This window comes from Pleurodeles waltl, chromosome 2_1 (assembly GCF_031143425.1).
Source record: "Pleurodeles waltl isolate 20211129_DDA chromosome 2_1, aPleWal1.hap1.20221129, whole genome shotgun sequence".
Classification (NCBI taxonomy): Eukaryota; Metazoa; Chordata; class Amphibia; order Caudata; family Salamandridae; genus Pleurodeles; species Pleurodeles waltl.
In genome coordinates, this window is record NC_090438.1 from 712,693,293 (window position 1) to 712,837,471 (window position 144,179).

The following is a 144,179-nucleotide window of genomic DNA, read 5'->3' on the forward strand; positions in this document are numbered from 1 at the left end:
TACTCTCCTGGTGACTATTTCAATTCTACCATGTTGTATTGTTTTGGTTATTGTGGCTCACACCTATTTATCTAAAAGTCAGTTGTTTTATCAAATCATCATATAAAACAAATACTGTCTCTGTCATTTGTATATGAGATCATACTGGAAAAGAGAGAATTGGTTTGGATCTCAGTGACCACGACTTCCCTGAGAAGTTCCAAAGATGTAATGCGCTCGGCTGTCTAATCATTTCTTTGCCGTGGGAGACATGAGGCACTGCTAGTTAACCAGAGCAAAAAGAAAGAATTAGGGTGACAAAGTTATTTACAAGCGGGTCAGACTCAGTCCCCCACACCATTAGCTATCCTGCTGCCTAGAAATTCAGTAATCTCATGTAGGATAATGAGAGCCCACGCGACAAAATGTCTCTCCATAAGAATAGATATACACGGAGGGACGAGTAGGACAAAAAGATGGCTATTCCCAAATTGGTACAAAGCAACACCTAGAGGCAATTAGGCAGACAAGTCTGATAACTCTATATCATACATGTGACACACAGGTGGGCCATAGGCCTATAACAATGCCCATATGAAGGACAGCAGATACCAATACCAAACCAGAGCACAAAGTTAAGCCATCCAAAGGCTTGCATCTTATGGCAAAATTGTCACAACACAGACACACTAATTGTACCCTGTTTCATTGCAGAGGAACATGGATCTCCTGCCGATATGCCTGTCCCTGATTTCCCTGATGACATGGATGACGAGCCCATAAATATTTCCCAGGAGACCATCCAAAAGGTTCTTGAAACCCTCCAGACCCCACCTTCAGTCACAAGGAGGAGCACAGAAGAAGCAGCCATCACAGAAGAACCACCCACCACCCCAATTCTAAGACCTGCCAGCTCCAACACAGCTGAGGACTCTGACGACACTGGCACCAGCTTTGAAAGAACTGTAGTTGGGGTACAGCGGGAGCTGGCCAAGGAGGTGCGGGTGGGGATGCAAAACATGGCAGCCAGCCTTGAGGGGGTGCGTTCGTGCATGACGTCATTTGCAGATCAGGCAGCTGCTACGCAAGCCCGAACATCTCTCTTGCAGGAACTTGCCAAAACACTGAAGGAAATCAGCACAGCTGTCATCCAGTTGACACAACACCTACAACTGCAATCCAGTCAACGTGTGCACGAATGCAACATTGAAGCCCTCAGGGCCGACCTGGCTGCCTACCATCGTGATGTGGCTGCCATTCTCAAAAACCAGCAGGCCCTCCTTGCTGCAGTACTGCCCTTAATAACTCCACAGGGAGCAGCTCCCGGGATGTCTGCCTCCACGTCTTCTAACACTGAGGTGTGTGTTGCCCCTTCACAACCAACAACAACAAGGACAAACCAGGCAACACACACATCAGAAGAAGAAGACATGGAACAGATCACATTCTCACGGAAGAGTACCCGGAAGCACTAGTCCCTGCATCATGGCCTACTTTGACCAAGGTCCTACGTTTTGTCAAATGCCAGTCTCACTACAACTACACTCAATGACTGTTCTGCAATCCACTGTATGACTTGTCAGCATTGCCAGTGAATGTCTCTCTCCTACTATTTGCCAATTCCTGTCCCTCTGCACTGTCTGTGACATCACCCCAGCATGTCAGGAGCCTCATCCACACCCCTTCTGTAGGATCACCATGTAAGAATGCACCAGAACGGACCCAGCAAACATGGACAATGGACATTTTGCACTACAGCACCTATAAATAAATAGCACTTGCACACCTATTATGTCTCTGTGTTATTTCACACTTCAACTGTGCAGTACATAACTCCAAAGTGCCTGTGTGGCAACCATGTAGCTTGTCAATACAACTGTCCTGACATCATGTAGTCTGATACATCTGTGCAGTGGCCAGGATTGCATCATAGCCTTACCATACTGAGGAGAATAACTGATGAAGGGACTAACCACACACAATCATGCTGTGTTGGACAGAATGATGCACCATCTATAGCAATTCTAGTCAACTAATGGTGGCTGAGATATGTAGGCACCATGCAATACTAAAACATGAAATTATGCTGCAAAATGTAAGCAAACATAAACAAATAACACTGCAGCAATCACCCTTTCTGAGTATACTTCCATGAAGGAAAGTCATGCAGAATTAGTACACACATGATGTAGGTCAGCAATGAAGGCAACAAGACAAGAGTGTTAACAACACCTCATCTACAAAGATCTCCCTGAACATCACACTGCAGTCCGACCTATGAAATTACCCACAATAACAAGTCTCGAAGCACACTTTGTGAAGTAGAATACATACTCACCAACACAAAACCTTGGTGATCGATGCAAACTACTAATGGTGGGTCTCCCAAATGGTGGATACTTACCAAGTTATCACACGGGTAGCTGGCATGTTAAACCTCCATTTTCTGGGGATGGCTAGCATAGGACACTAATGTCATACAAAAACATTCACCTACACTGATGTCAAGGCCATGATAAAGTAGCACCTAACGCATCATGTAAAGGGTTAACTATATATTTATTACTATTTATTCACACAAGAGGCAACTAAGGGAAAAGTAATACCTACACTAATCTAACCTGACTACTACTAACCCACAACTGTCCCTAACTAACCTAAGCTAAACTTACTCTACACATATAACGAAACGATCTAAACATCAACTCCCCACCCACCATTATGAGACAGGATACATGCAGGACAACACTTACTAACCTACACACATACTATACTATCCTAAACTATCATATATATATATATTTTTTTGTTGAATTTTTTCGTTTTTTTATTTTTTTTAAAACAAACAGGAATCCCAACATTGACCCCCACCCACCCACACAAAAAATAAAGATAGAAAGAATAAGGACCCCCACCCTCTTCCCTAACACTAACTAAGCTAACTACCTATACTAACCTAATACTAATCCCCAAAACCCAACTATCAGTACAAAATAGGAAAGAGGAGAGAGGGAAGGGGTAAAAGTTAAACAAGGCAAATGTCCTAGAGGTTGGCCCTCCATAGGGTCCGCCTGATGGACCGAACCCTTTTTTTTATATACGCCACATACTGGCTTAGCTTGTCCACCTTAGTAAACACCTTGTCCAATTTACGGCTCAATGCCAGGAATGCGGCTGGGTCCACAGGAGGGGCTGATGCTGTCTGTGTGCCGGCCGAGGTGGACCTTGTGCCAGCAGTTGAATGCCCACTGGACTGTCCTGGTTGTTGAACATGGCTGGGTCCAGGTCTTGATGAGGAGCCAGGGTCAACTGTGCCCGACGTTGCTGGGGCCACTTGGGGAGACCTGGTGGATGTGGTGGTGGTGGCTGTTGTGGGCAATGTAGGCCCACCCTGTGGTGAAGCCCACCATGCCCCGGAGGATTGATCTGATTGATATTTTCGGGCCATCCTCCTGTACCCCGACTGCACCTGCAGGATGTGCCGGTATCGCATGGCACGCCTCTCAAATTGGTGTCTATCTGCGGCACTCATGTTTGCAGCTGTGAAGAGAAATGGCAAATATTTACCTTTGGAATTGCATTGGGTGGAATAGCACAATGGGTTATTTGTACATTACTTGTACTGTATTTGTTACAGCAATTGTCACAACATAGTTCACTTAAAGTCTCAGAGGAAGTACATGTGAAGCCTGCATACATAAGGGCATCTCACACCTAGCATATCCATGTCTCTACATGATGGATGACATCAGCCTAAACTACTCATCCAAATAATGCCTAATGCAGCTGACATTATGGCTGAACCTCTTCCGCATACTGACTTCACTACATATGTCACTCTATGTGCTAACTATCACAACCCTCACTCAATGCCATTTGTAATTTGTTGTTTGCAAATATTGAACCCATGGGCCATAACCGAATGTGTACACTAGGGGCCAGATGTAGGAAGACGGCAAATTGCGACTTGCAATTTGCTATGCAGAACGGTGTCTCAGACACCGTCTGCGAGTCGCTATGGGGTCGCAAAGACCCACCTCATTAATATTAATGAGGTGGGTCCCAATTTGCGCCCCCATAGCGACTATGGGCACTCACGGGGATGGAGGCCTGCTGGGAACAGCAGACCTCCATGTCCGTGACTGCTTTTAAATAAAGCAGGTTTTTTTTTTTCAAGTGTACCCCATTTTCCTTAAAGGAAAACGAGCTGCACTTAGAAAAAAAAAAAAAAACCTTTAGGCCCGTATTTATACTTTTTGACGCTAAACTGCGCTAACGCAGTTTAGCGGCAAAAATTGTTGCGCCGGCTAACGCCATTCTGAAGCGCCATGCGCCGTATTTATTGAATGGCGTTAGCCGGCGCAAGCAGACCGGCGCTGCCTGGTGTGCGTGGAAAAAAAACACGTACACCAGGCAGTGCCGGCGTTGGGAAAAATGGCGCTAGGGCGTCTTAAAAATGGTGCAAGTCAGGTTGACGCAAAAAATCGCCTCCACCCGATTTGCGCCATTTTTAACGACGCCCAGATGCCATTTACATGACTCCTGTCTTAGTAAAGACAGGAGTCATGCCCCCTTGCCCAATGGCCATGCCCAGGGGACTTATGTCCCCTGGGCATGGTCATTGGGCATTGTGGCATGTAGGGGGGCACAAATCAGGCCCCCCTATGCCAAAAAAAAAAATTAAAAAAAAAAAAATTATACTTCCCTGAACTTACCTGAATGTCCCTGGGGTGGGTCCCTCCAGCCTTGGGTGTCCTCCTGGGGTGGGCAAGGGTGGCAGGGGGGGTCCCTGGGGGCATGGGAGGGCAGCTGTGGGCTCATTTTGAGCCCACAGGTCCCTTAACGCCTGCCCTGACCCAGGCGCTAAAATCCGGCGCAAATGCGGGGTTTTTTGCCCCGCCGACTCCCGGGCGTCATTTTTGCCCGGGAGTATAAATACGACGCATTTGCGGCGTGTAAGGAAATGACTCCTTGGCATGGTTGCCCCCTGACTTTTTGCCTGTGCTGATGCTATGTTTACAATTGAAAGTGTGCTGAGGCCTGCTAACCAGGCCCCAGCACCAGTGTTCTTTCCCTAACCTGTACTTTTGTATCCACAATTGGCAGACCCTGGCATCCAGATAAGTCCCTTGTAACTGGTACTTCTAGTACCAAGGGCCCTGATGCCAAGGAAGGTCTCTAAGGGCTGCAGCATGTCTTATGCCACCCTGGAGACCTCTCACTCAGCACAGACACACTGCTTGCCAGCTTGTGTGTGCTAGTGAGAACAAAACGAGTAAGTCGACATGGCACTCCCCTCAGGGTGCCATGCCAGCCTCTCACTGCCTATGCAAGTATAGGTCAGTCACCCCTCTAGCAGGCCTTACAGCCCTAAGGCAGGGTGCACTATACCATAGGTGAGGGTACCAGTGCATGAGCATGGTACCCCTACAGTGTCTAAACAAAACCTTAGACATTGTAAGTGCAGGGTAGCCATAAGAGTATATGGTCTGGGAGTTTGTCAAACACGAACTCCACAGCACCATAATGGCTACACTGAAAACTGGGAAGTTTGGTATCAAACTTCTCAGCACAATAAATGCACACTGATGCCAGTGTACATTTTATTGCAAAATACACCCCAGAGGGCACCTTAGAGGTGCCCCCTGAAACTTAACCGACTGTCTGTGTAGGCTGACTAGTTCCAGCAGCCTGCCACACTAGAGACATGTTGCTGGCCCCATGGGGAGAGTGCCTTTGTCACTCTGAGGCCAGTAACAAAGCCTGCACTGGGTGGAGATGCTAACACCTCCCCCAGGCAAGAGCTGTAACACCTGGCGGTGAGCCTCAAAGGCTCACCCCTTTGTCACAGCCCAGCAGGGCACTCCAGCTTAGTGGAGTTGCCCGCCCCCTCCGGCCACGGCCCTCACTTTTGGCGGCAAGGCTGGAGGGAACAAAGAAAGCAACAAGGAGGAGTCACTGGCCAGTCAGGACAGCCCCTAAGGTGTCCTGAGCTGAGGTGACTCTAACTTTTAGAAATCCTCCATCTTGCAGATGGAGGATTCCCCCAATAGGGTTAGGATTGTGACCCCCCCCCCTTGGGAGGAGGCACAAAGAGGGTGTACCCACCCTCAGGGCTAGTAGCCATTGGCTACTAACCCCCCAGACCTAAACACGCCCTTAAATTTAGTATTTAAGGGCTACCCTGAACCCTAGAAAATTAGATTCCTGCAACAACAACAACAAGAAGGACTGCCTAGCTGAAAACCCCTGCAGACGAAGACCAGAAGACAACAACTGCCTTGGCTCCAGAAACTCACCGGCCTGTCTCCTGCCTTCCAAAGAACTCTGCTCCAGCGACGCCTTCCAAAGGGACCAGCGACCTCTGAATCCTCTGAGGACTGCCCTGCTTCGACGACGACAAGAAACTCCCGAGGACAGCGGACCTGCTCCAAAAAGACTGCAACTTTGTTTCAAGAAGCAGCCTTAAAGAACCCTGCAACTCCCCGCAAGAAGCGTGAGACTTGCAACACTGCACCCGGCGACCCCGACTCGGCTGGTGGAGAACCAACACCTCAGGGAGGACCCCCGGACTACTCTACGACTGTGAGTACCAAAACCTGTCCCCCCTGAGCCCCCACAGCGCCGCCTGCAGAGGGAATCCCGAGGCTTCCCCTGACCGCGACTCTCTGAAACCTAAGTCCCGACGCCTGGAAAAGACCCTGCACCCGCAGCCCCCAGGACCTGAAGGACCGGACTTTCACTGCAGAAGTGACCCCCAGGAGTCCCTCTCCCTTGCCCAAGTGGAGGTTTCCCCGAGGAAGCCCCCCTTGCCTGCCTGCAGCTCTGAAGAGATCCCTTGATCTCTCATTGACTAACATTGCGAACCCGACGCTTGTTCTAACACTGCACCCGGCCGCCCCCGCGCCGCTGAGGGTGAAATTTCTGTGTGGGATTGTGTCCCCCCCGGTGCCCTACAAAACCCCCCTGGTCTGCCCTCCGAAGACGCGGGTACTTACCTGCAAACAGACCGGAACCGGGGCACCCCCTTCTCTCCATTATAGCCTATGCGTTTTGGGCACCACTTTGAACTCTGCACCTGACCGGCCCTGAGCTGCTGGTGTGGTGACTTTGGGGTTGCTCTGATCCCCCAACGGTGGGCTACCTTGGACCAAGAACTGAACCCTGTAAGTGTCTTACTTACCTGGTAAAACTAACAAAAACTTACCTCCCCCAGGAACTGTGAAAATTGCACTGTGTCCACTTTTGAAATAGCTATTTGTGAATAACTTGAAAAGTATACATGCAATTGAAATGATTCAAAGTTCCAAATGTACTTACCTGCAATACCTTTCAAACAAGATATTACATGTTAAATTTGAACCTGTGGTTCTTAAAATAAACTAAGAAAAGATATTTTTCTATAACAAAACCTATTGGCTGGATTTGTCTCTGAGTGTGTGTACCTCATTTATTGTCTATGTGTATGTACAACAAATGCTTAACACTACTCCTTGGATAAGCCTACTGCTCGACCACACTACCACAAAATAGAGCATTAGTATTATCTATTTTTACCACTATTTTACCTCTAAGGGGAACCCTTGGACTCTGTGCATGCTATTCCTTACTTTGAAATAGCACATACAGAGCCAACTTCCTACACAGCGCAGTCATTTTTTTAGACGGGAACGCCTACCTTGCATCTCATTAACGCAAGGAAGGCGTTCACGCAAAAAAATGACGCTCTTTACTCATAGTGTGGCGCTAGACGCGTCTAACGCCAAAGTATAAATATGGCGTTAGTTTTGTGCCGAATTTGCGTCGAAAAAAACGACGCAAATTCGGCGCAAACGGAGTATAAATATGCCCCTTAGTTTCGGATTTTTTCAGGGCAGGTAGTGGTCCCTTGGACCACTGCCTGCTCTGAAAAAATATTTTTGGGTCCACTCACAAAGGGGAAGGGGTCCTATGGGGACCCCTTCCAGTTTGCGAGTGGGTTACCATCCACTTCAAGTGGATGGTAACTGCGACTCCATTTGCGACCGCGTACTCGGTCGCAAATGGAATTGCATACCACTGCGAGTCGCAAATAGGAAGGGAACACCCCTTCCTATTTGTGAGTCGGAAATGCATTTTGCGAGTCGGTTCCGACTCACAAAATGCATTTCTGCATAGCAAACACACGTTTGCGACTCACAAACGGCGATTTTCGCCGTTTGCGACTTGAAAACTGTTTGCTACATCTGGCTTTAGAACATAGGTTCTAAACAAAGTTGCAAAAGGTCACAAGTACGTGTAACATAATGGTTGCTACAGTCCTAGGTACCCTATTCCCAATCACATGGCAGTCTTTGAGGGTGGGGTGGGAAGAACAACCAACAATCCCAGGTTCAATGCACACCCAGGAGTGTATAGAAAGGTCAACAAGTATGTGCCTCCACACACAACACCAATGAAGGGTTGGCAACACGTTGGAGTCAGCCAAACATTGTCTTATCGAAGGTCCACACATGTCAAAATGCTCTGACTCAGGCCAACATCACATACTATCAGTGAGGCATGTTTTACAACACACACATAGGAGCAAGAACACCCATGATCATGAGTCGACTGAACACCTAGGCCATTGCACTCTAGTCACACACACTTCTAGTTCAACTTGTGGAAGTACATGCCCCCGAAGATCCAATCTACAGTGTACACAGTGCATCCTCAACTAGGAAGCTGCATATTTCATACAAGCCATTTGCCAAAGCTATCTGAGATAATGTCAGTCTGATATGCAGACTCAGTTCAAGCCAAGTCCCAGAGCAACTCTTACATTAACCAGTGTATTCCACATGACTCATCCCATTCCCCATAGCGGGCCGACTGGAATTACCTACAGCCCCTAAATCTGAGAGATGGCTAAGTATTGGTCTACAGAAACAGAAGTGATATTTGAAATCCCACTAAAGCAACAATGCCAATGAACGGGCAGCGCATCAAATCATGAATTCTGTTGAACACACAGTAGTCCATCATGCATCACTAGCAAACAATAAAAATAGCACTCAGGCCACACTCACTGTAGGTATCGGGGTCCTCAAAATGTGCCACCTCTCCCACGGTGTACGGTGCTGGTCCACCTGTAAAGCATGAAAGGAAGAATATACTCAGAGTCCGTGCACTGACAAATAATTGCAGTTACTATGACACTGTGTGAATATGACATGGTAATGATACACTTTCACACATGCTCATACTGCATGGATGAATTTTTAATCAACATTAACATTGGATGAGTCTCCTGCTACAGTTAAACACCCTACTACACACATGCAGTGGCCAGGACAGTCATGTGTTGTCAAAGATACACCTCCATTAGTATGCCCCAACAATAATGGCTTGCATTCATCTCATCGTGTGCATCCCAGAGAGACATCCAAAAGCTGGTTACTTGAGGACTGCATGACCCCTCAAACTCAAACAGGCTATGTGGACATTTTCAACACACAGCAACCAGACACACATGTGACATATGTGTGGACAACATACCTAACTTCATGTGACGTGATGGCACCACACATTTATAGCATCATCATGGGTTTACAATTTTCTGTCTAGCTATGGCGTCTACGTATGTAGGTATGCTGTTTCAACATAACTTTCTCACTGGCAAATATGATCTGTAGAGTTCAAATAGAGGCATTAACGTGTCGCTTGTCTGACACAAAGGCAACACTACATTACATACAGCTACAGGCATCCGGTATGTGTTGAAAACATGAGCCATCTGACTGCTAGCATTGGTCTTCCTACACATTGTGCAACAAATACACATTAGGTTTCCCTAGCATTACACACAGTCAGCTACTTATCTAGCAGATTGGGTAACAATCATCACATGTCCCCACACAGCTTTCAATTATTCACATGTAATTGATTTGTACTCACCAACATGGCCACCAATCCTGATTCCCGGGTGGTCTAGCAGGTCCTGCTCCCTGGATATGAGATCAGCCCAGCGGTGCTTTAGTTGATGCTCATTCCTAATGCTACCGTACACCCGGACCAGGTGATGGCGCACCTTCCCCCACCAGACTTTACGTGCCTCCGTGTGATACCCCTGTATCACACGGCCTCCAGCATGAGTGGGAGGAAAGGGCAAACAAGCCAAATGAATCCCCCCAATTCCTCCTCACCCATCCTGCCAAGCTGAGGCCTACCTGACATATTAACAAATTGAAAGGTGAAAAATGAGACAAACAAGTAAAAGTGGGAAATGGGGAAAGGGGAAAGGTAGAGTAGTGAAGGAAAAAGAAAACTTAAGAAAAATAGCCCAACTAACCCCAAAGTTAAACTACCCAGAACAGACTCCCACAGACAATACAAACAAAAACAGGATTGGACAAAAGTATACTAAACAGACTAAGACAATATTAGACAACAAGACTATGATCACAAAAACACAAAATACAAGGTACACAGGACACAAAAGCAGTTAAACACAGGACTACACTTTTCACACAACCACACAGTCTAGATAAATCTGAGACTGCAAAGTGAAAGTGAAAGTAAACTCACAGTACAGATTTTGTAAACAGGATATCCTATTACATCACTTCCTGCATAAAATGGCCACCGTTTTTATTTTTCCGTTATGTGTCATATATTCACGCATACAGATTGTGCGTCATATTTTTTGACGCATAACATTGCACATAATGCAGAGTCAAAAGTAATTTCTTCATTGTTCCCTTACATTAATGTGAGGCTGAGTTTACAGTTATAGTGTAGAATTTATTATTTTTCATATCATATTTTTTAACTCTGCATTCTGTGCACTCCTGTACGTGAAAAAATTATGACGCCCATGCTGTATGCGTGGAAATTTGACGCTACATGGACAATATGGTGGACATGTCATGTACCTTATTAATTTATTATTTTTCATATCATATTTTTTGACTCTGCATTCTGTGCACTCCTGTACGTGAAAAAATTATGACGCCCATGCTGTATGCGTGGAATTTTGACGCATTTTTAAATTATGTCTTCATTTTTTAAAGTTGAGAAAGGAACTTTGTCATGACCAAACGGTGCTATGTCATACACATTTGTGGTTAGCTATGACACATGTCCCTTATTGGATGTATAGAAGGCATTCACACTGTAATATTTATGATACCTCAAAAAATATATTAACCATATTTGTACACATATTTTGGGTAATTGCTGATGGCTATTTTGAAATGATGAATGTGATACCATGATGTATTCCTTCTAAAAAATGTGTCCACATTTATCATGGTAATGCATTTATCTATAGTCCAAACAGGGAGTGCAATAGTCACTTTCACTTTTTATGGGGCTAACCATGTCCTATTATGATTTTGTGTATCTGATTTGTGTTTGACTTTTGACATGTAGGCCACACATGCGCCTTATGCATGTGTTTACTTCACAAGTACATGATTCATGTATATTTGGGGGGCGGTAGAGGTAGACTTAGGCCCCCAGCACCCTAGGGTTTGCCCTTCCAGATTTGCTAATTTATCCATGGCTTTCATTTATTCTGTTATGCAAAACCTGCAGCAGCAGGCTAATGGAAGGCCATAGGGTATGAATCACTGTTAGCCATTCATTCATCTCATTAGCCCATTTGACGTTTGTCCTATTGATTATTTGGAGAAATCTGACATACCATTTTGCACTGACTATGTTTGCTAAATCTCAGCGTTCCTCATGTGCTGATGACAAATAGGTTGTTGATGTATGTGGCCCTTTATGCATTACCTGGTTTAGTGGCATGTTACATTCTTCCTGCTAGGTTCGAACTGGGACACTACTGTGATGGGCTGCTTGCAAATATTTGGTTGATTGGATGACATATGTTTATATGTGTGTGCGAATGTGGATCCACTATCAACTGTCTGGGTGTATGTTGTCACTGTAACTTCAAGGTCGCCTCATGAGTTAGTGGCAGCTAATGTTGTTCCAATTGGGTATTGTTTATATCAAATATTGAGAGAAGCCATTGAGGTAATGGTCACGTACACATGGATGGTCCCACCCTGTCACTGAACACGTGTAATGAGACTTTCAAATGATCTACATTTTTGTGCTGAGTGAGAGACTGTCTCAGGTGTCTGGATCAGGCATGTGTCATTGCCACATTTGTACTCCTGTTGGCCTCTGTGGATGGTCATGTATCATGTAACATCCTACCCTCTCTGCAGACATTTGTGGTGTATATTTTTTGTGTGATGAGTGTTATGTCATTATTGCTCAATGAGACGACATTCTTCTTCAGCAATTTCAAACTAAAGGTGGGCAGAAATGAATAGGCCAAAGCATGATGTGGTGTTTGTTATCTGTGTTTATTTACAATTGTGCAATAAGTGTTGATATAAGAAATTATGAAAAAAAATTATTTACAAGCTGTTGGCGCCTACGCACTCCTGCTGCCGTGTTTGGTTGTTCCCCCTCCTGTTGCAGGCCAGCATCCTCCTCTTCGTCATCTTCAGGCATGTCTGGGTCTGGTTCAAGGAGGGGAATGTTCCTTTTTACACAAATGTTGTGCAATATGGCACAAGTGAGTATGATCTTACAGACCATCTCTGGGGAATAGAGTAGGCTACCGCCTGTGATGTCAAGGCAGCGGAACCTTGACTTTAGGATCCCAAAGGTCCGCTCAACAATGCTGCGTGTCCTCTTATGGGCGTCGTTGTATGCCCGCTCTGCAGCAGTAGTGGGGTTCCCAAATGGTGTCATTAGCCAAGGCTGGATGCCATACCCCTGATCAGCTGAAATAGAAACACAGAATGGGATCAATTAGATGTAGAAAGCACTCTTGTACAGACCTTTGATGGCAGTAGTTGTCTTGTGTTGTCTGTGACTCTTTTGTGTACTAATGTGACAACCTATACTTGTAGGGTAAAAGTTTTGCATTGAGTTTTTTCCTTGGCTGAGCAAGTGTTTGTTAGCTAACCGTTTGTCAGCAGTCTGTATTTTTATTTTCATAACAGTGTGCCCTCCCTTGCATTGTGACTTGTGATACACGTGTCCGTGTGTCTTCACTGGGGATGAGATGAGAGTTCCATGAAGAGTTAAAACATGAAAGTGTAGTTAACACGTTCATATGAAAGTACCCTGGACATCCCATACCTTAAGACTTATGCAATGTGTTAATGTACAGGTTATTGTGACACTTCCAATTTGCAAGGTGACATTTAGGCAACCACACTCATTAATGTCTTCACATTAAGCTGTGGAGTACATTCCAATGTGCGACAGGTTCAATGGTGACTTATGACACATGGCTAGTGATGTGAGTACCTCAGTGTGTTCCTGGCTAGGTGTTGCTAATGTGGTGTATGTGTTGTTTGTCCTAGAGGGTTGCTGTGCAGTGTGTATATGAGTTTGATTTTTGTCCTTACCAACAAGTAGTCCATTGCCATACCGTCCATCCTGGAAGTGTTGGTTGATGGTGCTGTGACGGAAGATGAATGCGTCATGTACACTCCCAGGATATTTAGCCACGATGTTGGTGATCAATCCCTGGTGATCGACTATGGCCTGCACGTTGATTGAATGTGTGTGCTTCCTGTTGCGGTAGAGGTGTTCAGTCGCAGCAGGTGGCACAAGGCGTACATGTGTGCAGTTGATTGCACCAAGGACGGGTGGGAAGCCACTGATGGCGTAGAACCCCTGTTTAGTTTCCTGCTGCTTCTGCAGTGTGTTAGGGAAGCAGATGTGGCGGGGTGTCAGGCGAATGATGGCATCCAGTACTTTTGGCAGGAATGCAGAGAATGATGGTTGTGATATTCCACCAACCAGGGCACCAGTTGTCTGAAACGAGCCACTTGCCAGCAGGTGAAGTACGGCAAGCAGCTTTGTTTCTGTTGGGATGGTGCGGGGTGTCACCAAAGTGGGGGCCAACTGCTGTTCAATATTTCTCAGCAGCTGCTGAATGGCCTGCCAGTTCAACCGGTACCTCTGGATGATGTCGTGTTCCCTGAGGCCATGCAGGGTTGTTCTTGGGCGGAATATCCTCTCCTGCCTTCTGCGCTGTCTTTGGGGTCCCTGCTGTTGTTGTTGTGGCTGCTGTTGTTGCTGCAGGGCTCTGCGTCTACGTGCACGCTGAAGAAAAATCACCTCCATGTCTCCCTGTTGCTGCTCTGCTGCTCTGCTGCTCTGCTGTTTGTTCTGTGTGTTCTGATTAAATACAGGTGTGTTTGCCCCATTTTAACGCCTGCCGTGACCCAGGCGTTAAAATTTGACGCACATCGGGCTTTGCGTAATTTTTTTGCTCCGCCTACCGGCCGGGAGTCCTTTATGCCCGGAAGCATAAATACGACGCGCGGCCGTGTGCGTCGTTTTTTGGACGGGAACGCCTACCCTGCATATCATTAACGCAGGGCGGGTTGCCGCTTCCAGAAAATGGCGCACACTGTGGATTTTTTGCGTGCGCGGCCTCGGGCGTCAGGGTTTAAATATGGGGCAACGTTTGCGCTGATTGTGCGTCAAAATTTTTGACACACATTCGGCGCAAACGGAGTATAAAAATGCCCCTAAATCTGCTTAATGTTTGTATCTGCTAAAGGTGTATTGAGCTCCCTGAGCACAACATTGCTGACTTCCTGCTCATACCAGTGTATTTATTGTTAACACCATACATGTGCAATTACCACGTTTGTACAATACCATTAGTACAATGCTGCATTCAATTAATTTATTTGAAAAATAAAGAATATCCATTCACATTCTTCAGATACTGTTATTTATATGCTTAAATAATAAATAATAAAAAGTGACTGTAAGAATGTTTGCAAAGGTGTTCAAAATGAATCACACCAATTATCAAAAATGCTCTTATTCACACTGACTGTGTAGAAAAACCCTACTTATTCCACCCAGGCCACATAAACCACATAAAGACACATCTTTTGGTAGAGTTTACTATTAAAAACAAAAATGTCATCCAGTCAATATGGATGGACCATGAGAGGACTCCTACTGAGTATGTATGTGCCTACTATACAGGCTTCACAATATGTCAGAGGAAAAAAATGAATTTGACAGATGTATGTCTTATGCTTGTAATGTAACATTAAGCTTAGCATAATATCATGTAGACTGAAAGTGTGGAAATTCAATGATTAGAAAGTTTAAAGCAACACACAAGTCTAAACAACCAACACTGAAGAAAAAAATTCAATTAAACCAGGCATCTGAGGCTGTAAATAAGGCTAATTTGTGATCATGCAGTTGTGCCAGTTACAACTGAAGACAATTTACAGTAATACATCAACATATTTAGCCTTGTGAACATCAAACAAAGGAAATGCCATTTATTTTAGTTTGGTCCCAGTAGAAATGCCTGTTCACATGCCACTTCAACATTAAAAGATAATGTACTCCATTTATACTTACTAAAGAAAAGCAAATATTTTGAAATATCTGTAGGCTTCAGAAAACATTTTAAATTTCTGTGCATTAACATTTGATTTAGCATCAACCTGTTATTTTCCCCTGGACTCAATAATTTAACGAAGTGCCTTAGTTATCAGACCAATGCATTTAAATCTATACTTCAAAAATAAATGCTTTAAGCAGCCTCTTTTGACTTGCTGAGCTCTCCTTGGAGGTGCTCCAGCACTTGCTGCACCCCTAGATCCAGTGGCACAACAGTGCCTCAAACAGCTGTGGGTTGGTTGCCACCACCTCCAACACTCCGTCTTTACCTGACCTCTCCTCACTTGCCCAAGCTACTACTACCACCTTCACATGACAGTTTATGACTTCTGCACCTCTGAAGATCCTACAGCTGTAGTGTACGATCTAGCTGCCATAGAGTCACCCAAGGGAACGAGACTATGAAGACCAAGTGCAGCAAGACCCTTTTATGAAGGCTTTTGGAGGGAGGAAATGTCCCCATGCCGACAGAATACCCGTAGTGTACATTGGTGATGCCTGGGACTAAGGACTTTCTCAAAGAGCTATTGTGCTCAGCACCAGGAAGCAAGATCTGCACTCTGTTGTAACATTCAGAAGAGGCAAAACATCAGGATGACCGCAAGACACTGTATTTAGGTTGGAGACAGAATGTGCAAACAGGAGGGTCATAAACAGGAGGGCATCCACATCATACTTTTAACTCAGAGAATGGCTCAGACACAATGGACCATTATGTCTTCATTCCACAGGCAGACATGCCTTCTGCAGAGACCAGAGTGTCAGATAATGCCTGCCAGCTCCTTGCCAGCCCATGCCAGTATCAGCAGTAGCACCACTCCCTTAAACTGCCAATCCACTTCTTAACCCCATCCCCTCAGCAGGGCTCCTCTATCACCCCTCACAGGACGTCTATCCATGCTGCCCAATTGTCAGAAGCAGAACCCTTCTAGCAGACCCCCTCTAAAGAAGCATTGTAAGAACCACATGCACAACAAAGAAAATGGGAGTCAGGGGCAGAGTCATTTAGTAATGGAGTGTTTTTTTTGGGTCAGGTGGGGCTAGTAAAGTGATAGTGGTGCATATGGATTGTTTGGTTTATGGTATTTGCTAAAGTATTGCAGTTAGGAGCTAGGTGTAGTTATGGTTTGGTGAGATTAGTAGAGGGAGATGTGTCACAGGGTTTGGTGAATTAATAGTGCTTGGCAGCTTACTGTAGTCAGGCATGCCTGTAGTTGGGAGCCAAGTTTTGTTTTGAGGAGGTTATTAAGGGATGTTTTTTGAGGGTTTGGCTATGGATGATAGAGGGTGACATTTGTAACTAAATAATATTGAAGATGTACATTTCATCTGATGGGTTCTTGTACGTTGAAGTAGACTACTTCATTGTGGCTAATTGAAATAGTATTTGTGCTTCATATGTTTTATTGGTTATGTGGTGGTTAGGTGGGCAGATTATTTCATAGCAGCCAGGCTCAAACAGGATTTTGTGCAGCACTTATTCTATTTGAAATGTATGATATAGATGTATACTGCATGCACAGTATTATGTGATTGACTAGACTCACGGGGGGTGTTGTGGGTGTGCAGGTGTTCATGGTTGTGGTCAAGGCAGTGTCAGAGGAGAAGCATCTGTGACCCCGCACAAGGGAGTGTCAGTTCTGGACTGATCAGTGTCTTTTTAAAGTGGGATTACCGAGTCATTGTTGTTTTGGGCTCATAGTACTAACCTCAAGAATTGGTGGTTCCTTGTTGATTTAGCAGATTTTTAGACATAGTGTGCATACGTAATGTACAGTAGTGTGCTAATCAGTGACACAGCTCCCCATTCGGATAAGACTGGAAAGTCTTGTTTCAGTCAGCATCTGGTTAACAACTGTCAATGTGTGCCTACGATGGACATTTTGAGGCCTCGAAGGCATGTAAAAATGTGTGAACGAGTAGTTCTATGGTACCACTTCTAGTACTCATAAATGCTTTTGTGAATCAATCTTTAGGGATATAGAAAAATCAATTTGTCTACCCCCAGTCTTTGTGTTTATTGAGCATCATTGTGTATACCTGCAGAGTATGCAGTTTTTGAGTTACAGCAGGCAGAGCAGTAGAACAGTGAGAAATTTGGCAGTACATGGCTTGGACGCAACTTTTGAGATGCAGTAATTGCTTTTTACTCCACAGGGGCGAACCCGGGACCAGGTATTAAGTTCATGTAAGTGATTTCTAATCCATGTTGATTTTCTCTCTGTTTATGTAGTTGGAGGTAAGAAAAAGAACCTTTAAAATGGTTTCAGTCTAGAATGACTTGTAGCAGCAAGGGAAATGTAATATGTTCCAGCAACTAAACCATCAATCGATGGTACACATTAAAGCAACCAATCTGCATGAAATTTCACTTTTCTTTTTGTGAATCTAGTAAACGACAAAATAAACAGGAAGAGTTACATTTACTTCTTAGTTTATCCAACAATCATTATCATTGCGAACTAAAGCCACAGCGTCTCTTCAGCTTTCAAATATTGCCCGATACCACTGGGCAATCAACTCCTTTTAGAACACGCATGCCAATCACACCACCCTTACATTCAAAGAAAAATAACTCCTCAGTGCACATATTCAGTGGGAACAATGATCCAATACGTATCTCCATGGAGGCCCCTCCTGCATGCTACTTTGTGCGCATAGTTGATAAATTAAAGTACTTGTTTTTGTTTGTGCTGTATCTTTTTTCAGGGCTGAATTCTTTTTTTTTCCGCAGTTTTAATATACCTCGACCCGAAGGTATTAAAGACCTTTACATGAGCCCAGGTTACATATTCACTTTTTTTTGCTTTTTTAGGCATGGGGAAATTCAGGGCCAGATTTACTAATATTCTGGGCCATATTTATACTTTTTGACGCAAAGATGCGCCGGCGCAGCTTTGCGCCAAAATTTTTAATGCCGGCTAACGCCATTTCGATGCGCCGTGCGGGGGCCAAATTTATACTTTGACGCACGGCGGCGCAACCAACAGGTGGGAGTCATTATTTCGTGACGCACGCAGCGGCGTCAAGTCATAAAGGAAACCAACGTTAACGCGTTGCAAATCGCTGTAAGTCGATTTACGACAGCGCAACCCGGAAAGCGCTGTTTTTTTTGATGCAATAGTGTCAAAATCACCCGCGAACACTGCCCTTTTAGCAGAGGAGAGCCAAAATGGATCCCAGATGCCACAACAGACCCCAGGAAAATGACAGCAGACCAGAAACCAGCCAGGATGATCCATACAGGAACCAGGACATTTATAGAAAAAAAAGAAAGTGTCGCTTCAGTGCAGAGGAGCAGGAAATCCTGGTTAAAGAGGTGACGGAACACCAGCACCAATTGTTCATCACCTCTAAATTTCCAATCAGTAGGAGAGAGGCCATATGGCAAAAAATTGTGGACAAGATCAACAGTGTGGCTGAAGAACGCAGAACAGTCACCGAGTGTAAGAAACGCTGGCATGACTGCAAACGTAGGAAAAAAGAAAAAATGGCCCGGAACAGGTAGGCAGCACTGCAGACTGGAGGGGGGAGTCCAGCACACCAGGAGGCCCTGGACCACATGGAGGAGATGGTCGCAGCCGTCATCCCTGAGGAGATCGTCACAGGGATTCAAGGACAGGACAGCGCAGACTACCACAACACAACGCACATGCAGGGTAAGTCGCATGGGGAATTATAATGCACTAATGATAACTGCAACCGGGGGGGGGAATACCTACTACACAATGCACGTAACTCAGCATATATATGAAGTGGCATGGGTAAAGGGGCATGGCAGGGGGGCATGGCCAGCACAGACTGAAGCTGGGGCATGACAAAATACAGCACCAACAACAGTCCCATGGGGCCATCCTGTAATTACAACAATGGAGCCAAGGGAAAGCAGCGACAGGTGGGAAGGCCACTACGTCAAACTTACATCCAGGCACTCGTCAGTCAAAATGTATCCTACATCAACTAGGTCCCTATCAGTAATCCAGTAGCCAAAACAACAACTGCAATGTAACTGCGACAACAGTTGACAATAACACCTCTGATCTCTGTGCAGCTATAGTAGCAAATGGCAGGAACCTCCCCATGGAACATACATACCTAAATTAGGGGGTGAGGATGACATCTGCAACTATTGATAGAAATAAGACAAAGGCACCAGTACACTCAAATGCCAATGCCCATACTTGACACATACATCAGCCAAAGTAAACAGCAATAGGAGCTACACAGCACTAAGGACACACACATGCTGCATACGTCAGGGTCCCTCACGTGCCTGGCTAACAAGGCAACATCACTAATGTCATACTGCTCAGACAACAACATTGAGGAGGGGACACATGCAACTGGTCACTGAAACACACCTGCACAGTCTGAGACCCAAATAGGACTTTGATACGATAAACAGGGCAATCCAATTAAACACACATTACCCAACATCATCTGGAAACATCAACAATGTTTACATCCATACCACATCCTAACATTGCCATGCATAGGATATGCCACATAACATGTACATTTAGGTCAATGTGAATAAAAAGTGTTTGGGGCAGGTCCTGAGAGGCAAGTGTGCTGCCAGGGCATTCACAACACCCACAGCCAGTCAAAGTGTAGTGTGGTAAGTTTTATGTATCCTTTGCGCATTAGCTTCAGGCTTTATGTCTTTGTGCACTTTGCCCTGAATGTACTTTTATTCATTTGCTAACAGCTTAGAGCCTCTGTGCACTTTGCACTAAATGCTTTTTATTAGGCTTCGTATCAGTTATTTTGCAAATAGCCAGTTCTACGGTGTTGTTTATTATTCATATCACACTGTTTTGCCTACTTCAGCACTGGAGTTCTCCATAACATATTCACTCTGTGCTCCAGTCAAGGATACAGTCTGGTACATTGCCGATAGACGTGGTAGGAGTTCAGATTTGGCATTCCTGCGTAGGGACATTTTGTCATCACAATGACATGTTAGTTTTAAAATCACTTCCTTGTCCCAATACACGCAAGAGGGAGTTTCTGAACAGAGAACCACAACTAGACGCTGCCTGCCTTGCTGCAGATGCTGAACCAGATCACAGGCCATTGCTCAGATATGAGGGCTGATGTCTCCCCAGTGATTCAGACAGGCAAGCTTGAAGCTTAACATGCTGTGCTCTAAATAGAACAAGCAGAGGGAGAGTAGAAACAGTTAGGCACCATGATAGCTTTGTTCAAATGTTTTACACTCCTGGTGACTATTTCAATTCTACCATGTTGTATTGTTTGGGTTATTGTGGCTCACACCTAATTATCTAAAAGTCAGTTGTTTCATGAAATCATCATATAAACCAAATACTGTCTTTGTCATTTGTATATGAGATCATACTGGAAAAGAGAGAATTGGTTTGGATCTGAGTGACCACGACTTCCCTGTGAAGTTCCAAAGATGTCATGCGCTCGGCTGTCTAATCATTTCTTTGCCGTGGGAGACATGAGGCACTGCTAGTTAGCCAGAGCAAAAAGAAAGAATTAGAGTGACAGAGTCATTTACAAGTGGGTCAGACTCAGTCCCACACACCATTAGCTATCCTGCTGCCTAGAAAGCCAGTAATCTCATGTAGGATAATGAGAGCCCACGTGACAAAATGTCTCTCCATAAGAATAGATATACACGGAGGGACGAGTAGGACAAAAAGATGGCTATTCCCAAATTGGTACAAAGCAACACCTAGAGGCAATTAGGCAGACAAGTCTGATAACTCTATATCATACATGTGACACACAGGTGGGCCATAGGCCTATAACAATGCCCATATGAAGGACAGCAGATACCAATACCAAACCAGAGCACAAAGTTAAGTCATCCAAAGGCTTGCATGTTATGGCAAAATTGTCACAACACAGACACACTAATTGTACCCTGTTTCATTGCAGAGGAACATGGATCTCCTGCCGATATGCCTGTCCCTGATTTCCCTGATGACATGGATGACGAGCCCATAAATATTTCCCAGGAGACCATCTAAAAGGTCCTTGAAACCCTCCAGACCCCACCTTCAGTCACAAGGAGGAGCACAGAACAAGCAGCCATCACAGAAGACCCACACACCACCCCAATTGTAAGACCTGCCAGCTCAAACACAGCTGAGGACTCTGACGACACTGGCACCAGCTTTGAAAGAACTGTAGTTGGGGTACAGCGGGAGCTGGCCAAGGAGGTTCGGGTGGGGATGCAAAACATGGCAGCCAGCCTTGAGGGGGTGCGTTCGTGCATGACGTCATTTGCAGATCAGGCAGCTGCTATGGAAGCCCGAACATCTCTCTTGCAGGAACTTGCCAAAACACTGAAGGAAATCCGCACAGCTGTCATCCAGTTGACACAACACCTACAACTGCAATCCAGTCAACGTGTGCACGAATGCAACATTGAACCCCTCAGGGCCGACCTGGCTGCCTACCATCGTGATGTGGCTGCTATTCTCAAAAACCAGCAGGCCCTCCTTGCTGCAGTACTGCCCTTAATAACTCCTCAGGGAGCAGCACCCGTGATGTCTGCCTCCACGCCTTCTAACACTGAGGTGTGTGTTGCCCCTTCACAACCAACAACAACAAGGACAAACCAGGCAACACACACATCAGAAGAAGAAGACATGGAACAGATCACATTCTCACGGAAGAGTACCCGAAAGCACTAGTCCCTACACCATGGCCTACTTTGACCAAGGTCCTACGTTTTGTCAAATGCCAGTCTCACAACAACTACACTCAATGACTGTTCTGCTATCCACTGTATGACTTGTCACCATTGCCAGTGAATGTCTCTCTCCTACTATTTGCCAATTCCTGTCCCTCTGCACTGTCTGTGACATCACCCCAGCATGTCAGGAGCCTCATCCACACCCCTTCTGTAGGATCACCATGTAAGAATGCACCAGAACGGACCCAGCAAACATGGACAATGGATATTTTGCACTACAGCACCTATCAATAAATAGCACTTGCACACCTAATATGTCTCTGTGTTATTTCACACTTCAACTGTGCAGTACATAACTCCAAAGTGCCTGTGTGGCAACCATGTAGCTTGTCAATACAACTGTCCTGACATCATGTAGTCTGATACATCTGTGCAGTGGCCAGGATTGCATCATAGCCTTACCATACTGAGGAGAATAACTGATGAAGAGACAAACCACACACAATCATGCTGTGTTGTACAGAATAATGCACCATCTATAGCAATTCTAGTCAACTAATGGTGGCTGAGATATGTAGGCACCATGCAATATTAAACATGAAATTATGCTGCAAAATGTTAGCAAACATAAAAAAATAACACTGCATCAATCACCCTTTCTGAGTATACTTCCATGAAGGAAAGTCAGGCTGAATTAGTACACACATGATGTAGGTCAGCAATGAAGGCAACAAGACAAGAGTGTTAACAACACCTCATCTACAAAGATCTCCCTGAACATCACACTGCAGTCCGACCTATAAAATTACCCACAATAACAAGTCTGGGAGCACACTATGTGAAGTAGAATACATACTCACCAACACAAAACCTTGGTGATCGATGCAAACTACCAGTGGTGGGTCTCCCAAATGGTGGATACTTACCAAGTTAGCACACGGGTAGCTGGCATGTTAAACCTCCATTTTCTGGGGATGGCTAGCATAGGACACTAATGTCATACAAAAACATTCACCTACACTGATGTCAAGGCCATGATAAAGTAGCACCTAACGCATCATTTAAAGGGTTAACTATATATTTATTACTATTTATTCACACAAGAGGCAACTAAGGGAAAAGTAATACCTACACTAATCTAACCTGACTACTACTAACCCACAACTGTCCCTAACTAACCTAAGCTAAACTTACTCTACACATATAACGAAACGATCTAAACATCAACCCCCCACACACCATTATGAGACAGGACACATGCAGGACAACACTTACTAACCTACACACATACTATACTATCCTAAACAATCATATATATATATATTATTATTTTTTTAAACAAACAGGAATCCCAACATTGACCCCCACCGACCCACCCACACAAAAAATAAAGATAGAAAGAATAAGGACCCCCACCCTCTTCCCTAACACTAACTAAGCTAACTACCTATACTAACCTAATACTAATCCCCAAAACCCAACTATCAGTACAAAATAGGAAAGAGGAGAGAGGGGAGGGGTAAAAGTTAAACATGGCAAATGTCCTAGAGGTTGGCCCTCCGTAGGGTCCACCTGATGGACCGAACCCTTTTTTTTATATATCCTGGCTTAGCTTGTCCACCTTTGTAAACACCTTGTCCAATTTACGGCTCAATGCCAGGAATGCGGCTGGGTCCACAGGAGGGGCTGATGCTGTCTGTGTGCCAGCCGAGGTTGAACCTTGTGCCAGCAGTTGAATGCCCACTGGACTCTCCTGGTTGTTGAACATGGCTGGGTCCAGGTCTTGATGAGGAGCCAGGGTCAACTGTGCCTGACGTTGCTGGGGCCACTTGGGGAGACCTGGTGGATGTGGTGGTGGTGGCTGTTGTGGGCAATGTAGGGCCACCCTGTGGTGAGGCCCACCATGCCCCGGAGGCCCGATCTGATTGATATTTTTGGGCCATCCTACTGTACCCCGACTGCACCTGCAGGATGTGCCGGTATCGCATGGCATGCCTCTCAAATTGGTGTCTATCTGCGGCACTCATGTTTGCAGCTGTGAAGAGATATGGCAAATATTTACCATGGGAATTGCATTGGGTGGAATAGCACAATGGGTTATTTGTACATTACTTGTACTGTATTTGTTACAGCAATTGTCACAACATAGTTCATTTAAAGTCTCAGAGGAAGTACATGTGAAGCCTGCATACATAAGGGCATCTCACACCTAGCATATCCATGTCTCTACATGATGGATGACATCAGCCTAAACTACTCATCCGAATAATGCCTAATGTATCTGACATTATGGCTGAACCTCTTCCGCATACTGACTTCACTACATATGTCATTTTATGTGATAACTATCACAACCCTCACTCAATGCCATTTGTAATTTGTTGTTTGCAAATATTGAACCCATGGGCCATAACCGAATGTGTACACTAGGTTCTAAACAAAGTTGCAAAAGGTCACAAGTACGTGTAACATACTGGTTGCTACAGTCCTAGGTACCCTATTCCCAATCACCTGGCAGTCTTTGAGGGTGGGGTGGGAAGAACAACCAACAATCCCAGGTTCAATGCACACCCAGGAGTGTATAGAAAGGTCAACAACTATTTGCTTCCACACACAACACCAATGGAGGGCTAGCAACACGTTGGAGTCAGTCAAACATTGTCATATCCAAGGTCCACACATGTCAAAATGCTCTGACTCAGCCAACATCACATATTATCAGTGAGGCATGTTTTACCACACACACAGAGGAGCAAGAACACCCATGATCATGAGTCGACTGAACACCTAGGCCATTGCACTCTAGTCACACACATTTCTAGTTCAACTTGTGGAAGTACATGCCCCCGGAAGATCCAACCTACAGTGTACACAGTGCATCCTCAACTAGGAAGCTGCATATTTCATACAAGCCATTTGCCAAAGCTATCTGGGATAATGTCAGTCTGATATGCAGACTCAGTTCAAGCCAAGTCCCAGAGCAACTCTTACATTAACCAGTGTATTCCACAGGACTCATCCCATTCCCCATAGCGGGCCGACTGGAATGACCTACAGCCCCTAAATCTGAGAGATGGCTAAGTATTGGTCTACAGAAACAGAAGTGATATTTGAAATCCCACTAAAGCAACAATGCCAATGAACGGGCAGCGCATCAAATCATGAATTCTGTTGAACACACAGTAGTCCATCATGCATCACTAGCAAACAATAAAAATAGCACTCAGGCCACACTCACTGTAGGTATCGGGGTCCTCAAAATGTGCCACCTCTCCCACGGTGTAAGGTGCTGGTCCACCTGTAAAGCATGAAAGGAAGAATATACTCAGACTCCGTGCACTGACAAATAATTGCAGTTACTATGACACTGTGTGAATATGACATGGTAATGATACACTTTCACACATGCTCATACTGCATGGATGAAATTTTAATCAACATTAACATTGGATGAGTCTCCTGCTACAGTTACACACCCTACTACACACATGCAGTGGCCAGGACAGTCATGTGTTGTCAAAGATACACCTCCATTAGTATGCCCCAACAATAATGGCTTGCATTCATCTCATCATGTGCATCCCAGAGAGACATTCAAAAGCTGGTTACTTGAGGACTGCATGACCCCTCAAACTCAAACAGGCTATGTGGACATTTTCAACACACAGAAACCAGACACACATGTGACATATGTGTGGACAACATAGCTAACTTCATGTGACGTGAAGGCACCACACATTTATAGCATCATCATGGGTTTACAATTTTCTGTCTAGCTAAGGCGTCTACATATGTAGGTATGTTGTTTCAACATAACTTTCTCACTGGCAAATATGATCTGTAGAGTTCAAATAGAGGCATTAACGTGTCGCTTGTCTGACACAAAGGCAACACTACATTACATACAGCTACAGGCATCCGGTATGTGTTGAAAACATGAGCCATCTGACTACTAGCATTGGTCTTCCTACACATTGTGCAACAAATACACATTAGGTTTCCCTAGCATTACACACAGTCAGCTACTTATCTAGCAGATTGGGTAACAATCATCACATGTCCCCACACAGCTTTCAATTATTCATATGTAATTGATTTGTACTCACCAACATGGCCACCAATCCTGATTCCCAGGTGGTCCAGCAGGTCCTGCTCCCTGGATATGAGATCAGCCCAGCGGTGCTTTAGTTGATGCTCATTTCTATTACTACCGTACACCCGGACCAGGTGATGGCGCACCTTCCCCCACCGGACTTTACGTGCCTCCGTGTGATACCCCTGTATCACACGGCCCCCAGCCTCCAGCATGAGTGGGAGGAAATGGCAAACAAGCCAAATGAATCCCCCCAATTCCTCCTCACCCATCCTGCCAAGCCGAGGCCTACCTGACATATTAACAAATTGAAAGGTGAAAAATGAGACAAACAAGTAAAAGTGGGAAATGGGGAAAGGTAGAATAGTGAAGGAAAAAGAAAACTTAAGAAAAATAGCCCAACTAACCCCAAAGTTAAAATACCCAGAACAGATTCCCACAGACAATACAAACAAAAACAGGATTGGACAAAAGTATACTAAACAGACTAAGACAATATTAGACAACAAGACTATGATCACAAAAACACAAAATACAAGGTACACAGGACACAAAAGCAGTTAAACACAGGACTACACTTTTCACACAACCACACAGTCTAGATAAATCTGAGACTGCAAAGTGAAAGTGAAAGTAAACTCACAGTACAGATTTTGTAAACAGGATATCCTATTACATCACTTCCTGCATAAAATGGCCGCCGTTTTTATTTTTCCGTTATGCGTCATATTTTCACGCATACAGATTGTGCGTCCTATTTTTTGTTGTATAACATTGCACATAATGCAGAGTCAAAAGTAATTTCTTCATTGTTCCCTTACATTAATGTGAGGCTGAGTTTACAGTTATAGTGTAGAATTTATTATTTTTCATATCATATTTTTTGACTCTGCATTCTGTGCACTTCTGTACGTGAAAAAATTATGACGCCCATGCTGTATGCGTGGAAATTTGACGCTACATGGACAATATGGTGGACATGTCATGTACCTTATTAATTTATTATTTTTCATATCATATTTTTTGAGTCTGCATTCTGTGCACTCCTGTACGTGAAAAAATTATGACGCCCATGCTGTATGTGTGGAAATTTGACGCTACATGGACAATATGGTGGACATGTCATGTACCTTATTAATTTATTATTTTTCATATCATATTTTTTGAGTCTGCATTCTGTGCACTCCTGTACGTGAAAAAATTATGACGCCCATGCTGTATGCGTGGAAATTTGACGCTACATGGACAATATGGTGGACATGTCATGTACCTTATTAATTTATTATTTTTCATATCATATTTTTTGACTCTGCATTCTGTGCACTCCTGTACGTGAAAAAATGATGACACCCATGCTGTATGCGTGGAAATTTGACACTACATGGACAATATGGTGGACATGTCATGTACCTTATTAATTTATTATTTTTCATATCATATTTTTGGACTCTGCATTCTGTGCACTCCTGTACGTGAAAAAATGATGACGCCCATGCTGTATTCATGGAAATTTGACGCTACATGGACAATATGGTGGACGTGTCATGTACCTTATTACTTTATTATTTTTCATATCAAATTTTTTGACTCTGCATTCTGTGCACTCCTGTACGTGAAAAAATGATGACGCCCATGCTGTAAGCGTGGAAATTTGACGCTAAATGGACAATATGGTGGACATGTCATGTACCTTATTAATTTATTATTTTTCATATCATATTTTGTGACTCTGCATTCTGTGCACTCCTGTACGTGAAAAGATTATGACGCCCATGCTGTATGCGTGGAAATTTGACGCATTTTTTAATTATGTCTTCATTTTTTAAAGTTGAGAAAGGAACTTTGTCATGACCAAACGGTGCTATGTGATACACATTTGTGGTTAGCTATGACACATGTCCCTTATTGGATGTATAGAAGGCATTCACACTGTAATATTTATGATACCTCAAAAAATGTATTAACCATATTTGTACACATATTTTGGGTAATTGCTGATGGCTATTTTGAAATGATGAATGTGATACCATGATGTATTCCTTCTCAAAAATGTGTCCACATTTATCATGGTAATGCATTTATCTATAGTCCAAACACGGAGTGCAATAGTCACTTACACTTTTTATGGGGCTAACCATGTCCTATTATGATTTTGTGTATTTGATTTGTGTTTGACTTTTGACATGTAGGCCACACATGCGCCTTATGCATGTGTTTACTTCACAAGTACATGATTCATGTATATTTGGGGAGCGGTAGAGGTGGACTTAGGCCCCCAGCACCCCAGGGTTTGCCCTTCCAGATTTGCTAATTTATCCATGGCTTTCATTTATTCTGTTATGCAAAACCTGCAGCAGCAGGCTAATGGAAGGCCTTAGGGTATGAATCACTGTTAGCCATTCATTCATCTCATTAGCCCATTTGACGTTTGCCCTATTGATTATTTGGAGCAATCTGACATACCATTTTGCACTGACTATGTTTGCTAAATCTCAGCGTTCCTCATGTGCTGATGACAAATAGGTTGTTGATGTATGTGGCCCTTTATGCATTACCTGGTTTAGTGTCATGTTACATTCTTCCTGCTAGGTTCGAACTGGGACACTACTGTGATGGGCTGCTTGCAAATATTTGGTTGATTGGATGACATATGTTTATATGTGTGTGCGAATGTGGATCCACTATCAACTGTCTGGGTGTATGTTGTCACTGTAACTTCAAGGTCTCCTCATGAGTTAGTGGCAGCTAATGTTGTTCCAATTGGGTATTGTTTATATCAAATATTGAGAGAAGCCATTGAGGACATGGTCACGTACACATGGATGGTCCCACCCTGTCACTGAACACGTGTAATGAGACTTTCAAATGATCTACATTTTTGTGCTGAGTGAGAGACTGTCTCAGGTGTCTGGATCAGGCATGTGTCATTGCCACATTTGTACTCCTGCTGGCCTCTGTGGATGGTAATGTATCATGTAACATCCTACCCTCTGTGCAGACATTTGTGGTGTATATTTTTTGTGTGATGAGTGTCATTATTGCTCAATGAGACGACATTCTTCTTCAGCAATTTCAAACTAAAGGTGGGCAGAAATTAATAGGCCAAAGCATGATGTGGTGTTTGTTATCTGTGTTTATTTACAATTGTGCAATAGGTGTTGATATAAGAAATTATGAAAACAAATTATTTAGAAGCTGTTGGTGCCTACGCACTCCAGCTGCCGTGTTTGGTTGTTCCCCCTCCTGTTGCAGGCCAGCATCCTCCTCTTTGTCATCTTCAGGCATGTCTGGGTCTAGTTCAAGGAGGGGAATGTTCCTTTTTACACAAATGTTGTGCAATATGGCACAAGTGAGTATGATCCTACAGACCATCTCTGGGGAATAGAGTAGGCTACCGCCTGTGATGTCAAGGCAGCGGAACCTTGACTTTAGGATCCCAAAGGTCCGCTCAACAATGCTGCGTGTCCTCTTATGGGCGTCGTTGTATGCCCGCTCTGCAGCACTAGTGGGTTCCCAAATGGTGTCATTAGCCAAGGCTGGATGCCATACCCCTGATCAGCTGAAATAGAAACACAGAATGGGATCAATTAGATGTAGAAAGCTCTCTTGTACAGACCTTTGATGGCAGTAGTTGTCTTGTGTTGTCTGTGACTCTTTTGTGTACTAATGTGACAACCTATACTTGTAGGGTAAAAGTTTTGCATTGAGTTTTTTCCTTGGCTGAGCAAGTGTTTGTTAGCTAACCGTTTGTCAGCAGTCTGTATTTGGATTTTCATAACAGTGTGCCCTCCCTTGCATTGTGACTTGTGATACACGTGTCCGTGTGTCTTCACTGGGGGTGAGATGATAGTTCCATGCAGAGTTAAAACATGAAAGTGTAGTTAAGACGTTCATATGAAAGTACCCTGGACATCCCATACCTTAAGACTTATGCAATGTGTTAATGTACAGGTTATTGTTACACTTCCAATTTGCAAGGTGACATTTAGGCAACCACACTCATTAATGTATTCACATTAAGCTGTGGAGTACATTCCAATGTGTGACAGGTTCAATGGTGACTTATGACACATGGCTAGTGATGTGAGGACCTCAGTGTGTTCCTGGCTAGGTGTTGCTAATGTGGTGTATGTGTCGTTTGTCCAGAGGGTTGCTGTGCAGTGTGTATATGAGTTTGATTTTTGTCCTTACCAACAAGTAGTCCATTGCCATACCGTCCATCCTGGAAGTGTTGGTTGATGGTGCTGTGACGGAAGATGAATGCGTCATGTACACTCCCAGGATATTTAGCCACGATGTTGCTGATCAGTCCTTGGTGATCGACTATGGCCTGCACGTTGATTGAATGTGTGTGCTTCCTGTTGCGGTAGAGGTGTTCTGTTGCAGCAGGTGGCACAAGGCGTACGTGTGTGCAGTCGATTGCACCAAGGACGTGTGGGAAGCCACTGATGGCGTAGAACCCCTGTTTAGTTTCCTGCTGCTTCTGCAGTGTGTTAGGGAAGCAGATGTGGCGGGGTGTCAGGCGAATGATGGCATCCAGTACTTTTGGCAGGAATGCAGATAATGATGGTTGTGATATTCCACCAACCAGGGCACCAGTTGTTTGAAAGGAGCCACTTGCCAGCAGGTGAAGTACGGCAAGCAGCTTTGTTTCTGTTGGGATGGTGCGGGGTGTCACCAAAGTGGGGGCCAACTGCTGTTCAATATTTCTAAGCAGCTGCTGAATGGCCTGCCAGTTCAACCGGTACCTCTGGATGATGTCGTGTTCCCTGAGGTCATGCAGGGTTGTTCTTGGGCGGAATATCCTCTCCTGCCTTCTGCGCTGTCTTTGGGGTCCCTGCTGTTGTTGTTGTAGCTGCTGTTGTTGCTGTAGGGCTCTGCGTCTACGTGCACGCTGAATCAAAATCACCTCCATGTCTCCCTGTTGCTGCTCTGCTGCTCTGCTGTTTGTTCTGTGTGTTCTGATTAAATACAGGTGTGTTTGCCCCATTTTAACGCCTGCCCTGACCCAGGCGTTAAATTTTGACGCACATCGGCCTTTGCGTCATTTTTTTGCTCCGCCTACCGGCCGGGAGTTCTTTTTGCCCAGAAGCATAAATACGACGCGCGCCCGTGTGCGTCGTTTTTTGGACGGGAACGCCTACCCTGCATATCATTAACGCAGGGCGGGTTGCTGCTTCCAGAAAACAACGCACACTGAGAATTTTTCTCGTACGCGCCCTCGGGCGTCAGGGTTTAAATATGGGGCAAGGTTTGCGCTGATTGTGCGTCAAAATTTTTGACGCACATTCGGCGCAAACGGAGTATAAATATGCCCCTCTGTGTCATAGCTGCGCCACAAAAGTGGTGCAACCACCACACAGACTGCTAGTAAATATTTACAAAGCCATACAAGGGCCAGTTTGTGCTGCCTTGTGTGGCTTTGTAAAGAAATGTATGGCAATGCAGTGGCTTGTGCTGCATTGCATTAAATTTCACTCTGGGAGGTGTTCTATGGGTGGAGCATGGGCTTTCCTGTGCATCCATCCATAGGTTTCATGCAATCCCAGATTTACAGTTTGCAAACCTAGGATTGTGTGAAACTGCTATGCCTTCCAGAGGCTGGAGTAATGAGGAGAAAAATCATGTTCCCCTTCTTTATTCCCTCTTTTAATGTGTGCTCCATTCTGAAGTCCACATAGAAAGATGAACATGCCTCATGGGTTTGTGTTTGTGCAGGAAGGTATCCCTTTCTGCAAAAAACACTATTCTCTTTGTAACGCAGGTGCCCTTGCACTGTTGTGCAATGGTGCCTGCGTTGGTGCAAGGCTGCCTGTAGTGCTCCAGTGCAGAAGCTTTTCTGCTCTCTCCCTTTCACACAAAGCAGTACAGCAAGTTGCCTTGCTGTCCTGCATTGCGTGAAAGGGTAATAAACCTGGCTATACGTGATTAGCCCAGAATCACAGGCTATCTGTCCTGCATTGCGTGAAAGGGTAATAAACCTGGCTATACGTGATTAGCCCAGAATCACAGGCTATTAAGCAGCCACAGAGACTCAAACTTAGGGCTTGATTATGAGCTGGGCGGTTGAACTGCCAAAACTACAATATGGCGGTGGTGAGGCTGCTATCAAGACGGCAGCCAAACCACTGTTGTATTACGATGCATCCACCGGGCTGACTGGCAATAACATCATAGTATGATGTTTCTGCCAGTCAGCCTGGTGGAAACAGTGAGACATGGAGCGGAGGCCAATGCCGTCTCACACAGCACCCTCGGAATGCGCACTCTCTTTATTTTGAAGGTGCTCCCGGGGGCCCCTGCACTGCCCACAATGCTGCCTTTCCACCAGCCTTTTCATGATGGGAACCCTGCCATGGAAAGTCGTGATCAGCAAACACGTTGGGATCCCTGATCCTCAAAGAGTCGCGGTTTCCTGGTGGTCCAACCAGGATCGTAATCTGGCGGTCGGACCACCAGGAGTGCAGCAGTCTGACTGCCACCACAAGTTTGGTGGTCTGAAGACCACAAAACTCATAATGAGGCCCTTAATTCCCCAGTTCCACAGTCATCAGGTGTGGCCGTAATGACACATCCTCTCCCAGCCATGGTGGAACATTCCACTGAGGTGTCACCCACATGACAGTGAATATGTTTTTGATTTATAGACACATTCATTGTTTTTTCTTGTATGCCTATCTATTCTTCAGTCTGACCCAATCTGCATTGGAGCTATAATAGGAAGCAGAGGAGAAGTAGACCCAAGTACGACCCTTGTAGAATTCCGATCTCCATAGTTATATATTGCTCAGGTGCCTATGCATCTTGATTTTTGGGTGCGGAAACACTGGACCTGGTTTTACCAACTGCAAAAAATCAGCAGATGGCAATGCTGCAGCCGGCAATGCAGCCTGGATCCATTTCACGGGCACACCCAATCGTCCACCAAGGAATGAGGAAGAGAACACATAACACTGCCTTTGCCAAGCAAAGTTCACTGCTTTGTCTCACCCTTCAACCTACCAACCACAGAAGTCCTGCACACTATTTACCACCTGCTGATAGCTTATGGTACACAACTTAGAATCTGGAATACCATGCAAATTGACATCATATCTGAAGGGTTCAGTCAGTATTGGTGATTCTGGTCACCTTGAATCTGCCAAAGAATTCTTCCAAATTTGTAAATTGGGCAACTGGTCTGTGGGCTTGATTCCATCTAGAGGCCAGGAAAGATAGTGGTAGAGTCCATTCAGAGAGTGCAGAAACGATGCTTTCCATTTCTTTTACACAGAGTAGAAATACAACCTAGAAACAAAAGGGCAAGTTTCATTCATATGTAGGAGTCCTGGCAAGGTGGTTTTGCCTGCAGTTAAGGCTCTCTCTGAAGGTCTGTCATTCCAGTTGCCTACCCAGGTATACCCCCATTATATTCAATGCATTATATTGCAAGACAGTAATATGGCATCTACTACGTTTTCATTCACTATAAAGGAAGGTAAGTAAAGGTAAGTATGATAAATAAATACACTAGTGAATAGTGTTAGATAGAGGATGTAAAGGTAATAATATTAATGATGTGCTTACCGCAGGACGTAGTGGTAGGTGAAATGGGGGATGCTTTATATAAGTATATAAATATTGTTGCCCTTCCTATATTGTCATACAGGATCCCTCCCACTGTAATTGTAACATTGCACGTAGGGATGCACCAATAAGTACATTATATTTAGAGCAACTGTTAGATAAAGCCCAAGTCACTGCTCTCTGGATTATCCAGGATGTCTTCCACTTCCAGACAAAAATAATGATCTTGCTAGATTTCTGGATGTGAGAATATCTCAGACGAAAAACTGAAAGATGTACATGGATGATGATACAAACAGCAAGGTAGTTCCAGCCATCTGCACGTATCAACTCTTCATAGTCTAATACAGCACTCACTGGCTTCCATGGGGACATAGACAGAGTTTTGCCCAGATTATCCATGGTCACCTTGTTGTTGCAAGTGGAAACAGTGCATACTTTATGGTGTAGGTGCTAACCCACCATGCTAGCCTCATTCCCTTTAGGTCTAAAGATATTCCTTTCTAGTGATGATGGGTCTCTCACAATCCCCAACAGGAATGGGTTAAGGGATTATTTTGTGACTGAGTGTTGAAAGGCTGCTTTTCCGTGGTGTGGGAGTAATATCTGTGATTTGTCATAAGAGTCAATAATCAGTTTGTGCCAAGTTGAAAACAAAATATTTAAATGTTTAGTGATTTGGGTTGACAGCTACAAAAGGATCCACCATTCCCTGATTCTGTGTCCCCATGGGAGTTTGGCACCCAATGTTCAACTAGGGGATGGAGGAGAAAATCTCTATGGCTTAGACTATCCCTTTCCCCATAAAATTCCAATGTTTCCTCTGATGACCATTGCAGAGGGCTTTTGCACTGCCATTCTTCTGTAGGAGGAATAGGGTAGGAAAATTATATAAATAATGAAATAATTAAAATAACAAATTGACCTTTTATCTAAAGAAAGGAGAGAGGAAGAGATACCCATCTTGTGGCCGAGCTTCACAATCAATCCTGGCTTCCCCACTTGACTAATTAATGGATTGTCTTCAATATTGCACATGAGATCACCTTCAAAGGCATGAGTTCAGGATGTGTGGTGTACAAACACCTTGTGTTTGATTTAGTATTCCATAATAATGTTTCATGTATAATAAGAATCTAAACTACATACAAGGTACACACGACTACTGACCTTCTTTTCAGTTCACTAGTGGCATTGTCTTTATGGGGTGGGGAGTGGCATGAATGTTTATAGGTTCATGTTTAAAAAACTATCACAATAACTTTTACAAATATCTTTCAATGAAGTGATATAGGGCATGATTATGACCTGGGCGGATGGGATACTCTGTCACAAATGTGACGGATATCCATCCTGCCATATTACAAGTTCCAATATATCCTCTGGAACTTGTAAAACGGCAGATGGGATATCCGTCACATTTGTGACAGAGTATTGCATCCGTCAAGGTCGTAATCAGGCCCTTAATCTGATGTACCAAGGTGAAATGCATCAGCATGTTACATCATGTTAAAGAAATACTGTTTGAAGAAACGTTATAATATTTTTATGGGATATCTGTTGCTTGATTTGCATGCTGCATACTTCCAAAGCTGGTCTTATATGAGTCCTATATCTGTGCCAGACCCTTGGTTCAGCTTTGACCCCTCTCTGTTATGTGTATTTGTAAAAGCACACTATCACCAGCAAAGGTATTCTGGCATTCACCACAACCTGTGACTTGCAACAGCAGTGTGCGTGTACATAAGGGTCATTCTAACTTAGTAAGAATGTACTATGTGCTGCTAGGGCCAGAAAATGGCCTAAAACTAAGTTTGGCACTCAACCCTTCAAGATCTAGAATACACATCTCTGCCTGGGAGAATTAACAACCCTGATTCTGAGAACAATGGCCTGCCTCTGAGCACAGGAAAGGCCAATAAGTGTTAGCTGGTAACCAAGTTAGTAGTGAGTAGCTATATAGGAGAGAACAGGAAACATGGACAGAACTAAGACAACTATCTCTTTTTACAAGGAAATGCGGGGAGGGCTTCTATTAATTTCCAGGGCCCACCCTGATAGTTAGGCTGCAGCCACAGTAGGGGAAAGAACCAATTCTGACCCTGGCAGATGAGAGGACAGATCCTCTAAGTAGGGGAGAGGCTAAGGAGGTAAAGAGAAGCCTGGCTGGAGGCAGATACGTTCTGCCGTCTTGAAACAGGAGCGCTTCATCATGAAGAAAAAAAACCTTAAGGATGTTAAGAAGTGGATGAATCGGATCTATTCTCACCTATAGTCAGGTTTATGATGTATGATTTCTATAGTTTAATTTGGGGATCATCAAGAGAAGAGTTGTTTTGATCTTATTGATGCTCCTCAGTCTGGGGTGATTCTACTTATGCACTAGATAACCATACATAATTCTACTGGTTGGGCTGTTCAGTTGAATTCAGATTATTATGAGAATAGCTGCTTGGTTACCTGTCCAACAATAGATAGTCGTCCCTCCAAGGTTCTTGCAGGAGTGGGCTTATTACCAGTTGCTGGGTATGCTACTTCTTTACCCCTTTTTTCATAAAGAATGTATTAATATTTTCAACAAGAAAAATGCAAATGTATTACCTACATACAGAATTTATGACTACAAGATAGATTAAGAACCTGATGCACACATTCCTTGTTGTCGAATGGAAGTTCTCACAGATTCAGAGGCAGAATATCTCAGGCACTATCTTGTTGAAACTTTGACTAATCATTTTCTTTGACCTTGGTCATATCCAGTTTCTTCATCATTGTTCTTTGTACCCGGGAAAAGGGGTGAGTTGAGGTATGTATTACAGAGTTCTTTGAAGAATTACTATGAATAATCATTATCAGATGCTCCTGATATCTCTCTTATTAGATCAGATTAGAAATGCCAAAATATTCACTAGGTTGGGTCTAAAAGGAGATCAGTCTCTACGCAGGGTCCTAAATGGTGACAAGTGGAAGACAGCTTCGAATACTAGGTTTGAATTGTTCAAGTATGAGATCATGCCTTTTCTCAACGAGGTATTGAGAGTTTATTGGATCTTTTGTGTTGTTTATCTAGAAGATATTTTGATATATAAAGATGTGGTAATCCAATGTTGTAACACTTAAGTGAACATTACATTTTTGCTAAATGGATAAATGCTTTTTTCATACACCACTGTGGAGCTTTTGGGGTACATAATTACACCTGAGGGTATCAATGTGGATAAAAATAAAGAAACTGCCATATTGCAGTTTTCACCAGCAGATTTTAAATATACCATCACTGTTGAGGAACTTTTGACATTAAAATATTTTCAAAGAATGGAAACATTAAGCCAAAAATGCAATCAAAATTAATACATATCTTAGAAATCTCTAGGCAACACAAACTGACCTTTTTGGTCTATGATTGTGATTCTATAGTTAGCTATAGGCCAGGTCCTAAGAATGGCAGTGCTGATGTCTTATCAGGCTAAGACCAGTTGTAGGTTGAAAATAAAGTGACTAACTATAATCCCTTAATTTTGTCTCTAAAAGGGCCCAGTGACCATTTTTTTGAATTGATTAATGGTGACTCATTTTTGATTAAAGTAAATACAAACTGTCAATTCATAAATAAATAGGTTTGTGTACAAGAACAAGGAAATAAATATGAACAAGTTGAAATGTATCATGAAAAACCTGTGTAATTACCACCAGATCAGTTATGACAACAGGCTAGGAGTTGGCTTCATGATTCAAAAATGGCGGGGCATCCTGGAATTCCTAAAACTCTGTCAGCTGTATGAAGACGGTTTCAGTTTAAGTTTATTTTCTAATGTTAAAATCTACAAAAATGTTGAACTTATGCCCAAATAACAAGTTCACATAGTAAACCTGTGGGATTGATGAGACCTTTGCCTCTTCCACATGGTCCTTAGCATACAGTGTCAATGAAGTTTTATTGTAACATTGCCCAAGAGTAAAGGTTATATGGTGATTCTAGTGGTTGTGGATTTTATGACTAAGTTGGGTCATTGTATATTCCTGTCTTGTCTACCTACATCTAAGGAGTCAGTGAACACATTTTCACAGCAGAGGATCCCAGTTTATTTCATGTTTGCTTTGTGTAAAGTATCAGATATGGAGGTTGTAAGAAAAGGCCTCTTTTTTACATGGTTAGCCCCCACTTTTTGCCTGGTGTGCGATGTAGCCGAGAAGTTGTTAGTGCCCAAGGCCCCTGCTAATTAGGTTCCCTGGGCCAGAGCTCTTTCCCCAAACTGTTGTGATGCATTGGCACAATTGGCAACACCTTTTAGCTGCCACTATAACCAGGGTATGGGGTACTAAGGGTAGGCCCCTGAGGGCAGCAGCATTGGTTGTGCCACCCACTAGGGCCATGCATCCAGATGCACCTAGTCCCACCATTGTAGGCTGAGTGCACTGGTGCAAACCTGAAACAAACTCAACATGGCACACTGCCTTTTTACGTTACCTCGCAGCGTTACCACGCGCATGCCGCATCTTTCTTTCCTCCCTGCCTCTCGGGACCGGTGAGAGGTGAGGTGTGGGCTTATCAGGGCCCGTACACGTGCCATCCCATTATTTTCGGATGCCTTTGATCTATACAGTCCTTACATCATCAAGGACCGTCACTTCCCTGCGCTTTAAGGGACATCTCTGGACACTGTTGTCTTCAACCATCTTTATGCCTTGAAAAAGTCAGTGTGGACGAATCACATGTTGGCTGTCTCTGAACATTGATGTGATTTCTCTCAAACATGAGTATATGGCTATCTGTGAACATTGATTTGATATTTCTCAATACAAAGTAATAAAGAAATCTGCAACTTTCTTCATCGTGGACTTATTATTCGGAGTGCCCTGTGTGCCCTGTCCACTCTACACTGCATGCACTATGGGAAAGACACCCCTCTGGCAGGCCTTCCAGCCCTAAGGCAAGGTGCTCCATACTATGTGAGTGCATAGCTACATGAGCAATATGCCTCCACTGTGTCCTTGCCAAACCTGGGACATAGTGAGTGAAAAGAGCAGCCATTTTAAATGCCTGTGCTGGACACTGGTCAGTATGAGTTTCACAGCTACATGACGGCCACTCTGAACCCTGGGTTGTTTGGTATCAAACAACTCCAAATTATAACTCCAAAACTGGTTCCAGTGTTTGATTTCTTATAAAATGTACCCGGGTCACCTTAGAGATGCCCCCTGTAAAAGCTTACTACCCTGGCATGGTTGCTGGCCAGTCACCTCCAGCCTGCCACCTCCATACACAAGTCTGCATCCCTGGGGTGAGGGCCTCTGCCCTCTGGGATTCAGAACAAAGCCCTTCCATGTGGAGGTGCTAACACCCGCTCCCTCAGGAATGTGCACTGCCCTGTTGGCGAGCTTCAAAGGACTTGCTGCTTTTGAAACTTGACCTCCAGGCCTGCTGCTAGCAGCAGATGGCTGCCCCCATTGCAATCCCCCGCTTTTGGGAGGAGCAATGGCTGACAGTTCAAAGAAAGGACAGGAAGAGAGGCCCTACCACCCCTAAGGTGTTGCATGGGAGGTGAACTCTCCATTTTATTTTCCTCTATCTTGGACACAATTAAAATAGCCAATCAGGTGTAGGGAAGTGACCTCTGCCCACAGGAAGTGCTCACTTAGTGGGGTAGCCACCCTAAAGTAGATGACCCATTGTTCACTACCAGGTTATCGCTAAACTGCCCACTAAATACAGCATTTAGTGGGCATCCCTAGACCAAGAAATCAGATTCAATGGACAGAAGAAGACCAGAAACAAGAAGATCCAAAAGCACGAGAACTGTGGATCTGCTGCACAAAGATAAGGTGCCAAAACCCTGCCTGCTGCATCCAGGACCCAACAGTCGCCGCTGAGGAGCTGCTGACAACTGGAAAAACTCTAAAGAGGACCACAAGTTGTCAGATAACTTCCTCCAGAGTGGAGGTTCCACTCTAAAACCACAAGGAACCAACAAGCAACTGACCAGATGCTAACTCCGGAACCACATGTTGCAGCTGGACCAAGTTTCACAACAATGACTGCGAGAACAATCCCTGACAGTTTGCCAAATTTGGTGGCACTGCACCCTCCAGCAGCTGAAGTGTACCAATACCCTAGGTATTGGTCACCTGACTTCATACACCAAGAAAAACAGTCCACCCAGGACTGTAAAAGGACCAGGAAGAAGCCCTAGTCGAGGGACTTCAGAAAAAGCCTGGACCTCACATCAGAGTGCCCCCATTGTCCTGCAAACGACCCTTGAACCAACCTACGTCCTTCTTCTGAGGGAATCCTTGGCTCCCCAATTCACTCTGCATCCTGCCGCCAGAACCAGCTGTGCCATAAGAGTCCCGCACCCCTTGTGACCTCAACACTATAAGGGAACCCCAAAGATTCACCTACAAACTTACCTGTGCAGTGTTTTTCCTAGTGGTCTCCCGCAGTGGCCCTGCACCAGCTCCAGAGACTTTTTTCTGCTGCTCCTGTCAAAACTGGGAGCTGCTCAAACTTCTCTAGCTGACACAGCGTGTCCACCGATGAGCTTGATTAACCTACAAAAAAAGAACTTGGTAAACGCACTGTGTGATTTTATATGTATTTTTAAAGGTTGCCCTCTATTGCTTCCTATGGTGCATAATAACACACAGAAAGACTATTTTTATTGAACTTTAAAAATTCATATCTCACAAAGTACTTAATCAGTTTTGATGATCTTGGTCTTAAAATGTATATAAAAAGCTGAAGTATTTTTATAAATTAGTCTTGAGTTATTCCTTTGATTGTGTGAGTTGCAAGATTGATGCTGTGAGTACCAGAAATGGTTTGCACTTCTCCTAGATTGGCCTAACTGCTTGACCAAGTTACCATAAAAATTAGACCATTAGGTGGTCTAGTTTTTACCCCTGTAAACCAATGTGTGGTTGCCTGGACCCCCTACACAGTGTACCTAGCTTTGCATACTACACAGAGAGCCAGCCTCCTACAGAGGTTCACAAGGTATTAGCCTCAAATGAATGGGCAAACTGAAAGATTGAATGAGACTGTTGAACAATCTCTAGGATATCAAGACTTATCACAAGGAGACAATTAGAGCATGATACTGTGGTTTAAAAGAGTTAACATATAATAACATAGAGGATTAACCTATTAGGATGCCACCATTCTTTCACATGCATGATCATCATCCCATTGAAACTGTTCTGTTCAAGAACCCTTAACTGAACTAAGTGATATTCTGAAGTTCACATAAGAGACCTTGAAACAAACTAATAATACTTATAACTTTTATGCTGATCAAAAAGTAGCCCTTTACCTCAGTGTGTTGCAGGTGAAAATATGTGGTTGATCACAAATAATTTACACTTTATAAGGCCTTTCAAACTACAGCTTACGTTTGTAGGGGCATTTATTATAGAACAAACTATGAATTCAGTTAATGTATGAATAAAACTACATTGGTCTATTAATCTCTACAGAGATTTTAATGTATCTTTTCTAAAGACTTGACCTATAAGAAGACATGTTTAAACTCTGAAGACTGGGTTTGGATGTTCTGCTAACAGTTTCTGTGACAGAGCAGAATAGGTTCTCAAGAGGACATTCACATGTGTATAAATGTTAAATAACATAGTGCATAAGGGATTAGATTTTCAGTGTGTGTTTTTATATCTCTAAGTGTATGGAATAATAGGATGTTAGTGTTTTTTCTTTTTTTACAGTTTTGCAAAAGTCTAGTAGAAACTATACTTATCTTCCACAAAAAAGTGTATAGTGGCACAGCTTGCGGTAGTTATTCTTAACAAAGGGAGATATGTAAGTCTATATATACTTAGCAAGATATTTATAGTTCTTTATGTTTAGCTTTTGGGATATTCCAATTCCCCATCAAAGCATGGAGAGTTTGTTATACAAAGATATCACTTCACAACTATAAGTTAGGTTCAATGTTTTAGTGACAAGTTACTTAAGGCATCTCTGTGTCATACAGAGAGTCACAAACAACAGGCAGACCTCCTCGAACCAAGAAGTTATGAGGCAGAGTGTGAAGCCCTGTGTCTTTGCTGTCTCTCATATTCTATTCCCTTTTCCCTACTTCCACCACTGGCCCTCATGGCTTAGTGGATGTGGTCATTGGTGGGGATGGTGAGAGACAGAAAAGAACATTGTTTTGATTGTTTTTTATGCACAAGGTTAGGACAAACCTGACATACTAGAAGACTTGCCAGCAGTCAAGTTTGCTCAGCAAAGGTGAGGAGATCAATGTCTTGGCTTTTAGGATGGGAGAACTTAACTGCATTTTCCGTATGTTCAGCTGTTGAAATCCAAATGGCTTGTTGCTGTGTTTGGTTGCATGTTTTTATGGTCATTGGGTTGACTTGGACACTGATGGTTTTGAACTTATGATGTTTTGGGGGTAAATGGGTAGAGGAAGAAGGCAGGTGCTGATCTATCAGCAACGTTTGCAAATGAGAGAGGCATGTTGAGGCAGGTTAAAACATGCTTGGAGATGTTGAGTGAAGATAGAAACAGACAGAAAGATTTGGGTACCATCTATGTGGCGATAAAAGAAAAAATAAGGAAATGATGATGTTACAAAGAATGAGGTGAAAGATGAGGAGTGGAGAAGGCCCATGACTAAGGGCCTGAGTTGCATTTCAGCAGACAGGTTACTCCGTCACAACAGTGACAAATCTTCCGCCCACCGAAATATAAATCCCATTATTTCCTATGTGATTTATATTTTGGTGGGTGGGCTATCCATCACCGTTGTGAAGGAGTAACCCATCTGCTGAAATCTATATCAGGCCTTAAGCCTTGTGGAACACCAACTAGCAGGGGACTTGAGGTAGAGAGTGAGGTGCACTAGGATAATGAAACATTGTCTTTGTCTTAACTCTCATTGTATTAGCCCTTACAACACAGGTTTTGGACTATTCATCCTGAGGTTCTGGATCACACAACACTTGATGTGGGTAGATTTATTTAAAGGATGCATAATGGATTTTACGTTTTTCCTTATGTACTAATGTGAGTTAGGTATTGTTTAACAATATATTTCATGAATTTCAAAAATGTTCTAAATTTTAACCATAATTTTGAGAAATAGAATTTACTAAATTTACTACTACACTCATTCCATTGTTTTGGCCGAAAGGTGCAGAACAAAGAGGACTTCAAAACGATTTGTGAGATCAGAGTTAAATGAAAGACAAATATAATCAGCTGTAAATTAGGAAAAGTCTTTAAAAAAGAGAAGCCAAAAAAGCAACATGTATGGGAAATGTAGTAAGGAGAAAGAAACAATACAGAAAACTGTGTGAAGAATAAAAAGAAGCAATGTTTATATGTACGTTTTTATTATATTATATGAATTCAGATCAGTCATCACTCCATGTTTGTTTGTTAAGGAAACAAAGGTAGGAAAGTGTTTTGAAACTGGAAATTTTTAATGTTCATGTTCTTGATCCAGTATCCTCAAAGAAAACATCTTATCCAGTAGTGTAAAGTGGACCAATAATTCACAGAATAATTGTTTATTGTTTCAGCTACAGGCCATAGAATGAATATAAAAAAGCAGTACACATAAAAACGTTAGATAAAAGCACAATTATCAGATGTAAAAAGAGGCAACTAATCATATTCGTAAAAATGAGCAGCAAGCAGCAGCACAACTCCACACAACTCACTAAATAATTAACTAATTCGTAGATGCCTGCTTCGCAAATACATATAGAGATACAGTCAGTACAGTCATCTAGGCACTTCAGCAGTGCATGGAATGCAACTGCTTGTGCAGACTCCCAATGTGCAAAGGGTGTTATGGGAAAGGGATACAAAGGGAAAGTTCTTAAACATATAACAGCTCCGGCATTCAGTACCCCTATACTGTGGAGCCTCCAAAACCCACTCATAGAAAGACAATGATAACAACTAATTCCAACTTGCACAGACAAAAGCTGGGAACTTGTAAAGTTTTTACAATTCAGTATGCTTCAGCTTAGCTGGTAGTACTCTCAGGTGAGGCCACGCAACTCATATATAAGATGCTACAAAACTATGTGCACTGATGTTGTCTGCCCTAACACAAAGTGCTAGTGTAGCCTAAATGCAATTTGCCCAACAAGACTTAAAAAGGGGATGGAGCCACCAACACCGACCTGAAAAAAAAATTTGAAGAACAGGGTGAAGTAGACTATATTATCTATCACTCCAAGACTACAGTCACAGTACTCGTGCCTAGCTGCTAGCCTACGGGTACGGGCTGAGTAGTCCCTTAATGGCAGTGTACCCAGCCTAAATTGTATATACAAGAACGCTTCAATTCAGGATATCGCAGATTCAGGTAATCTATGGAGGCAGGACCATAGGTATTATTAAAATAATAGCTTGTAATTGATTCAGGCCTGAGCTCCTGATGTACCCTCATCTTATCAAATTCTCGATACCGGTCCTTGACCTGGCCCACAGTATCCTGCCTGACTCTACCTCGATCCACCCATAAGGGCTCTAGCTAGAGTTCTCCAAAAACCTTTTTAACAAGGGCAGTAAACATTATCATGGACTAAACAAAAGGGCTCAAATCTATGGACCACATGCACAAAACTGCATTCCGTTGCAAATGGGCCAATTTGCAGAATCGGCTCGTTTGCAAATGAAAAAAGGCTTTAGAGATGTACAAAGCCCTATTTGTGATTCTGTAACCTATTACCGCATTGCAAATAGAATTTGCGATTCAGTTTTAGGAAGGGGTATACTTAGGGCATCAGTTATTAATACCGAATAACAGTGGCATGTGTGAATGTTTTGCTACCGAAATGCAGCTGCAAAACATTCATAATTTACAGCCAACTTCAAGTTGGTGGTAACTCATTCACAAGTGGGAAGGGGTCCCCAACGAACCACCCTCCATTTTGTGAATGTTTGTAAAAGCACTTTTTAAGATCAGGCAGTGGATCACTGCCTGCTCCTAAAAAATGAAAAGAAAACTTTTTTTTTTTTTTTAAATGCATCCCATTTTCTTGCAAGTAAATCAGGATAGATTTTAAAAAGATTGCTTTATTTAAAAGCAAGCATAGACATAGTTGTTTGACCCCAGCAGGCCACCATCCCTGTGATTGTAGCGATTCACAATAGGTCAGGAAGCAAGAACTGCCTTACTAATATACATGAGGTATGTCTATTTGCAATGCACTGAGAATCAAAGACAAATTTGTACATTGCTGTTTGTGATTACCAAATAGTGAAACGCTAAGATTCGCTATTTGGTAATCACAAATGATTACCTTTGTACAGGTGGTTCTTTATCTTTACTTAAGAGGCAAGACAAAGTAGCATAGTTAGTTTGGAACAAATATCTCAGTTGTAAGTAATGAGTGATCATTTCAAGACTCAAACAATTGTAAAACACCAAGATCACCCCTCACACAGAGCTGTATTTAGGAAAATAAGTAACACTTAACTTAATGCCCTTTTTGTAGTTGGCAGACCAATGGTTGCTCACCAGCTAGATTACAATTCTTTTACATGAGGTCCTTTCTGCGATTTATGGCAATAATTTTCCATTGAGGACATAATTCCTGTCAATAAGGAACCCACTGTTGTTAGTGCAACACAATACCCAAATATGGAATGTGCATGTGTATCTCACAATAATACGTTTTTTGGACGAAATCATTATAAATAATGCACAGATCATAGAGGAGGCCATTGGCCTCTATTATTAAAATTTTGCATTTCTAGAAAAAAACTGTCTAGGACGAATCCATTTCTACCTTATTTGATGCATTTTGCAAATGCATGGGAAACATAGAACAGAAAAGTAGAGATAATATTTTATTTTACTTGAAATGTGAAAGATGGGGCTATGTTTGAGGCAAAACATGTTTTTCTCTTTTTTGTAATAAAAGTAGTAAAGGCAGTGCAACATAGTTTTGCACGAGTCAAGAATCATTCGTTGACTAGAATTTAGGCCCGTATTTATACTCCGTTTGCGCCGAATTAGCGTTGTTTTTTTCGACGCAAATTCGGCGCAAAACTAACGCCATATTTATACTTTGGCGTTAGATGCGTCTAGCGCCAAAGTATGGGCAAATAGCGTCATTTTTTTGCGTGAACGCCTTCCTTGCGTTAATGAGATGCAAGGAAGGCGTTCCCGTCTAAAAAAATGACGGCGACGCAAATGCGTCGTATTTATACTCCCGGGCAAAAATCACGCCCGGGAGTGGTCGGGTCAAAAAACCCCGCATTTGCGACACTTTTTAACGCCTGGGTCAGGGTAGGCGTTAAGGGGCCTGTGGGCTCAAAATGAGCCCAACGGTGCCCTCCCCTGCCCCCAGGGACCCCCCCTGCCACCCTTGCCCACCCCAGGAGGACACCCAAGGATGGAGGGACCCATCCCAGGGACATTCAGGTAAGTTCAGGTAAGTATAATTTTTTATATTTTTTATTTTTTTTGGTGGCATAGGGGGGCCTTATTTGTGCCCCCCTACATGCCACTATGCCCAATGACCATGCCCAGGGGACATAAGTCCCCTGGGCATGGCCATTGGGCAAGTCTCCTGTCTTTACTAAGACAGGAGTCATTTAAATGGCATCTGGGCGTCGAAAAAAATGGCGCAAATCGGGTTGAGGCGATTTTTTTGCCTCAACCTGACTTGCCCCATTTTAAGACGCCCTAACGCCATTTTCCCCCTACGCCGGCGCTGCCTGGTCTATGTTGTTTTTTTCCACGCACACCAGGCAGCGCCGGTCTGCTAGCGCCGGCTAACGCCATTCCATAAATACGGCGCCCGCATGGCGCTTCAGAATGGCGTTAGATGGCGCTAAATTTTTTGACGCTAAACTGCGTTAGCGCAGTTTAGCGTCAAAAAGTATAAATATGGGCCTTAATTTTTATAAATGTTACATATACTGGTTGCATTTTTGCCTTTGTGCAGTTTTTTGTAGAAATTGAGAAAAATGGGTTTATCCTACTCGATATTAGAGAAGCACCAACATGGAACAAACATTTTTATCTTGTTCTTTTGCACCAGTGCAAAAATACACTATGGCCCATATTTATACTTTTTGACGCAAAACTGCGCTAACGCAGTTTTGCGTCAAAAAAATTACCGCTGGCTAACGCCATTCTGAAGCGCCATGCGGGCGCCGTATTTATTGAATGACGTTAGCCGGCGTTAGCCGCCGGCGCCGTCTGGTGTGCGTTAAAAAAAACGACGTACACCAGGCAGTGCCGGCGTAGGGGAAAATGGAGCTTGGGCGTCAAGAAATGGGGCAAGTCAGGTTGAGGCAATTTTTGTGCCTCAACCCGATTCGCGCCATTTTTTTTTCACTCCCAACCCCCATAGAAATGACTCCTGTCTTAGCAAAGACAGGAGTCATGCCCCCTTGCCCAATGGCCATGCCCAGGGGACTTCTGTCCCCTGGGCATGGTCAATGGGCATAGTGGCATGTAGGGGGGCACAAATCAGGCCCCCCTATGCCACAAAAAAAAAATAAAAAAAAATACTTACCTGAACTTACCTTAATGTCCCTGGGGTGGGTCCCTCCATCCTTGGGTGTCCTCCTGGGGTGGGCAAGGGTGGCAGGGGGTGTCCCTGGGGGCAGGGGAGGGGACCTCTGGGCTCATTCTGAGCCCACAGGTCCCTTAACGCCTGCCCTGACCCAGGCGCTAAAATCCGGCGCTAATGCTGGTTTTTTAGACCCGCCCACTCCCTGGCGTCATTTTTGCCCGGGAGTATAAATACGACGCATATGCATCGGAGTCATTTTTTAAGACGGGAACGCCTACCTTGCATATCATTAACGCAAGGAAGGTGTTCACGCAAAAAAATGACGGTACCTCCATGAACTTTGGCGCTAGACGCGTCTAACGCCAAAGTATAAATATGGAGTTAGTTTTGCGTCGAATTTGCGTCGAAAAAAATGACGCAAATTCGGCGCAAACGGAGTATAAATATGCCCCTTGATGACTTTGAAAAACTTCTGGACCTGCTACACAAAGGTTTTGATTTCAGTCATTGTAGTAGTTCTGTAGTACCCCTGAAGGTAAAGCAAGGAGTGTTACAAGAGTATGTCACAGCAAATTCTGTAAAATACACCCCTCATACTTCACCTTGATTATCCTAAACTATCTGTAGTGCTCTATTTTATTGTGTATTTTTTTTTCTTCATATCGCTGACACTATACTCCCATACCTGATGTGGCCTAGGTGACGTCTACCACTTTTTAAAGGCCTTATGGCGGTATGTAGTGTTCTATTTGTCAACAACTGAAACTAAATGCACGGCTCTTTTGATATTCCGCTCTCCCGTCTTCCTTTGGTAGGAGCGCTAAATAGCCAGTAGATGTCACTCTCGTACCGTAGACGAAGCGCCTACTTCCCCTCTCGGTAGAAGCATCAGGCCGAGGACAGCAGTGACAATGCATTTTCTTTTATGTACGCACAGTTTATAAAGCCAGAGACTAACTGATGGTTGTGATTTTGATGGAAATGTACCTGTAGGCAAGACTGCAATCAGGCCCGGGCCGCCAACTGAAGGCTGATTGAGTTAATTAATGTAATTGTTCAACCTTGGCAAACGGATGCAATCTATCAGACCATCTGGCGATCCAGAGAGCGCGCGCCTTCACATACACCCCCTACTTTCATGTTACTGTACATGATGTTTAAAGAGCACAGTTAATGAAATCACGACACACCGGACGCGCGCGCACACCTACATAGACTCTTCCGGCCAGAGGCCACTCTTGAAGTTAGGCCTTCAAGGTCAGAGTCAGGAATGTTATGTTGTTCCAGTACGTTGTGGTTTCTGATAAAAGCTGTGCGATGCATATAATGTACACATCTTCACAACTCAACCATTTAAGTGTTGTAACGTTCTTTGTCACAATTATATAGCATCATTTATTTACCAGCTAAATCGTCACTAGGCGTTGATAAATGATGTTATTATTATTCAGGCTAATGGTACTTCTTTTATTGACCCAGGGAAGGCGTAAAGATAAGTGGATCCACTAGAATTTGGACATATGACTTCCTGGTTACACACAGATCTTTACAGTTGAAATGTACTGTATTTTAGTGTAATGTATTGTATTTACTCAGGTTTTGGAAAAAAAAGAATACTCTGGGAACCGATAGATTGCAGGTCAATTAGGGTGACCACCTGGTATGGAGGCAAATTCTGGAAAGGACTAATAAATTCAGGACAAGAGGGTCAAAATTCAGGACAAACGGTCAAAATGCAGGACAAAAGTCAAATTCACTGACACAGCCGAGGACAGGCCACAGGAGACTACTTTATCAGTGCATTTATTTACGATTTCTACTTAGTACTATTTATTCACTATGATCTTTATGTGATTGCCTCTAGGAAGGCTACATTCAAGTGGCACATAATATCCTTGTACAGTAGTAAACTAATGCGTTGATCACTTTGTCAAGGGCATCCGCGCTATCCAAATTTACCCAATCTTTCTCAGAAAGAAAGCAACAGCAACATTGTGATTATGTTGCTAAACATTTTAAAACCTATGGCATACAGTTTGGGAAACATTACTAACTGGGAGATTGACTTGGCCAAATCTCTGCACGATGCGGACTGGGCTAAAGTATTGGAATAGCCCCATAAATTATCCTGCGGCTTCTGTTGTAAGAAAATTCAATTTAATATTCTGAACTGAGCATACCTTACTACTGCATGAATTATCAAAATATACCAGGGAGCTGCTGTATGCAGTTAGATGTCAATTTGCTTCATATGCTTGGGTCTTGCCCCACACTCTTTTACACTGCCAAAGAGTTACTGTCAACCATGATGGGCTGTGTATTAACAAATTCCCCATAAATGGTCCTCCGGTCCTATTCAGCATGTTTTCCTGCCCTATGTTCGAGAAACCCCCCCACCAACTTCCTTGACCTGGCTCTTCTTCTAGTACAACACAATATTACTCTGCACTGGAAGGATCCATTTCCTTCAACTAGCGTAAGTTCGACCAAGGGCTTGCTCTCTTCATTTTGGTTTGAGACCACCCTATAACACAGGGAGGAATGAGTGGTCTGAGAAAATATTTTATGGCTCGGAAGTGGGATATTTTTGTGGCGGGCTTTAAAGACTGCACTGAGGATGATACAGGACCCCTGTAGCTCACCCTAACACACACACTCTTGGTTTCTATGCACTAGTTGTTCTTGCCAAATTTAGATAACTACACAAGACAGTGGTCTAAGGGGCACCTATCTACGAGGCACTGCTGGATTTTCACACTAGAACACCACATGGGTCAAAGCTCTGCTTTCCTACACTGATAGTTAAGGCAGTGGTGACTGGGCAGGAGGCTGGGTATGAACAGTTTTTATGGATCAGTTTGTTATACAGAATTTATTTTAAATTGTGTGCTAACTTTTCATAAATGTATGTAGTCCAGCACTATTCCTCTGTAAATGTACGATGTAATCTTTTGTTCATACCTGACTACCATCATGCAATGTAACCTCTTTTTGGCATACAGCAATACAATCTTTAAAAAATATATATCTAGTAGTGTTTCGATTTAGAATGTTAGATCAGAACGTTGCATTAATATTTATTTGAAGTTAACTTATATATGAACTTTATAATATTCATTAACCCGCCCTCTTGATAACACCAGGCGAGAACAAAGTGAACCAATTATCTGGTGTTCCTTCATGGCTAATTATTGTTAGGGATGGTGGAACATTACAGGGTACTAAAACATACAAGTGAGTTTTTGTATACAGTCCATCTTAAAATTAGTTACTTGAAAATGCTCACAAATATAATTATCAAGTAAACATCTTATAATTTATTTATGCAGGGAATCTGGGATTTTAACCTAGGCTTCCTGGTTACACATATTGCACTGAAGCCACTGACTAGATTAATTTCTTTTTCTCAATCCCCTTTAGAATTAGTTACAATTCTGTAAAATTAATAATACACTGTGTTAAATAAATACAGATCACAGGATAATCTGACACAATAACTAAAAAAAAGAATAATCATTGGGAAAGCCAATAGGTCTCACCTATACAAGAGCTATTGACTTTGGCAATGTTTTTTTGCCATGTTGTACACCAGTGTAGCTGCTGTTCAGCATGGCTAATGGTTAGTGGCATGGAGTGTCAGAGTGGAGTGGGAGAGTAGAGTATCATAGAGAGAATTTATTGGAGTGTCATGGAGTGGAGTACGTGGAGTACAGTGTTGTAAACCTGAGTAGAGAGGAGTAGACTTCTGTGGTTCAGTGGCAGAGAGTGTTGTAGAGTGTGGTCGAGTAGGGTGGAATAGGGTCGAAGGGATGGAAGTGGATTGAGGTAGTGGGGTGGATTGGATTAGAGTAGAATGGAGTGGATTGGATTGGGGTATAGTTGGGTGGATTGAGTGGAGCAGGGTGTATTGGTGTGGGGTGGATTGGATTGTAATTAGGTGGTTTGAAATACCAAGTTAGTTCTAAAAAACAAAACTTTCTAATTCTATTTCTCCTGCTGGGCATGTTTTTGCTAGTCGAGAAGCTTCTGTTTGCAGGGCACTAGAACTTAAAAGAACAAAATAGTACCTCAATCACATCGGGAGCAGCTGACGGGCACTGAATAAGTGGAATCAATCAGTGCTTGGTCCCCGCTCAACACAGAGGAACGGAAATGATGCTTGGCCTGCAGTGGCAAATTATGAGGCTGTAAAGAAGAGTGGCAAGCAAGCTAACAAATGGTCAGTAACAGGCAGGCTCCAAGCCTTTTACTGTACACAACAGAATCTCGCAAGTGAGGCGCATGCCCTACCGCATACACTCGCAGCCTCAGCCTTAAAAAAGGTACACAATGAAGGCGAGGGAAGGCAGGACACCATATCCTTTTATTACTGGCTTTTTAAGATACTACAGGACAGATTTAGTAAGGTTTTGCGTTTCCCTTGTGGCACTCTGGGCGATGCAAAACCTAAATTGTGATTTGCCATGCTATGCAGATGCACCCTGCATGGCTTGGTAAATTTATTATGGCGCAAGAAACGGGAACGTCTCTAAAGAGTGTTTCATGCAGGAAGGTGTCCTGTCCTGAACAAAAACAATCCTGCCTGTAACACAGGCACTGTTGGACCACTGCACACTAAGCTGCAGGCTGTGCGTAGACGCAGGTAGGGGACGGCAATGCATCATATTTTGATATGGTGTATTCCTGCCCTCTCCTACGCAGCACAGCAAGTTGTTTTGCTGCATTGTGTAATTTAAAAAAAAAATCTGGTCCTACATAACTATCCAAAGTGGCATTTAAAAAGTATGAATACTGCAAAGGGGACGGGGGTCAGTGAACGAACGCGGACTGGGAATCAAAAGCGCTGATTAAAAAAACTAAATATTCTATAACTATTTTGTTGATCTTTCACTATCAAGAAACTACATATAAAATAACGTATGCCACAAAATGAAAAATAAATAATTAAAGTTAAGCTATACAGTTGGAATGCATTATTTTATGTCATGAAACCTCTATTGGTCAATGCAATCACTACCGATGCCTAAGTGTGCAACCAGAGGCCCATCTAATTTAATCCTGTTTGGTGTAGTAGAGAGAAGTGACATGTATTTGTAGAGCTCAGAGATCCCTCAAAGCACTCTGAATGTGAAATTCATCATTTTAAACGTGCATTACACGGAGTATAATATAGTCTGCCACACAATGGTCATACAAATTTAAATTAAAACAAGCAGAGCTTCTGAAGTATATATTTCAGTAATATACAGATTATACCTAGTGCAAACCTTTTTTTATAACTTTCCATTAAAAGCACGCACTCCACAGCTCAGCTTGTAGTGCTCTTTCAGTACTTATCAAAAAGTAAAAATATCGATGTCTCAGAAAGCTTAAGATGATTCCATCAATTAAGGCCTATCCTTGGTCCTGAGCACCTTTTACCATTGCAGATTTAACCAAATGCACACATTTGCATTTCTCTCTGGGAAGCAGGCACCCTGTGAAGAAAGCTTGGGGCATATTTATACTCCGTTTGCGCCGGAATTGCGTCGTTTTTTTTGACGCAATTCCGATGCAAAACTAACTCCATATTTATACTTTGGCGTTAGACGCGTCTAGCACCAAAGTCCATGGAGTTTGCGTCATTTTTTAGCGTGGACACCTACTTTGCGTTAATGAGATGCAAGGTAGGCGTTCCCGTCTAAAAAATTGACTCCGAGGCATGTGCGCCATATTTACACTCCCGGGCAAAATTCACGCCCGGGAGTGGGCGGGTCAAAAAAAATAACGTACGGCCGCTTTTGCGCTGTTTTTTAGCGCCTGGAAAAGGCAGGCGTTAAGGGACCTGTGGGCTCTGAAGGAGCCCAGAGGTGCCCTCCCATGCCCCCAGGGACGCCCCCTGTCACCCTTGCCCACCCCAGGAGGACACCCAAGGCTGGAGGGACCCATCCCAGGGACATTAAGGTAAGTTCAGGTAAGTCTTTTTTTTTTTTTTTGTGGCATAGGGGGGCCTGATTTGTGCCCCCCTACATGCCACTATGCCCAATGACCATGCCCAGGGGACAGAAGTCCCCTGGGCATGGCCATTGGGCAAGGGGGCATGACTCCTGTCTTTGCTAAGACAGGGTCATTTCTATGGGGGTTGGGAGTCGAAAAAAATGGCGCAAATCGGGTTGAGGCGAAAAATTTGCCTCAACCTGACTTGCCCCATTTTTTGGCGCCCAAGCTCCATATCCCCCTACTCCGGCGCTGCCTGGTGTATGTCGCTTTTTTTCACGCACACCAGGCAGCACCGGCGGCTAACGCCGGCTAACGTCATTGATTAAATACGGCGCCCGCATGGCGCTTCAGAATGGCGTTAGCCGGCGCTAATTTTTTTGACGCAAAACTGCATTAGTGCAGTTTTGCGTCAAAAAGTATAAATATGGCCCCTTGTTTCTTGTTTATGTGTCTGCCCCTCCCTCTGGAATGCAGAAAAGGAGACTTCCTCCCTTCAACTTCAGCTGGGGAATGTGTCCTTTAGCTGAAAGGCAAAATTACGGACAAATGCTGTCTGTTAAATATTTTACTACGGACAACGGACATGAGGGTAAAATGGAGTGGATTCACACAGAGCTTCAAAAGCAGAGTTTATTTTTAAAAAAATATGCTGCAAAGCAATTGGCAACAAGGACATATGGTAGAGTAAATCTGTTCTAGATAGCAAAGAGGCTATATTTTAAAACATCTTACAGGGCAAAATAACCTGCTGCAGAGATCATTCTGTACTCACCACCTTGGAGGGGGTTGTAAAGTGGTAAGATAACTCTAGTGATTAACACAGAGCTGGGAGAGTTCTGTGTTTTGTCCAGTCACAATTCTGACTCATAAAGTAGCATAGAGGGTTAATGTGCCTGCTGCACAGCACATCGCGTAACATGCAGATCACAGACTTATTTTGTATTTAGGTGGGTAAGTGGCCTACTGCTTTTGACAGAGATAATTTTGTTAATTCCAGAACTCCCGTTCTTAAGTTGCAAGCCTTATAATATAGTACAATGCTCTATTCACCACCATCAAGGAGGTCTAGGCAAACTGTATGTCATGGGTTTAGATTTTTATAGTTTTTTCCTCAATCTGTTGTTATTCTAAGATTGCAAAGAGGGTTCCTTTGGAAAGTAATAGTCCTATTAGTACAGACAACCACAATCACCACATTAGGCTTTATATCAGTTGTGTTTCTCCCAATTGTTCACTCAACATATAGGGCCTTATCATGACTACAGCAGACGGAAAAGCCTTTCCGCTGAGGTCCCTACGGGTAGGCTACCACCAGTGTGACAGCCTCCCTGCCGGGCCCATTACGAGTTTTCTGGCTGGGCCAGCGGGAAAAGGCCTACAGCATTGTCTCCGGCTTGTAATAGAGACGGCGGCAATGCTGTAGTGCATAGGGTGCACCAGCACCCATCGCAATGCTCACTGTCTCATTGTCCCTGCACCCCGTCTCTGCCAGCCTTTTCATGGCAGTGTTACTGCCCTGAAATTGCTGGTGGAGAAGGGGATCGTAAAATGCCCTGGCAGATTAGGACCACCAACACCGCCAGCCCGATGTTAAGTTGTAATCTGGTGGTGCAGGCGGTCCTAATATGGAGCTATTGCTATTATATCAGAATATAAATATACATTTACACAAGAAATATACAAATATTAAAAACACACGTTGAGCAATACTAAAACCCGTGCTTTGTTCTATGTACTATAGAGAAGTGCCAGTGGGAAGTGGAGGGCAGACAAGATCTCTGCCCGGCTTTTGGAGAAGGTCCGATCCACTAGCCTGTAGGTCAAGGATTGGCTATGGGCCGTAGGGGCAGGTCCACTCAGGATTTTGTAGGGGTTCAAGGTGAAGGTTGGCCTCTTAGACATATTCCTGTACAGCTAGTAGGCTCGACTTTTTGGCAGCTCTGCTACCGTCTCTTAATTTGTTGGTGTACTCCTGGCAGTTTGTTGAGGAAAGGGGTTGGTGGGTGTTTCAGAGGTGGCATTTTAGTCATTGGCAGTTGCAGTTTTCTTTGCAATAAAAGGCCATGTTGGTCATTTGTTTTGCCTCTGGAAGGACAAGTTATGAGTTTTAAGCAAATATAAGCATTGGCAAGAGTACATATGGATGGCATGGGTGTCATTTAGGGGTTGCCAGGGGTAAAGCTGCCACCAAGCCACAGCAAACAGTTATGTCCCAGGGGTGGGCGCCCCAGGACATAGCAGGATCTGGCCCTGGGGTTTGGTAGTCACCAGGGCTAACAGTGACTCCTCGAGTGCAGCCCCCTTCCAATGTGGAAGTAGCCCCAGGGAGGTGGTAGTATGTACTTAAAAAGTAACATACTCATGTATTATCATGATGGTTCACTTTGGCATTCAAACAATGGTATTTTCATTATGCATAATATAATCTTCTGTGTGCCCAAAGCTGATTCATTATTGTCCTTTGTACCCATAGTGGGATAGCTAGCATCAATAATATTTTGACCGCTGGTAGGTATATTTGTTACACCAATAATCAGTATGTGGAAAGTAATAACCTAACACCAAATGTTTCCATTGTTATGCTTTTTTTTATTTTTCTGTGCTGATATTATTGTATTTATAGACGTCCATGTAGCTCTTCATCATTGTTGATTACAGTATGTATTTTTGTTCATAGTTGGTTTATATACTTTGATTACAATTGTCTTGGTTTCAGCAGCCGGTTTCCACCTCTTTCATTCCTACTGATGGTATCAACGCCATAAAAACATCATGCTCTTTCAATCATCACTATGTTTTTCATTGTAATGTTTAACCATGGCAAATGCTGTATCATTGTTTTAAACTGCTTTTATGTGTTCTAAAATCCATTTTCATAAAGAACAAGTCACACTGCCAATATATTTCAATCCACATGTGAATTGTAATATGTAAACAACAAATTTTGAAGTACGTGTGATGTAGCTTTTAATATTAAAGGTGCGTCCCCTAATGTCTTCAAATTCTTATGTGTTATAAGCAATACTACATGCTTTACATTTGCCACATCCTCTGAAGCCTGTAATTCCATAAGTAATCCAGTTATGTGTTTGCTTTTTGTCCTGAAAGTGACTATGTACTAGCATGTTTTTTTAATGATGGAGCTTTTCTAAAAGTGTTCAACGGATGATCTCCTAGTTCATGACCTATGTTTGGATCATTATGACTCAAATGCCAGTGTTTTTAAATCATTTTCTCAATTACTTTATGCACTTTATTTCACATGCACTTAATTGGAATCAATTTGATTTTGTTTTCTCTGTCTACTATGGATGTATTTGTTGCTTTTTCCATCAATAAATCCAATCTTTCTTTCCTCTTTGCTTTTTCATAACCTTTCTTAACAATATTCCTCTTGTAGCCTTTTTAATAAGCCCGCTCATTCATTTCTTCACTTTGAGGCTTCAAAAATCATCTTCATTGGAACTATTCCTTCTGAGTTTCAGTGATTTTCCGTAAGGAGTACTGTTGATGAGAGATTTCTGGTGGAAGCTATTTCCATGTAAAATGCTATTTGTTGATGTTCCTTGTGATGTAAGGATATTTCCAGTGTTCCATTTTTATGTAAATGAGGATATCCAAAAATGCTATTCTTTATTTACTGCTGTTGTATGTGAACTTGAATCCATGGTTAAGGCCATTTAATTGTTTAAACTATTGCTCCAAATCCTGTTTGGTTCCATTCCAAATGATTAGTAAATCATCTATGTAATGGGTCCAAAGAATCTCTTGGGAAATGCCCATAGCTGTGTTAATCCTCTGGTGATAAATTTGATATTTAAAAATAAAGAAATTATCACTGAGACAGATTTCAATCTTTTTTAACAGCATCTTTAAGTGTTGAAACCCATCCACTGTTCTCTGCCTTTAAACATATTCACATGCTATTAGCCCCACTGAAAAAGTAATAGATGTGTATAGAGATCCAACATCTATAGTGATCAGATAATAGTCATCATGCTATTGAATGCTTGATAAGATTCTCAATATATCTCCTGTATCTTGAATGTAGGTGCTTACTTTGTTTTACCTTGGGGCCAAGTGGAAACCCACATATTGTGAAGTGGTTTCAAACAAGCACTAGCAGACTGAGACAATGGATCTTCCTGGTGGATTCTGTAAGGTTTTGTGTATTCAACAAAATCCCCATGTGACAATAAAAGTTAAGAAAGACTTTACAAAAGTCACAGCATAGTACTGTAATCCATAATGCCACTTTAAAATAGGCAAAGTGTTGCAACACCACTAATATTACACAAATACTTTTCATTAGCATCTCTCTACTATCAATGAAGTATAACACTACATATATACTATAAAATGTTTTACAATTCATAACAGCTATGCAGCTATTATTTTAAAACAACAAAGAGGAGCTCATACAGAAAAATTACAGGCATTTTCTTAGGGATAACGAGGGCTATCTGGAAGGTAGAGCTCTGCCTTTGACTGGAAATTTGACAGGAATACAAGAAGGAATCAATACAAAGAAAACAGGAACTCCTTTCTTCTGAGCAAAGTTCAGATGTCACTCTGTTCTTAGATGAAGGACCAAGTGGATCTTATATAACCTTGCCTCATAAGAGGCCTTTTTCAGATGAGCATTGTCTGATGAAACCAAACAAAGCGACAGAAAATCAATGAAGGCACCCAAGAGGAAAAAGAAGAAGAGGTGCAAAAGGCAACACACAAAAAGACAAAGGAAAAGGAATGAGGAAGAAAGATATTACACCACATGGGAAAAGAACCAAACAGGGCAGCAAAAAGCAATGATGGGTGAGAAAAAGTTTAAAAATGTAAATATTGTCAATATGTTGAATCATGATATACCAGTCACTGAGAGACCTGTTTTGTCATTGAAACTATTTTTTGCACAGTTGTAGAATTTGCTTACTGTTAGGCACAAATTGATCTGTTCCTATTTATTGGGAAACTGAAGTTGTTGAAATATTTCCAGCAAAAGGGATTTAATGAAATGGATGGGCCCAACCCCATAAAGGAGGAATTATCAAAATTAACGATTAATTGAATTGACACACTGATCATTTTATGTGAACTTGAAGTTATGGTATCCAAGTTCCAAGCTTAAATTTAAACTCAGAAATGGTGAGTAGCAAAAAAGTGGAGAGATACATATAGGCAGATCTACATGTGAGTAAACATACACATGCATATTTACCTTTCTGAATCAAGCCATTTGTGTTTTTCCTTAAACCTTAATGTTGTATATTTTTAAAGGTAATGTTATTTTCTTAGCAACGCTTAAAATGTCCTTTTATATAGTATTTATCCCTTGAGTCATTGCTATATTTCACCTTGATTCCTGACTTACAGGCACTCAACCTGCACTGCAGACAGTTGCTCTGGTTTACCTTCTGGGGATCGTCTGAGGAAAATACATCATTCTGGGATTGTACAGATATATGCAGCTTGTCATAGGTTTCAGAGGCTTTGTTTCGTAATCTATTCAGGCATCTTCTATGCAGATGCCTTTAAGTTTTGGATTTCATTTGATCTGCTTAACATGACATTCTCACTTATGTGCTGTGGCCTCTCTGATGGCTTTTGAGGCTGAGGTGATTTTTTCATGTAACCATCTTTTTTTTTGTTTGATGTCGGAAAACACTGTTCTGATCCTGGGCTTTCTTCTCACAACCTCCTGAATTTTGGAAATGCTGAGTAAGCCCAAGCTCACGGTGCTGCAGCATAACAGAGGCCACAAGAAGTCTACCCTAGAGATGATCAACTTCAATCAAGGAACCCCTAGCAGATACTCATTAGAAAGATTATACCAGGATGCAAGAAGAAGACCCTTACAAAAAGGCATCAGGAAACTGAGGTAGATGGCTAGCCCATCCCACTTCCACTGAAAGAAACAAGACATGGAGACAGGAAACAACCCAAGAAAAAATCTCATGAATCCAGAAGGCCTAAGACAGATGGGGAACAAATGTAAGCCCAATCCATGAAGGACAGATTCGAACCAGATAAGACAGTCAAGCAACAGAACAAAACATAGCAGTGCCCATACCATATGAGCAATAGACAAATCCTGAAAAAGTAACACAGATCTCTGTTAAATTCCAAGTTCAATCATGATCCAGGATTTGGCTCTACCATTTATGATGTGATTGGCTCTCAGGCAGTACCTCCACCTGTAAGGTAAGTTGTTCCTGGCATTGATGGGTTATGGTATAGATTGTTATGCATTGTGTCTATGTCAGATGATGCAGGATATTTCAGGTATTGTTTCCGAGTCAGATGATGCAGGGGTTTTGATGGAACTGTTTGTTCATTTGAACAACTTTCTGCTTACTTTTCTAAAGTGTCTAGTCTGGATCCCTGGTTGTAATTTTTGTAGGCTATGTTTGAGAAGATAATGGAAATGAAGGAGTGCATGGACCATGACTGGGTTTAAATTACTTTGTTAGTGGTATTGATGCTGTATGTGACTGTGAGGTCCAGTGTGTGCACAGCTGTGTGTTTGGGGCCATTTACCATGTAATTGAAGTTGAGAGCTTGCATATTCTGGAACACAGAGCAATGAAACTTGAATCGAGTGAGCTGGACATAGCTGCAGTGAAATCTCCTTGCCTCAAAACCCACACTTACTATGATACTGAAGAAAATTACCCAGAGGAAATGGGTACTACAATGTGAGGTGCAATCTTCCATCATCTATGGTGTTTGCTCTGTGGAGGCCACCCAGGAGTGGTAGAGGAACAACCCATAGGAATGAGCATTATACAACAAGTGATATTATGTGCTCTGTAGAATCCATCCAGGATTGGCAATGAGCAACAAATAATAATGGGGTTTATACAACTAGCCATAGTATGTTGTCTGAGGAATCCAACAAGAAGCAGCAGGAAGCAACCCAAAGGAGTGGGAATTACACAACCAGTCATATTATATGTATTGAACAGTTCACCTAGAGCAGTCTTTATGCAACCATCTTTAGTCTATGTCTGAAGAGTCTACCCAAGAGTGGAAGAGAGCAACCAATGTGTATTGGCATTATATAACAAGCAATATACAGAATGTTCCAATAAGTCCCCCATGAACCACAGGGAGCAACCCAAAGCCACACATAACAATGGTTATTATACAACAAGCCATCTGAGCAGTACACCCATGAGGGCGGAGGGTCACTATATTCCATGTAATCTACTGCAGGAAAAAGTATTGGATCTATTATATTACCTACAACTATATTATTAAGATTAGAACAATAAGGGGCATATTTATACTCTGTTTGCGCCGGAATTGCGTCTTTTTTTTTTACGCAATTTCGACGCAAAACTAACTCCATATTTATACTTTGGGGTTAGACGCGTCTAGCACCAAAGTCCATGGAGTTTGCGTCATTTTTTAGCGTGGACACCTACTTTGCGTTAATGATATGCAAGGTAGGCGTTCCCGTCTAAAAATTTGACTCCGAGGCATGTGCGCCGTATTTACACTCCCGGGCAAAAATCACGCCCGGGAGTGGGCGGGTCAAAAAAAATGACGTACGGACGCTTTTGCGCCGTTTTTTAGCGCCTGGAAAAGGCAGGCGTTAAGGGACCTGTGGGCTCTGAAGGAGCCCAGAGGTGCCCTCCCATGCCCCCAGGGACACCCCCTGTCACCCTTGCCCACCCCAGGAGGACACCCAAGGCTGGAGGGACCCATCCCAGGGACATTAAGGTAAGTTCAGGTAAGTGTTTTTTTTGTTTTTTTTTGTGGCATAGGGGGGCCTGATTTGTGCCCCCCTACATGCCACTATGCCCAATGACCATGCCCAGGGGACAGAAGTCCCTTGGGCATGGCCATTGGGCAAGGGGGCAGACTCCTGTCTTTGCTAAGACAGGAGTCATTCCTGTGGGGGTTGGGAGTCGAAAAAAATGGCGCAATTCGGGTTGAGGCGAAAAATTTGCCTCAGCCTGACTTGCCCCATTTTTTGGCGCACAAGCTCCATATTCCCCTACGCCGGCGCTGCCTGGTGTACGTCGTTTTTTTTCACGCACACCAGGCAGCGCCGGCGGCTAACGCCGGCTAACGTCATTGAATAAATACGGCGCCCGCATGGTGCTTCAGAATGGCGTTAGCCGGCGCTAATTTTTTTGACGCAAAACTGCGTTAGCTCAGTTTTGCGTCAAAAAGTATAAATATGGCCCTAAATATTTACCATGATGTAATGGTAGATGATGTAGTGGATGCCTGATTTTTGGTAGGTTGATATTCGTAACCTCGATATAATGAAATACAATGCCTAGGAGAACAATGAGAGCAGTACTTATGCATTCAGCAATAGTACATCATCTGAGGAGTTCAACCAGGAGTGGCTGGGGAGCTATCTAATGAATAGGCTTTATATAACCAGCAAGGTATTTTTCTCCTAGGAGTCAATCTGACGGCCAACGTAACCATCCAGTCGGAGAAGCCATTATACAACCAGCTCTTTTATAGGAATGGTATTATACAAGTAGCCATACTCCTCCAGGAATGGCAGAAAGGCAACCAATTAAGCAGCCAGGTACAATTTCCACTGAGAAGTCCAAAGTGAGACAGCTATGGAGCAAGCTATAGCAAAAGGCATTACATAACCACCACTTGTTATGTTATGTGGCCCGAGGAGTCCTCCTGGAGCATCAGGAAGCACCCTATAGGAATGGGTATCACACAACCAGCTATTGTATATGGTGTAAGTACTCCTTCAGGAGCTGCACTTATGCAATAAGTCATAATATATGATTTAAGAGTCCATCCAGGAGTGGCAGGGAGCAAAACCATAAAAACTCTAAGTTGTGAATTGTAAATGTCTTTATATAGAACTTTCACCTCCTAACGAGGCATTGAATCACTTTCTCATTGAGTAGCACGGTACTCTGGAATCCATGGTTGGTAGTTAGTAGATTAGTATCATTATTTTCTTGTGCATTAGTTGGGTTAGGCTTGTGCTCTTGATTTCTTGTGTATTTCTTGGTATTATGCGCTCATCTATAGCACATGCTTTGAATAGTCCCCCAGTAGCAGCAGTTACGCAATAAGCCATTGAATATACTTGAGGAGTCCATCCAGGAAGTGCAGAGAGCAACCAATAGGAATGGCGTTATAAACCTGGCTTACTTATGCTTTGAAGAGTGTCCACAGGACCGTCATGGAGGAACCCATAGGAACTGGGCATCAAACAGCCAATCATAGTCTGTGTTTTGAGAAATACACCAAACAGACAAAGTGGCACAGTTCTTTGTTTTTAAACAGTCTTAGGATATGGTGTATGGATTCCTCCCAGGACATGCTCTGAGGATCCTTCTAGGAATGTCAGAGAAGCAACCCATAAGAGTGGTCTGTATATCTCCAGCCATGGCTTATGGCCTGAGAATCCACTCAGGAATGTTATGGGCAACCCGTACAAATGGGTATTACAACCCACCAAAGTATTCACTCTTTGGAGTCCTGATAGGAATGGTAACCTGTACCGATGGGCCTTAGACAGCCAGCCATATGGATTTTATCATTTTTTATAGTGACTGTTGAAAAAAAACTATTAGTAGGGTAGTGTGTTTATACCTATGATGAAACAGTGGAGTTGTGTAAAAAGATAAAGAACTGTAACCACTGTTTTAGGTAGGCTTACCCAGATAGTTTAAAGCTTACATTTTAGATCATGTGATAATTTAGACAGTATGCAAAATATACTTCTATGGCACTGACTGAGGGTTTACATGTATGTGGAATAATTTTTAAGTTAATAAGTACTGTTAGAAAATGGGTTATTGTAAGGGCAGGTAAGTACTTACACTTAGCAATAGGCCACTAACCTCCACTTAGGTCCAGTTAGGTCTCAGTAAATTAAACCTAGCTCAACCCTTGGTAGCTTGGCAACGAGCGACAAGGCTTAACTTATGGGACAAAGCGTAAAGCATACAAATATCACAAAACAGTAATTCAATAAAACACAGGAAACAGTTTAAAAACCCAAAATCAATTTATAAAGATAGATTATATTTGTATCTTTAAAATGATACCAAAACAAATAAAATCTGATAAGGGGAACCGGAGATATGATTTTTTAAAGAATGAATGCTTTCTAGTGCATAGAAGCAACTAGCGCTCAAAGAGTTAAAAAAAAGGTCAAACTGGAAAGGAACAAAGTCCAGAGTTCAGGCCACCCACAATGTAACACTGTCACACTTACTTTCAGAAGTGTTTGATTCAGGAAAGTGGTCCATAGCACCAGCCAAGGGTTCAGAGGATCTGGTGTGCCGCTTGGGGTCTGGGACTACAACTCCCACAATGCACCTCTTCGACTTATGGAGTTGTTCCAAACATCTCCAAACTTCTGGATTTTCTTGCAGAGGCCCTTTTTGTGTCCTTGAAGTGTCCACAACTTGATCCAAGGTTCCAGAAGCTCTGAGTTGCTCCATAGGAGTTGGGACTACAATTCCCAGAATGCACCTGGTCAGAATCCTCAAATGGCCACTGGACGCTGGTCAGCTGGGCTCTGCTTGCAGGACTTGATGCAGGGGACTCTGGGCAGCTCCTTTGTACCTGTAGCAAACAGGGAGTCCCCTCTTGAAGCAGTAGAAGACAGGTAAAGTCCTTTAAGTGGTGAAGCCCAAGTGTGCAGCTGGTGCAGTCCTCCAGCGTGCATTGTCCAGGTGCAGGTCAAGGGTCCAGCAGGGCAGTCCTTCTTCTCCTGTAGTTCTTCCTTGCTAGAATCTGATAGGGATCTGAGGTGTGGGTGCAGGTCTGCCAGTTTTATCCCTGCTCCTGTGTGAAAAACAGGGGGGGGTCCTGGTTCTCCAATCAGGGGCAGGGTCCTTCCCCCTGTGATGACCACTTCCTGGGAAGTGTGGCAAAAATCACTCCCAGGGAGCAACATTTCTCAAAAATCCATCATGGCTGAAAGTGATTTTTGGAAGTTAAATCTGGCTGAGCCCACCAACTGGTGTGGCTACAAATCCTAAACAAACCGCTCTCCTGCCCTCTCCTAATCTAATCAAGGGGGCACCTCATTGTCTGGGTTTGCAGGATCTGAGGGTGTTGCTGGGTTGCTCCAAATGTCCTTCTTTGCCTTTGAAGACCAGTTTGGCAGCCCTCCCCCTTCCTGCTTCACCATCTACTGAGGGGAGATCTCCTCCCCCAGGCACATCTCTTCGAGTGGAGCCAGGCCACTTCACACCTCATCAATGTAGCCTGGCCAGGCTGCCAGAGGCTGGCCAATCAGAGCACAGAAGCAAAAACACTGCAGGGCTGAAGTTGGCAACTTTTCAGGTAAAGTTTAAAACTCTTTACCTGAACAAGTTATATTAAATCCAACAACTGGAAGTTGTGGTATTTATTATAACAATTAATTTGATACCAAACTTCTGGTATCTGTTACTTAAGGGGACTTTTAAAATTAAAATAAATCTCCCCAGTCTAGCCTATGGAGGCCATTCACTACAATGAGGGAAAAACTAATTTGGCTGTTTTACCTCACCAGGGCTTGTAAAACTATTTTTATAAGGTCCCTGCGTATAGTTACATGGCACCCATCCCTAGGGGCACATAGGACACACCTTAGGGGTGACTAATATGTAACAATAAGGTAGTTTAAGACCTTGGAACTACTTTTAATTCCAAAGTCGAATTTTCATTTAACTTTAATTTAAAAGCAGCCAGCAAGGCAGGCCTGTCTTTAAAATGACACTGGGCACCTCAGCAGTGCACCTATGGGTGCATTACCTATGCTGGGGTCCCTAAACCTACGTGCCCTACCATATACTAGGGACTTATAGGTAGGTTGACGTAGCCAATTATAATTAGCCTAATTTGCATACTGAGTTTACACAGAGCACAGGCCCTGGGACTGGTTAGCAGTACCCAGGGCACCATCAGAGTCAGGAAAACACCAGCAAAAAGGGGACAATGGGGGAAAAAGTTAGGGGGCCTCTGCAATCAGCCCTGTTCTCTCACAAGTACTGCTATTGTATTGCTGTTTTTATGTTTTGCATGTTGGTATGTGGAAACCGAAATAAAATGAATCTTGACTGACTGTGAAGTGATGTGAATATTAATGTGTTTTTAACTGAATTCAGTAAAAAGTACTGCCTTCCAAAGTGTACAAATATGTGGCAATCACCAACCCCTAAATGATGCTCAGAGTTAAATATACATATGCCTTACCACTCCCTCAACATTGGTAATAAATAGTATCTTATACTCAGGATATTTGCATAAAACCAGAGTTCAAGGGGTTAATAGTGCGCAGCAAGGTAAAATCACACTCAAGAGGTCTCAGGACTATCAACTGTTTCCCTGTGTAAAAGTATTGTTCATGCACCCTGTTAGGCAGTGAAACGTGTTTTTCTAATGCTCAAATGTTACCTTTGCACTGCATTAATAAATGTTTTTAATCCAACAAAAACTTTTTTTTACAAACATTTACTTAAATCCATACTTCGAAAAGACACCGACTATGGATTGCAACAAATCACTATGGTCTCATTATCAAAACCAACTGTTAACTAGTTAGGACTTCAAAATAGTAGTATTTGGCAAACCAACATATAAATAATCACGCTGATGTATTAGATCTTGACTGCTATACAGCACATCTCCTTGTTTTTCAAAGGTACCAGACGGAGAGGATTTTGAGGAGGCGCGTGCACTCCATTGCTATTGGCAAACAAAATTGCCAGTAGCCTGCCACTGTCTCACACAGTGCTTAATTTGTAAATAAAAAGGTGCTGGTCCTCAAAGCCCTCCTCTTAAGCATGCGGCTGCTGTAATTAAACCTGCCAGCAGTGAATACTGAGGCAGGGTAATCCTGAAGCCATCTCAGGCCTGTTTAATCCATTTACGGTGACCCCCTGCCCCTTCAGCTCATCCTGCAGCTTTCTACTTTTTCCCTTTATGACGCCTTTTCGTTTTTCCTTCTTCCGTCTTTCCTACATGTGTCTTTTGTTCGCAGAAAATGCTTGAGGCAGAAGAATAAGCCCCGGTCCTCAAAAATAAGTGCCGGTGCTGCAGCATCGGAAACAACAAGCACAAATTAAGCACTGGTCTCACACCTCTCCTCTCGGAAGGGTTCTAAATTCATCTCCTCCATTTTGAGGAGGCGCGTGCACTCCATTGCTATTGGCAAACACGATTGCCAGTAGCCTGCCACTGTCTCACACCTCTCCTCTCGGAAGGGTTCTAAATTCATCTCCTCCATGACAGCCGACAGTGTGCATTTTATGACATTTCTCCTCATCCTCTTCATACACAGGCATGCAGAAGTCAGTGCCTCCATGTAATATCACACGCCGAGAATTTGCTTTTAGTAAAATGCTTCTTAAAGCATTTTCGGTTTTCATGTAGAAGCCCAGATTAGCATTATTGCTACGGGGAAGGGTACCTCCAGGCAGGAATATCGCTCTCCTGGCATAGATGAGCAAATGTAGTTAACTGAAGTCAACTTTATGTTTTTTAACCTATTTTTCTTGAGATAACTTTGTCAGATTGTCAAGCAAACTCTCCAAAGGGATTCGAGCCCGAGTCGCATTAAACTGCAATCCAATCTTGTTATGCTGGTCTGAGCTAGCGGATATTCCCTCCGAGCAGACTGACACTGCTTCAGCAGGCCTTCTGCTTCCTCTCTCTACTCAGTGAATAGATAATCTCATTTCGTGTTGACAATGACTTGTTTTTCTTCATTACCAAAGCGGGATTGAATTTCCCACAATGTTTTACACGTGTAAACACGTCAATAATCAAATACAGGTATCTTGCTGGTGCACGCATATTCCCCTCTGTGTGGGGGATCTCTTGCTTGTTAAGTTTTGTAATCTACCATTTGAAGAATATATTTTGAGCGCCATTTGGGAGTCGGTATCGGAGACTAAGGCCCATATTTATACTTTTTGACGCTAAACTGCGCTAACGCAGTTTAGCGTCAAAAAGTTTTGCGCCGTCTAACGCCATTCTGAAGCGCCATGCGGGCGCCGTATTTATGGAATGGCGTTAGACGGCGCAATCAGACCGGCGCTGCCTGGTTTCCGTGGGAAAAAACCACGTAGACCAGACAGCGCCGGCGTAGGGGGAAAATGGCGCATGGGCGTCTTAAAATGGGGCAAGTCAGGTTACGTCGAAAAAATCGTCTTAACCCGACTTGCGCCATTTATTTTCGACGCCCATCCCCCATCAACATGACTCCTATCATTGTAAAGATAGGAGTCATGCCCCCTTGCCCAATGGCCATGCCCAGGGGACTTCTGTCCCCTGGGCATGGTCATTGGGCATTGTGGCATGTAGGGGGGCACAAATCAGGCCCCCCTATGCCAAAAAAAAAATTAAAAAAATTATACTTACCTGAACTTACCTGAATGTCCCTGGGGTGGGTCCCTCCATCCTTGGGGGTCCTCCTGGGGAGGGCAAGGGTGGCAGGGGGGGTCCCTGGGGGCATGGGAGGGCACCTGTGGGCTCATTTTGAGCCCACAGGCCCCTTAACGCCTGCCCTGAGCAGGCGTTAAAAAGTGGCGCAAATGCGCCGTTTTTAGCCACGCCAACTCCCGGGCGTCTCTTTTGCCCGGGAGTATAAATACCACGTAAAGGCCTGGGAGTCATTTTTTAGACGGGAACGCCTCCCTTGCATATCATTAACGCAAGGAAGGGGTTCACGCTAAAAAATGACGCACATTCCGGGAACTTTGGCGCTATTCGCCTCTAACGCCATAGTATAAATATGGCGTTAGTTGGCGTTAGTTTTGCGTCGAAATTGCGTCAAAAAAAACGACGCAATTTCGGCGCAAACGGAGTATAAATATGGCCCTAAGGGGCATATTTATACTCCGTTTGCGCCGAATTAGCGTCGTTTTTTTCGACGCAAATTCGGCGCAAAACTAACGCCATATTTATACTTTGGCGTTAGACGCGTCTAGCCCCAAAGTATGAGGAAAGAGCGTCATTTTTTTTGCGTGAACGCCTTCCTTGCGTTAATGAGATGCAAGGTAGGCGTTCCCGTCCCAAAAAATGACTGCGACACAAATGCGTCGTATTTATACTCCCGGGCAAAAATCACGCCCGGGAGTAGGCGGGGCAAAAAACCCCGCATTTGCGCCTCTTCTTAACGCCTGGGTCAGGGCAGGCGTTAACGGACCTGTGGGCTCAAAATGAGCCCACAGCTGCCCTCCCATGCCCCCAGGGACCCCCCCTGCCACCCTTGCCCACCCCAGGAGGACACCCAAGGATGGAGGGACCCATCCCAGGGACATTCAGGTAAGTTCAGGTAAGTATAATTTTTTATTTTATTTATATTTTTTTTTGGCATAGGGGGGCCTGATTTGTGCCCCCCTACATGCCTCAATGCCCAATGACCATGCCCAGGGGACATAAGTCCCCTGGCATGGCCATTGGGCAAGGGGGCATGACTCCTGTCTTTACTAAGACAGGAGTCATGTAAATGGCGTCTGGGCGTCGTTAAAAATGGCGCAAATCGGATGGAGGCGATTTTTTTGCGTCAACCTGACTTGCACCATTTTAAGACGCCCTAACGCCATTTTCCCCAACGCCGGCGCTGCCTGGTGTAGTGGTTTTTTTCCACGCACACCAGGCAGCGCCGGTCTGCTAGCGCCGGCTAACGCCATTCAATAAATACAGCGCCCGCATGGCGCTTCAGAATGGCGTTAGCCGGCGCTAAACTTTTTGACGCTAAACTGCGTTAGCGCAGTTTAGCGTCAAAAAGTATAAATACGGGCCTAAGGGCCTGATTTAGAATTTGGCAGACAGGGTCCTCAGTGCACTGTCGGCCAAACTCTCGGTCTGCCTACGTCATTTACAGACAGGTGGCCGTAAGCTTTCTGTTAATGGAGCCCCCCCTTAACCCCATCAATAGAAAGCTTCCTCTGGCCCAGCCCAAGTACTGGTCATTGATGCAAGGCTATTTCACCACCCTCTTAAATTCAGAGTAGACAGTGGTGGTGAGGAACAGAAAAATCATAAAACCAAAAACTGCCATCAACCAAACTTTTTCTGCCTTGAAGGGAACTGTTATGACAGAAGTTCTTTTTAACACACAGAACACCACTGGGCTGCTGGTCATCTCTAAACCTGGTGGGTTATAGTCCGTCTCAGTAGCAGAGTTAATGTCCTCCTCCACCCTGACAGACCAAGTACAGTTCCCCAAAGTCTAAATCAGGCCTAAAACGTTTATTAGTGGGTTGTTGATAATTCCAATTGGGGGCAACTGGGTTTTTATGCACAAACTTGAATGATAAGCAGTGCAGATTTGCTGCATTCTGAACTTATCTGTTTGCAGTCTGCAGCCCATCCCGGTTTGAGTCCTGAGAAAGCAATGCATGGAATAGGTGGCAAAAGCCACGTATATGGAACTCACCATTGGTGGAAATGCTGGAAAGTACCAGAGTTTGAATGCTTTTCCACATTATAAGATGGCCGCCGTGGTGGCAATAGAAAATCATTGGGCAGAGATCTTGTGAGACCGTGATAATGTGGTAGCCATGCACAAACTGCATTTAACTCCTGGAATCCCCTGGGGCCGGCACCTTGGCCGTCAGTTCCTCTTCCCGTCTTTCTGTTGGGCAGTATGGTCTTCTGTGTTTGTGACTCTTCAGCAGGGTTGTGGTATTTAAGGAGTGTTCCTTCATGCATGCAGCTTGGACTAAGGAAGCTGTTTGGAAATGTTCTCCCCTCAGTGGCTGCCCCATTAGCCACTTGGTTATGGCATCTGTTCTTGTTTGTTTTCATATTTTGCTAAAGTGCATTTCATATGGTTATGCCGTCCTGCCAAGACTCCTAAGGGCCGTTCAGACATTCGTGGCTCCTGAATTTGCACATTTCAGACTGGCACCAAGTTTTATGGCATTTCTTCATCATTCTCAGCTCTCAGAGTATACGCATACCTTTCAGCCTGGTTCAGTTATAATGAGTGATACATTTCACACTGCAGTACAATTCTTACATATATTTCAGATGCCATAATGGGGGTTTCCACTTGAATTTTGTTAATCATACATACACCATGTTTTGTGAATGGGTTATGTTTTGTCAACCCTTAGTTTCAGTCTGGGACATAAGATGGTCATACCCTCTGCATGAATAATTTCCACACATGCAAGTGTATATTGGTCTGCAGGTTGCAGATTGATGCAACCTTTAAGTGCATTTAACAGTTTAATGTAATTTCTCCAAGCACAGTTGTGCAATAGTTTAAGTTCCTTACAAATGATTCATTGCTGATATGATTTGAATGATGCTTTGCAAATTTCATCTTGACACATAGTGTTGCGGTTGGTTGTTTTTCCCTTACAGGTCTCCTTCCCTGATTCTCTTGCAGGTATACCCACCCTAATTTACTTTCCCCCGTTGGGACAATCTGCTCCGCTGCTCTTATGATTGTCAGAGACAGAGCTGACGGAAGGTGGGCTTCTGTGGGGTGGGAGGTTTATTGTCCCTGATGATCATTCCCGCTGACACCAGGGAACTACACACATTGTGGTATTTGTGTTTCCTTGGATGGCATTAACACACTAAAGAAACACAGATTACCCATAATGAATATTCCATGAAGACATATGCAATTTATGGAACACCAATAAAATAAAACCTTTACAAGTTCTTTTTGCTTCATATGGTCACACTTCTTTATAAATATAGATGTAATTTTTGACATTGGTCTTATATGATGGAGCCAATCAAAAGAAAAAGGGAGGGAGCACAGTGCCTGGCACACCAGCACACAATTTGCCCAAATGCAATGTTATAAATCCAGTGCTTGATAACACTTCAGTTGAAAGTCTTCAGTTTTCACCACTGGTGGTGCAGCAAGTGCTGTGTATCCCTAGACACATGTTTCAGGATGTTTGTCCTTCTACAGCAGAGAGTAACCATTTAAATGTGGGGGTGCTGTCAATACTGCTCACAGTCTTGTCAGATTTCTGTACCACTCCCAGAGCGCAGGTGCATTACCAATAAGCTTGTCAGTCCAACTCGAAATGAGGGGCTCAAATCCACAGTCCACCATTGAATATTCTGTGAAGACACATTCAGTTTATGGAACAACATTAAAATACATTCTTTGCAAGTTCTAGTTTTGCTTCATATGGTCACATTTATTATTATAAATATAGAAATACTTACTTAGATTGGTCTTATATGTTGGGCAGCTGGAGGCTCTTCTTTGAATTTCAATCTTTTAAGTACAATGTTATTAGATGTTATCATGATTTGTGAAGAGAGTAAAGCATTCAGTGTTCAGGAAAACCAGGATAAACAATGCATCTAGCAACCAACAGTATCAACAGAGAGGTGCCACAATACTTGCTTAGTAAGTTATTCATCCAAAGGTACTAGGACAGATGGCTTAAACACCACCAAGACAAAAGTCATGAACAAAGGTCAATATACGAAACATAGCAAATACACTACCCTCTTCTTTCTTCACCCATGGTGTCACATTCTCAAACTCCTGGTGGCATTTTTGTTAAGGGCACTTTCCCAATGTATGGACAGTCTGCATCACAGGAGCAGGAGGGTGATGACCCTGAGGATGGAAAGGTAGATGAGATGAGAAAGATGAAGTAGATGGTTTGGCCACAGGCCATAGCTGCAGCAAGGAAGGAGGAAAACCTGCCCACAAGAATGAGTTCCCCTGCCAGGAACAATATGCCCTCCCACAGCCTGACCTCATGAGGAACTGGAGAACAACAGAGCTGAAAGAGAGCCGAAGCAGCAACTAGCCAAGCTGAAATTAGCTGCAGAGGAGAAAATGTTTGAGAAAGAAAGGGCCTTGGCAGAAAAAAAAAGACTGGCTGAGAGGGCCCAGGAAGAGAGAAAGCAGGCCTTGAAACAAAAGAAAACATTGTTGGCTCATAAAATGAGTCAGAAGGAGCTGCACTTAAAAGCCAAATAGCTCTCAGAGTACAGCAGCAATGGTGGCAGTGACAATCCAGTATTAGAAGACAAAAGTGTCCACATTCCAAAGGACCTTTGTGACTGGGGATGGCATAGACAAGTCGTTTGAAGCCAATGATATAGCTCTAGAGATGCATAGGGTCCCTTAGGAGGATTGGGAACAGCCTCTAGAGGCATATGCTGAAGGAGGGGTGGGGGAGGAATTAACTTTTGGCCTTAGAGAAGGGTGACAGGATGAAAGATCCCCTCATGAAGTAAGCCCTTGTTAGGAAATATGGTCTAACCACTGAGAAGTACAGGTTAAAGTTCAGGGGCAGCCAGAATCTGTCAAGCCAGTCCTGGGTAGATCTTGTGGATTACTTCAGTAAGGCACTAAAAGGTAGGGAGAAGGGCAGTAAAGTGAGTATGATCAGTTGCACAACCAATTTTTTAGAGAGCAAATGCTCAGTAATTGCTTTACAGAGTTGTGCCAGCTACTCTTTGGTTCCAGACACACTCTACCCAGTGACCTTGTGAAGGAAACGAACCTCTGGATCAGAAGTAGGGTAGTGTAATAGGTGGAATGAAAAGAATGTATAACACGAGCGGTAGAACGGCCCAGCGCTCGTAGTGTTCTCGCAGTGACCGGTGTGTCAGTTGCATCCAGGACGGTATGAGAGGGGGACGCTATTCAAGCTGTGGACATCTATCGTGGAATAAAGAGTATTTGGGAATTTACCGTTTGTAGTATGAAGTGAATACTTCATATTGGCGATGAGCTTCGAGTGTGTACATGTCCACAGGGACTAATTTACTTTGGCTGCCTCAGTGATTGATCAACGACGAAGACCACATAGTGAGTAAAGTGTGGCTCACATGCTCCGATTAACTTTCCTTTGTTTTGCTGTGGACACGTGTGCATGTGTGACGACGTGCAATTGGATTTTGTTTTCTTCGTCCTTGTCGACGCGTCTCTGAGCAATGTTGTAGGTCGTCGTGCTTCGTTGCTTAGCAACGCCATCTTGGCGACGCGTTACAAGGCCATTGCTTTTTGCTTAGCAACGCTGCTGACCTGATTTACTCAAATGCACCTCGTTTTACATTTCTTCCGCATTTTCTTTGGATTATTGATGCTTGAAGCGACATATTAAAATGTTGTTTAGAGTAACAGTTCAGTGTATTCCTCTTAACACAAATACATCAGAGAAACAACTAATCCACGCATTACTTGGCTGGCGTGGTGGAACAGGACCGCCAATCTCATAGTGACCACCATAGTCTATTAGGGGGTCCAGATCCTATCACGGAGTGCTAGTGCCTGGATATTGTGCCTAATTTTCTCTCTTTGCCAGAGAGTTCTAAATGATGGTGATTCTGTATGTCTCCATTGGAGTTTCTTTCTTTTTCCAAAATGCAGTTATGATACTTTTTATTGAGCCCATCAAGATGTACAATAGAATTCTAAAAGTCTTACCTCTTACATTTTCCATTCTATCATCCACATGTACTACGACTACCCTGAGTTCTTGGTTCCACTTTCCCTATACTCCTGTTGAAGTGACTAAGGATTTATTCCCAAACTGTCTGAAGTGCCTCGCAATTGCACCAGATGTGAACAAGTGATCCCTTATCCTTCTCACAACCCCAGCCGAGTTTTGAGGCTGCAGGGTGCATTCGATCTAACCTATATGGGGTCATATTCCAAAGCCTCTATAAATTTCTGCTTCACAATGCTGAATACTTCAGAAGTATTTGTGAGTGTTGTGCTGCATATGGTCCCAGCTATTGGTTAAGTTGTCGTTCCCAAGATCTGCCTTGCAATTTATATGATAGCTCAATTTCTTCAGATTTTAGCTGTTGTTAAGTATATTGCATAGTTTTCATGTAAAACTTTTCAAAATGTCATATCTTTCAAAGAATTTCTCAAGGGGGGAGTTAGAGACTGAATTACTGCCTTCTTGTTTTGAGGGTTCACAGACCAGAGTCTGATTTGTGTGTATTGCAATCTATTAATTTCAGACACTTTAAAAACTTGATTGCGCTCAATTGGCCTTTATGAAACATGTCTTTAATCATTATGCTTTTCCCCTGGTTTCATGTCTCAAATCTCTCTCCATCTACAACAAGTGTTAATGTGAGGTTAAAATTAATCAATGTGCTGGAAAGATAGTGACTTACACGCTTCACTGCTATGTTTTCCCATATTTTTAATGGGGGGCTAGTGATTTCCAAGAAATAGATTTTTGAGGGTCTGACTATCTATGTGACCATGGGATGTCACAGTGTGAGAGACTTGCCAGGGATTTATCCATTTGTGGATGTCTCTTTTACATTTCTATGGACAACTATTCAACTAGAATCTTAAGTGGTACTGCATGTACCCCTTGTTATTGGGGGAGGGACATCGTTTTTTTTGATAATTCTAGTTCGGCCACCTGTCCATGTGGAATGAATCACTGGTTTGTGTATGGCTCCAATTTATGACAATTAAATTGGGGTCAGGGAGCCTGGAAAAAATGTGGCAAGATGTTTATCTTCACTACGCTTATCCAACTCAACCAGGAAAATACCTCAGTATCAAGCTAAAATGTGAGAATAGGGGTCTCTAGGGCTCGTTATAAACCTCGTCCAGTATGGTATTGAGTTGGAGACAGTGATCCCAAGTATTTTATTGATGATTTGGTCCATTTCATGGGGCACAAGGGTTTTAAAATGTTTTCTCTTTATTTTGGTATTGAGATATTTGGAATCTCTGGTTTCTCTTTATGTATTTTAAATCCTGAAAGGTTTTCGAAGTGTTCCAGACATCGTAAGTATTAATGTGTGGTTCATGTGGTTTAGCCATGTTTCTGGTATAGCACTTAGATACCTTCTGGTTTAATGAACTTTATACATTTATTTTTCATTTCATTTTCATTCAATGTAGAGAGGTTCCAGGATCTGGGAGGGAAAGGAGCATGATGTCAGAACATAAGCTGATTATGCGTTCCACTGCACCAGACTGGACTCCCTTAAGTTTTAGGGTTAATTCCTATTAGAGTGGCCTATGGCTCAATGACAGAGGCAAAGAGAATGGGTGATAAAGGGCAGTCCTCTCTTGTTCCAGTTTGCAGCTGCATCAGCGCCAAACAGCCACCATTTCCTCTAATCCATGTCTCTGGGCTTCTGGGTTTTATTGGCCACAATCCAGTTTCTCAATGTAAGACAGACCTCTTTAAAGAACACTAGATCACAATGTTGTAACACTCCAACTAACAACCAGCAACCTCTCCTACAACTTATTGACTTTATGCATGACGACGACAGCATACAGTGCTAAGCTGTCGTTTTCTGCTATGCAAATACCATACATACATACATACACACCTCAACCTTATTTTAGTTAAAACTGCTTCAGGGAAATCCCAGCTCGCACTAGCAGAAACGTTTTCAGGGTTGAGGGTCACAAGGAGAGCAGCCGTTGCCTTTGTCTTGGTTTTCTCTACAAGGTGTGCTATTTTCCTTTAATTATCTTTGCCCTGTCTGTCTCTGACAAGTCAACACTCAATTTAGTTCTACCGGTGCTGGTAGAATTTTATTTGATCTTTTGGAGAGTACCTTAGTAATAATTTTGATATTAGCATTTTTTAAGCCTAGTCGTCATTATGATTTAAATTCACCTGTGGACGTCTCTGGTTAGAGGACAACATGACCTCCGCTTCTCTCATTGAGCATGTGATTTCTGTGCCCTACTTGAATGAGTTAATGAGAATTGTCAGTGTGTTTTTTAACAGTGGACCAAATTATTACAGAACAATTACGAGAGCCCATCAAGTCTTTGGATTCATAGTTTCGGGGGGTGACGGTACCTCTTGCACTTCTATGGGCTTGTCTCCTCTCTCCACTGGGAAGAGAGGTTAAGGTTTGGGCCTGGCTAAGAAAGTAAATTATTTATTTTCTGTCAACTGGATCAGCTGTATAGATACTTGTTGTTAGTATGTTAAGAAAAAAATTGACCTGTACGCTGGTTACCTTTTAACCCTCTGGACGGTTAGGCAGTACTATTTTGCTTTTGATTCTCTGTTCTCTCAGCTGGTTGAGTGAGAGCTTGTCTGCTTTCTTGCCGTGTTTGACGGCCATATTTATACTTTTTGACGCAAAACTGCGCTAACGCAGTTTTGCGTCAAAAAAATTAGCGCCGGCTAGCGCCATTCTGAAGCGCCATGCGGGCGCCGTATTTAATCAATGACGTTAGCCGGCGTTAGCCGCCGGCGCTGCCTGGTGTGCGTGGAAAAAAACGACGTACACCAGGCAGCGCCGGCGTAGGGGGATATGGAGCTTGGGCGCCAAAAAATGGGGCAAGTCAGGCTGAGGCAAATTTTGCGCCTCAACCCGATTTGCGCCATTTTTTTCGACTCCCAACCCCCATAGAAATGACTCCTGTCTTAGCAAAGACAGGAGTCATGCCCCCTTGCCCAATGGCCATGCCCAGGGGACTTATGTCACCTGGGCATGGTCATTGGGCATAGTGGCATGTAGGGGGGCACAAATCAGGCCCCCCTATGCCACAAAAAAAAATATATATATATACTTACCGGAACTTACCTTAATGTCCCTGGGATGGGTCCCTCCAGCCTTGGGTGTCCTCCTGGGGTGGGCAAGGGTGGCAGGGGGTGTCCCTGGGGGCATGGGAGGGCAGCTCTGGGCTCCTTCCGAGCCCACAGGTCCCTTAACGCCTGCCCTGACCAGGCGCTAAAAAACGGCGCAAAAGAGGCCGTACGTCATTTTTTTTGACCCGCCCACTCCCGGGCGGGAATTTTGCCCAGGAGTGTAAATACGGCGCACATGCCTCGGAGTTAATTTTTTAGACGGGAACGCCTACCTTGCATATCATTAACGCAAAGTAGGTGTCCACGCTGAAAAATGACGCAAACTCCATGGACTTTGGCACTAGACGCGTCTAACGCCAAAGTATAAATATGGAGTTAGTTTTGCGTCGGAATTGCGTAAAAAAAAACGACGCAATTCCGGCGCAAACAGAGTATAAATATGCCCCAGAATCTTTCCCTCTGCCTTGTTTGTTTACAACATTCTCAACTGTCCCAGGATTATTGCCACTTTGCAGTCTCATGTTCTTGAGGACACCTTATTGTTTTCACATTATCGCCCGTTTAAGTCCTCCAATAGCTTAGTCTCTAGCATTTTTTCTGCTTTCTGAGTCGTGTCGATAGGGCAACTGTGAGGATTCTAAAGGGTGCTTTGCATCACAATGATTGGTGAGTAAGGTATTGCTTTGCTTGTTTTCTTTCTTGACTGTCATTCACAATCAGTTAGATTACACAGTGGTCAGTTTATTATATAAACACCGAGATATGGCAATTCACATCAGAGAGGCCTTCTCACCTGAGCTGTCCAGAAAGAAGTCAGATTCCAGGCTGGTGGTTGGCGTCCTTGCTGGACCAAGATTGGATACTAATGCAGAAGTCAAATATAGCTGAGCTACACTGACAGAGAGCTTCCTCCTCTCATCCTTATCCTCCAGCTGAAAGTCTGATAACCCAGAAGCCTGCTGTGTTGAAGATATGCAGAATGACGGTCAAAGTTCTTCCTGGCAGGCAAAGTTAGTTTACTTTATGCTATCAGCAAAGTGCTAAAAATAAAGTGTAAGAGTTAGGAAACATATTCTTGGGAAACATGAAGAAATGTTCGCTGTGTTCACCCTCATAGTAACCCTAATATTAGCAATCTGCTTCAAGTGTTTTGTGGTTACTGCCCACATACTAACTCATAGAATACAACAATAAATGTTTCTAAGCATACATGGCGTCATTATTGTTACAGATGCTTGAATGTGACATTCTAGGCACGAACGTGGGGCTTACTGAACACTACTCTGTCCCTGTGAGTGGGGTTGTCTAGTTTACCAGAAAGCACTTCTCCCCCTGGAAGCAGGGCAGAGTGCAGGTCTACAGTAAACCAAGCACTAGACCCATCTTCGTCATACATAGGGCCGTATTTATACTTTTTGCCGCACAACTGCGCCAACGCAGTTGTGCGTCAAAAAATTTAACGCCGGCTAACGCCATTCCAAAGCGCCATGCAGGCGCCTTATTTATGGGATGACGTTAGCCGGCGGAGCTGCCTGGTGTGCGCCAAAAAAAATGACTTACACCAGGCAGCGCCGGCGTAGGGGAAAATGGAGCTTGGGCGCCAAAAAATGGGGCAAGTCAGGCTGAGGCAAAATCTTCGCCTCAACCCGATTAGCGCCATTTTTTTTGACTCCCAACCCCCATTGAAATGATTCCTGTCTTAGCAAAGACAGGAGTCATGCCCCCTTGCCCAATGGCCATGCCCAGGGGACTTCTGTCCCCTGGGCATGGCCATTGGGCATAGTGGCATGTAGAGGGGCACAAATCAGGCCCCCCTATGCCACAAAAATAAATAAATAAATACTTACCTGAACTTACCTTAAGTTCCCTGGGATGGGTCCCTCCATCCTTGGGTGTCCTCCTGGGGTGGGCAAGGGTGGCAGGGGGTGTCCCTGGGGGCATGGGAGGGCACCTCTGGGCTCCTTCCGAGCCCACGGGTCCCTTAACGCCTGCCCTGACCAGGCGTTAAAAAATGACGCTAAAACGGCTGGACGTCCTTTTTTTTGACCCTCCCATTCCCGGGCGTCATTTTTGCCCGGGAGTGTAAATATGGCGCACATGCCTTGGAGTCATTTTTTAGACGGGAACGCCTACCTTGCATATCATTAATGCAAGGTAGGTGTCCACGCAAAAAAATGACGCAAACTCCAAGATCTTTGGCGCTAGACGGGTCTAACGCCAAAGTATAAATATGGAGTTAGTTTTGCGTCGGATTTGCGTCAAAAAAACGACGCAATTCTGGCGCAAACAGAGTATAAATATGCCCCATAGTGTATTGAACTCCGTCCTAGTGTTATAGGGTTTAAACCTGTAGACGTAGGGTATAACTGTAAGATACCTAACACTAGGAGCTCAGAAGAGGATGAGGAGATGAGAGAGGATTTTAGGCAGAGGGTTACTTTGTTCGAAAGGACAAATAAGGAGGTGTATAGTAAGTTCATGCTTAGTAAGGTATTGATTTTAAGTTTAATTTCCGATTTGTAGCCTCTTTTAGGAAATTCTAACCAGCGTATACATATATGTAGTCATATATTCAAGGTCTATATTGCTTTCACCTCCTTGCATCAGGTTGTTATAAGTGCACAGTATCAGTTGCTGTAAGCACATCTCAGAGTCCTCTTTCTAGACTAATCTGGAACTCTCTTATGCTATGCTTGACAAGTTAAACGCTGAAGTATACACCGTAAAGGTGGATTTTCATTTTATTGTACATTTTCCAAATGTAATTAGATGTGTGGATGGTACTCATATAATCATTTGTCTACCATCAGAATAAGAATACATATATCAAAATCAAAAATGTTACCACTCCCTAAATATCCAGGTGTAATGTGTCATGCATCGTAACTGATATTTTTGCATGGTTTCCAAGAGGCACCAATGATTGCTATATTTTTAAACATTGTTCATTATATAATTGATGAGCTACAGGATAGTTTGGAGATGGATTATTGCTTGCCAAGGATACATTTATATTTTTACTTTTGATGGGTATTATACAGTAATGTTTTTGTATAAAATGACATATTTTTTGTTTATTCAGGCATATTTCTTGCATCCTTGGACTTTTACACTATATTTGCATCCAAGATCGGCTTGAGAGCGAAGGTGAAATAACTCACACAAAAAAGATCAGTTAAAGAAAATAATTTGGATTACTGAACAGGAGGGTTCATTGTCTTCAGCTGTCTAATGGTGCATTGGAATGTGACCCTACAACATATTAATGCTAAACTTTGAAAAGGCATCCCTGCAGAAAGAGTCTCAGATGACCCAGACATTGGTGATGAGCATATGTTTAGACCTCAAACCCCCCACCCAGACAAGATGGAACAATAGGATGACAAAGCAGAAATGGTATGATTAACAATTTTTTAAGGTAACAAAAAAGAATACATTATTTGTCTTCCATGTGAAGCTGCCTTCTAGTTGTTCTAGTAAGACAAGGCTCAGGTATAATAGACACAATACTAATACTAGATCCTTCTACTCTTTCTTTTTGGCCAATTTTGGACACACTAGATGTTTGTAATTCTTCAGTTGAATGTCTCATTTGTGCTGCTGCCATTTCTACTTGTATATTAAAGGTGCATATACACATTGTTGTAGCAGAAGACATTGGTGGTCATTACAACCCTGGCGGACGGTGTTAAAGGCGCGGTAATACCGCAAACAGGCCGGCGGACAAAAAAAGGGAATTATGACCGTGGCGGTAACCGCCAACATAGACAGCCACTTTAACACTCCGACCGCCACGGCGGTACAGACAAGCAGCGCGGCAGTCACCGCCAACAGACAGGAGGAAGACAATTTACCGCCCACAGTATCACAACCCGCCAATCCGGCACCTTTTCCGGGGTGGATTCACGGTGGATAAAAACACGGCGGAAACAGCTTTTGCAATAGGTAAACGCTCACCTTAACACACTCCACGAGGAATGAGGACACCATGGAGCCCGAACTCCAAATACTCCCTGCGCTTGTCTTTCTGCTCCTCTAGGATCACCATCTACGTAGGCGCCGAAGACAACAGTGAGTACTGCACCTACGACATAGGGGAGGGGGAGGCAAAAGTCAGGGGGGGACACACGCAACACCCCCACCCACTACAACACACACACCAATGCATGTCCAAACAGCACAGTAACAAGCCCCCCCCCCCCGGAAGAATGCAAAGACAAAAGGAAATCAGTTCAAACATTGTAATGTATCAAAATACAGTAAGCTAATATATACAGATATATATACACATTCCAGAATTTATACATTACGATAAGTAGTGCAGGTATGCACATATCAATGTACGTGCACCACTGGGCCTAAAATGCATGGGCGAGGCCCACACTAGATACCTGTCCACAAACGGAGAGACCACTGCAGGGGCATCAGATAGAAATACAACAGGCACCTCAGGGGGAAGGGAAGGGGGGGCACCTCAGCCGGATTACAGCACCACCCCAGATCCACGAAGGGGCACCATGCCCAATGATGTATCCTGGGGAGTGCAAAGCCACAGTCTCTCAAGTCTCTACAGTGGGTGGGTTGTCCACTGTACCATCCTGGGGAGTGCAAAGCCACAGTTTTCCAAGTCTCTACAATGGGTGGGTTGCCCACTGTACCATCCTGGGGAGTGCAAAGCCACAGTCTCTCAAGTCTCCAACAGTGGGTGGGTTGCCCACTGTTACATCCTGGGGAGTGCAAAGCCACAGTCTCTCAAGTCTCTACAGTGGGTGGGTTGCCCACTGTTACATCCTGGGGAGTGCAAAGCCACAGTCTCTCAAGTCTCTACAGTGGGTTGGTTGCCCACTGTACCATCCTGGGGAGTGCTAAGCCACAGTCTCTCAAGTCTCTACAGTGGGTGGGTTGCCCACTGCATTATCCTGGGGAGTGCAAAGCAACAGTCTCTCAAGTGGATAACAGTCTCCACTGGTTCTGGAGGGGGACTGGTGCCCAGACTGCATCAGGCTCCCCGTGACGGTTCCTGTTCCGTCACTGTCCCAGCTGCACATGGGCTAACGATGCTTGATTTGGCTGTCTTTTCCCTGTCCAGCGGTGCTTTGCCATGTCGGTCTTTGCCCTGTTGAGCGGTGCTTTGCCCTGTTCAGTGTTCTTCACCATGGCGGTCTTTTCCCTGTTCAGCGGTGCTTTGCCATGGCGGTGTTTGCCCTGTTCAGCGGTGCTTTGCCATGTCCGTCTTTGCCCTGTTCAGCAGTGCTTTGCCCTGTTCAGCGGTCTTCACCATTGCGGTCTTTGCCCTGTTCAGCGGTGCTTGACTTTGCATTTTCTGACCTGTTCAGCGGTGCTTTGCCCTGTTCAGCGTTCTTCACCATGGCGGTCTTGTCCATGTTCAGCAGTGCATGGCCATGGCGGTCTTTGCCCTGTTCAGCGGTGCTTGACTTTGCATTTTCTGACCTGTTTAGCGGTGCTTGACTTTGCAGTTTCTGACCTGTTCAGCGGTGCTTTGCCCTGTTCAGCGGTCTTCACCATGGCGATCTTTTCCCTGTTCAGTGGTGCTTTGCCATGGTGGTCTTTGCCCTGTTCAGTGGTGCTTTGCCATGCCGGTCTCTGACCTGTTCAGCGGTGCTTACCTTTGCTGTCTGACCTGTGCATTGGTGTGTGGCATGACGGTCCCTCATTGCCCAGCGGGGCTGAGGCTGCCGGGGCCCTCCAGGGCACTGATGCTGGCAGTGCTCTCCGGACCAGTGACTACAGTGCTGCCCTCCTGGGCACTGACTCTGGCGGTGGTCTCCCGACCAGTGACGATTGCGCTGCCCTCCTGGGCACTGACTCTGGCGGTGGTCTCCGGACCAGTGATGATTGTGCTGCCCTCCTGGGCACTGACTCTGGCGGTGGTCTCCGGACCAGTGACGATTGTGCTGCCCTCCTGGGCACTGACTCTGGCGGTGGTCTCCGGACCAGTGACGATTGTGCTGCCCTCCTGGGCAATGACTCTGGCGGTGGTTTCCTGACCAGTGACGATTGTGCTGCCCTCCTGGGCACTGACTCTGGCGGTGGTCTCCGGACCAGTGACGATTGTGCTGCCCTCCTGGGCAATGACTCTGGTGGTGGTCTCCTGACCAGTGACAACAGTGCTGGCGGTGGCGTCCCGGCCACCGGGGAGGATGGCGCCCTTCTCCGCCGTGCTGCTCTTCCCAGACTGTGCAGACTTCTTCTGGCCCTTCACCACCTTTGGAGGAGTCACAGCTGACTCAGCACTCCCCCTGGGACCCTTGTGAGCAGTTTTGCCGCCAGGAGTCTTCACCCTGTCCCGTTGGCCACTTTCTAACTTAAGGTGCTTTACAGGGGGTGGACTGAAAGTGCTTTGGCTCCGTGTCACACTGGTTGACCTGGTGGCCGGTGCACTCCACACACCTTTAACACGCACCACTGATACTGGACTTTTTTGGGCTGAGGTGCTACTACGGGACCTATCAATTGGAGGTGTGGTGGTGGGGGCAAAGAGGTCAACGTTGCTGAGGAAGAGTTGCTGACGAAGACTGGGATGGGTAGCTGGAGGGGGTCTGGGAGTGGAGGAAGAGGAGGTGGTTGTAGGAGGTGTAACTTTAGGTGATTTGGGTGTAGGTGCAGGTACTGGAGGCTGTCGTGAGGTGGATGGATGTTGGGTGTGTGGGTGCCCGCGTTTGTGTACTTTGGGAGGGGGCGTCAAAGACACACTGGGAGTGGACACAGGGGACGTGTAAATGGTAGTGGGGGTGGTGAGTGCAGGTGAGCGGGGTGTGGTGCTGGGTGTTCTGGTGCGAGTCCTAGTGCCTGTAGATGTAGTGCATGCAGGTGAGAGTGTAGACGACACTGGGAGGGAGGAGGGAAACGACGAGGAGGGGGACACAGTGGAGGCAGTGGATTTTGTTGTGTCTGTATGTGGATGATGCTTGTTTGAGTGCTTGTGGGTTGTGTGGTGCTTACGTTTGCCTGAGCTACTTTTGTGTGTTGAGGTGTATGCATGCTTGTCTGATGGTGTGCTTGGGATAGGCTGGGGTACAGGGGATTGGGTCTGGGTGGAGGAAGTTGGAAGGGGGAGGCTAGACACAGGGACAATGGCTGCCATCAGTGCTGAGGCCAGAGATTGCAGGGTTCGATGAAGGGCAGCCTGACCAGAATGAATGCCCTCCAGGAATGCATTACTGTGTTGCAACTCCCTTTCTACACCCTGGATGGCATTCACAATGGTAGCCTGCCCAACAGTGAGTGACCTGAGGAGGTCAATGGCTTCCGCACTGAGGGCAGCAGGGGTGACAGGGGCAGGGGCTGAGGTGCCTGGCGCGAAGGTGATGCCCACCCTTCTGGGTGAGTGGGCACGGGTCGAAGGCTGAGGGGCTGCTGGGAGGGCGGTGCTGGTAGGGGAGGTGGCGGCTGTACCTGTAGAAGTGGGGGGCACAGCTGGTGCCCCCAGCACAAGGGAGCTCCCATCGGCGGACGTGTCCGTGTCGCTGTTTGGTGATCCGGTGACCGACGTGAAGCTCCCCTCGCCCTCCGTCCCACTGGTGTATTCAGAGTCTGTGGTGTGGCCCTCCATGGCCATGTGGGATGCAGCTCCCTCGTGCTCCGGTGCCACTGTACCTCCGCCTGATGATGCTGATGCACAAAAGAACAGGGAGAGCAGAAAAAGGGGGGGGGGGAACGACAGAAGAAAGACAGGTTGAGTGCATGGCTTACAGCTACCGTTGGTGGACAATACAGACACAGCAGCCCCCTGCACTACGCCGTGCTCTTGGCCTCTACAGAAGCAATTCCTGGGATCTGGCCTAAATGGCTATGGTGGACATCTGCACACATAGATGACACAGGGGCATGTATACCTGTACTTGGCACTCTACTGAGGTGGGGTGGAGTGCAACATGGCCTGCATTACGGAGGGGCCTAGCCTACGGAATTCGCCCTGGCCTATCAAAACTCACAGCCCTCCTCCCCCACCCAGACCCCTCCACTGTGCGCAAAGTCCGCAGAATGAGAGTGTACTCACCCTCTTGTGTCTGCTGTGTTGCCCTCAAGTGCCCATCCAACTCAGGGTAGGCCACCGTCAGAATCCTGAACGTCAGGGGGGTCATGGTGCGACGGGCACCCCTCCCACGTTGGGAGGCCATCCCCAGCTGAGCCTCCGCCGTCTTTTTGCTCCAGCGGCGAATGTCCTCCCATCTTTTTCGGCACTGGGTGCCCCGTTTCTGGTGGACCCCCAGGGTCCGGACGTCCTTGGCGATGGCACGCCAAATGTCCTTCTTCTGGTGGGTGCTGACCTACATGACATGTGCAGGGGAAGAAGAGAAGTCATTACCAACTGCACCGTCGATATGAGTGGCCCCCATCTCTACCCTTGCCATGTGGCACATGAATTCACAGTCCTTCATGTTCCCTGAACTCTGCCCCCTTCCTACTGACATCCAGCCCTCTCCACCCAGACATAGCCCATTCAATGTGCTCCCTGTGTACTTACCTGTTGGTCTGGAGGACTGTAGAGTAGCATGTACTGAGGGAGGACCCCGTCCACGAGCTTATCCAACTTCTGAGCAGTGAAGGCAGGGGCCCTTTCCCCAGACGCAGCAGCCATTGTCTCTTCCAGACGGAGGTCACAGCAGCACTTGCAGTGTAGGTCCTCTCCTGTCGAAGATCAGGTATCGAGTGATTCAACAGATAGAAAATGGCGGTGACGTCCGCGGCGGTGATGTCCGCGGCGGTGCGTCTCATCACCGCTGGCGCACTTCATCATTGGCTCCTGGGACCCATAGAGTCCAATGTTAACCAATGCAGCATTGCGCCGCGGTCTACGACCGCCTACTGCGACGGTGTACAACGCCAGCGCAGATACCTCACATCCCATTGTCCCAGTTTAGAGGTCAGGCAGCCGCCATTTCAGGGGCCCACATGGCTGCATTTACTACTGCATCACACATACCTAGGCCTACACTCAACACACATACAGGAAGAGTTTTGTATTTGGTGTCGTGTTCTGTGTAGCTGTTGGTACATACCTGGGAATTTGTTGACTCTGTGGTCGCTGTTGTCCTTCCTAGGCACCGTCAGCTGGGACATGTGAGGAGATGGCGGAATCCTCCGGTGTACCGACCGCTGGTGGACCTGTTGACAATGGAGGAGCGACATTTAATCATCACCTACAGGTTTAACCGTGCCACAATCCAGGAACTGTGTACCCAGTAGGAGCTAGACCTGATGTCACCAATCCACCATCCCACAGGAATCCCCCCTGACGTGCAGGTGCTATCAGTGCTCCATTTCCTTGCAAGTGGGTCTTTTCAGACAACAGTGGCCAAGGCATCAGGGATGTCCCAGCCTATGTTTTCCAACGTGTTGTCCAGAGTGTTGTCTGCCCTGCTGAAACACATAAGGAGCTACATCGTTGTCCCTCAGGTGGAGGATTTGGCTACAGTGAAAGGTGACTGCTATGCCCTTGGACATATCCCCAACATCATAGGTGCTATTGATGGGACCCATGTAGCTCTGGTCCCCCCGTGCAGGAGTGAACAGGTGTACAGGAACCGGAAGAGTTATCATTCTATGAATGTACGGATGGTATGTTTGGCAGACCAGTACATCTCCCAGGTAAATGCTGTGTTCCCTGGCTCTGTGCATGATGCCTACATCCTGCGGAATAGCAGTATCCCGTATGTTATGGGTCAACTCCAGAGGCACCATGTGTGGCTATTAGGGGACTCTGGTTACCCCAACCTGTCATGGCTATTGACCCCAGTGAGGAATCCCAGGACCAGGGCAGAGGAACGCTACAATGAGGCCCATGGGCGGACTAGGAGGGTGATCGAACGCACCTTCGGCCTCCTGAAGGCCAGGTTCAGGTGCCTCCACATGACAGGTGGTTCCCTATTCTACTCACCAAAGAAGGTGTGCCAGGTCATCATCGCCTGCTCGATGCTTCACAATCTTGCTTTGCAATGCCAGGTGCCTTTTCTGCAGGAGGATGATCCAGATGGCGGTGTTGTGGCAGCTGTGGAGACTGTGGAGCCTGTGGACAGTGATGAGGAGGAAGCCGAGGAAGAAGACATAGACAACAGGGAGTCAGTCATACAGCAATATTTCCAGTGACACACAGGTGAGAATTTTTTTTTTACTATTACATTCACTTTCACACTTCTACCTCTATCCTGTCTGTCATTTAGTAGCAGTATTTGGTAACTGAGTTGTACCTTTCCATTACGGTTTCACAGGTGTGGTTACCAACGTGTGTCATCTGCTTGCATCCTTCATGGACTTGTGATGTGTGACATAGGTATGTTGGCATTACAATAGAAAATGCATTTTGACACTGTCATTGATAATACAAATTTACCAAATCACAGACTGACCCCAGATTGTTTTGTGCTTCAAGGGTGTTTATTTAAGTGCTCAAAAATGGAGGGGGGTTGTAAAATGGTGAGGGGGGATGGTGGAGGAATGTCCATGGCAGAGTCCAGTCTATTCGTCTCACAGGTGCTTTGCCCATATGGGCATAGGAAGTGGAGCTGGGGCAGTTCCAATCTGGACAGGGTAACAAAGTGGGACAGTGGGAGGACAATCAGGGTGGTCTCATTTCCTGGCGGGGTCTTGCCATCTTGCTCTGTCCTGTTCCTGGATCTCAGGGACCGCTTGCGGGGTGGTTCTCCTTCTGCATGGGGTGGGGTGCTGGTGTGGTGGTCCTGTGGCGGGGCGTCCTGTCCACTAGCGCCGGCGGAGGTGGTGGGCAGTTCATCATCCAGGCTTGTGTCAGGGGCCCCTTGGAGTGCCATGGTGTCCCTTATGGTCTTTTGTATGTCCTTCAGCACCCCTATGATGGTGCCCAGGGCGGAGCTGATGGTTCTGAGCTTCTCCCTGAACCCCAAATACTGCTTCTCCTGCAGGCGCTGGGTCTCCTGAAACTTGGCTAGGACCGTCGCCATCGTCTCCTGGGAGTGGTGGTATGCTCCCATGATGGAGGAGAGGGCCTCGTGGAGAGTGGGTTCCCTTGGCCTGTCCGCCCCCTGTCGCACAGCAGCCCTCCCAGTTCCCCTGTGTTCCTGGGCCTCCGTCCCCTGGACCGTGTGCCCACTACAACTGCCCCCAGGTCCCTGTTGTTGTTGGGGTGGTGGGTTAGCCTGGGTTCCCTGTAGTGGTGGACACACCGCTGATTGACGTGTCCTGGGTACGGAGGTATGGGCCCGCTGGGTGGGTGCTGTGCTGGTGTTACCAGAGGGTGGAAGGTCGGTGTTGGGCTGTGCCTGTGCAAGGGGAACCGGCTGGTCATCAGGATCCAGTTGGCCAGAGCTGCTGTCGTCACTGTGGGCCTCTTCTGTGGGTGGAGTGGAGATGTCGGGAACCTCCTGTGTGGTGAAGTTCCGTAGTGGTCCTGCAGGGGTATAAGAGCATGATTATTGCATGTGTGTGTGTCATGGTGTGAAATGGGTGGGCGTGTGTGTACCCCAGTGCAAGCATTCCTGTGTGTGGGTTTGTGTGATGATGGTTAGGGGGTTTTTATGGGTATGTGCAGTGAGCATGCTTTAGTGAGGGGTGACCATGCTTAGTTGTGTCATGCAGGGCGTGGTGTTGGGATGTGTGGTTTGTGTTATTAGTACATTAGTGAGGAGTTGGAGTGATGGGGAGGGGGTGAGGGTGTGGGTGTGTGATAGCATGCAGGTAGGGTGGGGGATATGATAGTTAAGATTTGACTTACCAGTGTCCATTCCTCCACCGACTCCTCCGAGGCCCTCTGGATGCATGATGGTCAAGACTTGCTCCTCCCATGTTGTTAGTTGTGGGGGAGGAGGTGGGGGTCTGCTGCCAGTCCGCTGTACCGCGATGTTGTGCCTGGAGGCCACAGAACGCACCTTCCCCCGTAGGTCGGTCCACCTCTTCCTGATGTCCTCCCGATTTCTTGTATGCTGTCCCACAGCGTTGACCCTGTCCACAATTCTGCGCCATAGCTCCATCTTCCTGGCTATGGAGGTTTAACACTGACCTTTGGTGTAGCGGAATTGTGTGGGTGTCTGAATTTCAGCGGATTCCGAGATGTGTGTCAAAATAGCTGTGGCGGAATTCCGCGGCCGCAGCAGTGTATTGGCGGTCTTCTGCACGGCAGTAAGCGGCTTTTACCGCCAATGTTGTAATGACCCCCTATTGTTTCCATTGACTGACTTAAAGCTTGTATGCATGTATCATTATATCTTTGTCGACACCTGGTTGCTTGTGCCTCTGAAGTTATTGCATGACATAGATCTCTCTCTGCCTGAATAATATCTGAAATACCAGATCGTATTATGTTATTGCATTCGGACATGGTTTTGTTCACTTTATTAACTGTGAGAAATTGGATTACTCGTTGGGTGGTTTTGAGGCCCCACCAAGTAGTAATGTCAGTATTAGGTATCAGGTACAGTCAGGTTTCTTTAAATCAAACCTTAGCTCAGCCTGGGTAGCTGTGACACAAAGTAGTCAAGATTAACTCAAAGGAAGACAAGTGTGAAGTAGTTATCAGTACCAAAACAGTAAAAAAGTAAGAAACACAACATAATAAAATCAAATTCCGGTTTATAAAAATTGTATATATCTTTATCTCTGAATAGACACCAAACCAACAAAAATCAGACAAAGGGAACTGGAGTTATGAATTGTGCAAAATTTTCAGTCTGAAAACTTAAAAAAAGTTTGTAAATCACTGCTTTCCACTCTTTGCGGTAGTCCAAGACCTTGAACACGAGGGTTCGGGGAAAAGTCAAAGTTTCAGGCCAACAATGATGGAAGTTGGGGTTGGATGAAGGTGCTGGGTTGGTCCCTAAATATCCAAGTGGTTTGTAATTCTTCTTACCTCGTAATTAATATCTGTGCACTGTTGTCCAGAAGGCACTAAGGGGCATATTTATACTCCGTCTGCGCCGATTGTGCGTCAAAAATTTTGACGCACAATCAGCGCAAACGTTGCCCCGTATTTAAACTTTGACAGCCGAGCCCGCGGACGACAAAATTCTGCCGTGTGCATCATTTTTTGGATGCAGCAACCCGCCTTGCGTTAATTATATGCAAGGTAGGCGTTCCCGTCCAAAAAATGGCTTAAACGCCCGTGCGTCGTATTTATGCTTTCGGGCAAAAATGACGCACGGCCGGGAGGCGGAGCCAGAAAATGACGCACAGCCCGATTTGCGTCACAAATTACCGCCTTGGTCAGGGCAGGTGTTAAAATGGGGCAAACACACCTGTATTTAATCAGAACACAGAGAACAAACAGCAGAGCAGCAGAGCAGCAACAGGGAGCCATGGAGGTCATTCTAATCCAGCATGCACGCTGACGCAGAGCCCAGCAACAACAACAGCAGCTACAACAACACCAGCAGGGACCCCAAAGGCAGCGCAGAAGGCAGGAGAGGATATTCCGCCCAAGAACAACCCTTCAGGGCCTCAGGGAATACGACATCATACAGAGGTACCGGTTGAACTGGCAGGCCATTCAGCAGCTGCTGCGAAACATTGAACACCAGTTGGCCCCCACTTTGGTGACACCCCACACCATCCCAACAGAAACCAAGCTGCTTGCCGTACTTCATATGCTGGCAAGTGGCTCTTTTCAAACAACTGGTGCCCTGGTTGGCGGAATATCACAACCATCATTCTCCGCCTTTTTGCCCAAAGTACTGGATGCCATCATTCGACTGACACCCCGCCACATCTGCTTCCCTAACACACTGCAGAAGCAGCAGGAAACTAAACAGGGGTTCTACGCAATCAGTGGCTTCCCACACATACATGTACGCCTTGTGCCACCTGCTGCAACTGAACACCTCTACCGCAACAGGAAGCACACACATTCCATCAACGTGCAGGCCATTGTCGATCACCAAGGGTTGATCACCAACATCGTGGCTAAATATTCTGGGAGTGTACATGACTCATACATCATCCGTCACTGCACCATCAATCAACACTTCCAGGATGGACGGTATGGCAATGGACTACTTGTTGGTAAGTACAAAAACCTACATATACATACACTGCACAGCAACCCACTAGGACACACAACACATACACCACAACAGCAACATGTCAACAGGAACACACAGGTCGTGACATCGCTAGCCATGTTTCTTAACTCACCATTGAGCCTGTCACACATTGGAAATTACTGTACAGCCTAATGTGAAGACGTCAATGAGTGTGGTTGCCTAAATGTCACCTTGCAAATTGTAAGTGTCACAATAACCTTTACATTAAGACATTGCATAAGTCTAAAGGTATGGGATGTCCAGGGTACTTTGATATGAAGTGTTAACAACACTTTCAATTTTAACTCTGCATGGAACTATCATCTCACCCCCAGTGAAGACACACGGACACCTGTATCACAAGTCAAAATGCTAGGGAGGGCACACTGTACTGAAAATCCCAAAACATATTGCTGACAAACGGTTAGCAGACAAACACTTGTTCAGCCAAGAAAACAACACAATGCAGATGGTATAGCCTACAAGCATAGGATGTCACATTAGTACACAAAAGAGAGACAGACAACACAAGACAACTACTGCCATTAAAGGTCTTTTCAATAGTGCCAGCTACATCAACATGATCCCATTCATTTTCTATTGCAGCTGATCAGGGGTATGGCATCCAGCCATGGATTTGGCAACCTGAGTACAGCTGCAGAGCGTGCATACAACGAGGCCCATAGGAGGACACGCAGCATTGTCGAGGGGACCTTCGGCATCCTCAAGTCAAGGTTCCGCTGCCTCGACATCACTGGTGGTAGCCTCCTATATTCCCCCGAGATGGTTTGAAGGATCATCCTCACATGTGCAATATTGCACAACATTTGTGTCAGAAGAAACATTCCCCTCCTGGAACCAGAGCCACACATGCCTGAAGAGGAGGATGATGGCCTGCAACAGGAGGGGGAACTACAGAACACAGCTGCTGGTATACGTAGGCGGCAACAGATTGTAAATAATTTCTTCTGAATATGATCACCTTCACCACTTTAGTTAACTAATGTAAATAAACACCTATTATAATCACCATATCATGGTCTGGCTATTCCTTTTTACACACCTTCATCTCTACTTATCAGAATAAGAGTGTTGCCTCATGGAGCATTGCTGAGATACTGAGTAGGACACGGAACATCCCAGAGCTTATGTGATGCCTAACATACAATGGTCACATACACACACACTCTTAATGACATATATCATGTACATATCTCCTTTGAAGGCCTATAGCAGAGGACCACAACTATTTCACACATACATGTTGAAATCAAGGTCCAACGCAGCATATGGCACACACCTATGACACCATCACTCAATAAGGGGAATACAAGCCTCATACATGAGGCAGTCAATGTGCTTTGGCATCACTAACAGGAATGTCTGACAAGACCCTTGACAGCAGTTAGTCCAACTGCATCCAATATTTGCAAGGAATATCTGTGACTAGAGTTCCATAGAAGCAGAACATAGACAGCACAAGTGCCACACATATGACATGCATTGCGCACATGAAATTCCATGTACATGTCAGCCCATTTCCTAACTCATCACACACCCATGCACCTGGTCACAACCCACCTTTCGGAAGAGGTCCCTGGAATACTAAGATGTGTACCCTGATAATACCTCCTCTACAAACACAGACCAAGATTAGAAAACCAGTGTGCTACACCCTTTCCTAAGGTATGCCATTGTCAAAGAACATCTGACTGCATGGACGTCAGGTCAATTTATACACTGTCTCCTAGTTTCAAAGCCCTGTTAGCACATGTAGATTGCTTTCCCTTGTGAAAATGTCTGTTGGCCCTTGGAATGCAAGTCTCACCTACAGGACTGGTGAGAAATAGATGCAGCCCACACCTGTGAATACCTCCATGCACACCACCCATTACAAAAAGCACTGCCCCTGATGATGCCTGGAACAGCATAGTAGTAGCCATGATGTTGAATACATCGTCAACCATTTATAGTAATTAAGCCGTGTAACACAGCCACTGGGTTCATTTGTCACCTTCAAAAACACAGGACATACACAGATGGACATGTCAACTGTCTAGTTTGTCCTCCAAACAGTCTCAGTCAGACCACTGATTATGTAACTTGTCCAGTAGCTGGCTCCTGAATCATCTTGCATTCTGTCAGCCTGACTGGCAACTGTCAGTGCGTCACACTAAAGTATCCCTGTGTCTACATATGTACCCTACTTGCGTTGTCAAACCTGCCATTCATCAGGGGGCATTGGGCATGGGCTTCTACCATGCATACACAAATACATTGTATACCATCATCTGCCTTTTAACTGTACCATTTGAGTTCAATTCTCTTGGAAATGCAAAATTATTGGCCCATCCCTTTTCTGGGTTGCATTTATGCATGAATGACAAAGTGTGACAGTGTCCCAGGGTCATAGGCAGGGATTGGGTACGGGGCTTTCAGCACAACCAGCAACCTCTGATAATGTACATGACTAATACACAAATGTCAGGACCATGACAGTTCACACACAGCATCACAGTGCGCACAACATAGTGATGGGCTGTGTGTGCTGAATAGCTGCGAGAATAAACAGCACAGAGGCTATGATGTTCCCAGATGCAGTGGGAAGTGCAGAGGCCAACCTGTGTACAAATTTTGTATTGACACCTGCCGGAACATGACACTTGAGACATTATCTCACTCAGCACACCAAGGTTGCCCTGTTGACTGTCTCATTACACGTCTTTAGTGACAGGGTGGGACCATCCACATGTTGGTTCACATGTCCACATCTACTCTACTCACATTGATCAACAAAGGATACTCAGTAGTTACAGGAATAGCTGCCACTGACACATGATGAGTCCTGGTCCGAATGTGACAAATTACATCCCAAAAAATCTACAGGATCATCATTAGACCACACACATGAACAAGACACCTATGTGTAATTGATCACTGGAAATATGTGGACACGTGCTGTCTTGTATGCTGGTCCACCACAGCCACTTGATAGTTGGGGCTTACTTCCATGGCCTCAACTGTGGCGTCATCATACATATGAGATTGACCCTTGTCTGTCTGTGCAAACAACATGGTACCCACTTCATCAATGCATGTGTATGACTCACTGTGGGATTCATCAACTAGTGCCTAGGAAGCTCTTACCAATACTCTAGGACATAGGTTGTAGAAATTGTGGACCTTTGACATGAACATGTGTCTGCCATCCATCTGGTGCATGCTATGTCACATGTGCTGTCTACGTGACCCTAAAACTTGGAAGTATACTATGCGGGTGTTGTTACATGTATGACTAACACATGCCCTTGCTCATTCCAATATTTACTTGCATCTTAGGGTTGGACACATGGACGTCACATTCATACAACCAAATGTACAATAATGCTTCATGTGATGTACACACACACCTGGTCAACCAACAAATTAGTTGTCAAAGCACACACTTTGAGCCAAAGGCAATTAGGTATTGTACATATGTGCGTCACATTGCTATCCTATCCTTATGGCAAACATGCCCAATTTGTGCCATACATATATGTGGGCCACACATATGACCATCTATGACGTCAGCCAACTGTAAACATACTGTGAAGGGTGTAGTGGATGATGTTCCGCTGCAGTATGATGTCACACATGTGAACATACACCATCAACACCATACTGTCTTCAATTAGCCAATCTCTGATGTGTTCCAAAAGTAAAAATGCCCCAAACCAGTTAATGCACTGTGATTTTGACGTCCCTAGCGGTGTGCGTCATTTTTTGTTGCACAAAACTGTTTTTGCATCATTTTTTTTGACGCACAGGAGTGAAATATAGCCTGCATCCAGATATTTGTACAGTTCATGTATCATTATATGGATGCGGGTTAATATTCACGTCTGTGCGTCAAAAACAATGATGCAAATACAGTTTTGTGCAACAAAAAATGACGCATAACGCGAAAAAGGCGGGACTTTTCATTCAGGAAGTGATGTAATAGGATATCCTGTTTACAGATCATGTACAGTGGGTGTACTTTCACTTTCACTTTGCAGTCTATGATCCTTCTAGACTGTGTGGCTGTGTAGAGAGTGTTGTCCAGAGATTTTGTGCTGTATTTGTTCTGTGTGTAATCTGTAAAGTCCTTTTGTGAAATAAGTTTTGTTTGTGTATACTGTAGTACTGTTTTTTGTCTACATTTGTCCATTTATCTTGTGTATTTCTTGTTTGTGGGAGTCTGTAGTGGGTAGTGTTAATTTGGGGATAGTTGGGCTTTTTACCCCTACTTTCACCCATTTCCCCTTTCTTTTTCCCCTATTCCTTATCTTCTTCTATGAGTATGTCTGGTAGGCCACGTCTTGGCAGTATGGGGGAAGAGGAGTTGGGGAGCTTCATCTGGCTGGTTACACATTTCTTGCCGCTCATGATCCAGGCAGGGGGTGGGGTCAAACAGGGCTACCCGACAGAGGCGCGCAGAATCCGGTGGGGAAAGGTGCTGCATCACCTGCAGCGTGTGTATGCCAGCCAGAGGAGTGACCACAAGCTGAAGCACCGGTGGGCTGACCTCATCACCAGGGAGCAGGATCTCTTGGACCACCTGGGAATCATGATTGGTGGCACTGTTGGTGAGTACGACTATTGTTATTGTGCAAAAATGAATGCTCTGTTGTGACATCAGTGAATTAGTGCAATGTCTGCCACCTAACTTGATGACTGTGTGTAATTTTGGGGACATATGAGGGGATCATTGATGCACTATGGCAAGGATCACAATTGCTAGGTGTCAGGTAGCACGTGCTCAGCAAACTTACAGGTAACTTTACCATGAAGGACATTGGTGCGGCCTTTCTGTCAGCACAGCTAACAAAATAGGAGCCAATCATGTCTCTATAGGGTACTATTGACAGAGAAGTACAGATGTACCAACATTTAGGCCAACTATGTTGACGCAATTGCTAGATTGACTTTAGAATCACTACATGATGCTGAAAATGAGTGCTGCCTTCACAACACTTTATAATAGCAAAGTGGCTCAAACATTGGTGTCATGTGAGTCTGGTGAGTGTGGAAGGAAAGCGTTCACAGAAGTACTATGAATGTGTGGGATTATTGTGTTTCTTAATCTTTTAGGATAAATGTCAGTTCATGATTTGAATACATCGTGTAAAGGTGTAAGGTGCCCTCGGCTAACATCGTAAGATATTTGTTGGTATTGGTTGAGCCACAATCCAAATATGGATGGCAGACCAAGTGTATGCACATGGCTTTACATCTCCATGGTTGGTGCAAATCACCATAGTTGGGCCACATCAATTGACTATACTGTAACAACAGGGTGGCTTACATGAGTCCCTGCCCCTCCCTCTGTACATTGGGCCTATGTGCAATAAATGTGTCATGGCTACAAGGCATGTTTGACTGGTAATGCAGTCCTCAAGTAACCAGGTGTTGGATGTTTCTCTTGGATGCACATGATGAGACGATTACACTCCATATTTTTTCGTGCTCACCAATTATGGGTCAAGTTTGCAACCACATGATAGTTAAGGCCAATGTATGTGTGCAGATATGTGTATAACTGTCACAGGAGACCCATGCTATGTACAAGTTGGCCGTGAAATATCAGATGCAGTACCATCATGTCTGAATGGCTGCCATTTACTTATTCAGCCTACACATTGTAAATGATACTGAAAATGTTGCACTGTGCACAGATTTTGAGCACATTTCTTCCTTACATACCTTACAGGTGGACCGGCGCCCTACACTGTGGGAGAGGTGGTGACATTTGAGGACCCCGACCACTACAGTAATGGTTGATATGTCTGTTATGTGTTGTATTTGCTGGTTATGGACTCGTGTGAGTTGGACGCATACCACGGTGTGATGCTGGGGTCAAGTTTTTCACTTGTTCCATGAGTGGGAATGCAGTTTTCACATGTTTTGAGTTAGCCAATGCGTATCCAATGGTATCATGTACAGATTGTAGGACATCCCTGTAGGCCCCACTGTGAGTACAGGGGATAGTCATGTCTCTGACACCTGTATCACCAAGAGTCGCAATGGAAGTCAGCCCGTATTTAGTCAGCCTGTCAGACCCACATTCTCTAAGATTGGTGGAGCTAATAGCTTCCCAATAGACATCTGCTTCACTATTTACCTACGTAATTTTGAAACAGTAGCTAGAACCTCCTAGCATCATGTACTTCCACATGTAGTGCATCAAGTCTGTGGAACCTGAGTGTAATGGCCTAGGTGTGCATGCAATTCATGCTCATGGGTGTTCAAGCAACTCTGTGTCTGATGTAAGTCAGGCCTCACTGGAAGTATATGTTGTGTACTAAGTTCTGATTTTCCTGACATGTCTGACCCTATGAGTGCTCTAGGGTTTGCTGACTCCAAAATGTAGATAGACCTTACCTGTGTTGTGTCTGTAGAGACAAACATGTGTGGATTAGCCTATACACTCCTCGGTGTACATGTTGTTGGCAAATTATAGTTGTATATCCACCGCCCCCCCTCAAACACGGCCATGGGTTTGTGAATGGGGTACCTAGTATTGATGCTACCAGTATGTTCCACATACCTGTGAAGAAGTGACGTTTTGGTTGCATACTAGTATACACACTGAGGTTTGGCACTTGGTACCATACTGGAAATTCCAGTTACAACTTGCAGACCATGTGGCTTTAGTTTTGCTTTCCGTACACTGACATTTGTAGCCCAGCTCTTGGTGGAGGATATGCAGCATGATTCTTAGCTGATAACTGTCAGAACTCAGATTGCAAGTCAAGGCCAGTTGTTACCCATCTTGTGGGTTATGAATGTGCTTTGTGTGATGTGACCTTTGTTGTCTGGCCTGCCATGTACTTCCTCAGGGACATTCGATGCTCTGTATCGTGATATGAGCTGTTAGAAGTACAGTAGGTGTATTGTCTGATTAACTTGCTGTGCTGTTTCACACAATGCAGTTACTAATGTGGCATATCTGCATTTGTCTTCACAGCAGCTAACATGACTGCAGACCAGGTCCGTGAATTTCAGCGCCGGGCCATGCGATACCAGCACATCCTGCTGGTGGAGTCGGGGTTCCGGAGGATGGCCCGGCGATATCGCCATGAACGCGCCTCCGGGGCATGGCGAGCCTTCACACAGGGTGGGCCTACTGTGCCCACCACAGCCAACACAGAAACAACCACCAATGAGAGCCAGGTGGCCCCACCCACAGCTGCCTCTGTTGCATCTACATCTGCTGGACTTCCTGGCCCCAGCATTGCCACAGGTGCAGGACAGCCCACACAGACCTCCTCCACCGGTACCCAGACTGCCAATGCTCCAGCTGTTGACCCTGCCGCCTTCAATAGACTTGAAAACAAGATGGACAAAGTGCTGCGCAAGGTGAGCCACCTGAGCCGGGACGTGCGGCACATTAAACGGCGGGTGAAGGATATCAAGAGGACCCTCCGGAGGGCCAACCTCTAGACAGTTGATTAGATGGACATGATACCCTCCCATCCCTCCTCTTTCCTTGTTCTTATACTTAGTGGGCTTAGGGGGCTTAGTGTTAGGTTAGTATAAGCTGTTAGTTTAGTTAGTGTTAGTGGGTGGGGGTTAGGGGGTCCTGCTTGTTTCTTTTTTGACTTATTACATGTGTGGGTGGGTGGGTGGGGGCTATGTTGGGGTTCTTGTGTGAAAAAATAAAATAATAAAAACCAAAAAAAAAAAACCATAAAAAAACAATTTACCAAAAAAATATATATTTGTATAGGATAGTATAGTATGTGTTTAGGTTAGGTTTAGGTTAGTATGTGTTGTCCTCAATGTGTCCCGTCTCATAAGGGGGTTGGGAGGTAGATGCTTAGAACATTTCGTTACATGTGATAAGTAAGTGTAGCTTAGGTTAGTTAGGGACAGTTGTGGGTAATGAGTAGTCAGGGTAGATTAGGGTAGGTAAGATCTATGGTTAGCTTTTAATAAATATTTGGTTACCCCTTAATAGTATGTGTTGAATGGTACTTGATCGTGGGTTTGGATTCTTGGATTCCGTGTACATCTCTTTTATACTATAACATCTGTGTCCTATGCTACAAACAAATCCCAACTGACCTGTATGATTGGCAGCTAACCCAGAGCTACCTTGCAAAGTGTCTATCCTTTGTTGCAACCACCAATCACAGTTAATATGGATGACAATGTGTTTCTGTTGATAAGTTTGTTTTCAAAGTCACTAACAGTGCTTCCAGACTTGTAATTGGGGAAACAATTTTAGGTCTGACTGCAGTGTGATGATCATGTACACCCTTATAAGATGAGTTCTCATTGGCAATCTTGTAATCTTGTTTTCATGACCCTCATACATCATTTGTGACACAGTTCAGCATGATTACCTATTTGTACGTTAACTCAGACACCTTCATTTGTGCATTTTTTTTTAGTGTTTACTTAGATTAGTGTGGCATGTTTATTGTGTTATTTTTGCATGTTGACAACATTTAGCGGGCACTATTTGATGACTTAGTTATCCCCTGAGGAAGCATTCTTCTGTCCAACACAGCATGGTGGTCTATGGTTTCTCATTTCATCAGATTATTCCCTCAGGATGGGCAGAGTATGATGCAATCATGGTCACCGTGCAGATTTCTCTAACTACATAATATCTGGACAGTTGTATTGAGAAGCTACGTTATTTGACAGTAGGGACATTCCAATTATCTACTGCGCAGTTGATATGTCACATTACCCAGAGACAGATTTGTGGTGTAAGTGCTATTTATTGAAAAGTGCTGTAGTGCTATATGTACATTGTCCATGACTGTCAGTCCATTATAGTGACATTTTAAATTGGGATCCAACACAAGGGTTTACCAAAATGCTTTTGTCATGCTGGGGTTGCTGTTTCAGACAGTGCAGAGGGACAGGATTTGGCAATGAGTAGGAGAGAGACAATCACTGGGCTGGGTGACAAGATATACAGTGGTTTGCAGAACAGTGCTTGAGTACAGTTGTTGCAAGACTGGCAAGTTACAAAGCGCAGGACCTTGGTAAATGTCGGCCATGTGGCAGGGACTAGTGCTTCCGGGTACTTTTCCTTGTGAATGTGATGTGTTCCATGTCTTCTTCTTCTGATGTGTGTGTTGCCTGCTTTGTCCTTGTTGTTGTTGGTTGTGAAGGGGCAACACACACATCAGTGTTAGAAGACGTGGAGTCAGACATCCCGGTCGCTGCTCCCTGTGAAGGTCTTAAGGGCAGTACTGCAGCAAGGAGGATCTGCTGGTTCTTGAGAATAGCGGCCACATCACGATGGTAGGCAGCCAGGTTGGCCCTGAGGGGCTCAATGTTGCATTCGTGCACGCGTTGACAGGATTGCTGTTGTAGGTGTTGGGTCAACTGTATTACATCTGTGCTGATTTCCTTCTGGGTTTTCTGCAGTTCCTGCAAGATAGATAGTAGGGCTTGCATAGCTGCTGCCTGATCTGCAGATGACATCATGCACGAACTCACCCCCTCAAGGCTGGCTGCCATATTTTGCATCCCCACCCGCACCTCCTTGGCCAGCTCCCGCTGTACTCCAACTACAGTTCTCTCAAAGCTGGTGACAGTGTCGTCTGAGTCGTCAGCTGTATTGGAGCTGGCAGGTCTTACAATTGGGCTGGTGGATGGTTCCTCTGTGATGGCTGCTTGTTCTGTGCTCCTCCTTGTGACTGAAGGTGGGGTCTGGAGGGTTTCAAGGACCTTTTGGATAGTCTCCTGGGGAATGTTTATCGGCTCGTCATCCATGTCATCAGGGAAATCTGGGACAGGCATATCGGCAGGAGATCCATCTTCCTCTGCAATGAAACAGGGTACAATTAGTGTGTCTGTGTTGTGACAATTTTGACGTGACATGCCTGCCTTTTGATGAATTCACTTTGTGATCTTGTTTTGTATTAATATCTGCAGTCCTTCAGATGGGAATTGTTTCAGGCCTATGGCCCACCTGTGTGTTACATGTATGTTATTGAGTTATCAGACTTGTCAGCCTCATTGCCTCTAGGTGTTGCTTTATGCCAAATAGAGTATTGCCACCTTTTTGTCCTACTCGACCCTCTGTGTATATCCATTCTCATGGTGAGACCTTTCACTGGCTGTGGGTGTTCTGATGGCCCTGGCAGCACACTTAACTATCAGGACCTGCCCCAATCCCTGATCGTTCACATCGACTTAAATGTAATTGACATGTTGCATATCCTATGCATGGCAAGGTTATGATGTGATATGGATGTTGACATTGTTAATGTGTCCTGCTGATGTTGGGGAATGTGTGTTACATTGGATTGCCCTGATAGTCGTATCAGTGTCCTATTTCGTCCTCTGACTGTGCAGGTGTATTTCAGCGACCAGTTACATGTGTCCCCTCCTCAATGCTGTTGTCTGAGCAGTATGACATTTGTGATGTTGCCTTGTTACCCAGGCACAGGATGGACCCTGACATATGCAGCATGGGTGTGTCCTTAGTGCTGTGTCGCTCCTATTGTTGTTTACATTGGCTGATGTTTGTGACAACTATGGCCATTGACATTTGAGTGTACTGGGGCCTTTTCTTGTTTCAGGAGATTGTTGCAGATGTCATCCTCACCCCCTAATTTAGGTGTGTATGATCCATGGGGAGGTTACTGCCATTGGCTACTTGAGCTGCACACAGATCAGAGGTGGTAGTGGCAACTGTTGTTGCAGTTACATAGCAGTTGTCGGTTTGGCTAGAGGATTGCTAATAGGGCCCTAGTTAATGTAGGAGGTATGTTGGCTGACGAGTGCCAGGATGTCAGTTTGACGTAGTGGCCTTCCCTCCTGTCGTGGCTTTCCCTTTGCTCCATCGTTGGCATGACAGCATGCCCCCATGGGACTGTTGTTGGTGTAGTGTAATGGTGTGCCCCAGCTTATGTTTGTGCAGGCCATTCCCCCATGCCGTGCCCCTTTACCAATGCCACTGTTTGTATATGATGACTTACATGCAATGTGTAGTAGGTATTTCCCCCACCCCGGTTGCAGTTGACATTAGTGCATTTAAATTCCCCATGCGACTTACCCTGCATGTGCGTTGTGTCGTGGTAGTCTGCGCTGTCCTGTCCTTGAATCCTTGTGACGATCTCCTCAGGGATGACGACTGCAACCATCTCCTCCATGTGGTCCTGGGCCTCCTGGTGTGCTGGATCCCCCCCTCCAGTCTGCAGTGCTGCCTTCCTGTTCCTGGCCATCTTTTCCTTTGTCCTGCGCTTGCAGTCATGCCAACGTTTCTTGCACTCGATGACTGTTCTGCGTACTTCAGCCACACTGTTAATCTTGTCGACAATTTGTTGCCATATAGCCTCTCTCCTACTGATTGGCAACTTTGAGGTGACAAACAGTTGGTGCTGGTGTTCCGTAACCTCTTTAACCAGGATTTCCTGCTCCTCTGCACTGAAGCAACACTTTCTTTTCTTCTTAAAAGTGTCCTGGTTTTTGTGTGGATCCTCCTGGCTGGTTCCTGGTCTGCTGTCATCTTCCTGGGGTCTGGAGTGGCATCTGGGATCCATTTTAGCTCTCCTCTGGTGAACTGGCAATGTTCGTGTTTTTTTTTTACGCTATTGCGTCAAAAAACGGCGCATATCCGGTTTGCGGTGTCGTAATAAGACCCACAGTCATTTCCGCCGCGATAACGTCGTTTACCTTTACGACTTGACGCCGCGGTGTGCATCAAAAATAATGACTCCCACCTGTTGTTTGCGCTGCCGTGCGTCACAGTATAAATTTGACGCCCGCATGGCGCACCAAAATGGCGTTAGCCGACGGTAATATTTTTGACGCAAAACTGCTCCTACACCAGACAAGATGCTATCTTAGCACGACATTCCAGAATCAATAAGACTAACAATTATTATGAGGTATACCAAATTTACCTTTATACTTAGAAGCTTTTTGTTTTGTTCTCCTGTCAACAATGAGGCTGGTAGGTTCCTCTTCACCTTGAGGATGGCATTGGGCTCAACGTCGGCAGACAGGTGAAGTCCAGCGGATTGGTGAGATCTTGGCTGTCAATAGCATTCGAGAATACCCAGGTACAGGAAAGTAGCAGAAGCCTATGTGCCCAAAAGTTTTTTAAATTTTGCCTTTGATTTGAAAATTGCAGTTCTTTGGGGAAAAGGAGTACACTTAAGCACCAGCCAAGGATACAGGACCTAGAACGTGCTTCTTGGGGTCTAGGGCTCAATCTCAAGGGCTACACCAGGAGATTCCAGGGCATGTCCTGTGACTACTGGGATGCTGGACACTTTGCAGGTGCAGACTTCTTTAGCTTTAGTGTACCTGAAGCTTAACAGGATGCTGAACTAGCTCTTGGAGTTCACTTCTTGGTCTTTGACTCGAGTTGGATCAGGTCCAGCAGTTTAGATCTCTCACCAGTTGACAGTAGAAGTCCTGTTTTAGTTCAGCAGGTGCAGTCTTCCTTGGCACATCCTTCCTTTCTAAGGTACACAGGTTCAGTAGGTGTTAGCGTGTTGGACCTTAATAAGTAAACTTACAAGGGGGCGTGATTAGGTGGATGAACATTTTGATTCGCATTTAAGATGTCCCCACCGTAGATCCAATACATGCAGATCAATAATCAATAACCAATCAGCAGCATCAATAATCAATGATAATCAATAACATATATAATCAGTTAGAGTCAGTAATTATCATACACCATGACCTTTCAGTCATGATTAACCGCACCTTTTAGTAAATGTTAGAATATCCCTATATTAACAATGCTAATGTCACATAAGATAATCTCAAAATCAAATGATAAACATACAGAAACATCACTGGCTGCCCAAAGCTGTTAAAGAAACGTAATCTAATCAAAGCTTGAACAATTACACATTCCAAGGTTAGGGTGCAAATTAATAACAAGAACAGTTGTGCAAACGATATCACATGCATTTAGATTCAGCAAAGGAAAGATATTGATTGTTATTCCATATAGCGAACCCTCATTATTGTGGATCCTTGTATTAGCATTAGCATGTAGGGCTTCATGCAAAACAATTTAATCAACACAAATTTAGAAAACATCTAACTATGGCTCTATCAAAATAGTGGGGTTGGTACCTAGAAAGAAAAAGCAAATAGCCATAACAAAACACATGCTTAACAGTATACCTCTCCTTAATTTGATCGGCAGGCTAAGATAGTCTTCGTCATCAGGACATCAGTTTGGTCTGCAAGGCAACAGGATTCAGCATCAAAATTCAGAAAATGCAAAGGCCCGTATTTATACTCCGTTTGCGCCGAATTAGCGTCGTTTTTTTCGACGCAAATTCGGCGCAAAACTAACGCCATATTTATACTTTGGCGTTAGACGCGTCTAGCGCCAAAGTATGGGCAAATAGCGTCATTTTTTTGCGTGAAAGCCTTCCTTGCGTTAATGAGATGCAAGGAAGGCGTTCCCGTCTAAAAAAATGACGGCGACGCAAATGCGTCGTATTTATACTCCCGGGCAAAAATCACGCCCGGGAGTGGTCGGGTCAAAAAACTCCGCATTTGCGCCACTTTTTAACGCCTGGGTCAGGGTAGGCGTTAAGGGGCCTGTGGGCTCAAAATGAGCCCACAGGTGCCCTCCCATGCCCCCAGGGACCCCCCCTGCCACCCTTGCCCACCCCAGGAGGACACCCAATGATGGAGGGACCCATCCCAGGGACATTCAGGTAAGTTCAGGTAAGTATAATTTTTTATTTTTTTAAAAAATTTTTGGTGGCATAGGGGGGGCTTATTTGTGCCCCCCTACATGCCACTATGCCCAATGACCATGCCCAGGGGACATAAGTCCCCTGGGCATGGCCATTGGGCAAGGGGGCATGAATCCTGTCTTTACTAAGACAGGAGTCATTTAAATGGCGTCTGGGCGTCGAAAAAAATGGCGCAAATCGGGTTGAGGCGATTTTTTTGCCTCAACCTGACTTGCCCCATTTTAAGACACCCTAACGCCATTTTCCCCCTACGCCGGCGCTGCCTGGTCTACGTGGTTTTTTTCCACGCACACCAGGCAGCGCCGGTCTGCTTGCGCCGGCTAACGCCATTCCATAAATACGGCGCCCGCATGGCGCTTCAGAATGGCGTTAGACGGCGCTACATTTTTTGACGCTAAACTGCGTTAGCGCAGTTTAGCGTCAAAAAGTATAAATATGGGCCAAAGTCTTTAAGCAATTTGAAAGAATAGAGGTAAACCTTCAAGAGGAATGGGGAGAATGGCGAATGGCACGTGGAAAGTCGCAATGACAGATTCTTCTTCTTGCAGTCCGGCTAAATTAGATTTTCTAAAATTACTTCCCAAGGCCCTATTGGTCAAGGGATCGCATGTTCACACTTTGTCCAATAAAACTAAAATATCAAATCTATAATTTCTACTTTTACTCAATTCACATGTTGCTGATTGGCTTTTCTTGTAATGTCTTCACCGTCCGGCTCGTCAGGTATTGTTGCATCTCATACTGCAGTCAGTGTCTCTATTGTTCTCCTCCTGAGAAAGTCAGCCTTAACACATTACACTTATACTGTTACATTTTACAAGAACATCCTCTTCTTGCAAGCGGTTCTCATGAGAAAGACTTTTAGCTACGAGCACATTTAGTCAGCCCAGAGGAAAATTACAATTTTACTCTCTGAGCAGACATTTTATTAATTGGTTCAGAAATACAGCTTAACATGAGGCTGCGCAACTAGGCCAATACCTCCGCTACGTTAAGGCCTACAATTAATGAAGAAATAAAGCATAACCCTTAAAATGATGTACTACTACATTAATCAAATATGGACACATTTTCAAATGCATGCATTATTTTTCTCTATATTATTACATTTTCTACGCAAATCCATTACTCAGAATACATGAATATTCATTAATATTTTTATTAAAACACCTGCTCTAGAATAGGTGCAGTCCTTCTGTCCATTTCAAGTCCAGTATTGTTCTAAATCTGGAAACCAGGATTTCCCTTTTTATGCCAATTTCAAATTTGAAAGTGAGGAGGACTCCCTAGCCAATGTGGCTATAATTCCCATGTGCAACCCTACGCTTTCTGACATAATTTCCTGTGGGGTTGGCACAAAATAATCCCACAGTGCATCTCTCTGCCCAAATACAAATTGCTGGGACTTTTCTTCTCTGGCTCGGAGCTATGTCCACTCCAGTACAATTAGCCACCCCTCCTTGAAAACTGCCTCTGCAACAACTTTTTCCCCACTGGAGTAGATGTCAGCTTGTCTACCTACAGAAAGGAATAGGCAGGCTAAGGTGTGACTTGTATTTGCCTGTTGGAGGCAGTAGCCCCTTTGAAGCTGGGCCTCTGTGGCCACAGCCCTTGGGCAATTCTGTCAGGAGGAAGTCATACCTCCTGCCTACTGTTGACCCTTTTGTTTCCCTTTCTTTGAGTGCTTCATAGCTCCTAGAAAGAGGGCAGCTCCTGCTGAAGTTAATCAGCATGGGCTACCAGAACTTTGGGGCAAGAAAGTGATGACTTTCTAAAGTCACTTTTGCAATAAAAGTTGCATTAAATCTGACTTCAGTATTAAGTTGGTGTAATGTAACAATTAATTTGATTATTTGGAGTACAATGTTTGGAGTCCCAAATGGAAGTTAGCACTTAACTCGTGGGCTAGTGTAACTCCATGTTAGATAATGGGACTGCCAGCCTTGCTACAGTGAAAATGACATTTTTTAACTTTCACCATTAGGACACATAAAACATAAAAGCAACATGTCCTTCTATTTAATTATTTATCACCCTGCCTTGTGGGCTACTAACACATTTCTCAGGGGTAACTTATAATTATTAGACTGGCAGGTTTTGACTCTGCAAAATGGGTTTATTTTGCCCTGTCAAGTTGACAGATTAAAGCTGCCCGACTTAAATGCAGTGGCAAATCTAGAGACATATTTTTACCTTGTTATTTCAGTGTTTGCACAATAAATGCTGCAGTCACTAGTAACCTTTAACTTTCTAGCCCTGGGTACACTCTGTACCGTATACTAGCAAAATATAGGCAAGTTGAAGATGCCAATCAGGGATTAGCTAATTGTATAAACACTGTGAGTGGTCAGAGCACATGCACTGGAGCTGGGTCAGTAGGGCCCGATTCACTTCAGAGTAAAAAAACCAGCAGCATCAGTCCAACAATTTAGGGTGTGGCCATACCTTCTTACATTAATCCTTTGACTAGGCTCACAAGTTGCCCCACGTTGTTTTTCTGAACGGCATGAAATTGAGATGCACTTGGAAAACCCCTACTGGTTTTTGTTTCTGCTAGTGCAAACCCTGCTTGCCTAGGGCCCCCTCCCTGTCTGAGTACAGACTGATGTCTAGACGTAAATGTAGCACTTTTAATACTGGATATATTGCCAACAATAGATGTAATATGGGATACAATGTTAGTTGCATCAATCACAATTGCTACAGTTTTATTATTAGATATCATCATATTGCCCATTTTCTCCCTATGTTTCCTGTGAGCTGGCTGATCCACCTGATAGAGCTTCCTCCTGTCTCCTGGTGGCTAATTATACTTTGTTCTCATCCTTAGGTTGTTTTATGTTTTCTAAATCACCCTCCACACTATATTTGTCACCTCAGCAGCATTTATTCTGGCTTGGTTTGTTCTCCAGATCGGTGTTTTTATAGACTCTGGGACTGTAAGGGAGGACTTGCCAAACAATCTTTCATTCTCACTAGCCCAGATGTATTTCTAGCTCCTTGGCATTACATTATTTCTTCCTTTTGCAGCTGGCTTCTGCTGACTTCCTGGAAGGACATTTTCCTCTCTTTAAAAGAGTTTAGAGCAGCTGACGAGATCTACTTCTTTCTGAGGCTCAGCATGACTGAATCAGCAATAGTTCCTGAAACAGTGTTGTCATCATTTGCAGACACTGCAACATTCACAATTTGTGAACGGTGATTAGTTTTTTTGCCATTAATAAGAGCCGCAATAGGGAATCAGTATTTAAAAATAGGAAATGGAAAATCACTATTTGGCACGATGTGCACATAATACATCACATTTTAGGATTCAAAAGTAGTGAGTCAGTAAAAAGCACTATTTCGGATTCACAAAAACAACAGTCTCTAAAATTTCCTGCATACCCTGCTGTGGCTACTACACTCCTAACTAATTGTGAGAGTGGTCTGGTATTTTTCCTCCCATCGTTTTTGAGTTGTGAAAAGTATATAATAATCCCTTGGAGATGAAAATATAATAACTTCAGCTGTACAATTTATTTACATGGTGATAGAATGAGTAGTCCCTCTCATTCAGGTGGAGATGTCTCCAAGCAGCAATTGCTCAGTAAACCTGTCTTCCAGCTTCGCAGACATTGCCTTCGACTATTGGGAAAACTAGGCTGTTCTATGTAGCATTTGGTCACATGGAATATTAATATTACGACCCAGGAAAAGATGCTCACCTGCATTTCCCAGCCAATCTCTCAATATTCTCTCCACCAATTCTTCCTAATGAGTATTAGGAATATATTTGTTGTTAAACATGTATTGAATACCCTGAATGGCAGATCACCCTTATCTGAATCAATCATCTGGGTCTCGGGTAGTTGTTTCGAGTGAGAATTCAAAGCATGAACAGTCCTGTCTATTTTGTTTTCTCAGAGCCCTAGCGTTGTACCGGATAACCCCGTTTTTTTTTCTATAATTGGTTGTTTTTAAATAGGTCAGTCTTCTGAAGGAACATTATGGCCCTCATTATGACCTTGGCGGTAAATACCAAATATCGCTGTGCTGATTCCCGCCAGCTTACCGCCGTGGATGCGGACATCCGTCTACCACATTATGACACACACACATACAAAATCAACAGAAAACAGCCACAACCACAAATCAGCTAGACCCTCTGAACTTGATAAAGTAAGGCCACCCAAAGACAAATCAAGACAACATTGGCCAGAACAAAAAACCCACACCTAACACATATACACACCCCACCCACTCACCAACAGCCCTATAAAACACATACCCACATCACCCACAATCCTTTGCTAACACGAAAAGAGCGCAATAGCTAGCAACGCAAATCACAGAGACAACTTCAAACACACATCACAACCACCCATTCATCTGTCACGCACCACACACCCCACGCCCCACCACATTACTCAACACACTCTGCACAACACACACACCACACAACACCCATGTCCCCACAAAGGCACCCCTGTTTCACTGATGAGGAGTTGTGGGTCAGGGTTTAGGAAATAGTCAGGGTAGAGCCACAGCTGTTTGGAGCACAGGTCCAGCAGATATCCATTGCCAGGAAGATGGAGCTATGGCAGAGGATCATGGAAAGGGTGAATGCTGTGGGACAGCATCCACAAACATGGGACGACATTAGGAAGAGGTGGAATGACCTACAGGGGAAGGTGCGTTCCATAGCAACAAGGCACCAGTTTGCCATCCAGAGGACTGACGGTGGACCCCCACCTTCTCCCCCACAGCTGAGAGCATGGGAGGAGTAAGTCTTGGCAATCCTGCATCCTGAGGGACTCACTGGAGTTGCCGGAGGACTGGACACTGGTGAGTCAACATTTACTTCCTATCACCCCCATACCTGTATGACACCACCACCACCACCCCTCACCCTGACACCATCACTCCACTCCATCCCACACAGTACACCACCACAATTAACAAACCAAAATGCCAAGCCCTGCATGCCATACCCACTGCATGCACATCCCTTCCAGCCCTGCATGTGCACCCACCACCAATCCATGCACAGCATGGAGGACTAACAATCCCACAATACATCACCATACACAAACAAAGGTGGCAGGGTAACAGCAACAATATAGGGGATGCTAGAGATGCAGAATATGTCACAGACATATAGGCCCTCATTACAACATTGGCGGTAAAAGCTGCTTACCGCCGTGTAAAAGACCGCCAACACACCGCCACAGCCGTGGAATTCCGCTACAGCTATTATGACCCACAGTTCGGAATCTGCCAAAATTTAGACACCCACACAAGTCCGCTACACCAAAGGTCAATGATAAACTGTCGAAAACAAAACCTCCACCGTCACGCCAACAGAAATACACCCACACTATCACGACACACGAATCCACGTGGCGGTCTTTCAACCGCGGTATTCCATTGGTGGTACACACCGCCGCGCTCAAAATATACACACATATACAAAACACCGCCACATTGGACAATTCCAAATACACACACCTGATACACATACACACACCACTCCCACACACCCAATACAATATAAAACACACACCCACATCACCCACAAACCCCTACTACCAAAAATTCACGAACGAAGCAACAACACTAGCATCCACAGGCACACAACACCATCACCCACAGAACTTCCATGCACCTCACACAACACCCCACTACATATCAGCACACTTCTCACCCCACACCCCACCCCACACATCACCTACACCACCCCATGGCACGGCAAAGACACCCCAGGTTCTCGGAGGAGGAGCTTAGGGTCATGGTGGAGGAAATCGTCCGGGTAGAGCCACAGCTATTCGGATCACAGGTGCAGCACACCTCAATTGCAAGGAAGATGGAGCTATGGCGAAGAATAGTGGAGAGGGTCAACACAGTGGGACAGAACCCAAGAAATCGTGAGGACATCAGGAAGAGGTGGAACGACCTATGTGGGAAGGTGCGTTCCATGGTCTCAAGACACCACCTGGCGGTTCAGCGGACTGGCGGCGGACCCCCACCTCCTCCCCCATAACTAACAACATGGGAGGAGCAGGTCTTGGCTATTCGGCATCCTGAGGGCCTCGCACGAGTAGGTGGAGGAATGGACACTGGTAAGACAAATCTTAACTATTACATCCCCCACCCTACCTGCATGCCAGCACATACCCCCACCCTCACCCTCACCCCCAGCACTCCAACTCCTCACAAATGTCCCAACATCACAAACCACACATCCCAACACCAAGCCCTGCATGCAACAACAAAGCATGGACACCCATCACTAAAACATGCCCACTGCACATACCCAAACACCTCCCTAAACCATCATCACACGAGGTCCCACACAGGAATGCTAGCACTGGGGTACACGGTCACCCACCCTTTGCACACCATGACACACACAGATGTAATAACCATCCTTTTATACCCCTGCAGGACCCCTACCCAACGTCACCGGACAGGAGGGTCCACACATGTCCACACCACCAACAGAAGAGGCCCACAGTGATGACAGAAGCTCTGTCCAACTGGATCTAGATGACCAGCCCGGCCCATCGGGGACCTCTGGACAGTCGGTTCCCCTGACACAGTCACAGGCCACTACAGACCTTCCCCCCTCTGGAAACACCAGCACAGCACCCACCCAGCGAGCCCATACCTCCATCCCTAGGACACGTCAATCAGATGTGTGTCCACCATTACAGGGAACCCAGGCTAACCCACCGCCCCAACAACAACAGGGACCTGGGGGCAGTGGGCACACGGTCCAGTGGACGGAGGCCCAGTAACACAGGGGAACTGGGAGGGCTGCTGTGCGATAGGGGGCGGACAGGCCCAGGGAACCCACTCTCCACGAAGCCCTCTCCTCCATCATGGGAGCCTACCACCACTCCCAGGAGACGATGGCAACGGTACTGGCCAAGTTTCAGGAGACCCAGCGCCTGCAGGAGGAACAGTATATGGGCTTCAGGGAGGAACTCAGAACCATCAACTCCACCCTGGGCACCAACGTAGGGGTGCTGAAGGAACTCGTGAACATCAGGAGGGACACTGTGGCACTACAAGTGGCCCCTGACACTAGCCTGGACGACGAACTGCCCACCACCTCTGCCGGCGCTAGTGGACAGGACGCCCTGCCACAGGACCACCACACCAGCACCCCACCCCCTGCAGAGGGAGAACCACCTCTCAAAAGGTCCCTGAGATCCAGGAACAAGACAGAGAACGATGCCAAGACCCCCGCCAAGAAATGAGACCACCCTGATTGTCATCCTACTGTCCCACTTTGTCACCCTGTCCATACTTAAACTGCCCCAGCTCCACTTCCTATGCCCATATGGGCAATGCACCTGTTAGACTAATAGACTGGACTCTGCCATGGACATTCCTCCACCATCACCCCTCACCATTTTACTACCCCCTCCAATATTGAGCACTTAAATAAACACACTTAAAGCACAAAACAATATGGAGTCTGTCTGTGATTTCGAAATAGTGTATTAGCAATTACAGTGGCTAAATGTTCATTCAAATATAATGTCAACATACCTATGTCACACAGCTCTAGTCCATGACGAATCAAAGCAGATGTCACACAGTGGGACCCACATCTGTGAAATCATAAGGGAAAGTGACAACTCAGTGACCATACACTGGGTGAAAATGACAGACAGTAGAGAGGCAGTAGTGTTAAAGTACATGTAGTAGGCAGGTCTGTACTCTTACCTGTGTCTCACTGGAAATATTGCTGGATCACTGAGTCCCCGTTGTTCATGTCTTCTTCCTCTGCTTCCTCATCTTCACTGTCCACAGGCTCCACAGCTGCCACAACACCGCCATCTGGACCATCCTCCTGCAGAAAAGGTACCTGTCGTCGCAAAGCCAAGTTGTGAAGCATACAGCAGGCCACGATGATCTGGCACACCTTCTTTGGTGAGTAGAATAGGGATCCACCTGTCATATGGAGGCACCGAATCCTGGCCTTCAGGAGGCCGAAGGTCCGCTCGATCACCCTCCTAGTTCGCCCATGGGCCTCATTGTAGCATTCCTCTGCCCTTGTCCTTGGATTCCTCACTGGGGTCAGTCGCCATGACAGGTTGGGGTAACCAGAGTCACCTGCAAATGGCGAGGGACAACTGTTAGACACACACTAACCTGGAGGGATATCCCCAGACCCAGCCAACCATTCCCACTGACTAGCTTCCAGGTGCTCACCTAATAGCCGCACACGGTGCCTCTGGAGGTGACCATCACATAAGGGATGCTGCTATTCCGCAGGATGTAGGCGTCATGCACTGAGCCAGGGAACTTGGCATTCACTTTGGAGATGTACTGGTCTGCCAAACATACCGTCTGTACATTAATCGAATGATAACTCTTCCGGTTTCTGTACACCTGTTCACTCCTGTGGGGGGGACCAAAGCCACATGGGTCCCATCAATGGCACCTATGATGTAGGGGATATGTCCCAGGGAATAGAAATCACCTTTCACTGTAGGCAAATCCACCACCTGAGGGAAAACGATGTAGCTTCGCATGTGTTTCAGAAGGGCAGACAACCCTCTGGACAACACGTTGGAAAACATAGGCTGGGACATCCCTGATGCTATGGCCACTGTTGTTTGAAATGACCCACTTGCAAGGAAATGGAGCACTGACAGCACCTGCACTTGAGGGGGGATTCCTGTGGGATGGCGGATAGCTGACATTAGGTCTGGCTCCAACTGGGTACACAGTTCCTGGATTGTGGCACGGTCAAGCCTGTATGTGATAATCACATGTCTTTCCTCCATTGTCAACAGGTCCACCAACGGTCGGTACACCAGAGGATGCCGCCATCTCCTCACATGTCCCAGCGGACGGTGCCTATGAAGGACAATGGGTCCCAGGAGCCAATGACGATGTACGCCGGCGGTGACGGTACGCACTGCCGCGGACGTGACCGCCATTTTCTATCTGTTCAATCACTCAATACCAGACCTTCGACAGGAGAGGACCTACACTGCAAGTGCTGCTGTGACCTCGGTCTGGAAGAGACAATGGCTCGAGTGTCTGGGGAAAGGGCCCCTGCCTTCACATCGGAGGAGTTGGAGAAACTCGTGGACGGGGTCCACCCCCAGTACACGCTACTCTACGGTCCTCCAGACAAACAGGTAAGTACACTGGGAGCATGATGTATGGGCTATGCCTGTGTGGAGAGTGCTGGATGTAAGAAGGAAGGGGGGAGAGTGCAGCATGCATGAAACAACGTGAATGCACGTGCCACATGCCAAGGGCAGGGATGGGGGCCAATCACTTTCACAGTGCAGTTAGTAATAACTTTCTCTTCCCCCTGTACAAATCATGTAGGTCAGCGCCCACCACAAAAAAGATATTTGGCGTGCCATCGCCAAGGACGTCCGGACCCTGGGGGTCTACCACAGACGGAGCACCCACTGCCGGAAAAGATGGGAGGACATTCACCGCTGGAGCAAGAAGATGGCGGAGGCTCAGCTGGGGATGGCCTCCCAACGTGGGAGGGGTGGCCGTCGCACCATGATCCCCCTGATGTTCAGGATCCTGGCGGTGGCGTACCCGGAATTGGATGGGCGCTTGAGGGCATCACAGCAGCCACAAGGGGGTGAGTACACTCTCATCCTGCTGATTTTGCACGCAGTGGAGGGGTCTAGGTGGGGGAGGTGGGCTGTGGGTTTCCCTAGGCCAGGGCGTGTTCTGTAGGCAAGGTCCCCCCGTAAGGCAGGCCATGTGGCACCCCATCCCACCTCTGTAGAGTGCCAAGTACACCTAGTCATGCCCCTGTGTCATCCATGTGTGCAGATGTCGTCCATAGCCTAGTAGGCCATTTCCCAGGAATTGAGCAGTGTAACCCAAGAGCGCAGCGTAGTGCAGGGGGCTTGTGTGTCTGTTGTGTCCGCCAACGGTAGCGGTAATGCATGCACTCAACATGTCTTTCTTCTGTCGTCCCCCCCTTTTTGTGGTCTCCCTGTTCTTGTTTGCATTAGCATCATCAGGCGGCGGAGCAGTGGCACCGGAGCACGAGGGGGCTGCATCCCACATGGCCATGGAGGGCCACACTACGGACTCGGACTTCCCCAGTGGGACGGAGGGCGAGGGGAGCTCCATGGCGGGGACAGGAGCTGAGACCAGTGACACGGACGCGTCCTCTGATGGGAGCTCCATTGTGGTGGCGGCAACATCTGTGCCCCCCCATCTACGGTACAGCCGCCACTCCCCCTACCATCACCGCCCTCCCAGCAGCCCCTCAGCCTTTGCCCCGTGCCCGCTCACCCGGGAGGGTGGGCATCACCTTTGCCCCAGGCCCTGCCCAAGTCACCCCTGCTGCCCTCAGTGAGGAGGCCATTGACCTCCTCAGGTCCCTCACTGTTGGGCAGTCTAGCATTTTGAATGCCATCCAGGGTGTAGAAAGGCAGTTGCAACAAACCAATGCATTCCTGGAGGGCATTCCTTCTGGTCAGGCGGCCCTTCAGCGAGCTTTTCAGACTCTGGCCTCAGCACTGATGGCAGCCATTGTCCCTGTCTCTAGCCTCCCCCTCCAACTTCCTCCACCCAGACCCAATCCCCTGTACCCCATCCTATCACAAGCACACCTACAGACCAGCATGCACACACGTCAACACACAAGGGAAGCTAAGGCAAACATAAGCACCACACATCCCACAGGCACTCACACAAGCATCACACACATGCAGACATAGCAACATCCACTGCCTCCACTGTGTCCCCCTCCTCCTCGTCTCCCTCCTCCCTCCCAGTCTCGTCTACACTCACACCTGCATGCACTACATCTACAGCCACTACTGCCATCACCAGCACACACACCACCACACCCCGCTCACGTGCAGTCACCACCCCCACTACCATTCACACGTTCCCTGTGTCCTCTCCCAGTGTGTCTGTGACGCCACCTCCCAAGATACACAAACGCAGGCACACACCCATTAAACAGCCATTGACCTCACGACAGCCTCCAATGCATGCACCTTCACCCAAAGTCAGCAAACGAACACCTCCTACAACCACAACCTCTTCCTCCACTCCCAAACCCCCTCCAGCTACCCGTCCCAGTGTCTCCAAAAAACTTTTCCTGTCCAACCTTGACCTCTTTCCCACACCTCCCCCACCCCATCCGTCTCCTAGGTCCCGAACTAGCACCTCAGCCACAACATCTCTGGGACCAGTGGTGCCTGTAGTCAGCGGAATCTGGAGTGCACCAGCCACCAGGGCAGCCAGTGTGGCACGGAGCCACAGCACAGACAGTCCCCCACCTGTGAAGCATCAAAAGTTGGCCAGTGCCCGGCGGGAGGGGGGGAATACTCCAGCCACCAAAGCCGCTCCCAGGGGTCCCGGTGGGAGTGTGGAGTCAGCTGCGACACCTTCCAAGGTGGGGAAGGGCCACAAGAAACCAGGAAAGTCTGGGAAGAGCAGCACAGCGGAGGAGACCGTCATCATCCCTGCTTCCCAGGAGGCCACAGCCATCCTCCCCGCTGCCCAGGAGGCCACCGCCATCATCCCCGCTGGGCCAGAGAGGACCAGCAGCACAAGCCCCGCTGGGCTAGAGAGGACCGCCAGCACAAGCCCCGCTGTGACAGAGAGGACCGCCAGCACAAGCCCCGCTGGGATAGAGAGGACCACCAGCACAAGCCCCGCTGGGATAGAGAGGACCACCAGCACAAGCCCCGCTGGGCTAGAGAGGACCGCCAGCACAAGCCCCGCTGGGCTAGAGAGGACCGCCAGCACAAACCCCGCTGGGACTGAGAGGACCGCCAGCACAAGCCATGCTGGGACAGAGAGGACTGCCAGCACAAGCCCCGTTGGGATAGAGAGGACCGCCAGCACAAGCCCCGCAGGGCTAGAGAGGACCACCAGCACAAGCTCAGCTGGGACAGAGAGGATGGCCAGCAGCTGAGTCACTGCAAAGGAGCCTGCCGCTCCAAGCACCGCTGAACAGGGCACCGCTGCTCCAAGCACCGCTGAACAGAGCACCGCCGCTCCAAGCACTGCTGAACAGGGCACCCCCGCTCCAAGCACCGCTGAACAGGGCACCGCCGCTCCAAGCACCGCTGAACAGGGCACCGCCGCCTCAAGCACCGCTGGCCCATGAGCGCCAAGGGCACTGATGCTACTGAGTCCGTCACGAGCAGGATGAAGTACTCTGGGCACAAAGCCCCATCCAGAACCAGTGGAGACTGTCATCCACTACTTCTGTCCTTAGCAGGATGAAGCACTCTGGGCACAATGCCCCCTCCAGAACCATTGGAGAGATACATCCACTACCTCTGTCTTTAGCAGGATGAAGCACTCTGGGCACAAAGCCCCCTCCAGAACCAGAGGAGACTGTCATCCACTACCTGTGTCCTTAGCAGGATGAAGCACTCTGGGCACAATGCCCCCTCCAGAACCAGTGGAGAGATACATCCACTACGTCTGTCCTTGGCAGGATGAAGCACTCTGGGCACAATGCCTCCTCCAGAACCAGTGGAGACTGTTATCCAATTGAGAGAATGTGGCTTTGCACTCCCCAGGATGGAACAGTGGGCCACCCACCCACTGTAGAGACTTGAGAGACTGTGGCTCTGCACTCCCCAGGATGGAACAGTGGGCAACCCACCCACTGTAGAGACTTGAGAGACTGTGGCTTTGCACTCCCCAGGATTGAACAGTGGGCAACCCACCCACTGTAGAGACTTGAGAGACTGTGGCTTTGCACTCCCAAGGATGGAACAGTGGGCAACCTACCCACTGTATAGACTTGAGAGACTGCGGCTTTGCACTCCCCAGGATTGAACAGTGGGCAACCCACCCACTGTATGGACTTGAGAGACTGTGGCTTTGCACTCCCCAGGATGGAACTGTGGGCATGTAGACCTCTCGTGGATTTGGCGTTGTGCACTCAACCGGCTGAGGTGCCCCCCCTTTCCCTCTCCCTGAGGTGCCTGTTTTCTTGCTCTCTGATGCCCCTGCAGTGTTCTCTCAGTCATGGTCGGGGATCTTGTGTGGGCCTCGCCCATACCGTGTGGGCCCAGCGTTCCATGGACTTAATTGGAAAACTACCTGGACTACTATGCTTGGCGTATATTTAGTTTATGGTGTATATATATATTTTTGCCTACTTGATTTTAATATATTACAATGGTTACACTCATTTGCTTTTGTCTTTGCATTCTTCCGGGGGGGGTTGGAGGGTGTAACTATCATGTATTAATATGTATTAGTGTGTGTGTTGTAGTGGGTGAGGGTGGGGGTGTTGCATGTGTGTGTCCCTGTTTTTTCCCTCCCCCTTCCCCTGTGCCCTGTGTCGGAGGTGCAGTATTCACCGTCATCTTCGCCGCCGGCGTTCGTGCTCCTGGTAGAGGAGCAGAAAGACTATCGCAGGGAGAATTTGGAGTTCCGGCTCCATGGTGTCCTGGTTCCTCGTGGGGTGTGTAGAGGTGAGCGTTTTCCCTTCGAAATCCTGTTTCTGCCGTGTTTTTATCCGCAGTGAATCCGCCCCGGAAAAGGTGGTGGATTGGTAGGTTGTGATACTGTGGACGTTACTTTGTCTTACACCTGTCTGTTGGCGGTGACCGCCAAGCTGTTTGTTTGTTCCGCCGTGGCGATCAGAGTGTTAAAGTGTCTGTCTTTCTTGGCGGTTTCCGCCACGATCGTAATTGCAAATTTTTTTCCACCGGCCTGTTGGCGGTCTTACCGCCACTTTAACACCGACCGCCAGGGTTGTAATGAGCACCAAAATGTCCTGCCCTGACCCTTGACAAAACATGCTGCAGTCAACCTTATGTCCCCCTGTCAAGCAAATGAGGATGTTGCAATGCAAAAGGGGTACTTACCAACTGGTCCATAAATCCGAATCACCAGGTGATCCAGTAGATCCTGCTCTCGTGCCATGAGGCCTGCCCAACGGTGTTTGATTTGGTGGTCTGTACACACAATACCAGAGATCCGCTGTGGGTGGTGGAGCACCTTGCTCCAATGCAGCTTCTGTGCCTCCGTTGGGTAGCCCTGTACGACCCTACCACACATACTCAACATCATGGGGGGGTAGTGCTTGACGAGCCAGATGAACCCTCTCAGTTCATTTCCACTCATTCTTTGCGCTCTCCTCTTCCCCGACATATTGCAGTTTCCCTCCACTGCTAATAAAATAGCCTCAAAAATAATAAAGCACTACCCCACCCTATCCCAATTACCCCAACAGACTGTGCTACCCCAAGACAAACACCCGACAAAACAATTACTATGAAAGGACAAAAACACTACACCAGACTCAGCAAAATGACAAAATTGACAGGATAGCAACAGGACACAGCACAAAACTCTGAAATACCGCCACTCCTTGACTAGCACCAGCTTCACACACCCTTTCACAATCACAGACAAAAATACTGTAAAGTAAAAGTGAAAGTGAAATCACTGTACCATGTTTGCAGCAAGAAGTCCTGTTTAATCACTTCCTGTGCGTGTGCGTCATGATTTCTAATATGCATTGTTTTTTTAACGCATGATGGTCATTCGTGGTATTTTTCCCATGAAGGCTGACAAGGCCTGTCAAATTGCGAGTGACGCGCAGGGGTCAGGCGTCATTCTTTTGATTAGCGAAGTATGGAGTATTGCCGTTTGCGTCAAAAATTTTGACGCATGACAGTAATGTGTGGATTTTGTTGGAAAGCCTGACAGTGAACCCACATTCACATACCTTGTTACAAGGGCTATGCATGTATGTAGTCAGCTACGTGTGTGTGCATTCATATATGTAACAGTAACATTGGAATGTGTTAGTATATGTTTGATGTGTGTGTGATGCATGCACCGACTGATATTGTTTGCATATGTGCATGTGTTAGTAGACTTTCTCAACATACATGTTACCACATGTGTACTGGGAGTGTACATACATGATATAACACATAATTGTGGGTCTACCACATTGTCATGTCTGATCTCCAAATGTATGTTTGACAACATCACTTTAGATATGATGGGCTATGTCCAATATATGTTCATGTGTGTGATACCCGTGACAAATTGTATTCAAAAGATGCAGTGGACTATGGCTGGGTTGATTTCACGTAACCCATTGCAATGTGAGTGCATGTGTGTCCACACTGTGGGTGTTGTATGGTTTGGGGTTCATGATGCTATGCTACACTTGTAACAAATGGTTCTCCATGCATTTATGATGCAGGAGATGGTGTACTGACATGTGTCAATGAAGGTTGGCATGTGACGTATGTATGGCAAGATATGTGTAGTGTAATGTGTGTAATGAACGCCAAAGCGGTGTGTTAATGGGATATGAAACCTCCCAAACCTATCTTCCAGCATGGACATATGTTGCCCATTGTTTCATGGCTGTGTATTCATATCAGTGCCACCTATGTTTCCCTATATGGTAACATATCTGAAGGTCATATAAGTCTATGTATCATCATGTGATACATATATATTTTCATTAGTGGAAAGTTGACTTTTGTGCATACTCCAATACACTATACCAGGCCAGTACCATTGAAGTGGCACATGTGTGCTGAGAATTCAGACATATGTGTGCAAGGCACAAACTTGGTACATATATTCAACCACAACATGTTTGTTTTGACTGTTACATAAAATGAAATACAACTGTATAGCAGGGTTGCTGTCAGGAAATGATGGCACCCTAGTCATCATTGCTCTTGTGGCACTTTGTATGCCCATAAGGACCCATGGTTGCATGTATTGATGCATGTTGACGGTGCTCCCCTCAGCTCAGTCCACTGTGCACAAGCATCATGCCCCTGACTGTTTTAAGTGTCAATTGAGCCTCAGCAGGGGAGTTAAGGGGTGTAAGGCGGGGATCTACCTTCATCATGATATCTCTTCAACAGCGCATTGTGCTGTCCCCTGCAGACAGACACCTGCACAAATGTGATCCCATGGCCTGGCACGTATTTTTTCCTTTGGGGTACTTGATGTCAGGCTTGCCCTATCATGTACAGGGGACTGGCCGCTTGTTTCTGTAGGACATGTCTCATCATTTTGTATGGTTTGACACAAATGATTATACATTGTTTATATTTCCATATTACCCTTGGTTAGGGCATGTATCTCTAGTGTAACTTGCTTATGTTTTCTGACCTAGGGGACAGATTATGGGGGTCATTCTGACCCCGGCGGGCGGCGGGAGCCGTCCGCCTGGAGGGAGCCGCCATATGGCCGCTCCGCGGTAGAAAGACCGCGGAGGCCATTCTGGCTTTCCCGCTGGGCTGGCGGGCGACCGCCAGAAGGCCGCCCGCCAGCCCAGCGGGAAACCCCTCCCCACGAGGAAGCCGGCTCCGAATGGAGCCGGCGGAGTGGGAAGGTACGACGGGTGCAGTTGCACCCGTCGTGAATTTCAGTGTCTGCTGAGCAGACACTGAAATTCTTTGTGGGGCCCTCTTACGGGGGCCCCTGCAGTGCCCATGCCATTGGCATGGGCACTGCAGGGGCCCCCAGGGGCCCCACGACACCCCATACCGCCATCCTGTTCCTGGCGGGCGAACCGCCAGGAACAGGATGGCGGTATGGGGTGTCGGAATCCCCATGGCGGCGCAGCAAGCTGCGCCGCCATGGAGGATTCCTCAGGGCATCGGAAAACCGGCGGGAGACCGCTGATTTTCCTGTTCTGACCGCGGCCAAACCGCCGCGGTCAGAATGCTCCCGCATACCCGGACCGCCGGGGTCGGAATGACCCCCTATGTCATCTGTCACTACCTTCTGGCACAATAGTGTGTGATGGGCTACTTCATTGTTGTTGTTGTTGCAAACATGAATGGATTATGTACTGACCTAGACATCCTCTGTGAATATATGTCTCGGGATCACATGGTTACATTGTTGTGTTGTACAATTAGTACTGGTCTATGTGTTTACCTTCTCCAACATTAACAGCATATCTTGTTTGGAATGGATTTGGTCCCACATTGCTGGCATTCTTTAGGCTGCTTATTCACTGTATACATCTTCTACTGCAACATTGTCTGGTCATACATGGAAAGGATGCTATGTGAGACTTGTGTACTTTGAAGATGTACACATCCTCTTCAACTGGCTATGTGATAGTATCCCTCCCGTTTGTAGGCTTTGCTAGATTACATGCCTTCCACACACACATGACAGTACATGTTATATCTCCAAGTGTCTGAGGGAGTCTCTCAGCTGTTGTTCCACATCCTTTGGTGTACTTGGGCATGCACTAACATCTGCATTCCGCAACCTATGTCACTTTCACCATGAGTGTATCTTGTTAATGTGTAAAGTCATCTCAGATATGATTATGTGATTTGTCACATGCAACATTTCTGTCTCCTTCTTCACCCATACAATTTTGGATGGGTCTGTGATATGTTTGGACATTGCTAGACTTACATGAACATCCTAAACTGGATTGGCATGTGCAAGTGCTAGACATTTTAGGATTTTGGTACCAGTAGGTCACTTTCTCTTGGTCACAGATGTGAGTGTCAAAAAGAGGTGTGTTTTCATATGTGTGTGTGATGGTATCATACAGACTATACTGGGTTACCTTGCAGACACAAACCAACCATTGTAGGTAATTGCTAACCCTTTCCAACATAGGCCTAATACCGGTCCAGCAGTCTTCACATGTATTTCCAGATTAGCTGCAGGCATATGTCAAGACAGCACAATTGTGTGACATGTTTCTAAGAATGTACATTGGAAGTGCTACAAACTCTGTCGACATTCCACCCATACATTCATGTGGTGGTGCATTCTCCCATTTTATTGATAATTCCTGGCTATGGGGCCTATGTGTGGAGAGTGGATCAGCACCCATCGCTGCTCTACTTATCTTGTAACCCTTAGCACACTCCACAGGCAACATGTGTGTGCTATATTTGAGAGACAACACACCATTTGGCAGGGTTAGGGCCAATAGAACACACAGTATGTAATGCCATTGATATACGGTGCAGGATTAGGGTCAAACATTTGGCCCTAACCCTGATCAGTCCACGATGGTCCATTGGTACCAATGGTATTCCCCCTTGTCACATCTGCTCAGGGCCTGAGATGTGACACAGTTTAGTTCCTTATTTTCAACTACATCATTATTAAACAGCCCCTACATTGTCTATGCCCCCTTGCATACATTTTACCTGCATATCCATGATGTAGTGCAAGGGGTCAGAATTGGTGCAATGCCTATTTTACGCCACTTGGTATTTCTGGTGTGTGGATCTAGACTTCGAGAGCCACATGAGCATGAGTAATGTGACGCTGGTGTGCAGCATGGAGGCCCTAGACCCTCTTACATCACAACCTATGTACAACATTCTTTGTAACTGTTGTGTTTTTTTCCAGCTCTCTGAGGTATGAGCAACTTTCCAATGGTATATGTAGCAGAGAATGAGTACACCATGGACAGTCTGGTGCAAAGTGACTTAATGGTGATATTTACAGGGTGTTTTTTGTTGTACAGTGTCTAGGTGTAGAAGTTCAATACAGTTTGTTCTCTCCTGCAAACTCCTGCAGCAGTGTTTTGTGGTTCCCCCTCCACCTATGTTGCACCATTGTCATCCTCCTCCTCACTGGGGACATCTACCAGCTCATCCTAGGGGACATTAGTCCGAATACATATGTTATGCAAGATTGCACATACAAGGATCGTCTTGCATACCAGGGGTGGTGCATAAAACAGGCTTCCTCCTGTCAGGGCCAGGCACCTGAACCTTGACTTCAGAAGCCCAAATGTCCTATCTGTGTCCTTCTGTGCCCTTTACTGTATGCCCGCTCTTCCTCCATTGTAGGGTTGCCAAAAGTAGTCATCACCCATGGCTGGATGCCGTAACCTTGGTTGGCTGCAAAGGAATGAAAGAACATGTATCTGTCATGAATATTTGTGGCTTCATATGTGCCATGGCAGATGTTAGTTTTAGGTGGAGTGGTGACTCAGACTTGCATCTGGTACTGTGTGTGTTCCTGTTTTGTTGAATGATTGCACTGGTGTGTGGTGGTGGACATTACTATCATGGGTTGTACCTCAGGGAGCTGGTGATTGTCAAATTAAATCTGGACTGACAGTTCGCCCATGCAAATCATGTGTTGTACATATTTGTGGTTGTGTCCTAATGTTAGTGGAACCTACCACCTCCTTGCACCACAATAGCGTTATTTGTATTGACACTATGGTAGCCCTACAAAGCCAATCTCAGGCCACCATGTTACCATGTTACCATGTGGCACTACGCAAGCAGGGCGACACTTAGTGACCCTTTGCTGCAGATTATGCCTGTGCCAGCCATCATGTATGCAAGGGTGAGCTTCACACAATAGGAGGACTAACAAAATTGGTGCAGAGGATTTTCCAACGTTCCTAGACATGATTTATCGCAGACACTTTCAACACCTGCACAAAGCAGGCGTTAGGAGGGGGCACACCATAGTTTTGAATTAGTCCCTATGTACTGTGAATGAAATGGTTAGGTATGTTCTCAAAACTCCTACAGAGTCCAACTATGGCATCTATTACCATGACACTATTGCATCTACTCTGCACCATGGCGCAGTTTATTGTATACAGAGCCTACAATGTGGCAGTAAAGTGTGGTAAAGGGGAGAATTACAGTGGTGCTGCTGTTGATGCTGCACCACCTTCCTGATATGTGGCCCTCAGTTCCTTCACTTTAGAACTGCCGATGGGTGATGATCTGAGACTTTGAACCTATTTTGTGTGTTGTGTGTGCGTGTGTGAGTGGGTGTTTGCATGCATGTGTGTATGTGTGTTTGTCTGCGCATGTGTATGCATGTTTGTCTGGGGGTGTGTATGCATGTGTATGGGCGTTTGTATGGGTGTGTGCATGCGTGGTTGAATGCGAGTTTGGATGTTGAAGTGAATGCATGTATGAGTGCTGAGGTGAATGCATGTATGAGTGCTGAGGTGAATGCGTGTTTGAGTGCTGACGTGAATGCGTGTATGAGTGCTGAAGTGAATGCATGTAAGTGTTGCAGTGAATGTGTGTATGGATGCGTGTGAGTGAATGTGAGTATGGATGCGTGTGAGTAAATGCGTGTATGTAAGTGTAGGTGAATGAGTGTATGCGGGGTGCATGTGAGTGTCTGTGTGCATGTGCATGTATGTGGGGAGGGGGCACTGTACCTGAAGTGGGGAAAAGGGGCACTGTACCTGAAGGGGGAGAGAGTTGAGGAGGGGGATACTGTACCTGATTGGTGGTGAGGGTTGGGAGGAGAGGGGTGCTGTACCTGAAGGGGGAGATGGGTGCTGTACCTGATGGGGGGAGGGGCACTGTACATGAAAAGGGGGTGGGGGTTTCTGGTATGGAGGGGGGGTGAGGAGGTTATTGTGCTTGCTGGGGGGGAGTCGTCTGCCGGTGACACGGAAGAAATTCCCTATCACCGGTAGCCGTTCTGCCAAGGTTTTCGTGGCTGTGCTACTGCCGCGGAAACGCTGATGGAAAGCTGGCTCATAATACCACTGGCAGTCTTCATTGGACGGCCAGGTCGGAGATGCTCATCTCCAGCCCAGCAGGTCCAACCGTCCTGGCTGTCTGAGCGGGGATGTGGTGGGTTGGCAGAGGCCAACCTGCCACACTCATAATGTGGCGGTCTTCACCGCCAGCCCGTTGGCGGTGAGACCGCAACCATGGCTCTGGCAGTCAGTAGACCGCCAGGGTCACAATGAGGGCCATAGTCTTTCATGGCTATTGATGTTGTATTCCTATTTGTGCACCACAATGCACCAGAGAGGTGGAGTTGGACACAATGGGTACGTCTAGTATGTTTAGGTGATATGTAGTTGGTGATGGCAACACTTCAATGGCATTTGATACTGGTGCTGTTAGAGGCTTCTAAACCGTGACAAATGTGAGGCTGTGCCTAAATGTGACTTACTTTACGTTGACATGGCCAATTCCATTCACATCGCTGAGCTATTCCTTGTTAGGTGTTATGAGTGTGGGATCTGTATTTAGTTGTCAACCAGTGGACACTTGTAGTGGTTTGGGCCGTGTCTGTATGCAAAGTGGACATAGCTCCATCTGTCCTTCACGTGGTGTGCCAGTTATGTTGTGCCTGTATTATGTACATATGGGTGTACATGTGTGTGATATGCAATGAATGCGGTGTAGTGTGGCATGTGGCATATGTGTTGTTGTCTGTACATATGTGCCCCCCTGTCCATGTGTGTTTAGTGTGGTGTATGTATTGTTTGTCCTTCAAAGTTGGTGTGTTGTCTGTGTAATGATTGGTATGGTGTCTTACCTTAGAGTAGGCCATTGCCATATCGTCCATCCTGGAACCGCTCATTGATGGTGGTATGCCAGAATATGTTGGCGTCTTGGACACTGCTTGGATATTTGGCTAGGATGTTTGTGAAGAGCCCACAGTGGTCCACAATGGCCTGCAGATTTAGAGAATGGGTGTGTTTGCTGTTCCTACAGAGGGGTTCGGTAGCAACAGGTGGTAAACGTTTACATGGATGCAGTCCATTGCACCCAGCACATGCGGGAACCCAGCAATGTGGTACAACTTTGCGTGATTTCCTGCTGCAGTTGCTGGGGAAGCAGATCTGGAGGGATGTGAAGAAGATGATTGCGTCCAGAAACTTTGGAAGGAAGGCTGAGAAGGATGGCTGAGAGATACCACCCACTTGTGTGCCAGATTTATGGAACAATTCTGATGCCAGCATATGGAAGACAGCCAGGGGTATGATCACGGGTGAAATATTTGTTGGAGTTTCCACCCTTGCAATGATATCTGGTGCTATGTGGTACAGCAGGCGTACAATGCACTCCTGCTTCTGACGATAGGTTCTGATGACATCTTGTTCCCTGAGTGCAAGGATAGTTGTGTGCTGTCGAAATATCCTATCCTGCTTTCTGCACTGCCTTTGTGGCTGCTGTGGTGGTGTTTGAGGTTGCTGCGGTGGTGCTGGTAGGATCTGTTGTCATCGCTGTTGTCTGCGGCGTGTGCCAAGCTGGAGCACTAACAGTTCCAGGTTGTCCAGGGGGCTGCCAATGCTCCTTTTCTGTATTCTTATGTAGTAGTGGACGGGCCTCATTTTAACGCCTGGTCTGAACGACGCAAGGTGGGGTGGCGCCCCCCAAAAAATTACGCTAACTCTAATATTTTGTTGCTAGATGGGTCTAGTGACACAATAAAAATATGGCGCTAGGTTAGCGCCGCTTTTGCATAAAAAAAATGGCGCAGAGGTGGCGCTAAGTTTTCTTAAATATGGGCCTAATTTTGGCAAAAGCACAACAATTGGGTAGAAATACAGAGGCGATCTTTGGATTTGCCTGTAAATTGAAAAACAATATATATTTATATGTGAATGTTTACACATATAATTTAAAACTACTATAAAAATAATATTTTGAATTATTTTAATTTTACAATTTTTGTATGCATATATATATAAATATATGTATATGTCTCTTTCTCTCTCTCTCTATATATATATATATATCTACATATATATATATATATATGTATATATATATATATGTAGATATATATATATATATAATACATTAAAAACTGTAACAAAGAAACTGGAAAAATGTAAAACACATACTGATTGATTTGCACATTAAAAAAAACAATATTAAACAAAATACATTTTATTTCAAATATATGTTACACACATTACTAATGAAAAATATATCAATTAAAGTACCCCAAAATATAATAAGAATATATTTTAAGCAATATAAACACAAATTTTAACTTCTAAAAATAATACTAATACTATTCCCACTTCAGTCTGTGCAACAGTAAGAAAGCATTAAACACGGGGGGGCTAAAATGTACTATCCCCATGCCAGCCAGTGCAAAAGCAGGGAAAGAGTAGGACTCAGGAGGGGTAAAATGTACTATTCCCACTTCAGTTGGTGCAACAGTAGGGGAAAACATTGCACTCAGGAGTGGTAAAATGTACTATTCCCACTCCAGTCAGTACAACAGTCTGGAAAGAGTTTGACTCGGTGGTGGGGGAGGGCAAAATTTACTATTCCCACCACTGTCAGTGCAATAGTAGGGAAAGCGTTGGACTCAGGAGAGGTCAAATTTACTATTCCTACTCCAGCTGGTGCAACAGTAGGGAAAGCATTGTACTCAGGAGGGGTGAAATGTACTATCACCACTTTAGTCTTTGCAACAGTAGGCAAAGTGTTGGACTCAGGAAAAGTAAAATGTACTCTTCCCACTCCATTCTGTGCAACAGTAGGGAAAGGGTTGGACTCAGGAAGGATAACATTTACTATTCACACTCCAGTGAGTGCAACACTAAGGAAAGCATTGGACTCAGGAGGGCTAAAATGTACTATCCCCACTACAGTATGTACAACAATAGAGAAAGTGTTGGACTAAGAAGAGAAAACATTTACTACTGCCACTCCAGTCAGTGAAGCAGTAAGGAAAGTGTTGGACTGTGGAGGGGTACAACTAACTATTCCAACTCCAGTAGGTGCAACAGTAGGGAAAGCATTGGACGCAGGCGGGGTAAGATTTACTATTACCACTCCAGTCAATGGAACAGTAGGGAAGGCATTGTACTCAGGAGGAATAAAATGTACTATTCCTACTCCAATCTTTGCAACAGTAGGGAAAGCGTTGGACTCTAGAGGAGTAAAATGTAGTATTCTCACTCCAATCTATGCAACAGTAGGGAAAACATTGAACTCAGGAGGGGTAAAGTTTACTACTCCCACTCCAGTCACGGCAACAGTAGGAGAATCAGTGGACTCAGGAGCGTAAAATGCACTATTCCCACTCCAGTCTGTGCAACAGTAGGGAAAGCGCTGGACTCAGGAGGAGTAAAATTTACTATTCCCACTACAGTCTGTGCAACAGTTAGGAAAACATTGGACTCAGAAAAGATAAAATTAACTTTTCCCACTTCACTTCAAAAACATACCTTATTTTAATACAATTATTAATTTAATAAAATTATAAAACTAATAACATAAGATTAAATATATTCATTAAAAAACAAATAAACAATAAAAATAATTTAAATGTTTTAAATAATGAAAATAAAAAATATTATTTTATAATTATTTTAATAAATTCCCTCGCTACAATCAAACATTTAATATATATCTGCATTAAAATAATTACATAATTTATATAGTTAATTAACAATTTATTAATTAACAATTACATAATTAGTAATTTATCAAAAGTTAATAATTAATACATTCTTATTCAATAATCTTTCCACCCTATAACCTTACAAGCCCAACAAACTGCACCTAAAATAAAACTTAAAAAATAATAATTACACAATTTACACACTTAATAATAAACTAATTGGTTAATATTATTTTAAAAAATATATAAATTATGTATACTTAATTTACTTTCCACCCTGAACCCCTACAAACCTCACAACACGCTACAACACTATAAATTACTATTTTGCAATTAAATTCAAAGCATAAATAACTTACAATTACAAACTATATTAAAAACATTAACAAGTAAACAAACAAATGAAAACATATACAATTAAAATATCATTTAAACACATAAGGAATCTTTATAAAGATATTTCTTACCTTAAAACAACACTATTTTTGTCAACACTATTTTTGCTCACGATATTTCTGTGTCACAATTTTCAAAACTCAATATTTGTGCAACTCGTTATTTTTGATTCAAAATTTTACCCACAGTTACTATTATACCCATGAGGAATTAGGACTCTCATATTGAAGATCAAATAAATTTGGCCCCTCTTTTGGTTTGGGCTAAGTGTTGCGGAAACCGTGAGGTAACCCTGGTCAGGTCCTCTCTGACTGATTGATTAACTTTAGATGATGTTAATAGCATTCCATGGATTGCCTATGTGCAAAACCAGCAGAGACATTGATATGCTGAAATTGCCATATATCGATGAGCATGTAACCTCAACACTAAAGCCGCTAATAAAAATGTGTTCTTGGAGAAATTCAGGAACTCTAGAATCGAAGGTGCACTTGATCTGGAAACAGTCACAAGTTATGTGACAGTATTCACAACTAGGCTTTTAGAACCATACCTGTGCTATCTTTCAACTCTTTTTAGGCTAAATAAAAAACATTTTAAGGTAGCCTTCCCAACCCAAAAATCATGGTACTGCACACTACACCCATGCAGATGTAATGATAGCAGTAAGCCAAGCATGCGCCAATTTATCCTGTTTTGCCACCCCCAGACAAACCTTTTAAGACCCAATATGGAGATGCTGAATCGTAAGAAAACACTGTTTGGGTTTTAAACTCCTGCAAAGACTGCCCACCTTAGAATTTAGGTATGCTGTTTTAAATTTTCTTTAGATAGCTATGAAAATAAGGAACCTTTATGAAGAGACATCACTGGGGTAAAGTTTTAAAAGTATTTGCTCATATTACATTTTTTATGAATCCTATGAACTCCCTGCTTGATTTTATTACACTGAATTGCTATCAAAGTATTTTTTATTGTTAATGATATTTACTGTGATGTTCCTAATTGTGGATTACTGTAGTTGTTTGACTGAGCTGAAACATTTATAGCAACAATTTGCAGAATTAACAATATTGAACTGAACTGAATACATCAAAATATAACAAAAAAGCAGAGAAAGTAAAAACATTATTAAAATATACATTCATCTTTACAGTTCTTTAAACTTTTAAAAGAAAATAGTAGTGGAGAGGGAGTTTACTATTCTACTTCCAGTCATAATTAAAAAAATTAAAAAGCATAATTTAAAAGGTGTACAGGTTTATTATTCAATCTAATGTGCATTGGGAATGTGCATATATCAGCGGAATGGAAGAGGGTTGACTTCGATTTACTATTCTACTTCTAGTTGAATAAATATTGGAGAAAGACTATGGGCCTCATTACGAGGCGGCGGTCCTGTGACTGTCATGTTGGCGTTGGTGGTTCGACTATCAACAGGCTGGTGGAGAAGACTGCCAAATTATCACTTTGTTGGCGGTGCATACAGAAATCCACCAAAGCATGGCTGGCACCGCAAGGCAGGACAGACCGCAGGGACCGCGTTTCTGCTGGATTCATTACAAGGTTGCACACCGCCAACATAATTACCGTGGTCGAATCACCATGGAACACCATGGGGAAACTAACAGCATAAAAAGATACAGTCACCTCCAGGAAGCCACACAAATCTGGAGCCGCCATGGAGCCACATGCTTGTGGAAGGATAACGGAATTATCGCTGATGAGGACAACAACAGTAAGTACACACACACTCACCTGTTATATTTGAAAACTGTCAAATTCAATACAGTTACATAACATACCATGGGGAGGGGGGTGCAAGGACTGCACTCAGACATAACAGTACAGTGACACAAACACTCACATACTGCATCAATGACACCCACACATATACAGCACACACACTGCAGCCAGCACACACACATGCCACACGTCAATAACACAGTTATGAACAGCAACACAGCACAGGCCCAGCCTCACACATTCCTATACAACATATCAACACGTCACAACAACACTACAACCGCACAAATATAAACACATGTCACACACTCACAACCAACACTGGCCAGAGACTTGACACACATACAACACAATTAACAACCACCTGTGATGGGATACACACAATGACACCTACATACAACCTAACAATTGACACACAAATCACACACACACAGAGCACATTGAACCCATTATGCCAAGTACAATACATGCAGACTCAGTCAAAGCACACAAAGCCACACAGCACAACAACAAACACAAATCAACATAAACACAACACAATAGCATGACAACAACATACTTGTTTACATATACATAACTCATCAAAGAACACACACCCTATCCATGGGGGACAAACGCACTGCACACAACCTCACATACTGCTCTATCAATACATGAAGCACAAGCAACACACACACAAATACAGGCACACTACCAATGACAGCCAGGAACAACTCAAACCTAGGAAAGAAAATGCAGGACAAATATCTAACCAAAAGACCAACAACGGGTTGGCTTTCATGTTATAAAATATTCAATAAACATGAATGTCCAAGGCAATAGGCCAGTCCATTGTCCAAGTGAATGGCACAGAAGGCACATAATGGTGCCCCTATCTTGACTCCTGACTGCCATGTAACCTCCACAGGTATGAGGGGGGCAGGAAGACACCTCAGGGATTTTTTGAGGGGTTGTGGGGGAGGTGGGGGTTTGGGCTTGGGAGGGGGGCTTTAGGCTTTGGTTTGGGAGGGGGCTGGAACTTTTTAGGGGGGTAGACTTCTTTTTGGCAGGGGGAAGGGCATTTGTGCTGGCAGGGGGATAGGGGAGGACTTGGAGATGGAAGGGATGGCCTTGACTTTAGGGGTGGCATGGAGGGAAAAATAAGGAAATAGTTAAATTTGGAAAGAAGCTTTTTTGACACACAGAGACAGTAATAAGAAGGGGGTTTGGGTGCAGAGGATGAGGGAGTGGTTGTTTGACTTTTATGTGTGGATGCCTTGGGTACGTGTTTGTGAGCAGTGTGCTTGGGGTGTCTGCTGGGTGGGTGAGTGAGGGTGTTTACATGTCTTCAGCAGAGGGGGGGTGGAGGTACTGGGGGATGCTGTGGTGAGTGAGTGGCTGTCTGTTGGGATGGTGACTGCAGTTATGGTGGATGTGCTGCATGTAGGCATGTCAGTGGTTGTTGTATCTGCGGGTGTGATGACTGGGGTGGATGTCTAAGGGTCTGCTGGGGTGCTGTCTGGGGTTAGGATAGGTGTGGTGGCTGAATCACTGAATGTTGGTATAGTGTCTGCAGGTGTGTCAGGTGTTGTGGGTTTGAAGCTGGGGGTGGTGGGGGTGTAAGGGTAGGTTGTAACTGTTGCTGTATCTGCAGGTGGATGTTGTCTGTGTGCATGCCATTGATGTGCCTTGTGGTGTTTATGTTTGTGTGCACTTCCGTTGTCTGTTGAGGTGGATACATGCCAGTCTGTTTGTGTGCTTTTGCTGGGTTGGGGAGGGGGGAATTTGGACTAGGCAGAGGAAGGTGGAGGGGAGACGGCAGACAAGGGGTGACTGGGTGCTGTCAGTGTGGAGACCAGAGCCTGAAATGATCTCTGTAGGCCAGGGATTGCACTGTGAATGGCCTCCAGGAACAGGAACACACTGCTCTGTTGGATCTGGGTTGTCAGTCCCTGGATGGCATTCACGGTGGGGGTTGGGGGACAGGGGCTTACAGGGGTTGGGGCAGAGGTGCCTGCGGCAAAGGAGATGTCCACCCTCTTGGATGGGTGGGCACGGCCAATTGGGTGGGGAGCTACAGGGAAGGCGGTGATAGAAAGGGGGTGGCAGACATAGGTGGCAATGGGGTGGTCTTAGATGGGTCCACCACCACTAGGGGATGGCCACTGGAGGAGGATTCTGAAGATTTAGTGGACCCGGTCTCCCCCGTGTCACTCCCCTCCTCATTCGGGCCACTGGGTCCCTCGGTGTCTGTGGTGTCGTGGCTGGAAGTCCAGTGGCGAGAAGCTTCCTCACGTAGCTGTGCCCCATCTCCTTTGCCTGCTAATGCTGATGCTGAAAATAGATAGTGAAGTAGGTTCATCCCATTCACAAGATAGCACTTCCATCATACATTACACATAAGTCCTATAACATCTTGTTCACTAACACCCACAGGAAGTGCCAGTATATTGTCAACATCATATCACAGCAAAATATGATGTATGCCCCTCAATTGAGACACACCAGCAAAGCTACCTGACGGGCACCTACATTACTATGATTTATGTTGACCAATCACACTGACCATACCATGACAAGGTAACTTTGCCACTTAACACAGGTTGTCTATCCAGCACAACATAGTCAAGCACCAGTCAAGCAATAGTTCAAAAAGGTGAAATAGTTTTCCACACTTCCAATACACATATTTAACACACAAATACATTACGCTAATGTTATGTACCAGCCAATGCCACATATTGTAAAGTAAAGGCAAGCAGGCCTTGTGCAAACAAGCCATACCTTTTTCATGTGACAATGTTACCACCATACAATATGGACACATGTCAACATGTAACACCTTAAATTTCCTGCACGTCACATTTAGGTCTAAGAGTCAGAACACATGTCATACACACATGCACCAATTGTGTTGTACCAAGAGTGAAAATACAATGTGGAATAAGGCATCTAGGTCATTGGTCTCCAGAATACAGCCATTTTTAGTCATGTAAGGACCAAGTAAGCTCAGACCAATGTCCCACACACAATCACAAGTTGTCAATAAAGTGTATGTAACAAATGGAGTACTGTACTGTGTAGGAAGGTGAGAACCATACCCAGGTAACTAAGCAATTAGTTCATCAATAGGTCACTGACTGAATGACAACATCACTACCCACACATCAGACATACCAAGCCTGACATCTGTCTGTGGAGGAATCCTAGGGCCAAAGCATATGTGATGCTTGCATGACTGCTACACCAACCATGATGCAAGCCATCAGCCTGGACACACTTACCAACCTACTCACAGGTGTATATAAACTACCACAACTGCATCAAATAGGTGTCATGCCAAACATTAGGTTCCAAAACAGCCTGGCCTAATTTGACAGCAATATATAGCAACTGCAGGTACACATTACAAATATCAATACTGAATCATGGCTGAACCTTAAAATAACTGTCTGGGCCGTAACTGTGATTAGGTTACTATAGCCTACATATCATACCTACAACAGTATGTCTATGGACAAAGCTGTGTGGCCACTCTCTACTATCAGAACATTAGCATGGTAGTTACATTCCTACCTCTGGTACCAATATATGTGTGCCTATAGAAATGTTTCAACACCCCATTGGTATCCTACATGCATATTGTCTACTCTGATGGGACATCACAAATGTCTATATACATCCCTCACTTACCAAGGGGGATAACCTTGCAACAGGTGTGAAGATGTCAACCTTGTAGGTCATGTGACATGTCAGATGGACATCACAGCCTCACATGATGCTGTCACTTCTCAGAAACCCTTAGAAAACAAGAGATGACGTCAATATCTATGTTGCACATAGGCATGAATCTTGAGATATTGCAGAGGCCAGGGAGTAAAGACCTGCACATCTTACCATTGTGACATTGGGAGGATGTACTTGTTGGTGAGAAGTAACAAACACCAGGGTAGAAGAAGCTGTATATTGGTACACATATGATACAGTCATATGCCCACCATTATGTGCCATTGTACTGAGGGGACAACATGTCTCAAAATACATTTGCATGTGCACACCTGGCTACTGTAGAAGTTCTGTGACACTTTGCACTTACCATCTTGACAAAGCTAACATTCTATTATATCACTCAATCACCTCCCAAAGGGGCAAATGTGTTATCTCTGTACTTACAACCTTGTGGCCGCTGTGCTGCTTTCAAACACCCATCCAACTCAAGGTAGGCCAGTGCCAAAATGCGGGCCATTGGGGGGTTAGGTTCTGACGAGCACCCTGTCCTCCTTGGGAGGACATCCCCAGCTGGGCCTCTGCGGTCTTCCGGGCCCGGCCTTCCATCTTTTCTGACAGTGGGTGCTCCACCAGCTGTGGATCCCAGGGTCCGCACTTTCTTGGCACTGGCATGCCAAATCCCCTTCTTCTGATGGGCGTTGACCTGCATGGATGACATAGACAATAAAGAATGTCATGTCCACATGTACCACACTAAAACAGCCAGAGATATCTACAACTTAGTACAGAAAGCCAAACACAGACTAACTTAAACATCCTCTCCACTGATAGAAGAACACATACAGTGAGGACATAGGTGAGCTTGAAACAGGCAGACAATATGCATTTACAACATCAGCAGTCATGTTATCACATATGACCAGACACAAAATACATATGAAGATGGGATTTTTCAAGCGGAGTATGGCATTGAACCTCCAGTAACCATGTGCTACAGTCACAAGGTGGGTCAGGGAACACACATGACACACTCTTCACAGTGATCAGGAATGTAACTCTCTCACCAAACATAAGTACATGCCCAGGAAATCACCCATTCTAGCACAACATTAGCACCCAAAAGACTTCAAGGGCATAACTAGGACCATTGCCCATCACCCTTTGCTTAGTATATCAAAGAAAAGTCAAGCTAATGAGACATATGTGCACATGGTGCACTTACTTGCTCCTCTGGTGCACCATACACCTGTCAATACAGGGTAGGACCTCCTCCACCAGCTTCTCCAGCTTCTCTGGTGAGAAGGCAGGGGCCCTACCACCTGTAGGATGTGGCATGATTGTTCCCAGAGGCAGTGCACAGCAGCTCAGGTCTTGGAGGGCTTGTTGGCAGCAGTGTCAGGAGTCAAGTGAGAGATGAAGTATGCAATGGAGGTCACGTCCGCCTCATAAGACACCGTCACAGCCGGCGGACATCGCCATTGGCCCTAGACCGCCATAGGCAGCAATGTGTTCCAATGGCATTGTCCACTGAAGTAGTTTCCCCCTACTGCCATGATGACTTTCGCACAGTGTTTGCAGCTTGTTTCCTATTGTCTAGTACAGTAGGTCAGGCAGTCGCCATTTTAAGTCCCTTAGATATTCAGAAAAGTTAATTTAACGATGTGACACAAGGTGGGAAACATATCTACACTATAGTCTTTAGTGCTGGCATTGCAAAAACTTGTATGAATTTTCAGAATGAAGATACATGTTGTCATGTTGGTAAAATAAAAGTAAGGTATATTTAGTGGCACAGTCAGCACCCTCCTGACAATTGGAAAAATAGTTTGTGTGGCTTTTTAATGAAAAACATAGTCAGATGTTAATATCACAGAGACTTGCTGAGGCATGCGTTAACATTTCCTTGTTAAAATTGAAGGAAGGGGATAAGATTTCATCAATATGCCTTTAATTCCATAGGTATGTGCTGTGTACCATGTTCCTACTGTATCATAGGACATGTCTGATTATTATTTGAGGCATATGTATTTTGACACTTACAAGGGACACAATGACTGATAGACATACCTTCTTATTTCCTCTCCTATAGTTACCATGGAATGAGAATGGGCAGACAATCTCCAGTGTACCATCCACTAGCTGACCTGCAGACCACGGAGGATCGACATGTAATTCAGATCTACCTCCTGGATAGACAGACAATCATGGTCCTCAGTCATCAGCTGGAGCCAGATCTGATGCCTGCCATTCGTCATCCACATAGCATACTACCCATTGTACAAGTCATGTCAGTGCTGTACTCCAAAATACAGTGGCCCTAACTCCAGGGATGTCCCTGCCTAAGTTTAGTCTGGTCATGAAGGCTATATTGTCTGCGTTGTTGAAACATCTGGACAGCTACATCAGATTTCCACAACATGAGGATTTGGCCCATGGGAAGGCAGATTTTTATGGATTGGCACACATCCCACATATAGTGGGAGCCATAGATGGTACCCATGTAGGATTGGTTCCCCCACATGGCAATGAACAGGTGTATCAGAACAGGAAGAACTTCCACTCCATAAATGTCTCAGTAGTCTGTTTGGCGGACCTCTACATTTCCCAAGTATAGGCACAGTACTCGGGTTCAGCCCATGATGCATTCATCATGCAGAACTGCACTACCCCACAGCTGATGACACTACAGAATACAGAGAGGGCCTGGCTGGTTGGTAAGTCATATACATCATGTGTGTCAGTATTCAATGTTTGCTGCCAAATGTAAGGATGTCCAAGATTGCTTTTTGCACAGATGTAACGGTTCCTTACAGGGGATTCCGGCTACCCAAAACGCCCCTGGTGTTGATATGTAAATTTATATAGCACGCTTATCACTTGTGAGGGTCTCATGGCGCTGTCCATGGGCATGAGGAGATTAAGAGGGTCATTCTGACCCCGGCGGGCGGCGGGAGCCGCCCGCCTGGAGGGAACAGCCGAATGACCGCACCGCGGTCAAAAGACTGCGGCGGCCATTCTGGCTTTCCCGCTGGGCCGGCGGGCGACCGCCAGAAGGCCGCCCGCCGGCCCAGCGGGAAACCCCCCTCAACAACTCCGCCGGCTCCGAATGGAGCCGGCGGAGTTGTAGGGGTGCGACGGGTGCAGTGGCACCCGTCGCGATTTTCTGCTTTATGGGGCCCCGTTAGGGGGCCCCTGCACTGCCCATGCCAGTGGCATGGGCAGTGCTGGGTCCCCCAGGGGCCCCACGACACCCGTCCCCGCCATCCTGTTCCTGGCGGTAAAAACCGGCAGGAACAGGATGGCGGGAAGGGGGTCGGAATCCCCATGGCGGCGCTGCAAGCAGCGCCACCATGGAGAATTTCCTGGGCCAGGGGTAAACCGGCAGGAAACCACCGGTTGCCCTTTTCTGCCCGCGGCTTTACCGCCGCGGTCAGAATGGCCCAGGAAGCACCGCCAGCCTGTTGGCGGTGCTTCCGCTGTCCCCGGCCCTGGCGGTCATGGACCGCCAGGGTCGGAATGACCCCCTAAGTGATTTGCCCGGAATCACAGGATGTTGCGCTGATGTCAAGGCTCGAACCCAGGTCTTCAGCTCCCGAGGCGGTCGCTCTGACCGTTGCGCTACATCTTTTCCCCAGTGAGGTACCCAACCATGCCAGGGGAAGTCCGCTTCAGTGAGGCCAATGGAAGGACGCAGCATGTCATGGAGCATACTTTTGGGCTCCTGAAGGCAAGATTCCGTAGCATTGATAAGTCTGGTGGAGGCCTCCTCTACTCACCCGCCAAAGTGTGTCAAATCATTGTGGCCTGCTGCATGCTCCACAACCTTGCCCTGAGATATCAGATCCCATACATCCCAGATGAGGGGGAGCCAGCAGCCAGCAGTACCACCAGACAGAAATGTCAAGTGAGGATGACAGTGATGAGGATGAAGGTGGATACAATTGTGCAGAATCACATACATCAGTACTTCAGCAGACTGTGGGTATGTGTTGTTCTGTATGTTACTTCACTCAGTGGGTATTTGAGGGGCTTAGAGATGTTTGTGAGTGGTTTTAGTAGGACCACCAGACAGCTCATTAGTTGCTTAGCAGTAAATAGCTCAGGTTTTCAAGCAAAATAATACATGGAGTTGTGAGAAACGTGGTGATCGCCTTTGTTTTTGTCACAATACACAATCAGAGTTACCATTGCATTTGGGACATGTATCGCTAAGTCATCTTTACCATTACCTGCCTAAACGTTTTGGGCCAGATGTACCAAGCTCCCGGTTTGCAATTCTTAAATAGCAAATTTTAAGAAATCGCTATTTTAGAAATGCAAAATGGGATGTAGCAAAATTGGGAGTCGGTAATTGCGATTTCTTAAAATTCGCAAACGCAATTTGCGAGTAGCAAATACCGATTTGCAAATCAATAGCGATTCAGTAATTGAAATTCGCAAATTGCGAAAATGGACAACCGGAACAGGCTTATGACATCACAGCCAGGAAGTGAGTCAGCCCATGCTGTTTCCAAGAGCCACACCCACAGGAGCACAGCCCAGCACCAGCGAGCCAGCTTTGTGAGCCTTCCAGGACCAAACTGCAACAGTGCCAATGATAGAAAGGTGAAGGACAAGGGAGACAGGAAGCGCAAGCTCAAATTCAGTGACCAGGAATTGAAGATGCTCACTGAGGAGGTGGTCAGGAACCATGACAACCTGTTTGGCAAGAACTCACTCCAGATACCTGAAAGTGAGAAAAGGAAACTGTGGTCAGAAATCCAGACCAAAATATGCGCAATGGGTGTTGCGCAGCACTTTGTGGGGTTGATGCGCAAGAGATGGCATGACCTGCGTTCCCGTGCCTAAGAAAGGGTAGCCAACAGGCTAAAGGAGGCCAGGAGCACCGGAGGAGGACCACCCACCCAGACACCATACACACAATGGAAGACATGGTGGAGTCCACACTGCTTCCTGAAGCTGTCAGTGGTGTCACTGACATTGACACCTCAGGGACACCCAGCACCAGCAAAGGTAAGGCCACCAATGATGTGTATCCCCATATGTGCGTGTACAAATGCCCCCTAGGAAACAGCTATTACTTAGATGCATTGTGATAAGTAGTCCATGCCACATCTTACATACAACCCAACTATGCCTTATGGGAGTGGTAGTCCACAACCCTAAAGTCAAAATAACACATTAAAAGCAAGTTGGTGTTCAGCCACATAGAGAAAAAACACATACAACTCACAGTGATACGATGTCAGAGTAAAATTTCTACTATTGTGCAACTTATTGTGATATATACATAATTGAAACGCTGCACATTGTCGTTGCATATGTCCCGGGCCCTGCTGCAGCAGAAAGTGGAAATGTGGGAAATGTTGAAACACAGCCACAGTCTGACTCCAACAAAAGTTAGTCTTTCAGTATTGCACCAACTAGGCACTGGGCAAGGGTGTTACCTCTCCCAGAGTATAACCAGGACTCAGATGAGATGGTGGATGAAGTCCCCACACCACTCCCAGAGGCTAGATCCACAGGAAGACAGCAGTCCCTGCCCCAGCGTCAGTCAACTGCCCTCAGGAGGCGTCACGATGCAGGCAGACAGTGCACAGAGGAAGGAGAGGGCCCATCAATCTTCGGCGGCCTTGAAGCTTCCATGCTGAAAATGCAGCGCCTGCAATGCAAACACATGAGGTCCATGCACAGGCAGTTGGTGGCAATCGATCAGAACATGGGTGCAATGCACAGGCAGTTTGAGTCTCACAATGACAATATGGGAGTACTGAACAGGCAGATGGATGCACTCAATGAAAACATTGGATCAATGAACAAGCAGTTGGAGTCTCTGAATGAGGGAGACTCCGCACTTTTGTCAGAACTTTCACCAATTATTATTTCCAGTGACCATTTTTTCAATGCAGGAGAGTGAGTATCTTCTTTAGCGTCCTCTCCAGCAGTTTTCCATTGGCTGGCCAGGCAGGATGGGCTGGCTGTAAGCTGCCACGACTCCCTGCAGGATCACAGCATTCCCCTTCCATCCAGCCCCCCTGGCAGCTCAATGGACCCGGAGTTCAACCAGCAGCATTCATTCAATGTTACCAATAAGGTCTTCTAGCGGGGCTGTTTCCAGTCCGCAAACTGAGTTCACTAAAGGTGAGCTCAATGACCAATAGCTCCTTGACCTTTCCTGTCTTCAATCTGATTCCATGAGTGGTGCTGACAGGGAATCCAACCCTGTGCCCTCCCCTATGATTACGGTAACTGGCTCTGTCTGGCCTCAGCTTTTGCAAACTCTCCAATCCACTGTACTGGCTCTGAACTATCACTCTGACAAACTGGACATCCAAGTTGATCTGCTAAATACATTGTCTTCTTCTGTAGCTGGTATTGATCAACAAATCGAAAACCTCAACCAGCTAATAACTAGAGCACAGACAAGTTCCAATTTTGTGCAACCAACATGCTGCTGCTCTCCAATCATTGAAAGCCTTTCATCTTTGCCCACCTTCTTAAGTTCGGTTATATGTGAAATTAAGATGCTATCTTCAGCTCCTGTGCCCCCGGTGCCCTCGGCGAATCTAAGCTCCCTCCCTGTTTTGGCTCGGGAGCCCACTCAACCAAAACATTGGACGATTATTTTCTTCCAGTCAAGAGTGCAACCTGCATTAATCTCCCCCAGCCAGTTGCTACTGTAGTCGTGGAGCATGTCATTGCAGCCAACTGTGCTCCCATGATATCTCCTTTACCTGAACTTGAGACCACGGTGCCTTCTTCCTCCCATTTTCCCTGCATTACTGCACAACCTGTTTTAGCTCAGCCAACGCCTTCAGGTCCCGTGGCTCAACATCCGTTGAGCAAGAAGGAAAAAAAAGGACTCCGCAAACAATGGAACAATAGGCGGAGCCAACCCCCTCATGGATTTCCAACTAATTCCCAACCGTCGGTTCGTCCTGAGGTGCAGCAGCTCTTGCAGTTGCAGGTGGCCCCAAGGGGCTCAACCCCCTGTTGACCACACCCGCTGGCTTTCCCCTCCTGATTGAGCCTGCTAAGGATCCTCTTGCTGCCACTGTTGTGCAGGAAACTGAACTCCTCTTCAAGGACCATTTGATCTCGGCTGAGAAAGGCAACTTAGGCCGCGTGTCGGTTTCGGTACCCCAACACTGGGGTAGTGGAGTGCCTGTTCGCCCTGCCGCCACACAGTTTGAATCTAAAACTGTTTATGGGAATACCGATGGTGATGTTTTGTATTTTGGTTCTTCCAATTTCCTCAAGCTGCCATCTGACAACAAAAGCAGTCTTCCTGTAACTTTTCCATCAAGCCTCTGGTTCGTCTCTGCCGATATTCCAGCTTTGGGGGGCCCTGCGAGCCCATTCAATGTGGAGGAATAGTTACAGCCTTCATTCCCCCTGTGTCCCTCCACGACTCCACTGGAACGCTCAGTTTTTAAACTTGTGTTTACCCCAGAACACCACTCCAGGGGCCCCTATGATATACTGAATAGGGGGAACATTTTAAGACTCTTTAATGCCACCCCAGATCTTAACTACATTGATTTTAAGGACATTGCGTTTATTGAATTCTTGGACTCTAGGGGGCCCCACCCAAGGGACTCCACCCCGGTTTCATGATTTTCTGCCCGATAGCTCAGTCTATTTTTTGTAAGAGAGATTTATTTATCTCGTGGGGCATCACAATAACTCCTTAGAAGGAGTCTGGTTATCCTGTGTTACTATCACAATCCAATGTTCAATGGCTCCCATAGTATTGAAACCTTTTTCAATCTTGAAAAGTGCCCTAGACAGCACTTCTACTTTCAGTGGCGCTCCTCGTACTGGTTCTGGTTCCCAGGGGTCCTCTATTGGGATTGGTTGCCATCTACCCTCTCGGATGGGCGTCCCCATTGACCCCTACCGGTGGGTGGTTCTGTACAAACACCTGGATGTCTGTCCTTATGCTCATGGAACATCAACGGGATTGTGCACAAGTTTGCCTCGGCTGACCATTTTTACATTTTTTAACAGTCGCAATGTAATCACTCTTCAGGAAACCTGGGCTGAGTACAGCTGTCCGCTGTCAGGGTATTTATAAATATGGAAATCTGCCCATAGAAGAATGTAACTGTTAAATTAAATGGGAGTATTTTGCCACTGGTTTGGGATGATAATCGGATCCAGGGGATTGTCATCAGGAACGGGACCGCGCAGCAGACCCTCATAGTAATTAATGTCTACATTGCTCTCGGAACAAAGGTAAAAAGGGGCAGGATGTCTCGACTGATGCAGATTGCGGGCAACTTAGTTGGGGAATACCCATGTGCTAATTATCTTATAACTGGTGATTTTAATATGAACCTGTTTCAGGATACAATGAAGGCTCTTGAGTGCCCCGATCTCGGTAATCGCCAGAGGCCTCAGGGTTGTCTGCATTGCCCGTTGGGAGAGTGCTTAGTAATGCACCTCAACAGCATGGGCTTTAAAGTTTTGATTGGCCGTTTACGTGATGATGCCCCCCCACCCGGTGGACAAGATCAGATGGTCGATCCCACTCCTATTTAGACTGTACCATTTGTAATATTGAACTGTTTCCTTTCATCAAAAGGTTTCTAATTTCCTCCCAGAGTGGGAGTGATCATTGTCCACAAATTGCATCCATCAAATCTAGATTTCTTGTACACGACGTCAAGCGGGCAGTGGTTGGCGGTGTTTTCTCCGAGTCACTAAAGCTTATAAAATGGAATGCTTCTATTGGCGGTATAGAATTGATTGAATGTATTAAATGTTTTGACTCTGAGGAATCGGGTTCGGTGTCCCCAATTAAGTTATGGGTTAAACTCTCTTGCCTTTTATGGTCAAGGTTTCATCAATCTGCGCGTAACTGCGCCCCATCCCGGTCCTTTGTCATCTCCAGGGAAACCATGAATCTAAAGAAAGCGCATAAGAGGCTAGCAAGGGCAATTAGAAACCCCCCCAATTCTGAGCGTTTATTTACTGAATACACATGACTGAGGAAAGATTATAGGAAGGCTATTTACGATAACCATCAGACCTATCGTAATCAGTTTTGGGTTAAACTTTTAAGTGCAAGTAAAGATCCAAATTCCATGAAATTTTGGTCCCTTATCAACAATCTAAATAGCAACCAAAGGGGCATTGGTGCTGTCAATATTTCAGAAGGAGCCTGGATATCTTACTTGACTACCCACTTCTCCACTAGCGAGCAGGATGGGAAACTGTTGGCTGAGGGGGCCCCTAGTTCTACTCCTGCTTTGTTTAAAACATGTTCCTTGTTTACAGGGTCTTCAATTCCCTCGCAGGGAGTGAAGAAGTTCTTTCAACTATGTCTCCCCCATATCATCTTGAGGGCTAAGCAATTTGGAGCCCCCGGTCCCAACGGCCTCCCACAGGCACTGTTCAAACATGATCCTCTTTTTTGGGCCAATCATTTTGCTCATCTGTTCGAGCACTGCCTCTTGACTTCAACAATTCCTGAGTCCTGGCGTGGTGCCATCCTTCATCCTCTATATAAAAGCGGCTCAAGGTCAGACCCCGCCAATTTTAGGATGATGATAGCTCTGCTGGACAATGAGGCTCTTGACGCTGTCAACTCCCATCTCCCAAGATTGGTGGCTTTAGGCTCAGTCGTCTGCTTTATGCCGATGGTCTTGCATTATTTAGTTGCACTAAGATTGGCCTTCAGTGGCTGCTTAACCAACTTGCATCTTATACTTCCGTGAATCAATTGGAAGTTAATTTGCTTAAAACAAAAGTGGTCTCCTTTGG